The sequence below is a fragment of the Trachypithecus francoisi genome, unplaced genomic scaffold (assembly GCF_009764315.1).
Source record: "Trachypithecus francoisi isolate TF-2019V2 unplaced genomic scaffold, Tfra_2.0 Lachesis_group2, whole genome shotgun sequence".
In the NCBI taxonomy this organism is placed as follows: domain Eukaryota; kingdom Metazoa; phylum Chordata; class Mammalia; order Primates; family Cercopithecidae; genus Trachypithecus; species Trachypithecus francoisi.
This window is the reverse complement of record NW_022681465.1, coordinates 131,142,082-131,254,497: the sequence shown is the minus strand read 5'-3', so window position 1 is coordinate 131,254,497 and position 112,416 is coordinate 131,142,082. Positions and strand designations below refer to the sequence as shown.

The 112,416-nt window shown below is 40.8% G+C and overlaps 3 protein-coding genes across 6 annotated transcripts; 1 reads left to right on the top strand and 2 right to left on the bottom strand.

Moving 5' to 3' along the window:
- Positions 1 to 22,373: 22,373 nt before the first annotated feature.
- Positions 22,374 to 30,483, bottom strand: ZBED8 (zinc finger BED-type containing 8). Of its 2 annotated transcripts, none has more exons than XM_033180395.1 (2): positions 28,890 to 30,483; positions 22,374 to 24,767 (listed from the first exon to the last, which is right to left on the bottom strand). In XM_033180395.1, exon 2 carries the CDS (start codon positions 24,716 to 24,718, stop codon positions 22,937 to 22,939), a length of 1,782 nt encoding a protein of 593 aa, XP_033036286.1. In that variant the 5' UTR covers positions 24,719 to 24,767; positions 28,890 to 30,483; the 3' UTR covers positions 22,374 to 22,936. The 2 variants fall into 2 exon arrangements, with proteins under 2 accessions (XP_033036286.1, XP_033036287.1); XM_033180396.1 differs by lacking the exon at positions 28,890 to 30,483 and adding an exon at positions 27,546 to 27,603.
- A 393-nt stretch (positions 30,484 to 30,876) lies between these two features.
- On the bottom strand, positions 30,877 to 48,532 carry SLU7 (SLU7 homolog, splicing factor). Of its 2 annotated transcripts, none has more exons than XM_033180391.1 (16): positions 47,724 to 47,737; positions 43,662 to 43,847; positions 42,856 to 43,009; positions 42,430 to 42,510; positions 42,019 to 42,183; positions 41,011 to 41,079; positions 37,842 to 37,889; positions 37,516 to 37,647; positions 37,161 to 37,258; positions 36,936 to 37,003; positions 36,662 to 36,801; positions 35,411 to 35,572; positions 33,970 to 34,074; positions 33,747 to 33,818; positions 33,359 to 33,475; positions 30,877 to 32,382 (listed from the first exon to the last, which is right to left on the bottom strand). In XM_033180391.1, the coding sequence occupies exons 1-16, from the start codon at positions 47,735 to 47,737 to the stop codon at positions 32,203 to 32,205; spliced, it is 1,791 nt and encodes a 596-aa protein (XP_033036282.1). In that variant the 3' UTR covers positions 30,877 to 32,202. The 2 variants fall into 2 exon arrangements, with proteins under 2 accessions (XP_033036282.1, XP_033036283.1); XM_033180392.1 differs by lacking the exon at positions 47,724 to 47,737 and adding an exon at positions 48,159 to 48,532 and having other exon boundaries at positions 32,067 to 32,382.
- A 2,387-nt stretch (positions 48,533 to 50,919) lies between these two features.
- Positions 50,920 to 57,481, top strand: PTTG1 (PTTG1 regulator of sister chromatid separation, securin). Of its 2 annotated transcripts, none has more exons than XM_033180394.1 (6): positions 50,920 to 51,036; positions 51,492 to 51,593; positions 51,904 to 52,088; positions 53,340 to 53,433; positions 56,468 to 56,626; positions 57,343 to 57,481. In XM_033180394.1, exons 2-6 carry the CDS (start codon positions 51,503 to 51,505, stop codon positions 57,420 to 57,422), a joined length of 609 nt encoding a protein of 202 aa, XP_033036285.1. In that variant the 5' UTR covers positions 50,920 to 51,036; positions 51,492 to 51,502; the 3' UTR covers positions 57,423 to 57,481. The 2 variants fall into 2 exon arrangements, with proteins under 2 accessions (XP_033036285.1, XP_033036284.1); XM_033180393.1 differs by having other exon boundaries at positions 50,940 to 51,067.
- The last annotated feature ends 54,935 nt before the right edge of the window (positions 57,482 to 112,416 follow it).

The following is a 112,416-nucleotide window of genomic DNA, read 5'->3' as shown; positions in this document are numbered from 1 at the left end:
CCTTGGTGTGGATTTTGTCCAGATGTGAGTGTGCACATACACACTAGTGTGGGTGAGTGCCCTGTGTCCCAGCTCTCATTTCTCTCCTCCCCAGAAGGTGAGGATTCACTGGCCTCACTCGCTCTCTGACCCAACCTCAAGTCATTGAGAGACTTATGGAGGGTCTCAACTCCCAGGATAGACAAAGCAATCCTGTGTAGGAATCAAGCAGGCACTGGAGGAAAGGAAATCCTCCAAGGCCTAGCTTTCACTTCTCCCTGTTCCTTCCACTGCTCTCTTCCACTAGCTACCCATATTTCGCTCCATGGCCAGAGCATCTGGTTAACAGCTGGTGACACAAAATTTATAGTCAGAATTTTAATACAGATATGCATTTGAATTCTAATGTTGGAACCACTGCCTTAATCAAGTCAGATAACCTCACAGATGATGTTTCATTTTCTAAAAAATTGGGAGAATATTACCTGCACTGCCTTTACCCCAAAGTTGGAACACTAACTCATAAAGATGTTTGGTAAGCCATTGAACTATGTAGGAAATTATTACTAATACTACCTAAACACCATTTGAAAATGAAAGTTTGTAGGCTCAACAAACATTCATTCAACAAATGTTTGATAGGCATCCATTATGTGTCAGTCCCCAAGCAAGGTGCTGGGGATATAGAGGGAAACAAATAGGCTTGATGCCTACCCTCATGAAACTTAAGAGTCCTCCAGCTGGGGATGACACAAGTGGTTACAAGTGAAATGAGTGTTATAGAAAACAAAAACTTAAAGTATAAACTGGGCAGTAAGGGGAAGGCCTGGGAAAGTGATGTTTCAGGTGAACCCTGAGAGATCAGTGCGACTTATCTGAATGTAGGGGAAGTGTGACCTTAGAAAATGAAGGAATGATAACATGTGGAGTTTAGGGTGTTGATACACAGATGCCTGGAAAGGAAACTTCTATCCACTGCCCCTTGGGTCAGATGTGTCAGCAATCAGAAAGTTGAGGAAACTGCTTAAAATGCCTGGAAGTCATTCAGAATCTAAAGGGCTCAGGAAAGCCCCTCTCCTAGGGTAGAGTGGTAATATCTGTGTATTATCCATGCGGCTCCATTATGACAGAGGTTGAAATCACTGGCATGCTCTCATTGGTTAGAAAAAAAAAAGGTTAATGAAAAGTATAAGAAAGGCAGTGGTGCTATACCTGGCAGTGTGAAACATTTAGTAAACACTACTGACTGAATGAATGGGGGCAAATGTTTTCCCAACTTTTGAAGGATACCTGGAACCTAGGTTTCCTAAAGCCTAGCAGAGTTCCTGGGTCCTTGTCCCACGGTTCCTTGCAGTGCTGATGGCTTCATGTAGCAGGCAATCCAAAATACTTCTGAAGTGGCAGTTCTGTGAGCTGTGGGAACTGTGTCAAGCTAGAATGGGGCTTAGAACCTCCTCTCTCTAGCCTCTCTCTGTCTTTACTCTCTGTCTTGAATTCAGTCTACGAACATTTGTTTGTTTGAGATGGAGTCTTGCTCTGTTGCCTAGGCTGGAGTGCAGTGGTGCAATCTCAGCTACCGCAATCTCCACCTCCCAGGTTTAAAAGATTCTCCTGTCTCAGCCTGCTGAGCAGCTGGGACCACAGGCACGCACCACCACACCCGCCTAATTTTTGTACTTTTAGTAGAGATGGGTTTTCACTATGTTGCCCAGGCTGGTCTTGAATTCCTGGCCTCAGGTCATCTACCTGCCTTGGCCTCCCAAAGTGCTGGGATTAGAGGCGTGAGCCACCGCACCGGCCACAGTCTATAAACATTTATTACCTATTATGAGTATGGGGACAAAGAGATGAACTTCTGAATGAGAACACAAATTACACTAGGAGGCAAAATACAATTAAGTGCCATAGGAAAGGTGCAAAGTGTGAACATGAAAGAAGAGGATTTCCCCCTTCAATTTCATTCATTTCACATCCACTCACATCTAGAGAACATGCTAATATCCATCTAGAGAAGATGAATGATATTATGACATTGATGGCCACAGAGTGGGGCAGCCATGAGGCAGATGTGGCAGATTGGCTTGTTCCACAGTTGTCCAAACTCTTCTTGGTGTGCCTTCCTACACAACAGAGACTAGAAAGCTAAAAATCCATTTCTCAGACTCCTTGCTGTTGGGGCTCCCATTATAATTTAGGTTTAGCTAGTCCTGTGCACCTGGGAAAGACCTGAATTCAAAATTGTGTTAAGAAAAACAAAAAACCAAAACCAAAAACAGTTACGTGAAGAGGAGGCAGCAGCTTGGGAGGAATCCACTTTGCTGGTGGTAACCTGGAAGGTGCAGTGTGACTCTGGAGTTCTGCCAGTTCCTGATCCCCAGATTACACCTAAGATGTTGTGTTCCTGTAGTCAGACTGGGCCAGTCGCTGGCCTGCTGACTGTGGCAGAAGTAACTGTTCCCTTGGGATGGTGGGGTTAGTACGACGGTGGGCTTTGGGTTTTGGGACTCATTCCTGCAAGCCCAAGCCAGAACTTGTTCTGCAATGGTTCTGAGTTTATTTGACTCTTTTTATTAAATTCATATCTGCTTAAAATCCTAACTAATATGTCATGTTGTGAACTATAGGTGCTGTGAAAGTCAGGGAAAGGAGATGAGTGTGGATCAGAACAAGCAGAGAAGAAATCTAGAGGACTGCCTTCTTTCCTCTTTCTATCCACCTCCTATGCTCAACCCCATTTCAATCCTCCTATCAACCTTCAGATTAATCAGTTGATTAAATATCAGCAACAATGCACCAGGCACTCTGCCTGATGTTGGGGTCACAGTGATGAACGAATAAGGAAGGTCTCTGCTTCCACGGAGCTTACGAGACAGATGTGAAACCAGCAACCAAATAAACATATAATTCAAAATTGTGGTGAAAATAAGAGGAAAACATGGGAAAGAATAATGGTGTGAAGTCTGTGAGATAACCTATTTTGATTGAAAAGTCTAGATGATCTCTTCAGTAGGTGATATTTAACCTGAGTCCCAAAGAACAAAAAAGGGCTAGTCGGCCGGCGGACGCGGTGGCTCATGCCTGTAATCCTAGCACTTTGGGAGGCCGAGGCGGGCGGATCACGAGGTCAGGAGATCGAGACCATCCTGGCTAACACGGTGAAACTCCGTCTCTACTAAAAATACAAAAAAATTAGCTGGGCGTGGTGGCGGGTGCCTGTAGTCCTAGCTACTCGGGAGGCTGAGGCAGGAGAATGGCATGAACCTGGGAGGCGGAGCTTGCAGTGAGTGGAGATTGTGCCACTGCACTCCAGCCTTGGCAACACAGCAAGACTCCGTCTCAAAAAAAAAAAAAAAAAAAAAAGGGCTAGTCATACAAAGGTGGCCAAGGTGAGGAGAGGTGCCAGGCAGAAGAAGCAGGGTACGTACAAGCTACCTTAGCCTTTCTAAACATCTTTCTAATGCTTCCCTGTGTAACAGAGGATAAAGCCTAAACTCACCCTCTTTTTTGTTGAGGGGACTGTCCTATGCATTGTAGGATTATCAGGATCTCTGGCCTCTACCCACTAGATGCTACCTGCTAGTAGCAGCCCCCCTCAACCTCAGCTAGGACAACCAAAAATGTCTTCAGACTTTGCCAAATCTTTCCAGAGGGGCAAAAGTGCCCTCTATTGCAAAGCACTGTCTTATAGGTAAGCTCTGCTTTGGTCAGGGTGGTTTTCTCACTGACTCCCAAATGCACCATCAATGTTTACATTTCTGCACCTACATATGCCGTTCCCTCCAATTACTATATCTTCTTCTGCCTCTCCACAAAGCCTTACCCGTATTTCTACCACAAATCCATGGCTTTTTCCATTGGGGAACTCTGTTTGGATGACTCTCATGTGTTTTGGGTGGTAGGGGAAGAAAGGTCCATCCTAGTGCTCTGTCTGCTCTCTGGCTACAGCAGCGGGGGCATGTGAATTACGTACCCTTTCCTTTTCTGCCCAGTTAGGAGTTGAATTGGTGGGCATGAGACCCAAGTGAGCCAATCAGAGTCTTTCCACGTGATCTCCATAAGAGTGCATTGCTTTTCTTTTGAATTGTGGACTGCAAAGAGGTAGCCCCTGGACTGCCACTAGCCATGTTTCTTGGCACTTGGAGAGAGCCTGCTTATGGCAGGAGACAATGACATCAATACACAAATAGAAGGAGATCCAAGAAGAATTGAAAGGTGGAGCAAGTGCCATGACTACATTATTAAAGCCCTTTTTTCAGATACTTGTGCTAAAACAGTCTCATTCGCGTATTCTTTTTCTCTTTCTTTAAGCTAGTTTGAATTGTTTCTGTCAGTTACCATGGAAAGTCCTAATCAATATCCTTCAGTGCCTAGTTCAAATCTTTCCTCTTTTATGAAGTCCTCTCAGCATAATAGTATGAAGAAAATGCCTTATTTGCATTCTTAACTGGTGGTTTGGTGGATCCCAGCAGCCATGCATCTCTTCCCAACTCTGAGTTTAGTGATGTAATGTTGGTAATGTGAAAGTAATCACACCATGAAATCAACAAATTCTACAAATCAGAGCAGTTCCCTCTACCGCAGCCCCCAGCCTGTTCACCAGCACATCACTGTCTAAATCCCTTCACAATTGTGTCACCCATTTGGATAGTAATCATGTAGTGATTTGTGACACTTCTTGCATTTTGAAAAAGGTGAGATTGGGAGGACAAGTACCATTTATGCTGCATCTGAATCTTCAGAATCTCAAAGGAGGAAAGGTCCTGAGAAATAATTTGGTCCACAGTCTTCATTTCATACTCAAAGACAAAGAGGTCCAGAGATCTTCAGTGACTTAATGGTTGTGGAGCCAAGAAGTAAGTCTTCTGACTTACACTCATTATTTAAATGTAGGCTTTTTTTTTTCTTCCCATTTTCAGCCTTTTATTTTCTATAATTTTGGTATAAAATAGTATTTTAAAACTATTGTTGAATCATTCCAAACAGCTGATAGCCAAGATCCAACTTCTCAGATGCTTACTTTTAATAAGGGTCTGTGAGGTTCTCCAGAATGAGATAATTCCAGATGGTGCTCATCAATGTGGCAGTATCAGGGAGACAGACAGCTATTCATAGAGGACTTGCTGCCATTTCACAGACTTCTAAGCCCTCAAGCCTGGAGAACTGTACTCACTGTTGTAATGCCATATGAGGGAAAAGATCAAAATAGCCCAGGTTTAAAAGACCATGTCGAAGTGAATGTTGGCTGCTCTGTGTATTGTTACTTAGAATGAAACAAGATCAACCCAAATGAAAGCTTGCTGATTTATAAAAAATTAAAAATACACAATTAATTTCTTGATATAGCCATTCTGTTTCCAGGAACTTATTCTGGAAATGTGCATATGGATATTCATTGCAACCTTGTTTAATAAAGGATTGGAAACCATCTAAATGCCCAGTGATAGGGAGCTGATTAAATAAATCACTATACATATCCACACAGAGGCAGAATTCTATGTCTTATATGGAATGATCTCTGAGATATACTGTTTAGTGAGAAAAATAAGGAGCAGAACAATGTACATAGTTTGCTACTATATACCTTAATAAAAGAAAGGCAAGGAAAACACATATGGGTATAAAAACAATTATTTCTGGAAGGATATACAAGAAATTGTAACCCATGAAATTGTCTCTGGAGATGGGAACTGGAAAACAGTTGTCAGAGGGAAGCTTATTCACTGCTTGCCTTTTGGAATGATTTGATTTTTAAAACCATGGGAATATGTTACTTATTCAACATCCCTCCCTACAAGAAAATAAAAAATAAAGTCTATGCTGTGTTGTAGTTTTTCGAAATTCTTCTCTTGCTCTTATGGATGAGCTGGATCTGGGGATGTGCCAGAGTTTGGATAGTTAATAATAGTAATCCCTCTACAATGATATACTTTCTTTAAAAAAATTTTAAAATAGCTTTTTGTTCCATCTTTCAAATTCGGGACAAGTATTTCCCTCATTATACATCTGACGGAACTGAGTGAGGCACAGAGGCAGGCCATCTTCCCAAGGTTACACATTGAATGAGGGTCGGACTTGGGATAACCAAAATCTTGTACCCAGCCATAAGTTCTTTCTACTAGACTATATTTAGCTGGGCAGAGGGTATCAACAAGTGAGTAGTTTTCATGGGAAGGAAAAGAAGAACCAGAGAGTTCTCTGAGGCTCTTCTTGCTTTAGGTTGTTTTTGTTTTGTTTTGTTTTGAGATGGAGTTTTGCTCTTGTTGCCCAGGCTGGAGTGCAGTGGCATGATCTTGGCTCATTGCAACCTCCGCCTCCCAGGTTCAAGCGATTCTCCTGCCTCAGTCTTCGAGTAGCTGGTATGACAGGCATGTGCCATCATGCCCAGCTAATTTTTATATTTTTAGCAGAGACAGGGTTTCACCATGTTGGTCAGGCTGGTCTCGAATTTCTGACTTCAGGTGATCCACCCACCTTGGCCTCCCAAAGTGCTGGGATTACAGGTGTGAGCCACCATGCCCGGCCCTGTTTCAGGTTTTAAGACAGTTAAAGCTCTGACCGGGCGTGGTGGCTCACGCCTGTAATCCCAGCACTTTGGGAGGCCGAGGTGGGTGGATCACCTGAGGTCGGGAGTTCAAGACCAGCCTGACCAACATGGAGAAACCCCGTCTCTACTAAAAAAAAATACAAAAAAATTAGCTGGGCATGGTGGCACATGCCTGTAGTTCCAGCTACTCAGGAGGCCGAGGAAGGAGAATCGCTTGAACCTGGGAGGCAGAGGTTGCGGTGAGACTGCACTCCAGTAGCCTAGGTAACAAAAGCGAAACTCAGTCTCAAAAAAAAAAAAAAGTTAAAGCTCTGAGACAGAGTCCTAGTGCAGATGAAATCAGACCAAAATAGATATCACTTACATTCAACAAGAATTGACCCAGAAAAGCTCCAGTCGGTTTCCAGATGTAACTCGAAGGACCTCAGCTGGAAAGACTTCATTTTGGAATCTGATGCAAAAAGCTCTTGATGAGGTTTCTCAACTCAGTGTGTGGATCAGAAATGAACTAACATTTGATTTGAGAAAATGCCCTGCTAAGTTCTAGAGGCTTCTGCTTTGTAGAATCAGGTTCTGAGGAAAGTAGCCTATGAATGAGTCCAGAAACAGGCTTTGCCACATTTTGCCAGCATGATTTTAGGAGGGAATATAAGAAATAAAGGATCCATCTTTGCCTTTCGGCTGGGAAGAAAAGTAAGAGTCTCACATTAAGGAAATGAGACATGATTAAACTACATAAATGAGATATTGCTAGCGGCTGGAAAGGGGTATTTTATCTGTTAGCTGTTCTGAAGTAGAAGGAGACTAATTTCTCTAAATCTTGCATTTCAAAAGACTTCTACAGATGTCCTTTAAATAACACTCAGAAGACTATGTCTCATCCACTTAATTTACATCCAGTAAATTTATTTTATTGACAGTAAATTAAAAATCTTGAAGTATTCAAGAGTGTCTAGTGTGCTACTACTTATGAAAAAAAAGGTTACACACACACACACACAATGTACCCAGGCACCCATGCACATACTTGTTTATTAATAACTATCTCTTTAAAGATCCCTAATCTGGTAACAGTAGCTGCCTCTGGGGAGATTCCAGGATAGGATGGGAGTCACAGCTTTCACTGTACTGTTGCAATTTACCATATGCATGTATTACATATTAAAAATAAGACACTCTAATAAAAGCTCAAAGGGAAAAACAGAGATTTGGTGGCTACTCTGTAACCAATTAAGTAAATTTAGCACTACCAAGGATGTAATAATTTGGCATTATATACCTACTAACCTGAATCAAATGATACTAACCTGAATTGAATAAAGCCTTTTGACATAACCTGTGATTTGCAGAAAACCTAGAATAATTAAATAAGATAATCAAATCAAGTAAGTGGGATATTCTTCAAAATTTCAATGTCATGAAAAAATAAAAAGGTGGTTCAGAAATATAAGATAATAAAATCAGAAATAAAAGATATTGGGGGACTTTGAATATGGTCTGAGTATTAGGTAATATTAAAGAATTACTAATTTTTCTCAGGTGTGAAGAATGATTTTGTACTTATAAAAGATAATGTCAGCTGGGCGTGGTGGCTTATATCTGTAATCCCAACACTTTGGGAGGCCGAGGTGGGTGGATTGACTGAGGTCAAAAGTTTGAGACCAGCCTGGCCAACATGGTGAAACCCCATCTCCATTAAAAACACAAAAATTAGCCGGGCGTGGTGGTGCGTGCCTGTAATTTCAGCCACTCGGGAAGCTGAGGCATGAGAATCACTTGAACCCAGGAGGCAGAGGTTGCAGTGAGCTGAGATCGTGTCATTGTACTCCAGCCTGAGCAAAATGAGCAAAACTCTGTTTCAAAAAGGAAAAAAAAAAAAAAAAAAAGGATGTCCTTATTTTTAGGAGATGCATGCTGAAGTATGTAGGGGTAAAGACACATGATGAACTCACTTTAAAATGGTTCAGAAAACACACATGAACACACATGCAAGTGTACACATGCATATACAGACACACACACTATTGGTTATTAAGCTATAGTCTCTCAGTTCCAAACTCAGCTACGTGATGCCAGGGCTGGGACTTTGCAAATCACATTTCTTCTTTACCAGCCGGCCTTCTGACAGCCTGCAAACAGGGAATACTAGAAGAAGACTGGAAGTCTAGATGAGTGGCAAGAACTTGGTCCTTTCTGTTTTGCTCCTGTTACTGTCATTGTCACTAAGCAACAGTTCCTTACCCTGGCAATGACAGTTATTTCCCGTAGGAGCAGCTGGTTCAAGTTTGCATTTTTTTCCACAATCTCAGTCTCATTATGCTTCTTCAGACAGCCGGTATCAGATGGCAGATGCTCTCTCAGTCTCAGCTCTGTGGGGCCCTCCATCAAAGCTTCTGCATTTTAATAATTCCAAATTACTCTCCATGTTCTCCCAGCTGTAGGGCTGGTGGCTGCTCTGCGCATTTACGATAGTATTCCTTTTGCCCCTCCAGTTCTCCAATACCTGGTTAACACTTCTTTATGTTAAATTGTCCCTGTGAAAGTAACTGGTATAGCTTATGTATCCTGACTGAACCCTGATGATTCAGAAACTGGGATCAGGAGTCCCAGGAAACAGACTCTCAAAGATGGAATTTTTGAGGTGTTCGGGTTTGTCTTTAAACTTGAACAAAATGTTGAGCTCTTTGTCATGAAATGGGATGCTGGTAATCCACGGGATGGAATGGCACTGATATTCAAATTATTTATTGTAATAAAGAACTCCCTGAAGCAGGTGCCTTGGAGGCCCACGTGGTTGCTTGGAATGAAGATGACTATATTGTGAGGTGGGATGCCTGCTTCTGAGTGTATGGAGTGCTTACAGGAAGAAAATGTCATACTCAGCTCTTTCAAATCTTAGCTCAAGTCTTTGTCAGAGAACTAGAGAGCATCTGTGGCAGTCCTAAAAGTATCTAAATGAGATTTAGATACATTTGATAGCCTACATTTCCCAGCGAAAGTTAGAGTGAGAATTTGGAAAGTGTCCCCAAGACTTGGAATGAGGACATCTTCATGGACTTGGATGAAGCTGAAAATCTTCCATGTCTGAGATTAGCTATCTTTTGCTTGAAGACCTTGTAATAACCTCACCTGAGGCAAGTGCCTTTCAAGGAGGTGCCTATATTCTCTAAGACATAGCCTAACTACTCCTTGTTGCCACCAGACCATAACTAGGGTCAAACCCAGCATATTCCAATGGAACAAGTACAAAGTCTGATTCTGAAGGAAAGACTTTATAATCCAAAAGAACTGCAAGATTTTTCTAATTTCTGTAGGCAGAAATCTGGTCAATATATATTGGAATTGGATTCTAAGAGTGTTAGACCAAAGAAGGTGGAATATAACAGGCCAAATTTACTGATATGAGAGTACTTATCAGGGATTCTGGGTGTTAGATTATATTAAGAATTTACTTACTTACATGACAGAAACTTGGACTAAACACTGACCTACATATAATGAGTTTGAGGTCTCAGAACTTTCTGGTATAATGCAGAGAAAAGAATCCAAAGTCTTAAGAAGCTCTTAGTGATAAGGCAAATGGTTTTTCCTCTGTACCAATTTGCAATGAACACCAGAAACAGTTTGTCTTTACCTGACAGAGCCAAGAGATCACCTTCATAGACTTGCCTTACGAATATATTAACTTACCTATAATATAGTCTGTACAGATTTTGATCATCTTGACATTCCACAGAGTAACTGATCTGATAAGAAGGTAGTAGCAAGTACTTTAGATGTCTTAGCAAAATGCATGTGCGTCAGAGAATGGGAGATAAATACTATAAAAACAGAGGACCTTAGCAGAGTTTCTGATGTGCTAATAGTATGGAGTATATTGCAATATCCCCTTCAAGGTGAACAAGAAGTTGCTGTGCCTTGCATGACCTACCACTACAGCAGAGGAACAGTGCTTGATGAGCTTTTTTTAAAATCTGGAGGCAACATATACCGCATGAGTGATGTTGCTCTGACCCATTTACCAAGCAATCCATAAGACTGCCAGTTTGGAGTGGAGACCAGAGCCTGAAAAGGCTCTGCAGCAAGTCCATGCTGTAGTGCTAGCTACTCTGCCACGTGGAGCTTAAGAGCCAGCAGATCCAATGACTCTTGAATGTGGTAAGTAGGAATTCTTTATGGAGGCTTTGGCAAATACCAATAGGAGAACTGAAGCATTGACCTCTGGGGTGGTAGAGAAAATCCACACCCTGTTCTGTAGATAACTACTTTTCTTTTGAGAAATAGTCACTGGTTTGCTACTTGGCATCTAACTATGGGACTGGGTGCTATTTGATTCAGCAAGTCATAAATTGGAGTGAGTATAGCAGCAATCTATCCTCAAGTGGAAAGAAGTATAGAAGAAACAAAGATTAAGCCGATTTGGAAGGCACAAGCAAGTTGCCTGAGTAAGTGGCTTAACTCCTTTGATACCTACTTGTGTTGCAAACCTTCTTTTTTCTCAATCTATAATTTGGGCTACATGGGGAGTTCCTTACGACCAGCTGACTAGCAGGAAGAAGTTTAGAACTGGTTTATAATTTATTCTGACCAATAAGCTTGTACAAGCTGGTTGCTGCACAACCTATTGCAGCATTACAACCTCAATTAGGTATGTCTTGGAAAAGTCCTAATGAAGAGAAAAGTTCCTAGAGAAAATTTTGAGCAGTACATTTGGTTCTCTATGTCTGAACTGAACAATATCCAAAAGTATGGATCTAAACTGCAGTAGTCAAGGGAAGTTACTAATGGTTTGATGGGTGATCAGGGACTTGGGAAAAACAGATTGAGAAGATAAGTGACAGGAAGGTGTAGGGGAGACGTGTATAAATGGACCTCTCAGAACAGGCAGAGAATTAAAGCTAATTGTGCTCCAGAGGAATACTTACCAAAGGAGGCTGTGTGCCCATGAGAATGCACTTTGCAGCTGTCAACTACAGGCAACATAACTAACCAGGGGCCCCAGACGCTGAAATTAATGCACTCTGAATTTCATCACTGCACTTGTGCAGGTTCAAGCTTCCTGGGAGCTCTCCCCAGCAAATGTCTGAGTGTGGCAGGAATACTTAGCCACGCCTGTTCCTGGGATATATGTGTCTCTTGTGACAGCTGACTTTGGCTTGAGGTCTTCCGGACTGCCTTGCTGAACCTAAACTAACACAGACATCCATCCACCGCAGAGGAAGCTCTCAATAAACAGTAAGACAAGATGACACTCTTTCACATAGACTAATGGAAAAGATAAAATAACCCAGAAATAAATCTCCACATTTATAGCCAACTCATTTTTGACAAAGGCACCAAGAACATAAACTTAGGAAAGGGTGGTCTCTTTAATTAGTGGTGCTGGGAAAACTGGACATCCACATGCAGAAGAATGAAATGAGATCTCTTTTACAACATATAAAAATCAACTAAAAATGGATTAAAGACTTAAACCTAAGTCCAACAACTATGACCTAAGTCCAACAACTAGACAAAAACAGAGAAAACACTACAGGATATTGGTCTGAGAAGAATCTTTTGAATAAGACCTCAAAAGCACAGGCAACAAAAGCAAAAATAGACAAATGGGATTACCTTAAATGAATTAAGACTCTACACAGTAAAGGAAACAACAGAGTGAAAAGACAACCTACAGAATGGGGGAAAATACCTACAACTATCAATTTGACAAGAGATTAATAGCCAGAATATATAAAGAACTCAAGCAACTCAATAGCAAAAACTAAATAATCCAATTTAAAAATGGGCAAAAGTTCTGAATAGATAATTCTCAAAAGAAGATATACGAATGGCCAACAGGTATATGACAAAATGTTCAACATCACTAATCATCAGGGAGATGCAAATCAAAACCACAATGAGATATCATCTACCCCAGTTAAAATGCCTATTGCCAAAAAAGACAAAAAGTAATACATGCTAGCGAGGGTGCAGACAAGGAGAATGCTCACACACTGTTGGTAGGGATGTAAAGTGGTCCAGTGAATATGGAGAATAATGTGTAGGGTCCTCAAAAAAACTAAAAATAGAACCACTATATGATCCAGCAATCCCACTGCTAAGTATGTGTCCAGAATAAAGGAAATCAGTTTATCAAAGAGATATCGGCACTCCTATGTTTACTGCAGCACTATTCACAACAGCAAACATATGGAACCAACCTAAGTCTCCATCAATGGATGAATGGATAAAGATGTGGTATATATACACAATGGAATATTATTTGGCCTTAAAAAAAGAATGAAATCCTGTCATTTGCAGCAACATGAATGAGACTGGAGGTCATTACGTTCAGTGAAATAAGTCAGGCCTAGAAAGACAAATATCACATGTTCTCAGTCATTATGTGGAAGCTAAAAACATGGATCTCATGGAGATAGAAAGTAAAATGGTGGTTAGCAGAGGCTGCAAAGAGTAGGGTGGTTGTGGTGGTGGGCGGGGGAGGATGCAGAGAAGTTGGTTAATTAATTTTAAAAAATACAGTTATATAGAAGGAATATGGGGCCGGGCATGGTGGTTCACACCTGTAATCCCAGCACTTTGGGAGGCCGAGGTAGGTGGATCACTTGAGGTCACGAGTTCGACCAGCCTGGCCAACATGGTGAAACCCTGTCTCTACTAAAAACACGAAAATTATCCAGGCATGGTGGCAGGCACCTGTAATCCCAGCTACTTGGGAGGCTGAGGCAGGAGAATGGCATGAACCAGGAGGTGGAGGTTGCAGTGAGCCGAGATCTCGCCATCACACTCCAGCCTATACAACAAGAGCAAAACTATGTCCCCCCCCCGCAAAAAAAAAAAAAAAAAAAAAAAAAAGGAGGAATATGTTATAGTATTCAATAATACAGTAGGGAGACTACAGATAACAGTAATTTATTGTATACTTCAAAATAGCTAGAAAAATTGTAATGTTCCCAACACAAAGAAAAATGTTTGAGGTGATGAATATTACAATACCGACTTGATCATTACACATTGTATACATGTATAAAACCATCACATGTACACCCCAAATATGTATAACTCTCAAATATCAATTTAAAAAAAGAAAAAAATGATGACATGCTCTGTGGGTATCAGATGGCCTCTTTTCCCAGCCTTCCCAATGACTGCCCAATGGGTCCAAGTACAAGAGAGGCCATGCTGGCAAGGATGGAGACTTACATTTAGGCTCAATGACATGGACTTCCCCTCACCAAGTTTGATATGCTGAGTGCCTGACCTGCCAACAGCAGGGACCAACACTGAGCGCCTAACATAGGTACTTGGTGGCAGCTTGATTACAGTGGGCACTTTCTATTTACTGTCACTAGAATATATATATATATTCTGGATATGACTTTGCCTTTATTATCTCTGCCAGTCTCAATAACTGTCAAGGCATCATGCACCACATTACTTCTTATCAAAGATTAGCAAAGGGGTATGTATTAGTCTGCTTGGGCTGCCACAACAAAATGCTACAGACTAGGTGAATTAAACAACATAAATGTATTCTTTACAGTGGAGGGTGTGAAGTCCAAGATCAAGGTACTGGCAAGGTAGGTTTCATTCTAAGTCCTCTTCTCTTGGCTTTGTGGGCAGCTGCCATCTTGCACAAACCTCTTGGTATCTCTTCTTATCTTCTTATAAGGGCACTAATCTCATTGGACCAGGGTCCTGCCCTCATGACCTCACCTAACCCTAACGACCTCCCAAAGGCCCCATCTCCAAATACTGTCATATTGATGGGGAGTTAGGCCTTCAACATATGAATTTGGAGGGGAAACATTCAGTCCTTAACAGAGTGTGGCAATAGACTGATGCCCACGGAATTTATTGGTTTTGTCATGTACTTCATTACCCAGAAACATCTGCTTTGTTAGAATGATAGAATGATTTGCTTAAGACTCAGTTACTTGCAACTGAGAGAAAATAACCTAAAAGGTTAGGTTCTATTTCACAGGATGCAGTATGTGCTTTGAATTGATAATCAAAGATAGGTAACTCTAACTTCCAAGGTCAAAATATGAGCCCAGAAATCAAGGAGTGAACATGAGAGTGGCTCATTTCACTATTGCACCTAATAATCCACTCACAGAAGTTGTACTTCCCATTGCTGCATCTGTGAACTCTGTTATTTTGGAAGTCTTGTTTCCCAAGAGAGGAATGCTTCCACCAGGGGATATAACAGTGGTTCTACTGAATTGTAAGTTGAGACTGTCACTGCTCATTTTGGGGCTGTGCTGTGAGGATGAATTCCAGTGGGCCTGAAATTGGCCTCAGTTGTTTGCATAGCACCAAATCCTGGTCAAGGCATAATATATCCTGATTAATAATGTTGTTTGGTAACCTTATGTATGAGGAGTTTCAGGGTACTTTGTACCAGTTTGTCAACACTGTTTATTGTAATAGTGAGATGAATGATTTATATCTAGAGACCTCTGCCCCTCCCCCTGTTCTCCTTCCTCCAAAGGACACAAAAACTTGGTTGCTGGGGCTGGTTATGTGCCAAAAATATGATTGTGTGAACAGCAGTGTGTAAGAAACCCCAGCTGAGGCTCCATTTTGAGCCCTCTGATTCTGAGGTGTTCCATGCTCATACTGTTGGTCAGATCCAAGAGTGTGTCCCTACTGCCCTCTATTAGTTTCCTGTTGTTGCTCTAACACTTTACCACAAAACCAGTAGCTCAAAACGACATAAATTTATTATCCTACGTTCTATAGGTCAGAAGTCCAAAATCAGTCTTATGAACTAAGGTAAAGTTGTCAGTCAACAGGCTGATTCCTTCTGGAAATTCAAGTGGAGGATCTGTTGTTACCTTTTCCAAATTCTAGAGGCTGCCTGTATTCCTTGGCTGGTGGCCTCTTCTTCCATCTTCAAAGCTGGCAGAGTAGCATTTTCAAAACTCTGACCCCCTGACCTTTGCGTTTATCCTCACATCTTCTTCTTTGACTCTCCTGCCTCCTTATGAGAGGGACCCTTGTGACTACAATGGGCCCACTGGATAATCCAGGACAACTTCCTATCTCGAGATATTTCACTTAATCCCATTTGTGAAGTCCTTTTTTGCCATGTAAAGTTACATATGCACAGGTTTCAGGGATAAGTATGCAGACACCTTTGAAGGGCCATTTTTCTGCCTACCACAGGCCCTGACACTTAGTGCTCAAAATTATCCTCTCCAGATCTCTTCTTATGAGGCAGCCTTTGGGTATGATGCATATCTGTATTTTAATGCTGATACTATACTATGTCCTTTTCCTGTAATAAATTATAGATTTGTCATTTTTGGTCCCATTATCTGGCAAATGAATTCTGTCCATCACCATTAGTACTGGGCTCATGTCTCTGAACCAATAAGCAAAGAATGGGAATATTTTACTGGCTAGGGCAAGCAATAATGATTACCAAGGAGAAATTGGGTTGCTGCTACACAATGGCAGCAAGAAAGACTATGTCTGGGACACCAGTGGATGCTCTGAGTACACCTCTTAAAGCTTCCATGTCCAATAACAAATGTTAATAAAAAGTAATCTTCTTTTTATTGCCTAATTGCCCTGGTTAGAACCTCCAAGTACAATGTTAAATAAAAGTGGTGGCTGGGAGCAGTGGCTCACATCTGTTATACTAGCACTCTGGGAGGCCGAGGCAGGCAGAATGCTTGAGCTCAGGAGTTTGAGATCAGCCTGGGTAACATGGCAAAATCCCATCTCTACAAACAACACAAAAAATTAGCCTGCCATGGTGGCGTGTGCTTGTGGTTACAGTTACTCAGGAGGCTGAGGCAAGCAGGAGGATCATTTGAGCCTGGGAGGCATAGGCTACAGTGAGCCATGATTGTGCCACTGCACTCTAGCCTGAGCAAGAGTGAGGCCTTGTCTCAAAAAAAAACAAACAAGTGTGTGAAAGTAGACAGTTTTGACTTTTCCTGACCTTACGGGGAAGGCTTTTTTTCACCACTAAGTATGTTAGCTGTGGGTTTTTCTTATTTTCATCAATGCTCACCAAGTTGAGGATGTTTCCTTCTATTTCTAGTTTTTTTTTTTTTTTAATTAAAGGATATTGGATTTCTTAAGTGTTTCTTTTTTTTTTTTTTCCTATGTCTGCTGAAATGATCATGTGATTTCTTTTACTCTATTAGTCTGATGTATCATACTGGTTGACTTTCACATTGAACCAACCTTGCATTCTTGGAATAAATCTCACTTGGTCATAATGCAATTTTTGTTATACATTGCTGGATTGAGTTTGTATTTTATGGAGGATTTTTATAAGCATATTCATAAGGAATACTGGTCTGTAGTTTTCTTGTCATGTTATTTGTCTGGTTTGATATCATGGAATGAGGTGTTTCTTCCTTTTCATTTTTTTGGAATAATTTGTGAAGGATTGGTGTTCTTTTAATATTTGGTAGAATTAATCAGATGACAGTGAAACCATCTGGTCCTGAGCCTTTCTCTGATTCTTTGGATTGTTTTGGATTACTGACCCAATCTTTTCACTTGTTATGGGTCTATTCAGGTTTTCTAGTTTTTCCTGAGTCAGTTTTGGGAGTTTGTGCCTTTCTATTAATTTTTCCATTTCATCTAGGTTATCCAATTTGTTGGTATGCAATTGTTCGTATTTCCTTCTTTGATTCTGTAAGGTTGTTACTAATGTCCCCTCTTTCATTCCTGTTTTTTCTAGGTCTAACTTAAGGTTTGTCAATTTTGTTAATATTTTCAAAAGACCAACTGTTGATTTCTATGATTTTCTCTATTGTTGGTCAGTTTCATTTATTTCCACTTTAATCTTTATTATTTCCTTCCTTTTGCTTGCTTTGGGTTTAGTTTGCTCTTATTTCTCTAGTTTCTTTAGGTGGAAGTTTAGGTTATTGATTTTTTTTTTTTTTTTCTTGAGACAGAATCTTGCCCTGTCCCCTAGGCTGGAGTGCAATGGTGCGATCTCGGCTCACTGCAACCTCTGCCTCCTGGGTTCAAATGATTCTCCTGCCTCAGCCTCCCAAGTAGCTGGGATTACAGGTGCCCACCACCACACGCCAGTTAATTTTTAAATTTTTAGTAGAGACGGGTTTTCACCATGTTGGCCAGGCTGGTCTCAAACTCCTGACCTTGTGATCCACCTGCTTCAGCCTCCAAAGTGTTGGGATTACAGGCATGAGCCACCACGCTCAGCTGACTTTTCTTTTTAATGTAAGCATTTACAGCTTACATTTGTTCTCTGCTAGAACAAAGCAGGCAGAAGGTGGAATAGCTTTTGCTTGCTGGGTCTCCTGGCTTCCTTCTTTTTCCCATGCTGGATGCCTCCTCCTGCTCCTTCCGCCCTTGGACATCAGACTCCAGCTTCTTCAGCCTTTGGACTCTTGGATTTACACCAGTGGATTGCCAGGGACTATAGGGCCTTCAGCCACAGACTGAAGGCTGCATTGTTGGCTTCCCTAGTTTTGAGGCTTTCAGACTGAATCCCTACTGGCTTATCTCATCCTCAGCTTGCAGATGGCCTATCGTGGGACTTCGCCTTGTGCATCATGTGAGCCAGTTCTAATAAAATCCCTTTCACATATACATACATCCTATTCGTTCTGTCCCTCTGGAGAACCCTAATACAGGTAGCAAAACTGACCACTGCAAGTCCAGACACACCGTATTAGTTTAGCATGTATAGCATCTTTCCCATTAATTCCAGCAAAAGTACTAGAGCTAACTAATTAACCAGGAGGGGGTAATATAGACTGATAGTGGGGGGAAAACAGTTCCTCAACAAAAATCAGGGTGTTATTATTAAAAGAAGGAAGTGAATGAATGAATGGTGAGCAGGTCAAAACAAGATGATGAGACTGTCAGATCTCTTGATTCCTATATGCCAAGAACTACAAAGTTTATACAGCTAGTAAGTAGCTGAGACAGGACTCACCCATTGCTGAATTATAGTAAGATTTAGAGCAAATTTGTAAAACAAAAGTAAAATAACCTGAGGTCTCTCTTTATTCTTAGAAGTACAAATTACAACAGACAATAACCTTACACTGCCCCTCAAATTAAGGTAGACTTTGAAAGCTTCAAATTCGATGTTTCTAAATGCCTGGTAGATATTAAAGCCATACTCATAGTATTTGATATAATTTAGTGCTAAAAACAAAACAAAACAAAAACAAACCTGTATACCGTACTATAAATATCTAGGTTTTTTTTTTTTTTTTTTTTGGTATAGGGTCTCACTCTATTGCCCAGGCTGGAGTGCAGTGGCATAATCACAGCTCACTGCAGCCTCCACCTCCTGGGCTCAAGTGATCCTCCCAGTTCAACCTCCCAAGTAGCTAGGACGATGAGGCTGGTCTCTAACTCCTGAGCTTGAGCATTCTGCCCGCCTTGGCCTCCCAGAGTGCTGGTATAACAGATGTGAGCCACTGCTCCCAGCCACCACTTTTATTTAACATTGTACTTGGAAGTTCTAACCAGGGCAATTAGGCAATAAAAAGAATTACTTTTTTGGGGAGTGCATGCCACCACATCGGGCTAATTTTTGTAGAGAAACAGTGTCACTCTGTTGGCCAGGCTGGTCTCGAGCTCCTGGGCTCAAGTGATCCTCCTGTCATGACCTCCCAAAGTGCCAGGATCACAGCTGTGAGCCACTGTGCCCAGTCTTTTTCTTTTTTTTCAGACAAGGTCTCACTCTGTCACCCAGGTTGGAGTGCAATGGCACCATCATGACCTATTTCAGCCTCAACCTTTTGGCCTCAAGGAAACCTCCTGTCTCAGTCTCTTAAGTAGCTGGGACTACAGGTATGTGCTACCATGCCCAGCTAATTTTATTTTTTGTAGAGATGGGGTCTTGATATGTTGCTCAGGCTAGTCTTGAACTTCTGGCCCCAACAGCCTTCCTGCCTCAGCTTCCCAAAGTGCTGGGATTACAGGTGTGAGCCACTGCACTTGGCCTCAGAGCCTATTTTTAAAAATTGAGGCTGGGCGCAGTGGCTCATGCCTGTAATCCCAGCATTTTGGGAGGCCAAGGCAGGTGGATCACTTGAGGTGAGGAGTTCAAGACCAGCCTGGTCAACATGATGAAACCCTATTTCTATTAAAAATACAAAAATTAGCCAGACGCGGTGGTGGGCATCTGTAATCCCAGCTACTTGGGAGGCTGAGACAGGAGAATCTCTTGAACCTGGGAGTGGAGGTTGCAGTGAGCTGAGATCATGATCACACCACTGCACTCCAGCCTGGGTGACAAAGTGAGACTCCATCTCAAAAAAAAAAAAAAAAAATTGAGATATAATTCAAGTATCATCAAGTTCACTCTTTAAAAGTATAAGTCAGCTGGGCGCGGTGGCTCACGCCTGTAATCCCAGCACTTTGGGAGACCGAGGTGGGTGGATCACGAGATCAGGAGATAGAGATCATCCTGGCTAATATGGTAAAACCCTGTCTCTACTAAAAACATAAAAAAATTCGCCAGGCATGGTGGCAGGCGCCTGTAGTTCCAGCTACTCAAGAGGCTGAGGAAGGAGAATGGCGTGAACCTGGGAGGCGGAGCTTGCAGCGAGTCGAGATTGTCACTGCATCCAGCCTGGGCGACAGAGCAAGACTCCGCCTCACAAAAAAAAAAAGTGTAAGTCTATTTGGTTTTGCTTTTCATCGGCTCATGCCTGAAAATGCTGACCTATTATTTACTAACTTTAAGCAGCTTTTGGTGACTTAGCCAGTGAGGATGTCAAAAATCCACATGCTTGTATTACAGAAAAAGTCATTAATATTTTCTCTTTCCCACCTGTGTTTCCCAGTGATTTCTTGTAGTCTCGTGATTACTGGCTCCAACAGAGTTCTGCCTGCCCAATTTTGAGTCCACAGAGGCTCAGATGGGGAATTTTAAATTTCAGCCACTAGTACCTTTTCTAGAGATGTTTAAAATCAGCTATTTGGCAAAATCTGTAATGAGAGTAAAGTTGCTTTCATTCAAACCTACACAGAGAGTGACATCTGCTGGTCATCAAGATTGTTATTTTATTTTTTATTCCTTTTCAAAATTTATCAATGACCCTAAAATAAAACATAAGAAAAGTAATTATGTCTTCTTTGGGAAAAAAGAAACCAACACATGACTAAAAATTCCAATATATGTACCATTGTGGGACATTTTTAAACTAAAAAAAATTGAAATTCCTTCATTTTAGAAAACACTGCAGCTCTTTCATTTGATCAAGAGAAAATAAATTGTTGTAGAATTTGGAAATGAGTAAAAGTCCTAGTTAGCCATTTCCTTAAAAATGTCCTTTGAGTTTTTGTTTCAGAGCAGCAATAACTAATTTAGTCTAAGACCTAATGAAAGACTGACTATCAAAGGTCATTTCATCCTGGTCCTTCTATTATACTGTTAAATCCTAGGTTTCATACATGCCCATGTCCCTGTTCCTACTTCCTTCCTACCTTTAGAATTGCATACAGATTAAACTTTATATATACACATCTAGATTTTTTTTTTTTTGAGATGGAGTCTCACTCTGTCACCTAGGCTGGGGTGCAGTGGCACGATCTCGGCTCACTGTAACCTCTGTCTCTTGGGTTCAAGCAATTCTCCTGTCTCAGCCTCCTGAGTAGCTGGGATTACAGGCGCATGCCACCATGCCTGGCTAATTTTTGTATTTTTAGTAGCGGTGGGGTTTCACCATGTTAGCCAGGCTGGTTTCGAACTCCTGACCTAGTGATCTGCCTGCCTTGGCCTCCCAAAGTGTTGGGATTACAGGCGTGAGCCACCACGGCTGGCCTACACATCTAGATTTCCATATTAGCTTTGGAAATTTTTCCCACTGTCTTTGAGGTTAGATTGTAATAGGAAAATTAAGACCTATATTCTGTTACTACATTTTTAAGTGAAAAAAGGCATGTATTTATAATTACTGATAAAATATAAACTTTGATCTGTGTACTAATGTGGCATCTAAATTTGGTAGTCAGGTTCCATTTTCCTTCAGGTTTATTTTTTATTTTTCAGTATTATAAAAATGCTGTGATTAGCCACCTTATAAGTAAAACTTTGGGACATTCCTGATTCTTTCCATATGATAAATTTATAAAGGAAAAAATCTTAATCAAAGAGCTATAAATAACCAACAAAGAGCCTAACATTAGTGTAATAATAATAAAAAATTGAGGGGAGTAGAAGAGATGGATATCTTATAAATTCAATCCTTACTTATTATCTAGGGGAGTCAATATATAACTTTTAAAGCTGATATAACTGCTATATCTTATGGTATGAACATACTACTTAAGAGATGTGGGTAGAATTACAAGAAATCACAGAAGAAATGGGTAACTGGGCAGGAAGGGGACTGTGGCTTTTCCTTATAGGACTCTCTATATCATTTTTTCCCAGCCTTCAGCATGCAGTACTTTGATAAAACATTAATGTTTAAAAATATAAATGAAAATGTATTTAAATTAAAAAATATTTTGCCAAATTATCATCCAGAAAAGTGTGCTAAGTTAGATTCCCATGGGGAATTTTGTGATGGTCTTGAATTACTCCATTGATTTCATGTCAATTTATTTATGATTTATACTCTGACATTTTGAACTTAGAAAAATACATATAAGATGTAATATTAGTGACAAAATTAGGGTAAAGGAAAAATAAGTGTAGGAAAAATTGAAACCAGAGGACACAAGAATCCATCAGAACAGTCTGGAAAGCTGGTTACGAATGAGGATCCTTGACCTTATCAAAGACCCTGCTAATCAGAATCTCTAGGGTAAGGCTCAGGAATCTCCTTTTCAGCAGCCTTGATAACTTGGAGTTCTGAAGTAATTTAAAGATGACAAACAGTGATTAATATATTAGGCTATTTATTAATATGATATTCATAGCATAGGAGCTAGGGGAATGGACATTGTGAAACTAACCCCAAAGAGCATATTTAAAAATAAGTCTTATATAAACCAGATCATTCCTTTTCCCATTGTATTTCATAATCCTCTTCTGATTTCATTAACCTTTCCATAACAAAGATGGGCGAACTCAATCTGTCATTTTGCCTTTTTGACTTCTGGGATATCTTCTCTTTTCTCCTGGCTCAATTCCTAGCCTACTGCACCATTTAGCTGGATATTCTAGTGCTTAGGTATCTTTTTTACATACCACATGAACAGATTAAACAGATACTCAGAATTAGGAAAACCTCACGATAGCAACTAGTCAGTAGTACTTAATCCTTTCTGTTGTTTTTTTATTCTCAAAACACATTTTCACATGCCTCATTCAAAGTTAAAGTTGTTAAGTTTTTTAGATAAAAAATTCAGTATATCATAAATATGAAAGAGAAGAAACAGAATTACAGTTTAATTTTACAATGATATTAAGATTAAAATTATACATTAAAAAAGTATATCAGCTTACAGTGGCTTCTGTAGCTGTAGCTTTTGTTCAATGATGTCTGAGAAACGAGGAACTTTTTTTGAAATAGCCACACGGATATCATCACTCAGACTAAAGCAGCTTCTGGACTTTGTTTTGAAATGTAAAAGTGATGAAAATCCCAACTCACAAAGGTATGTAGTTGCAAATGGCATAAGGATTTCTAGAGCTGTCTTTGCCAGGTTTGGAAACACTGTGAATTGGGCACACCAGAAATCCTCAAGCTTCATTGTCTCAAATTCCATTAGGATTTGGCCACTAGCTCGTAATTCAGCAAGATCATTTTTCATTAAATAACTATCATCAACAAAATCGATATTAAAAAGAAATGGATCCAATATCCATTTACTTGCCTCATTAAGATCTCCAACGGAAAAATATCCATGGAAGAAGTTGCTCAATTGTTGCAGATGCAGTGTTATTTCAGCTGCAATGAATATTCCTTCATTATCTGAAACAATTATTTCTTCAAGAAAAGGAAAATTGGTAAAATTTCTTTTCTCAATTCGTTTTTGCCAAAACGGAAACTTTCTAACAAAAGCAGATAACTTTTCTCTAGCTGATACTGTGTTCATCCCAGTCCTCTGCATAGATGCACTGAGTTCATTTAAGTGTTTGAATAAATCTGCAAGGTATGCTAGGTGAATTTTAAACTCTTTATTTTCAAAGCCATCAACTAAATTACTGCTTTTGTGGTGAAGAAACTGATTTATTTCTTCATACATTTCAAAAATGTGAGTAAGTATTTGGCCTCGGGAAAGCCACCTCATTTCAGTATGGAAAAGGAGGACACTATATTCTATGCCAATTTCTTCAAAGAAAGCCTGAAATAGGCGATGATTTGGAGCTCTCCCTTTGATGAAATTTATTACCCTCACCACAGTAAACAGAGCATCCCTCAGTTTTGTAGGCAATGTCTTTATGACAAGTGCATGAGGATTCAATAAACAATGTGTGATTACGATATGAGGTATCTCTTTTTTCACATAGGCAACAAACTCGGAATTTTCTCCTAGCATAGAGGAGGCACCATCAGTACAAACAGAGCCACATACATCAAGTGCTATCTTATGCTTCAGAAAGAAGTCTCTGAAGAGATTGAACACATCTATTCCTTTCATGGATAGCTGCAATGGTTCACAGAAGAGAAATTCTTCTATGATCTCTCTTTCTTTTATATATCGCACAAATGCCATTAGCTGACTGCAGTCATCCATGTCAGTTGTCTCAGCAAGCTGAATACCCACTTTAAGAGGACTGGCTTTGATATCTTCTAGAACTTGCTGTAAGATATCTTGGCTCATTTCATCAATTCTAGAATGGATCACATCATCTGATAAGGGTACCTGCTGAAGCTTCTTTTGTGCATCTGGTCCCAAAACTATTTGTGCTATTTCCAGTGCACAAGGTTTCACTAACTTTTCAGCTACTGTATGAGGATTCTTCTCCTTGGCACATAAATATGCAAATTGATATGATGCTTGTAATAAAGTATCCTCATGAGATGCAACTCCAAATGCTTTCAAGGTTTCACTCTGATCAGATGGTGTTGGCATATGCTTCAGGCTATTGAGCTCATGCCCAGCTACACCACCATGCTGTCTGTTAAAATGGTCCGACAGTTTTGATGGTCTGAGGTCAGCATTTGAAAATACTGAGTTACACAACACACACTGTGGGCGCTGAGTTCCATCAACTTCCGTTGTACAGGTGAACCAGTAGCGAACATAGTCATCATCCCATTTGCGTTTCTTCGACATGGCACACAAAAATTCTCAGGCAGTATTCCAGAGATGCCACAGAATTTTGCTTTGGGAGTAAAATATAACCCACACATTAAAAACCAGTGGCTAACTGAATTAAAACAAAGCCACATCACATGCTATATTGTCATCACATACTATCTTGTATATGTTAAGATATAGCCTGCAGCATGTCAATTCAAAGTAAGCCATGACAGGATATAGTGTAACTTAAAGCTAGCAACTCATAGCTAATGCCCTGGAATAAATAATTCGCCAGCAAGTTATATATGGAAGATTTGAGCTTAGACAAGTTACGCATACCTGTAAGTCCTTTATTGGTGAATTACAGTTATGGCTTAACTTGTTTTCAATAATGTATGTTACAAACATATCTAGCACATTTTGTATCCCTAGAAAGGGCATCTCACTACCACCACCTTCTTCCATTCAGCCCCAAAGATGTATGCATACCCTCAGTTAGGAATCACTGAATAAAGGAGCAATTCACTAAATAAGGAAGGGTGGATACTGACATGGAGGTTAAAAAAATTATATAAATTTATGGGGTACAAGCACAATTTTGTTATATGCATAGATTGTATAGTGGCGAAGTGAGGGTTTTTAGGGTATCTGACACCCAAATAACATACATTGTACTCATTTCTCATCTACTCCCTCCCACCCCACCCTTCCTCTCCTCTACCCATCACTCCATTATCTGTTCATGTGTACACATTATTTAGCTACAATTTATGAGAACGTGGTAGTTCCTTTTAATAGTTAAGGATTAAATAGGTCTGTAATACTATTTGAACCTTGAGCAGTTTTGAGTCCAACTTAGGCACAGAATTTCAAATAGGATCTTTAAGTCTGATTAAGCCACCCTTGATGCAAAAGTAGGCTACAAATTGGCTCAGAGTTTCCTTACTGCTAAGTGTAACAAACTATTGGTCCATGATTCATACTATCCACATAAAAAAGCAAAATGGCTGGGTGTGGTAGCTCATGCGTGTAATCCCAGCACTTTAGGAGGCTGAGGTGGGTGGGCTGCCTGAGCTCAGGAGTTTGAGACCAGCCTGGGCAATATGGTGAAACCCCATCTCTACTACAAATACAAAAAATTAGCTGGGCATGGTGGCATACACCTGTAGCCCCAGCTACCAAGCCAAGATCATGCCACTGCACTCCAGCCTGGGCGACAGAGCAAATCTCTGTCAAAAAAAAAAAAAAAAAAAAAAAAAGCAAAACAACTTGTTCAGGGGAAACACAACTATTCTTCTTACCGAGACTTCAGCAAAATCCCTCTCATATGAGAACACCCTTAAGTACAATAAGGAATTTCATGATGCTTTTCCACCTAAATACCTCTAAGTGAAGGCAGTCATGAACACACACATACACACACACACAGACACACACAGAAGCATTCCTAAGGTTTGGTTTAACCCAAAGAGAGGATGTAGAAGGCCCTACCCATAGAGATTCTGATTCTCTAGCTATGGAGTGGGGGCCTAGAATCTGTATTCTAAATAAGTATTTTAGATAATTCTTATAAATAGTAACTAGAACAGTGATCTGTGACAAGAGATACCATATCATCACAATCACTGGGAAACTCTTTGAAAACATACATGTCCCTGCACTACCTTAGAACTAATACATCATCTTCTCCAGAAGCAGAACAAAAGAATATGGGGAAATAATGTTCAGGCAATCCTGAAACACATCCTGGTTAGGTAGTCAGATTTAGGGGAATGAAAACATATCCTTCAAACCAATCCTTAGCTAACAAATATTCTAGATTTCTAAGTGAATGGTCCCAATGCTTGAATAGATATTTAAATTTTCTACGTTTTCTGAGCTTATGACATCCTCCTGTGAAAGTTGAAACCTAAAATGAAAACCATGTCTTTTCTCTTTCTCTCTCTTTAGCAATGAGTAAAGGCATAATCCACAGGTAGGCTCAAATAGACCTTAGAAAACATTCTATCTCCAAGATAAATAAGTGATCCCCAAAGTTTCCGAAGTTCTGTACCAGAGAATGTGGCTGAAATAAAGTAACAGGTATACATTTAAATCCAAATGCCCACTGTGGCCATTAAAAGAAAAATCACAAGCCAAGAATATCTACTTAAAGCATTAGCTTTCAAGTGGATCTACCAAGATGAACTAGTTGTAAAGTGTACTCCAATAAAATAAGTTGATCTGTTACACGGTTGTTATGAGCCTGTTAAACTGGAGGATGTCTGCCAATCAAAAAAGACCATCCGAAGTTTAAAGAGCTGATCTTAAGACTTCATTTGTCAAGTAATGAGACTACATGGCCACTGTTGCTTAGAACCACTTCTAATTAATGACAATAAAATTATGACATTACCATAAAATGCTTATTTTTCGGTATTCTATTAATGTGTATTTATCATGTAATATTTGGGGAGGCAGAGGGAATAAAGGAAAATGTTTTTAGTCACATTAGAAATCTTTACAAGAGGGGCCTGGCGTGGTGGCTCATGCCGGTAATCCCAGCACTTTGGGAGGCCAAGGTGGGTGGATCACTTGAGGTCAGGAGTTCCAGACCAGCCTGGCCAACATAGTGAAGCTCTTGTCTCTAATAAACATACAAAAATTAGCTGGGTGTGGTGGCACATGCCTGTAATCCCAGCTACTCGGGAGGCTGAGGCAGGAGAATTGCTTGAACCCAGGGGGCAGAGGTTGCAGTGAGCTGAGATCAGGCCACTGCACTCCAGCCTAGGAGAGCCGGACTCTGTCTCAAAAAAAGGCCGGGCATGGTGGCTCATGTCCATAATCCCAGCACTTTGGGAGGCTGAGGAGGGCGGATCACCTGATGTCAGGAGTTCAAGACTGGCCTGGCCAACTTGGCGAAAACTTGTCTCTACTAAAAATACAAAAATTAGCTGTGCATGGTGGTGGGTGTCTGTAATCCCAGCTACTGGAGAGGCTGATGCAGGAGAATCGCTTGATCTGGGAGGCAGAGGTTGCAGTGTGCTGAGATGACGCCACTGCACTCTCCAGACTGGGTGAGAATGAGACTCTGTCTCAAAAACAAAACAGAACATACCAGAAATCATTACAAGATCTGTTAAAGAGTCCATTTCCTATCCACCTTGACTATGTCTCTCAAGTATATTTTAATTTAAAATTTACCTGCTTTGAACAAAAGTTTTAGGAAAATCAATTTATGGTATTCTTCTCCATCCCTCTGAAAAAGGGAGAATAAGTGGCAAGAATTTTCCAGAGCCTCAAAGATGAACTTACTGCCTAAGAGGCCTGTTTTAGAACTTCACAATTTGCACTTGCGCTTTTTGTGGTATTTAGGAATTACAATATCCTAAAATATGTAAACATTAAAAAGCATCATCATCATAAGGAGATATTGTTAAACAGGCATGATAATGGTATTGTGTTTGTGTTTTTTAAAAAGTCCTCATGTGTTCGACACAATTATTTACAAGTGAAATAAGACGTCTGGGATTCCTTTGAAATACTATACTTCAGCACACTCACAAACATGCACAAAGCAGGGTGGAGATAAAAGAAATGAGTGGCCTTAAGTTGGTAACTCTTGAAGCTGGATGATGGGTACACATCATTACACCATTCGATTTTTATGTATTTCGGAAACTTTCCATAATAAAAAAAGCATTATCTTTAGATAGATATCACTCATTTTAAGAATGATTCTTTTGAGAGATTATCTTCAGATGCTTAATGAAAGATCTGATATAACAAAGAAAAATGTTTTGGCAAGTTTATGAAGGGTAGATATGAAAAAGTATTACAATTGAGCAAAATCGTTAAAAGTGAACACTCACAAAACATTTAGGGAATGCTAATATATATATACACACACACACATATATATATATATTCATTCCAGCAGTGAAAACACCAAAGTGCGGTTGTAAATCTGAAACTCCAAACCAAATACAATTCAACTTCTATCCAGCCACTTAGTATGCAAGATCATGGTAGGCGCAGGTGTTTGGGGAGGCAGAGCATTTAAGCATTACATTTTGCAGTTAAAATTAATAGCCAGGAGAAAGGGGGCAGGAACTTGGTGGCTGGGCAGACGCTCCAGGGGCAAACGCCTGGGATCGTGGCTTTGTCACTTACAGGCTGGGACCTTTCCAAGCCTCAGTTCCTCCAGAGGGGTAAGAGTACCTACCTTACAGGGTTGTTGGGAGGTTTAATTATAAGAATGCATGCAAATAACAAGCAGCTCTTAACTGATAGGACCTGATGGTGTTACTGTTAAGGACGGAGATTTTTACAGCCTCCAGGGTGAGATAAGAACGCCAGCGGCTAGGAAAAAAAAAGAAAAAGACTGAGCGCTGTCTCCGCCCGCCCGTCTCCGAGCCTGAGGCGCAGGCCCATGGGATGCTCGGGCTTCTTTCAGGCGCCTGTTTCAGGCTCCAGTTCCGCTCTCTGCTCAGCCTAAGGTCCAGCCTCTGGCCGTCAGAACCAGTAGAGACGGCGGTTCCTCAGGTCCGACCCCCGAGCAGGAATCTGCGGTGCGCGTGGAGAGACGAGCATCCGCAACAACCTCCGCCTCAGCCAGGCCCGGGTTCCATCCGGGTTCTCCAGGGTGCTTCCCGCCCGTAAACTGCGCGAGGCGTCTCCCACACGCAGGCGCAGTAGCAAAGGGCTGTGGGATGGGCTGGTGGGCTTGAGTACTGAGCATGCGCGCTGGCCCTCCCCCTTTCTTTCAGGTTGTGTACGTGGAACACAAAATCGTTTGTTTATTGTGTCTGCCACAGAGGATGAACTGTACAATTTCAGGAATGGAAGGGGCTGCAAACTACACATAGTTCTTTTTAACATGCAGAGCACTGAAACTTTTATATTGTGTTGGGCTTTGAGCTTGGAGATGATAAAACGCTTGATAATTACCATGTTCATGTGGAATAAATGAGAGAAAAAGAGAAGGAAGCTCATTGTAATCTCAGATTAGACATTTCAGCCGTGGAGGATGAGCTTCCATAGCTTGTGTACTGTTGCCCATGCAGGGTGATCCCCCCCTTTCCTTAAGTGGGAGCATGGGGATGAATTTCCTTATCATCATCCATCGCAGAGGAAAGATTTTTATTTAAAATTCTTTCAACAACATGATTTCAAAGAAATAAACCCATATTAGAGAGGTTTTAGGGAAAAATCCCAAGTAGAAACTAGGAAATGTTGTTGAAAGAAATAAACCGGAATATAGCCCTTTTCCTGTTTGGGGGTCTTTCCAGAATTCTTATAAACTTAAATGAGTTTACTCATTTTTGTACAATATTGTTAGAAACATTCTATAAGGCTAGTGTGTGTGGAGTGGTGGGGTGCCAAAGAACGTGGGCCAGATACATCATTTTCAGGTGCTGATGGTGAGCCTGGTAAATACTTAGGGGTTGCTTACGTTTTTGTGGATGCAAGAAACTGCTAAAGACCAGCCTCGTTCGTCAAGAAACTAGGGCCTTAAATACTAGAGAAAGGGGTAGGCTTCAGAATCCAAGACAGCTAGCTTCATGTCCTGACTCCAATACTTAAAACGGTTAGGATTTGTGCAGATTACTTGGAGTTAATTCCATGTGCTTTTTGTAAAATTGATAGATCATCCATTACCCCATTAAGTTCTTTTGAGGAAGGAGGTAACATTATGACAATTACAGTACATAATTCTCAAAAAAGCAGCTATTATTGAGATAATAAAATCAAAGTTCAATCTGAATGTCCTAGGCATTATGATTTTGAGACAGGTCTCATTCTGTTGCCCAGGCTGGAGTGCAGTGGTGCAATCTCTGCTCACTGCAACCTCCACCTCCCGGGTTCAAGCAATTCTCATGCCTCAGCCTCCTGAGTAGCTGGGATTATAGGTGTGTGCCACCATGCCCAGCTAATTTTTGTATTTTTAATAGAGATGGGGTTCCGCTATGTTGGCCAGGCTGGCTGGGCATTACTTTTCCAAAATAAAACAGAAGACATGATTCTGGATATTATAGAATTCTTCCTAAATCAAAGTAAACTAGGCCTCATAGAAGAGGGAAAGAGGTACAGAAAGGTTAGGTGACAGGATGCTGAAATTTTCTTAAACTCACGGAAGCTAATCCAGGTTCCCTTCCCTGTCCCATAAACAACTTTTCTGCCAAATATTAGATATAATGCTACAAACCACACACAGTTAAGTATCGTCATTTATTTATCTCTAACAAAAGATAAAATACAAAACAGACACAACAATGTCAGCCTTTATGTTGAACCACCCTGTTTGGATAGGAAAATAAACATTTTTTTGCATTTTTGAAGTAAATAAAAATTAAATCTATTTGCATTGTTAATTTCATACCAATCTAAAGCTAGACACTATGTATATCCAAAGTACTTGACAATTTGACTCAGTTACTCTCACACCACCCTTTCTGAGATGCAGTATCCTATAGGTGGTTTTTGGTAGTTTAGAAAAGCCAGTGAGCTGTTAAAAGTTGATATACTGAAGTCGGAGGTTTTGTTAGGCTGTTTTCACTGATTCCACTCTGTCAGTATTATCTTCACAGTGTTCTGAGTAGAGGCTTCAGGATCATGGCAATCTATTACTAATATCCCTACAAGCTATCCTTATAATTCTTTCAAGAAGCCAACTTCAGGTTTTGGTTTTTTGCAAATTTTACAAACAAAGTAACAGCTGCTGGCTATAAATATTAGGATATTCTACAATTTAAAAAATCTAATATTCATGATTGTTACATGAGGGCAATCACAATGAAAACAAATAGTATCGTAAACCATATCCTCTATGATAAAGGAAAGGATTTCTACATCTAAGGGCTTATGTCCAGAATGGTAAAGACCTACTACTGATCAGTCAATATTGACCCAATGATGAGAAAATAGTTGTTTTCCATTCAAAGACTAACACATTTAGTCTACTCCAGAGGCCAAGGAGAGAGAATCGCTTCAGCCCAAGACTGCAGGGCGTTATGACTGCATCTGTGAAAAGCCACTGCTCTCTAGACTGGGCAACATAGCAAGATCCTGTCTCTTAAAGAAAACAAAACATAAAAATAAATGTAGTCATAGAGTTGCTAGTAATTATTTTAAAAAAACAAAGCCCCGTTTTTTTCTCAAAACCAAGGTATGCTAAGACTAAATATAGGGCCACAAAAATCGAAGCAATAAAGTTTGAAGGTTAATAAATGTAGAGAGAGACATTCTTAATAGGTAGAGAGCCAAGGCTTCTTTACACATGACTCACATAAAACTGGAAATAAAATCTTAATCCAATTTTAAATTCTGTTCCCAAAAGCATACTTCATGTGCCTCTTCTTTTTCTTTTTTGCTTCTTCAGTATGGAAAAGAGTGAACTTACTGTGAGGCACCTGAAATATTTATTAAAGTCAGGCAGCAAGAAGAATAAACAAGGATTTTTGTATCTACAATCATCAATAAGAAGCTGAAAAGAATGTATCAGCTGCATCTATCTTGGATGGTCATGTGACTAGTTACTACTGTCCAAGGAAAGAGGCCATGGGGTCATCTGGCCTCTGACGTTTCATTCTATATGCCTCCATTTCCTCTTCAGTAGGTTCCCGAGTTTCATATATGCTATTGTAAGGCCGCTTCCTCTCATCAATCTGCATGGTCTCCTTGACATGAAGAAGGCGGGCCTCCTCTGCATTCAGTGCCTATAGAGAGAGGAATAAAATGCGTATCACAGCTCTACATCAGATCTCTTTTCTTCAAAAGTGGCAGAGTACCAACGGACCCCACTGAATATGAACTGCTCTATCAGAAACGCAGATTGCCTGAAAGAGCTTTGGAGTCAGCCCGTCTACTGTCAAGCTACAACTAATCACTATTTGGCTTATATGATATTTTTATAGAGCACAAAACATTCTATAACATTTCAAATCAATGTTGAAGAAATTTTATTTAATAACAAAAATTAAATGAGGTTCACTTTACTGATACAAGCTCGCAAATGATGCTTCTGGTAAAGACTATAATTCTGACTTTTCTCAAGGACTTGCTGAAACTTACAAATTATAGAGCTAGAAGGCAATTCTTCCTGGTCAACATGGCAATAACTCTAAAATGCTTTATAACGCACATTTCTTCTGTCCATTAGTCATGATTACTAAATACTCCAAGAATAAGGCAATACCTACACCCCACAATACCTCCATTAATATAACTTGAGCAAATCACTCAGATTCTAGGCTTGTTTCATCATTTTAAAAATGCATTTGGAGACAGGACTAGATCATAGGCCATTACAAATAAAGGCCTTTACAAATAATACTGGCCAGGAGCGGTGGCTCAAGCCTGCAATCCCAGCACTTTGGGAGGATGAGGTGGGCGGTTCACCTGAGCTCAGAAGTTTGAGACCACACTGGGCAACATGGTGAAATCCTGGCTCTATAAAACAATACAGAAATTAGCTGGGCATGGTGGCATGTGCCTGTAATCCCAGCTACTTGGGATACTGAGGCAGGAGAATTGCTTGAGCCTACGAGACAGAGGTTGCAGTGAGATAAGATCGTGCCATCGCACTCCAGCCTGGGCAACAGAGCAAGACCCTGTCTCAAAAAAATAAAAACAACCCCCAAAACAAAGAATACTGTTACTTATCACTTTCACTATTTAGACTTCACAAATTACCTTTTTCAATTTTTCATGCTTCTTTTCTTCATCATCACTATCTGAACTGCTCTTTCGATGCTTCTTCTTTTTCTTTTTCTTCTTCTTCTTTTCCTCTTTCAGTTTTTCTTGATGCAGCTGGAAGGGAGGATTGAAATGCAGTGTTATTAATGTGAAAACAAAAGCTCAGGTGCACTACTTGGGAGGCTGTGGCATGAAAATCACTTGAATCCAGGAGGCGGAGGCTGCAGTGGACCCAGATCGTGTATTGCACTTGAGCCTGGGCGACAGAATGAGATTGTCTCAAAAGAAACAAAACAAAACAAAACAAAACAAAACAACTCAGGCGCAGGTTTTAAAGCCCTCCCTCCAGGACTTAAAAATTCAGGACAAATGATTATCAACTTACCTCCATGAGAGTTTGAGGTTTTTTCACAGATTCATCCCCAGTTATATCATTTATAATACATTCCTCAGAGTTCTGTGGAAAAATACATGTGATTTGAGTTGAGTGTCATAGTTACTAATCATCTAAGAAAAAGTTAAAATTTGAAACACGAGACAGTATGTTTTAGTTTGACTTAGGAGTTTCGGTTGTTTTACACCTTTAAGAACCAAAGACAATTACTTACAACAATCTCCTTCCCAGCTTCTCCAGTACAATAGGAATACTTGAAAAAAGAGTGACAGCATTTGTATCCCCATCGGCCTTCTTTCCAGTACGATCCCCAGATATGCTGCAGAGAGAGAAATTACTTAAAAAGAAAGCTGAAATTAGAAACTTCTATATACTGTTGATAGGAGTATAAAATAATACAGCCCTTTAAAGGTAATTTGGGAGAGAAATTATGGGGATTCAAGGCTGGCTAACAGGGACAAGGTAGTCTGACCTGAAGTGTGAGAGGCAGGCACTGTAGTTACAAAGCTCTTAAATTCTATTCCCAAAAGCCTATAAAAAAATTCAGTGTATCTGACTTCTCTTGAAAAATGAAGGAGTGGGAAATTCTGGGCCTACATAACCACTTGGCAATAATTGGCTGTTGCTGAACAGTGGATGCCCCGTTAGATAGGGCTTATGTTCTCCAGTTTGTACAATTTGCCTGGCTCACTTTGCTCATGTATGATCACCGGCCTGGCTACTATAGGGAATTAGGTTTTTGACCCTCAACTAAGAGAGACAATTGTAGTTTGGTTACTTCAAGAGAACAGCAAAGGACAATACATGCCTTATGATATTTATGATGTAATGTGAATATACTACATTACTTATTAAATATTCTTGTCAAAATATTTAACTTATATCCAATCAAGCCATTAGACCTGAATTCCTATTTATAAAACATACAGGGATAGAGAAACAAGCTATATAATGCTACTAGGATCCAGTCAATACAGAATATGAGACAATTTACAAACTAACTGGCCTAATCTGTTAAATGGTCATCGTCATGAAAATGCAGAGATACATTCTAGAAAAGAGACATAATAACCAAATAATGATCAAAATAAATTTGAAATGAATTCTGACTAAAACAAAAAATAGATGTTAAAGGCATTTTTCTGTATATTTTGGAAAATGTGATTAATGACTAGATATTAGGTGGTAATATAGAATTAATGCTAATTTTCTAAAGTGCAATAATGTCAATGTGGTTATATAGAAGCAAGTCTTCATTTTAAGGAGATATGTGAAACAGTTCTTATGGATAAAATGTCATGATATATATAATTTCCAAATGTTTCAGTCAAAAAAAGTATACATAAACTATATGTGTGTATATATGTGTATTTTACGTATCTATGTAAAACAATGTGCATATGCACACATACAACTAGACAAAGCATATAAGGCAATATGTTAAAAATTTCGGAATTTAGATGATGGGTATATAGATGAACATAGTATTCCTTCAAAACGTTTCTATTTTTGAAAAAATTCCCTGAAACAGAGTTAATTTTTTTTTTTTTTAAAGCATAGAGGATAGAAGCGGTTAGCTAATAAAGTTGTAGTGGAAAAATGCAATACAGAGCAAAACTAACAAGGACACAAAATTGTTCCAGTTTAGCACATACCGTGTGATTGTGGATCTTCACATCCTCCTCATACTTAGAGCAGGCAACAGCCCGCTCCTGTCCTTTGATGACTGTCCCATGTCTTGAGTACTCCACATAGTCTTCAGTCTGGGCTAAAAGCAATTCAGCTGGAGGGGCATCCAAATGTTCTTGGCCACCATACTAAAAGGACATTGGACATTATTCAGTACATTTTACAACCTCATTTGCATTTAAATTTCCAGGAAAATTTTTTTTTTCTTATTCTATTTATTCATTATTTCTCTTTTCTCTGATGTTAACCAAAAAAATGGTAAAAAGATCTGAAGGGATCTGGTTAGAACCCTGAAACTGTCCACTAAGCCAGTGTTAACACCTGGGGTATAGTGGTTCCATGCCTTCCCTAACATTTATTCTGAATTTTATATACAAATGAAAGACTTGTTTAATTTATATAAAAATGGGATTATAATATATTAATCTGAACATGATGTAGGAAAACATTTGTTTCTAATCAGAAAGAAAGGGAACATTCCTTACTGGTTTTGTTATAGAAAGCACAGTAGGAAAAAAAAAAGCCATCATTTTTTTTCTGAGGCAAATAGAAGATGTCTCAGTTGCTATTCATCTGTTGAGTACAGTAAGTTACAAAATGGCCATAAATTCCTCTTATCCTTGTATGTATGCACTTTCGCCACAGGGCTTTGCTTTTCTTCCCATCAAGAGACGAAGTCTTTCTCTATCCCTTGAATATGGGCTTGGCCATATTACTAGGTTTCACCAATGGGAAGCTGGCAAATGTGATGCAAGCAAAGGCACTTATGTACCACAACACACTTTTTGCTGCCACTCTCTAGAACTCTGAGAATGCCATTTTAAAAAGCTGCCCTACTAGAGGATGAGACCACATGGAGTGGAGATGAGCTGTCCCAGAAGAGGTCCCCTTAGGACAATTAGCCTGTTAACTGCTAAACACAAGAGTGAGGCCATCTTAGTTCATCACCTAACCTCAGCTGAGCAAGCCCAGATCGGCCAACTGTGAGCAATAATAAATGTTTATTTTAAGCTACTAAGATATGAGGTAGGTTGTTTTGCTGTAAAAGCTCATACAAAATTGTATAGCATCTGACTAAGACAAAGGAAGAAAAGGACTATTCTTCATGGATTATGAGGGGCTCTCTTTGCATTATTTTCCAAATGTAAAACGAATGCTTATTAACTAGTAACTTCTCTTTAACAGAAACTCTTCTTTAGCATTTTGGTCAAAATTACCTTTTCCAGGATGCTTTCTTTCTGCTGTTCTTTGAAATCTTCTTTTTTGACTTTGAAGGACTTATACAACAGCTCTAGCTTTGTAGGATCTGCCTGCAGATGTACTTCAGATCCTTTGTCATAGGCTTCCCACGCAAACACTGGAGTAATTCAAAACATCTTAATGAATTGGCAGCTACATTATTGTATGCTTCTTGAAAACAAGCTTAAAAAAAAAAATCCCAAACTTCTTATGAGCTGATATAAAATGCCTTGACATAGAGGAAACACTTACACTGTGTCTGAGCCATTGAAATGGTATCTCCTGTGTACCTAACAAAATTATCTCCAGCATAACTCACTCTGCAAATACAAATAAAGAAAATGTTTCAGAGATTGATTTAAGGAAAATTAATTCGTAAAACTGAATCTGAATTAAAATGAACACCATCTATGGTCAGGTCAGAAAACAATTAACTTTCCCTCATCTTGAAATCTGTACATTTAACTTGATACTTACTCATCTGGATTCTTTCCTGCATTGGCATAAGGATTCTCTCTCATTGCTCTAGTTTTTGGATCATAGTAGGCAGAATTTGGATCTAAATTCCTCAAATACTAGAAGAAAAAAATATTTAAAGAATAAATTAATGTTTACTCACAGAAAAAGATGTCAGCAGACTAGTTGGAGGAGTTGAACATGATCAATTAAATAAATGTGTGTATACAATTCTGGGGTACAGGTGAAGAGAAAAAACAGAATGAAACCTTATCTTAGAATGACTCTATTATCCATATGCTACCCAGAGTCGATAAAATTTAGGCTGGAAAGACAAATATTTTTCAAATATGTATGTTAAGTTGATAAGACTTACTTTTGCAATATCTTCTCGAATCCTGAGATTCCGGACAGTAATTCGTCTTTTGGAGTCAAAATTCTGTCCAGGCATGTCAATATCATCTGCATATTTATCTTCATCCTCATCTTCACTATTATGATCTTTTTCCTAAAAGGGGGAGGGGAAGAAAAAAAAGTAAGAAGAAAAGAAAGCAGCATGTAATTCTTGTTTTTTTTTTTTTCTTTTCCCTTTAACCAAACCCTTATTTACTTGTGTTCTTTAAAAACTATTATTAGTGTTATTATTAGCCATCAGAAATTTAAAAATTTCACATGTACTCAGAGGCAGCAAATATGTATTACCGTCTGAGAATTTGGTTCCTCTTCTCCCCACTGGTGCTTTGGAGAATTCTGTATCATGAAAGAAGAAAAGTAATTCATAATTTCATTCCACTTAATCCAATTAACACTTAAAATAGCTAAGATAATAAAACTTAATTCTAACTGGGCAAACTCTCACATTTCTCAGTTGTAATGAGCACACAAATTCTGAATACAAGAGTGCCATTGTGAATTTTATTAGACTGTCTATAAAGCCAGCAAATTTCAAGAGAATTTTAATTAAGTTTATAACTACAGAATGGTAACAGGAAGATTAAGATGACCAAAGTACCCAATAAATATTAATTTCTAAATGTGTTAGTCTTCAGGCATACTGTTTTCATTAAACGTTACTAGTTTCCCAGTAAGTCCAAAAAGAAAATGTTACTAGGTTCATGTCTTCACAGCCAAAGTGAAGTTTGGGCAATGAAAAAAATCTACAAGTGACACAATATTGTAATTTAAGGAGGGGCCAAACTCCTTGTCACAAGGATACACTTTTCTTCACTAGCAATTGGTCAGAATACTTTCTAACGCCACAGAATGTCTATAGTAACGTGGTCAGTATTTCATCATGTCCCTTCATAAAGGCTTCAAAGATTAAAAATACTTAAAAAGAAAAAAAGAATACATTATAGCATTAGTGAGGAGATATAGAAACACGTGTAGGTATATATAGTCTATAAATGTAAGCATAAATCTGCGTAGCTTTTCTGAATGATGGCTAAGTGATCATAAAAATTTTAGAAATATAAACTCACTGAAATACACTTCTAGAAGGTTATCCTAGTATCATGTCAATTATATAAAGATATATAAGAATGTGATGTGCAATATTGTATATGTGCAATGGTTTTTCAAAACATTGTGAAAAAATCAAATTAATAATAGATCACTGGTTATATAATTTACTGCATTCCATGGAACACTGAACAGCCATTAAAAGTGATTCTATCCAAGGGGCAGAAAAGTATGTATCATTTCCTAACTTTTTTGATTAAAAAAATGGAGGGGAGAGAAAGGTGGGATAAGAGTATATATTTGTATTTGTATTTATTCAAGAAACTCTGAAAAGAGCCATGCACATACACAAAAGAGTTGGGGCGAGGGGAAGTTTAGTGTTAGGGTGGACAGAAACAGGGGTGGAGAGACTTCACTGTGCATTTTCTTAAACTGTTTTAATTTTTGAGCCATGTGAATTTATACAAAAATAAATGATGCTATAGGTCTATAAATATAGACAGAAAACACGTTCTCACTGTACTCTATGTTGTTAAATTAAAAAAGAAGGTAATAAATGAATATATAAAGATGGATTCATGTAAGAAACATTTTGTATTCTAGCACACATAAACAGGTATATGTGGACAAGAGAGACCTGGAAAGGCCTACTTCAAAATGTTCATAGTTAACAGAGGGGATATTTTCTTTTTAATATAATGTTCTAATTTTTTTCACTTAAGTGTTACTTTCAAAATCAGAAATATAAATATTTCGTGAAAAATAATTTTTTTGAGTTCCCACTATTTGCTAGTTCAACAAAGCACATTTACATACATTTCTATAGTGACAGCTAAATACCTAAATCTACTATATGTGGTTCATCTTAATATCCAAGCATCCAAGTGGGCAAAAATCATTAGCCCCTTACATACATTAAGTATCCTTACTGGGGAAATAAATTACACCATGTTTACAACAAATAACAGAGAATATATTAGAACAAAAGAAACAGGCCCTTTTTCTTTTCCCAAAGTTAGTAATACATAAAAATGATCACAACAATAATAGCTACTAATTACCCAGTGTTTACTATGTGATATGTATATAAACTTCCTGGGGGTAGGTGTTGTCATTCCTATTTCAGACATACTAAACTACTGCAGCTCAGAGAGACAAATTCACTTTTCTAAGAGCATGTATCTCTCATGGAACAGAGACGGATTTTGTTTTCATTTTATTTATTTATTTATTTATTTATTGAGATGGAGTCTCGCTCTGTTGTCCAAGCTAGAGTGCAGTGGTGTGAACTTGGCTCACTGCAACTTCTGCCTTCTGGGTTCAAGCGATTCTCCCGAGCAGCTGGGACTACAGGCGCTCGCCATCACACCCAGCTAATTTTTGTATTTTTAGTAGAGATGGGGTTTCACTATGTTAGCCAGGCTAGTCCCAAACTCCGATCCACCCGCCTCGGCCTCCCAAAGTGCTGGAATTACAGGTGTGAGTCATCGCACCTGGCCAGAAATGGATTTTAAACACCTATCCGGTAACTTAACGCTGTTAACTTGCCTGATAGGTTACGCTCACTTAGTAATTATTTCAAGTTCTGTTTGCTTTGTTACTTATACATGGTTTAGAGTCCCTTTTAGAAATTTAAACTAAAAAACTATAAATGTTTACTATTTATTTGTGCCTAGATTTGTTAAAAAGAAACTTGACAACTCTAATATGCATAATATATTTACTTTATTAAGTTGACAAGGATTTTAAAAAAAGAAAAAAAAAACTGACTGCAACAGACCTTTCATTCATACAAAAAAATGTTTTGCCCAGTTATGTAACTAATACATATTCATTGTGGAAAATGCAGAAAATACTAAAGAAAAAGGATACAAAGAAAAATTCATAAATTCTACATTAAATAAAAACTAATGGTCTGGTCTTTCTTTCAGTGTGATAATATTATACTATCTTTTCATGTATCATTCAAATACAAGTGTTAACCAGTGTTGTTAACGAAGTCTTGAGAAATGCCATTTTTAAGAACTAAGCAGCTATTATACCATGCAGATGCACTTAACCAATTCCCTATTCCTGGACATTTAAGCTATTCCAATTTCTTTACTATTGTAAAAAATGCTGTACCATCTTTATGCATAATGATTTTTCTGAACTCTAGAATAATTTAACTTGATAAAGTAAGTGTACATCTGTGTGTGTGTCTAAATATAAATAGTGGCAGTACTGTTCCCAAATTGACTGCATCAATTTATATTACTATAAACTGTATACAAAGTATCAGTTTTATTTTCCCCCCAATAGCATTTCTCTCTTCCTCTCTAACTGAAGAGCTATAAAATGAATTGTTTCAATTTTCATTTCTTTCTTTAAAAGAAATGAAACTTTTTTTTTCATCATTTTCATTACTTACAGCCTGTTCCACTAATTTTCCTGAGGCTAATTCCTCTTGGAGTTTCTGGGCTTTCAATGTTCGTTTTGCCTTTAAAGGAAAAAAAAAAAAAAAAAGAAAGAAAAAAAGAAAAAGGAACATTTAAATTTTACTTACAACATTCAATTCGCCACCTACGTTTTTATATATTTAAAATGAATAACTTTAAATTAATTCATTTCAGAAAAGGTCACTGAACACACCTATCTCTTTGGGATTCCTTGTAGCCCTAGACTTATTACTCTATAAAGAGCAGGAGTTACACAATGTTTGAACCAGGCAATAATGTAAACTGAGACAAACGGCATCAGTAGTAAATTGCAGGGAGCAAGCCCTGACAAAAACAAGCAGTTGCCACGTAACTCTAGATGACTGACTCTTACCAGGCAGGCGTGGGGTTACCATATATTACAATGTTCAAGAAAAGATGAAATCCAGATTTTTATATGAAATCTTACAATTTTAAAATGATACCTCTAATAAAAAAAAAAGGCAGTGCGACTATGACTTCAAAGGACTAAAGGTGAAGAGGTCAAATCATAACAGTAAAAACTGAAGTTGGGTTAAAATAAAGTAAAATTTCCTGAAACAAATTATCCATTCCCTTTCTACTACTCCCAAATGCTATGTGAGGCACCATAAAATAGGTTCATGGGCAAGCTATAGCTTGGGGCCATACATTTCTAATCTCACAAAACTAAAAGCTTTGGACACGAATCTGTTCTCATGCTTCCAGTATCTTTTGCTACCTAAGACAGGGAGTAAAGGACAATATAAGAATCAAGAAGAAACTGCTGGCAAATATGGCTAGCACATTATTTCCTCTATTCAATATTACAATTATAAAGGTAGCCTACACAATAGTACTAATACTAATATAAAAATGCTACCATTTTTAACGTGCTTCAAGATTTGAAAAGTAGAGCTGCTAGAGATACAGCAATAGGACGATTCTTTAAAAAACCCAGGAAAGCAGGGAATTTTGCTCACCAGATCAACTTTGGCATACTCTTCAACAATTTTCATGTGTTCTTCTGGATTGTAGCCATTCCATCGATCCCTCTTCCCATCATAGTCAAACATCAATTGAGGCTGGACATGTTCATCTGGAGCTATATTAGTACCTGTAAATTTGGCTCCAACTCGCCTAGGTCTCTAAAAACAGAGTAAGATTTAATCTTTTCCTAAGTGCTTATGACCCAAAGGAAGACTTTATACAACTTTTACAGAGAGGGCACTTTATGAGCTATTCAATTATCAGTTAGTCTTACAGCAATTCCACTCAAACTAATTTTTATTTAACTTGTACCTAAACATAGGTGATTTCAGAAAAAGAGAAGCAAGCTCTCTGACAACGAAAAGACTGACAATGGTTTTCAAAATTCTCAAAGGTGAACTTACCTCAAAGCAGTCTTTCTTTTTGTGTGTCATGGCCCCACAATTTTCACATGCTCCTTTGCGGTATTTAGTAATTATGGAATTCTATAAATATAAAAATATAAAAAAAAAAAAAAAACAAAGAAAATGTCTTAACTACATAAGTTAGACATAACTTTGGCTCTCATTACGATTTTGTCTAGTGAAATGATTTCTTTGTTAAAAGGAAAACGAATCTCCACACATTTACAAATGTGAAAGTTTAAGGACTTCAGGAGTATAAAATTTATGTAAGAAATACAAAGGTAAAATAGTAAGGCACTGTGAATTCCAATACCACATAAAGGGTTTTATTATGTTTCTGCTTTAAATAGTATTGCATTGAAAGTTCTTACGTTAAGTTCTTAAACTCTCCATATCCATGAAGAGGTACACAGGTAGTCTACATACCTCTTTAACACCCCTCTTGTACCATTCTCCAGATGAGCTGAACTGCTTTTGTTTCTCTGGTTGTGGTCTCTGGTGTTTTAAAGTAGGTCTTTTGGAAGGATCAATATACCATGGCACTGAAGAAATATACTGAGGAATATGGGGGTTGATGTCTCTGTAATAAAAGTTAAAAAAAAATTTAAGAATAAAGTTGGAAAATAATCAGTATTACAATTACAAAGGTAGCTTACACAAAATCTAAGAATAGAAACATTGCAGTGGTAGGGGGAAGAGAATATGGTTGCTATCGCTATACTATAATAAAGAATAATTTAAAATAAAGAAGTAACTTATTTTAGAGTGAAAATATTTCCAACTAAGAAACTAAGAATAGTGATATAAATGAAGGGAGAGAAGGGAGGAAGGAAAATAGAGATGTGTGTTAGTAATCTAAATCTATCACAAGAAGTTTTGGTTCAAATAATGTCTATAGTCAATTAATTAAAATAATTGTGTAGGTATTATTATCTAGAGATGTGAAGGTAACAACCAGAAAAACTCAAAATAGAAAGATTTAACAGCAGTCACTCCTGTATAGCAGGCCGGAGTGGGAAAGGTGAAAAAACACTGTTGCTATCCATTATAAGCCCTTCAACATAATTTCATTATTAAACCATATGCATATGAGTTTGATAAAATAAATAATAAAAAAAGGCATAAATAATGAAGATAGGTTCCTCTCAAATAAAAGGATGAAAAATTAATAAACTAAGTAGCCAAGAATTTGAATTTTGAATGAATGGATCATAAAAAAATTAAGTACTTACTTTCCTTCTTCATCAACTTCTGCAGGAGCATTGCCCAATTTTCGCTGTTCTTCTAGCTCCTTCTTCTTTCTCCAGTCCTCTCTGGTCATCTTCTTTGGTTCCTCCAAACTCATTTCTTTTGACCCCGATAGGGGTGCAGCATTAACTGCATCTACAACCGTGGCTGACATGGTTATCTGGCCTCCTCTAAGAAAAGAAGTCAAATTTACAGTAAAAAGTAGGCCTTCATTAGTTCACTCAAACTACCAAAAAGACATCCTAATAATATATACTGTTTCATATGTTTTTTTCCCCCATAGTATGTGTAAGGAAGGGTCTCTTTCCCCTCCTCAAGGTCTCTATATACTGTTAGCACTGTTTCTCCCTCAACTCCAATTTACAAATGGAGAGAGACACACATGTGTATTTAAAACTTCACAGGACTCTTTTTCTCATACATATCCTGAATCCCTCTTTCTGTGTATGTGTCTCAAACTTTTCTAACACAGTAACTCTTAATGAAAGAGGGTCCTATCTCTGTACCCCTTTAAGAATGAACATCTCAAGAGTTATCTATAATCACTGCCTCCACTTCCTCACCTTCTACTTTCATCCTTACTCACTCTAACTTAGCCCTCCACTCCCTATCATTCTAAAGAAAAGAGTTACATTAAGTCATCAAGGACCATTGTGCTAAATCCAATGGACATTTTTCAGCTCTGTTCATTCCCTTTTAATATACTATTTATTGACTTCCCTGACACTACATTCTCTTGGTTTTTCTTTTTTTTTGGAGATGGTGTCTCGCTCTGTCACCCAGGCTGGAGTGTAGTGGCACGATCTCGGCTCACTGCAACTTCCGCCTCCCAGGTTCAAGCGATTCTCCTGCCTCAGGCTCCTGCGTAGCTTGATTACTGGTGCCTGCCACCATGCCTGGCTAATTTTTTTTTGCATTTTTTGTAGTGACGGGATTTTACTACATTGGCCAGGCTGCTCTCAAACTCCTGACCTCAGGCAATCTGCCCACCTCGGCCTCCCAAAGTGCTGGGATTACAGGTGTGAGTCACTGTGCCCGGCTCTCTTGGTTTTTCTTGTACCTCTGTTGTCATCAAATTTTGTCCAGTTATTTAATGTTGGATTCCTCAAGGCTCAGCCAGCACCTTTTAAACCAGTCTAAACTCCCACTAATGGATAAGCTCATTTACTTCCAAGGCTTCCATGGTCACAATACAACACTGCTGGCTCTCCAGCTTATTTTTCTATAAAATAAAAAATAATAAAGGAACAATTTATTTTTCTACTCAAGACTTTTCATCTGAGCTTCAGATACATATATCCAATTGCTTACTTGACATCTCCACTTAGAGATCAGAGGCATTTAAACTCAATACGTCTTTTTTTTTTTTTTTTTTTTTTTGAGACGGAGTCTCGCGCTGTCACCCAGGCTGGAGTGCTGTGGCCGGATCTCAGCTCACTGCAAGCTCCGCCTCCCGGGTTCACGCCATTCTCCTGCCTCAGCCTCCCGAGTAGCTGGGACTACAGGCGCCGCCACCTCGCCCGGCTAGTTTTTTTTTGTAGTTTTTTTAGTAGAGACGGGGTTTCACCGTGTTAGTCAGGATGGTCTCGATCTTCTGACCTCGTGATCCGCCCGTCTCGGCCTCCCAAAGTGCTAGGATTACAGGCTTGAGCCACCACGCCCGGCCAATACGTCTTAATTCAATCTCATGATCTTCCCTCTGAAATCTAATCTCCTACTGTTCCCTATCTTTTTTTTTTTTTGAGATGGAGTCTCGCTCTGTTGCTGAGGCTGGAGTGCAGTGGCGTGATCCTGGCTCACTGCAACCTCCGCTTCCCGGGTTCAAGCGATTCTCCTGCCTCAGCCTCCCAAGTAGCTGGGATTACAGGCACGCCCACCACCACGCCTGGCTAATTTCTTGTATTTTTTTTTTTTTTTTAAGTAGAGACGGGGTTCCACCCTGTTAGCCAGGATGGTCTCGATCTCCTGACCTCGTGATCCACCCGCCTTGTCCTTCCAAAGTGCTGGGATAACAGGCGTGAGCCACCACGCCTGGCCCCATTGTTCCCTATCTTAATGAAAGACAACACCATCCGTCCCTTTACATTAAGTGCTTCAGCTTATCCCTACATCTATGTCATCACTAAGACCCGTTATTTTCACCTTTTGAATATCATTCAAATGCATCTACTTCTTTCCATTCTTACTGCTACCACCCTAGTGTAAGTTATTACTTTTTCCTATTTACTGGTCTCCTCTGATTCCCTCCAATCAATTCTCCACATCGCAGCGTTAATTTTTCAAAACACAAATCTGATCATATCATGTCTGACATGGTTTGGCTCTGTGTCCCCAGCCAAATCTCATCTTGAATTGTACTCCTGTAATTCCCAAGTGTTGTGGGAGGGACCCGGTGAGAGATAACTGAATCAAGGCGGCAGTTTCTCCCATACTGTTCTGGTAGTGAATAAGTTTCATGAGATCTCATGGTTTGATAAAGGGAAACCCGTCTTGCTTGGCTCTCATTCTCTATTGTCGCCGCCATGTGAGAGGTGCCTTTCACCATGATTGTGAGGCCTCCCCAGCCACGTGGAACTGTAAGTCCAACAACCTTCCTTCTTTTGTAAATTGCCGGGTCTGGGGTATGTCTTCATTGGTAATGTAAAAGCGGACTAATACAATGTCCTACTGCCCAAGCTTAAAATCCTCCAATGCAGTACCGTCCAAAAATTCAATACAGCACCATCTAAGAGAAATACAATGCTAGTCCCATATGTAATTTTATGTTTTCCCGTAGTCACATTAAAAAAGTAAAAATAAACAGGTAAAATTACTTTTACAAGATTTGTATTGTATCCAACATATTATAATTGCAAATTTGAATTAGAAAAAACAACTCTGTCTTTAAAAGTTGATATGGGTTTTACACTTATTTAAACTAGTCACATTTCCAGTCTCAATAACCACAAGTGGCTAATAACTAGCATAATGAATAGTGACAGCTGGGCGCGATGGTTCACATCTATAATCCCAGCGCTTTGGGAGGCCGAGGCGGGCGGATCACCTGAGGTAAGGAGTTTGAGACCAGCCTGGCCAACCTGGCGAAACCTCGTCTCTACTAAATACAAAAATCAGTCGGGCGTGGTGGTGTGCACCTGTAATCCTAGCTACTCGGGAGGCTGAGACAGGAGAATCATCTGAACCTAGGAGGTGGAGGTTGCAGTGAGCTGGTGTTGCATCACTGCACTCCAGCCTGGGCGACAGAGCTAGACTACGTCTCAGAGAAAAGTGACGCTCCAAAGAATTTTATCATTCATACTCTAAAAACTGACATCTTTTTAACACACCTACATGGTCCACCATGGTCTGGCATCTGCTTACCTTCCAGCCTCACCATTACAATTATCCCCACATCCTTCTCTACTAACTACATAGACCTTCCTGTAGTTCCTCTAACACACCGTGCTCCCTGTAGACACTGGGCCTTTACACAAACCCCTTCCCAGTGGAAAGTGCTCAATGCCTGGGGGTCTACGATGCTTCTCAAAGGTGTTCTCTTCTCCTGTGTCTGACCTATAGAAAACCTCCCCCATATATTTGTGTAACATATAAACTGACGGCCTAAATATACTGCGAAGAGAAGCAGAACAAAGGTAAATTTAATAATCTTCATTAAAACAGCTACCATTTCTTGAGCCTACCGTGTATCACCTCATCTAATCTTCACAATAAGCCCAGTAGATAGGTCTGAAGAACCCCATTTTACAGGGAAGAAACAGGTTCTGAGAGGTAAGATCCTCAGCCAAGAACACATTGTACAAGGACTTCAAACACAAGTCTGACTCCAGAGTCAGTTCTCTAAAAACAGCATGTTATACTCTGTCCATAGAACTTTGGCTTCTGGGCCTGAAATATTAAAAACTAAAACTGAATTAAGTATTATAGTCAGCAAGTTGTACTCACTCGTTTCCGTCGCTGTGGAGGGTCCTATTTTCTTCAACTAAAAACAGTAATAGCTCCCACTTACTGAGAGCTTACCGTAAGACAGTGTTTAGTGCTTTACTTACATAGATGTTTTCATTTATATCCGCATGATATCCCACTTAAGTCAGATCATCTCGACTTAACAGGAAAAACTGAAGCCTAAGTAAATTTTTCTGGCGAGGAAATACAGTCTATCAATTTGGGTACTGGAAGCAGCTTTCCCCGCTCGCAGTCCGGGGATCGCTCAAGGTCTTCAAGGCCACCGCCACAAAGGTGACACTCTCATAGTTATCCCGACTGTTTCCCTGAAGACGCAGGCCTGGTCTGGCTGGGCACGAGTGCCATCAACGGGTCTCAGGACAGTGGCTTCCTTTTCGGTCCCCCGTCCTCGCTCCCTCCTCAACAACTGAGGGCTCATTACCCCCGTGAGGACATATCCAATAATTAGGAGCCTTCGACCCATTTTCTCAGGTTCCCCAATTCCCCTTCGCCCGAAAGTTCTAAAAATATTTTCTTACCCAGTCCCGCCGCAGGTGGTCCCAAGTCCATCCGAGAGAAGCCAAGCCTATCTCGTAATGTTTACTTCCGGCTTCTCGCCTCTTTCCGGCGGTCAGTGCGGTAACTTCCGGACGATCGGCACATGCGCACTAATTTCCTGGCGGGACTGGGGGCGGAGTGGAGGCCTTCGGTCCTCTTGAGCCGTGGGAATCGCGAGAACTCTAGCTGTGCGTATCGCGCTATTTACCCGGCTTGTGGAGAGATTCAAGTTGGGCGGGTTCTTTTTGGCTTCTAGGTAGGAACTTTCTTTTAAAATCGGAGAATTTTAGGAAGTTTTTTTTTTTTTTTTAAAAAGCCAAAACAGACAAGAGCTTAAGCCTCACCAGGGGGTTGTGAAATGAATGCAGAATTTGGTGATGTATCAGCTTAAAAAAAAAAAAAAAGTAGTTAAACTTGGCAGTAATTAGTAGCCAGGCTGTGTTAACATGCTGGGGATCTGGTGAACACAGTGTCTTCCCTCAAATTTACATCAGAGTGCGAAAGACACGGGAACAACCATTCAGATAATTTAGCAGTTGTAAAAGTTGCTATGAAAGGAATACCAGGTGCTGTGAGAACATAAGGCACGTTATCATTAGGAAAAAACACGACGATTTCCATTTTGGAGAAACATTAGTATCTATGCTATCCCATCTCTTCTTTAAAAGTATACATGTGAAATAAAATACTGGAAAATAAACTAATTTTCGTGGTAGAATTTCTTGTGATTTTTTTTTTTCTTTGTGCTTTCTATTCTGGTTGTTCTCTCCCTGCCCCCCATAACGTGTATCCTTTTTGAATGTAAAAGTTAAAATAGCTACCATTCCTGCCTCCATAAAATAGCCCAACATAATAGAATCTGTTTTTTTCGTATTAAGAATTTGCAATACCTGGAGTTTAGGAGCATAAATATTAATTTTGCTTTTACAGGGCAGTAAATGAAGAAACAGAGACTAGCGTGAAAGTGAGTAGAGTCTATGAATCACTCAGGCTTTGTTTTTTTCCACTTAAAAACATTCCTGAAATTTGCTTAGGAGTGTTAAGGCCTAATTAGCCAAAACCACCAGGAGAGCACATCTCGAAGAGGAATCAGAAAGCCCAGGACAAGAGAGTTGAATCTTTTCTAAGACTTGAGGTCCCTCTGGAGGGTTCTGAGGAAGGTCTAGGAAAGCTGGGATTGGTTCTGGATGGGTTGCTGTTTGTAAAGCAGGATTAGGAGAAACTGATTAGGGACTAAGTGCTGTTATGAGTGAGGGTGGTTTAGCAATTGTGTATTTCCAGTAATAGTAATAGCAAGGCTGGTCTGAGGGCATCATTAGTAAGAAAACAGTGGTTATTCAAAGAGAGGGTGGTTATGGTTTACAGCTGATGCATGACCTTGGGAGAAACAATGCTTTCTGTTGGTGAAACAAAGAAGACATCCTAAGGAGATAAACTTTGCACCCCAAAACCTCTGTAGATAGAGAATCCCTACTTGGAAGCTATAGGTGTTGTAAAGATTTAGTCTCAAAAATTAACACTTTGAATGCTGATAATATAATATGATGATGTAAAATTTAGGAGATACAGGAGGAAATAAGGGGTGGGGATAAAGGAAAGAGAGCAGTGAAGGGACAATAAAGGTATGCATATTTTTCTGTCTTTCCTCTTTTCTTCACCTTAAGTTAGGCTCTTTTCTTCTTGATACCTAGTATAAAGTCCACCATTTAATAGGTATTCAATAAATATTTGTGAATAAATGAATCATTCAATCAATATTGGTCCTGAAATGCCAGGGAAGAAGAGATGATGAACTGGCATGTATTGAGAACCATGTCTATGTCAGGTATAGTGTTAAGCCTTTTGTGAAAGAGTAATATGGAATCAACTCCTCTCTCTCAGCTAATCTGCAGGTATAAAATGTATATATGGTGACCTGTGGGAAGCGGAGCTTGAATGACACAGGTCAGCCTTATCTTTTGAATGTATACCTTTATCTTGTGGTTGCTCAATGTATTCCATTTTACTATAGAAACAGGAAAAGGTCGTCAACTTTTTCAAGCAAAATTTCTTTTCATATCTGGGAAACTGGAATTCCTTTTTTATATCTTTATTATCTCTCTGATGTTCTCTTGCACCCTGGCCAAGCCCTTCCAGACAGCTTTGGTTAGTATATTATTGAGATGTTAGAGGTTTAAAATAAATCAGTATTAAATGATAGGATTTTAAGGGAAGACTAAATTATGTATTCATTAGAATCATAATTTTGTTCCTAAAACAGATTCGTGATGGTATAACAGAAACAGCATCTTAGCCTGAAGTGTTGAGGATAATCCTAAGATTAGGGAATGATTAGTTTGTTCTTAATCATGAGCATAAGAGAATGACTCAAACGCTGCTGTTTGATCTATCTGTACTTACATTTCTTCTTAATTTTAAATTTTCTCTCCTAGTATTCTTTAGACCCAACATTGGTTGTTTCGACCATTTCTACAATATTTCTATTTATTTTCCATCCTTTCTACGGTGCCATTTAAAAAATATATCTTAAAGCAATAAAACATTGTTATTGAGTCAGTACCACAGTCCGTGCAGCTTAATAATATGGAGAGCAAAAAAAAGCCTCTCAATTTTTTTTTTAATATTACACGACCCTAGATTTTTTTTTCCCAGAAAACGTGCCACAAAGTTTGCAAGAAAGAGCTTTTGGGGCGGAGTCCTGGCTGCTTAGGTCCCTTCCATTGGTTCGGCTTGATGACCACGCCCCCGGCCCCGCCTCTTGAGCGGAAGAGCCAATTGGGCCGCGAGTTGTGGTTTAAACCGGGAGTGCGCCGCGTCCGTTCACCGCCGCCTTAGATGAATGTGGCTGTTGGAAGCTGCGTGAGTGAACGGGAGGGTCGCGGCTGGTTAGGTGAGCCTGGTCCGGTGGGGAAGGAGGCGGGCTGGGGCTGGGCTGGGGCTGCGGCTGGGGCTGGGGCTGAAGCTGGGGCTGGGGCTGGGGCTGAAGCTGGGGCTGAGGTTGGGGTTGGGGGACGGCCTGGGGCGTAGATGGCTCCGAGCCCGTTTGAGCGCGGTCTCGGACTGCGAACTGGACCCTTGGCAATTCTCTGAAGAGTGCCAGCCCCAAACCGCCTGCTCCTCGGGACCTTAGAGCCTCTGACTCAGGCTGAAAGATTTGAGAGCTGGATTAAGTACTTGTTGGCTCACGCCCGTGACTGTTCCTCTGTTTGCTCTTGTTTTTGTGTGGACATCCCTAGGATAGAAACTTTGGTATGTTGCTATACCTTTGCTTCTCCCACCTTACCCAGTATCTAATATGTATTTCTCATTCTTAGAATAATCCAGAATGGCTACTCTAATCTATGTTGATAAGGAAAATGGAGAACCAGGCACCCGTGTGGCTGCTAAGGATGGGCTGAAGTTGGGGTCTGGACCTTGTAAGTACACAAGGCTGCAGTCGGATACACTGGTATTGTGAACGTGGCCTGGAGCTGGACGAGACATTTAGTGTACTTTTTGAGCAATTGGAGTCAAGTCTGTTATTGGTCCTTTTTCATTTTCAGTATCTTAATGAGATGATTTAAGGGAGTACTGAATCTCAGCCATTAGGCCTATCATAGCCATACCACTACCAATAATGGGGGGTGGGTTTGGGGGTGAGAGTTAGGTCAAGTTTACATACACAGTATTCAAGTTGTACAGGTATTTTGCTGCTGGAATATTCTTATAGTAAGACTTTTTCTTCAGCAATCAAAGCCTTAGATGGAAGATCTCAAGTTTCAACACCACGTTTTGGCAAAACGTTCGATGCTCCACCAGCCTTACCTAAAGCTACAAGAAAGGCTTTGGGAACCGTCAACAGAGCTACAGAAAAGTCTGTAAAGACCAAGGGACCCCTCAAACAAAAGCAGCCAAACTTTTCTGCCAAAAAGGTAAGTATTGGCTATAAAGACACTCTTTAAACACGTAAGCACTTTTGATCTTAAAATGACGATTGGCATCATCCTACACAGCTTTCTTCCCTCTGAGTAGAAGGGAAATAGAGGTTAGCAAGCAGAGTAGTGGAGGAAACTCAGATTGTCCTTGTGGACCTCTTGGTGCCTTGAGATTGGGAATCTCAGATGCAGCTAATGCATATTTGTCCCTCACCTGTCCTTAACTAGTGTCTTAAAACTGATTGGTGGTATCTACTTAGATACGTACTGAGAGAGAGGGTGCCTTAAGAGGTTCTGTTGCTGCTATAATAGCACAGGTGTTGCCATTCTCCGCCTAGCCTTCCAGGGCAAGCAGCAGCTTGTTAGGTGACAATTTGCTAGCATGTTGATGTTTGTGTGTGGGTCACAAGCTACAGGTCTGTGTATCCCAGACTGAGAGCACTTTGCTGTGAAAGATGACGTTAGCATGAGGTTAACACTTTATCTGAATAACTTTTGTTTAATTTGCATTAGGAAACAACTGGTGAATTACATGTAGTGCAACTTAGGACAAAGATGTCTTTTTAAAAAAGTGAATTAACTTAAAAATATTAAATACAGGAATTGCAAAGATATGGCAAAAACAATGAGACACAGAACCGAAGTGTGAGAACCCCATAGGGAGTTCTAGGCATGCATATGTGAGGTGAGATAAATCAGGAATATGCCGGCTTCCATTGTAGCACCCTTCTGTAGTAGACTGTAGTAGACCTGTCAACTCCAGACTAGGAGATTGCCCATGGTGTTTTTCTAAAGTCCTTGACAATGTCTTGCTGCCTCTTACTCAGTGTATTTGAGGAACACAAACTTGTTTTTAATATTAACCAAGCACATAATTAGGTAACACTTGCGGAAAAATCACACTCCCATAAGCCAAAAATGGCTTTGATGATTAGCTACTATCCTGGGTAATTCATGCCCGTTTTCTCCTCTGTTAGGTTGAATAATTGCATTGATTAGCTCTGAATTAACTGCATTCTTGATAACTTATGCTGACAGGTGCTGGTACTTAAAATTTCAGATTTTAACTTTTGAGTCATGCTACTCGAATTACATTTGAATCATATTATTTGAAGTATATTTAAGTGTAATTATGAAAACTAAGGATTATGGCTTCTTAGAAGGCAGCATGAAATTGACAAATTTAAAAACTAATCAGCTAATGAGACTTCCACTCTCACTAACCCATATTTTCTTTGACTGTTCTAGATGACTGAGAAGACTGTTAAAACAAAAAGCTCTGTTCCTGCCTCAGATGATGCCTATCCAGAAATAGAAAAATTCTTTCCCTTCAATCCTCTAGGTAATATCTTTTGTAATTGCAAAAAGTGCTTTTGGCCTTTAGTTTCTTAGTATTCAGCTCAGCTGTAACTTGATGTGAATATAATATATGACCAAAAACTATAATGAGACTGTCTGACTCTGGGTTGTTTTGGACAAATGTACTTGTTGATGGAATTATTTGCAAGGTATCATCTTAGATCAAGAGGGGAATAGGAACAAAGATATAGAAGACATTGTTCCTGTCTGTGAAGGCTTATCACCTAGAGGAGGTAAGATGTATTCATGAATATTGAATAAGTCCCATTGTGGACAGTTTTTCTCACAAGCCTTTTAGAAAGTGAGCTTTATGTCAAGTTGAGCAATGCCTGAGAGTGCTTTGGTAGGATTATTTCTTTGGTTAGAAAAATCTACATAAGACAGTGAAAACCTGCTACATGTATCTGAAGTATTTTCTGTTTTGGAAACAGCTTTTCAAGCTTTAATTTACTCAACCATTTGAGGAGAAGCCACTGTGTGTCAGGCATCGCTAGGTGCTGGACACACTGTTTAACAAGATGGGCCCTGCCTGTGGGAGCCCACAATTTGAAGGGAAAGTCAGATGCTGGACAAGTCATCTCACTGTGAGTGTGAGCCAGAAAAAAGAGCATTGTAGGTCAAAGTGGTGCAAAGATGCTGAGGTAGGAAAAGGGACTGAAGTGGTTCTAGGAAAAATACAGGCAGAATGAAGGAGGATACAGGTGAGGTGTGGGGGCAGATCAGGGAGGGCCTTACAGATTTCTGAGCTGGATCTTTTACCCTTTTATTTAGCCAAAGAGGTCATGTAGTTATTCTTTTACTAATTTGCATCCAGATTGTTCTGGCTTTTAGAAACTACAAACATTTCTACGATTAGTATTCTTGAAATGGTCTTGTTGCAAGTTTGTGAGTACATCAGGAGGGAAACTGAGAAGGATTGCTGGGTTCAAGGGTTTGTGTGATTAAGTTTTAAAATTATAAAATGTGGTGCATCTGTGCTAATAATTATTCAGCCATTGGGGAAAATGAGGTAGATTTATGCATATTGATCAAGAATGAAGACCACAATATCGTGTGTTAGAGGAAGGAGATATTGCTAAGTGGCCCTTCAAAATAGTGTAAATTGTTAAATCCATCTACAGTGGATGAAGATGTCTACTTCCTTCATGTTCACTAACTATCAATGTTTTAAAACTCTAATCTTTATCAGAAAAGAAATATTTCATTGTTTTAAATTTGTGTGGTGAGCATATTTGATTATTGGCCGCTTAGTTTTTCTTTTATTAACTTCCTGTTTGTGTTTTTCTTTGATTAAAGAGCTCTTTGTAGATAAAATTAGCTCCCCTTATATTGCAGACTTCTTTCCTCTGGAGTCTTTTGTCCGTTTATGATTTCCTTTACAATTCAGTGGTTTTAAGCTAAATAGTCACATATCATTCAATTCTTTCTTGACTTCTGGGTTTTACCAGACTTGAAAAAGAGCACACTAATTCTTGAGTACTTAGGCTTTAGAGAACTTTCATACCTAAGGACAAAGATTTAGAAATTAAAACTGAAAAACTTAAGATATTCACTAAGTAATCACATTACATTAATGTAAATTTTTTTTAATATAAAATATTTGTTTTGGAAAAGTTTTGAGAAGAATGGCATGGTTTATATTTTTGAAAAATATATGAAGAAAACCTGACCTCACACAGATATGTTTTTAATAGTCTTTTCAGATAAGCGTGGATAGTTTTCTTTGCCACTAAACTAAAACCCACAAGTGACTGTTTCTGAATATATAATTGCAATGTGGAATCTGAAACCATATCAATGAGCATTTTGTATCTTGACAGTAAAATCCATCAGTCTGTTTTGCACTTGGAATGTATCTTTTATTCTTGCATCTATCTTGCGTTGATCATTCAGAAATATTGATTCACTGAGATATGTAGATACCCATATGTTGAGATGCTTTATTATACAATATCAAAAGCACATTAATATCACAACTGATCTCATCAAAAAAGTCTAAGGCACCTGTCAAGCTAATGACTGCAGATACGTTTTCCAGAATTCCTTTTTTTGGCCAGACGCAGTGGCTCATGCCTGTAATCCCAGCACTTTGGGAGGCAAGGCTGGCAGATCCCCTGAGGTCAGGAGTTCAAGACCGGCCTGGCCAACATGGTGAAACCCCATCTCTACTAAAAGTACAAAAATTATCCGGGCGTGGTGGGCGCGCCTGTAATCCCAGCTACTTGGGAGACTGAGGCAGGAGAATTGCTTGAACCCGGGAGGCAGAGGTTGCAGTGAACGGAGATCGTGCCACTGCACTGCAGCCTGGGTGAAAGAGTGAGACTCTGTCTCAGAAAAAAAAAATTCATTTTTTTGTTTTTGACAAAATTTTGACATTTTATATTCTGCCATTGGTAACAAAGCCTGTCAGTTTTCCTTGAGGTGATAGACTTCTTTCATGCCTTTGAGAAAAAGTGTGACAGGCATCCAGGTCTGAGTGACCATGGGATTTCTTGCAGTTGTTAATTCAAGTAAAAACAGTATTTCAGGAAAAAGTTCTCTAGTTTTAGCTTGCAACTCAGACAATTGCACAAATCCTTTTGCTTTGAGATAATCATATTTTGGTGTGCAGTGGAAGTGCTTTATGGCATACTTCTCATTTTATCACATAGAACATTAAAAAGACATCTTCTCAAGGATGGAGAGCTAATAAAATTAATACTTTCTATTGCATATGGTGAAGTGACATTAAGTGAAACTGGCTTTTTAAAATTACAAGTGCAGAAAGATGCAGAACATAGAGACTGCTCATATGGTTTACTGTCACTGCCTTGATTTGTGTTGAGGCACCAGCAGCTTTATCCACCATTGCCTTGGTACCATCATTACAAATGTCAACCCAGTGGGAAAAGGTGTGAATATTGTCATGAAAATAGTTTTGACCTCATGGACCCCCTGAAAGTGTCTCAGACCACAAGGAGTCTACAGCCCACACTGAGAACTGCTGCCCTGACAAAAACACTTTCTCTCTGTAACAGACTTTGAGAGTTTTGACCTGCCTGAAGAGCACCAGATTGCGCACCTCCCCTTGAGTGGAGTGCCTCTCATGATCCTTGATGAGGAGAGAGAGCTTGAAAAGCTGTTTCAGCTGGGCCCCCCTTCACCTGTGAAGATGCCCTCTCCACCATGGGAATCCAGTAAGTGAGCAAGTGCCCTTCTAGAAGGGCTGCAAACAATTTGTTTCATAACACTTCCATTACCGTGGGAACAAAGTTGTGCAGGAGGTGAGCCTGTGAGTCATTTCTGTCCTTCAAATGACAAGGATAAGATTTCAGAAAAATAAACTATTCTCAATTGGTATTGCTTTTTAGTCCCAAATGCCGCAGTAAAATTGTTATTCTGGAAACCGGATAGTCTTAGTTACAGCCAAAAGATTAATTCTCCCTTTACATCTTCTTAGGCTGTAAGTTGAAGCATATATAATAAACTTGTTGGAATGATGATTCCATATTATATCCAAAGCTAATATAAGATCAAAACACCTGTGCTGTAGCATAGACTGACAATAATTTCTTACTGCAGAAGGTTTGAGGTCTTTGAACTGGTAGTCAAAGACATCATTATGTTTTCTGTTTGTTCTGATGTGCGATAATTTGTGCTAATAAGTTACATTAGTGAGACTGTTAGCTCTTACTTTGGTCTCTAAGAGATTCAGATACTTCTAAGACTTATTTCCTAATGAAAGTCAATTCTGGGGCCACAGACATATTCCAAAAAGTGTGTGTCAGGAGGGGATGGAGGTGATTGATCAGACAAAGGGAAAAACATGAGTTTTTGACAGCTGATATCTATGTTGATATGGACAATGACTCAACGATTTGCAGAAATTTAATAAGAGATTCCTGTTTTCTAGATGTGTTGCAGTCTCCTTCAAGCATTCTGTCGACCCTGGATGTTGAATTGCCACCTGTTTGCTGTGACATAGATATTTAAATTTCTTAGTGCTTCAGAGTTTGTGTGTATTTGTATTAATAAAGCATTCTTTAACAGATTCTTCCAAGTATTGTGTTTGCTTTTCCGTGGAGTTTACTTAAAACAATATGAAAGCTAGCCGAGGTGTTTAACAAAGAGTCTATAATGTGACAATAGAGATTTGTCTGATTTCTAAAAACTTAAATCCTTTTGGTTTAACAGCTTATTTTAGAAGCCACCACTGTTTTTCCTGAAAAGTATAACCCCTCAATGTATACTTCATTGACTTTTTGCGGCCATTAACTAGTGACAGTTATTAGATCTCTTAATTAGAAGAGCTCTTTCCAACTCATTAAGTATCTATTGCTAGGCATTCTTTATTGCTGATTTGCCTTAGTTTCTAATGACTTTAATACTCAGTATTGAAAGGCTCTAAATCTGAGAATTCAACCTCCTTGGGATCTTCAGTTAGGTTCCTTGAAGATCACTGGAGATAATTTACTGATAGTAAGGTCTACACTCCACCTATAGGAAACTGTATTTAGTTATTTACCTTGTGTTGGACATGAGTATTTGAGAAGCATTATTGTGTTTAATGTTTGACATTATTTTCCAGATAAGATAATGAAGCTCAGAAGTTCATTGATTTGTCAAAGATGTGAACAGCTAGAAAATGATAGAGTTGGTATTTTGATCTCAGTTCTGAGGTTGGAATCAAAATAGAGATGGCAAATGGTTGCTCATAGGTTTTATCTTATTTTATTTTTTTTTGAGGGAGGGGGTAGATATTTTAAAAACCTTAATCATTTCCACTGTTTAAAATTCTAGTGTTTCACCAATCTGGCTTTGGAGAGTTCTTGAAAAGAGATGTGTCCATAGTAGACCCTATTTTTGTCACTTGCTGGGGTTGGAGGTGGATTGCTGCTGCTGCCTTTTGGGTGGAGTATAGGCTTTCTATCCCACAGACCCTGCCTTAAATGGCCTTAGTGAGAACTGAAGTGATCTTTTTACTTTTTGTGTCTCTTCTCAGACCTAGCCTACTTAACTCACTTGACTTGCTTGGGCCATGTAGTCACCTGAATTTGACCCTTGCTTGATGCTAAGTTATATAAGAAGTCTTTCCCTTGATATATCAGTAGTTCTATGGTCAAGTTAGAATGTAAACCCTTTGGCATTGTTACTGAAGGAAGTTGAAGGATATTAGGCATGAAATACTAAGAACAACCACAACTGCTTATCCTGATTTTAAAACTTTTTACCTTCTAAATATAACTGAATCAGTGTGACTTTCTGGAATTAGTAGAAAGGCAGACTTCTAGGAGAAGATAATGCCATAAGACTACTAGGGCATTTGGCTTTAGGGGAGAGTTAGATTTAGCATCCTCAGGTAAAATAGGACTGCTAAGAAAAGCAAAGTATAGGTTGGACACAGTGGCTCACACTGGTAATCTCAGCACTTGAGAGTGAGGTGGGAGGACTGCTTGATCCCAGGAGCTCGAGATCAACCTGGGCCATGTAGTAAGACACTTGTCTCTAAAAAAATTAAAAATAATTAGCGGTGTGTGGTGGCGCATACCTGTAGTCCTAGTCTCAGGAGGTTGAGGCAGGAGGATCGCTTGAGCCCAGGAGTCCAAACTTACAACTTGAGTGGCTATAATGCCACTGTAATCCATCCTGGGTGGTAGAGTGAGACACTCTCATAAGCAATGAAAAAAGCAAAGTGTAGTTCTGAATGGCTTTCTTACTCTGCAACACAAACTGACGCTTTGGAAAATTGTCTTTTGTGGTAGAGGGAACCAAGGGCTGGGAGCAAGGAGACTAGTCAGTCCCTTACCAATGAATTGCTGTCCTCTGGGTCACAACTGAGTATGGAGGGATCTGATCTTTTCATCTGCTGTTAATCAGATTGCAGTGTGCATAATGTGTGTTGAGACTGAGAACTTTCAGCAGATGCTCCTCCATTAATACAGATAATTTGCATCTTGTGGGGGTTGTTGCTATTTTGTTAAGTTCTGACACTTTTTGAAATAAGACAGACTTTATTCATACCTTTACAACTCTAATCCTTCTACCTTTCTCTACACCACCTTTGAGACTGCCCGTCAGGATCCTGTACCTTCTTAGAGTAGGAGCTAACTAACAGTCAGGAATGCCATAATCTTGCTACCATTTCTTCTTTCTTACCACAAGTTGTATTTTCCTACTGCTTTGCATGCCAGCTGTGGATTTTACCTTTTTTCATGCTGGGTGTTTTTACAATTCTATTAATATTCTTAACCTTTGTTCTGGAGTATGGGTAAGGTACCTAGAAGCAATTTGATTCATTTGAGACTTGCCTTTAAGGTTAGGCATCACCAGAGCAGCATTTAGCCCAGGGCTAATTTCCCTCTGCTACTGAAGTGCCAGAGGCTTAGGACTCTGCTGCTCCTGAATTATGAGGTTTTCCTGTCTAGCTGGTGGGAGAAGACACTATTCCCAGCCCTGTGTGGGCTTCAGGAATTCTTCCCTCTGATCTTTTCAGCTTGTTTTCTCATGCATATATGGATCAACGCCCTTCTGAATATTACAGGGAGACCCTCTACAAATTTCCAGGGTTCTCTCTGTGCAGCTCTCTCCTCTACAATGCTCTGCTCTGCAAACTTGGCCTGCCTTGGCCTGACTCTCTGTCTCTTCAACTCAGGAAATTCACTGGGCTCTGCCTGCCTCCCTCCCTTCCCTACTCTGAGGCCTGGAAACTCAAAAGTAGCCAGTGAGGACAGTCATCAGCCTCACCTCACTTATCTCACATTCCTCAGGCATTGCTGTTCTTTGTCGCCTGATGTCTGCTGTTTGGGAAGCCCTTGTTTCATATATTTTGTCTTGTGTTTTAGTTTCAAGCGGGAGAGTAAATCTGGTCCCTGTTACTCCATCTTGGTTGCCTTTGAAAGTTCCTTCCAGGTATTCCTTTTTTTTTTTTTTTGAGATGGAGTCTCGCTGTGTCACCCAGGCTGGAGTGCAGTGGCACGATCTTGGCTCACTGCAAGCTCTGCCTCCCAGGTTCACGCCATTCTCCTGTCTCAGCCTCCTGAGTAGCTGGGACAACAGGTGCCTACCACCATGCCTGGCTAATTTTTTTTTTTTTTTTTGTATTTTTAGTAGAGATGGGGTCCATGTTAGCCAGGATGGTCTTGATCTCCTGACCTCGTGGTCCACACACCTCGGCCTCCCAAATTGCTGGGATTACAGGCATGAGCCACCACGCCCATCTTTTTTTTTTTTTTTTAAATCGAGGTAACATTCACATAAGACAATTCATTTAAAAATGTACAATTCAGTGACTTTTGGTTCATGCAGTATATGCAACTATCACCACTATCTAATTTCAGAACACTTTCATCACCCCCAAAAATAAACCCACGCCCATCAAGCACTCATTCCTCACTTCATTTACTTTGGAATGATGTCCCTCTGCCACCCGGATGAAGTCTGAGTTGCTCAGTGTGGCTCACATGGCCTTGTGGTGGCTCTTTGGGGTTGTAATTTCCTCTCCTCACTCACCTGGTTCACACCTGTCCATCTCTAGTACTCCAGTGAGATGCTTTTCTTACCAGAAGCCTTTTCTGATACCCTAAGATCAGATTATGTATCCCCCAATTTGCTCAATTAGCCCCTCACCTTAGCTTTTTCCTTGCACTTACCGTGCTCAGCTGTGTCTGGCCCTCTCCGCTATACTGGGAGCTGGATGAGGTGTGTCCTGTGCAGTGGTGTATTCTCTGCCTGGCATGTGACAGGTGCTCAGGGACTTGCTGAAATGAGTTAAGATGTCATCAGTCCCTGGGGATCCATGTTCCTGGAGACCCAGTGACTGCATTGTACCCACTGTTAGCATCACACAGTATCAGGGCCAGGAAGCCTGACTTCAAGGTTTCCAGAGAGAGAGTGGTGGGGGCAGGCCCAAGTCTAGGAGGTCAGCTTCTCCCACCCTAGACAGTTCCTGGTCATCTGTTTGTTTGTGCCCTGCCAAGCCCAGGTATAACATGTTTACCGAGAAGCTCCAGCTCTGTGGGGGAAATATAAACTGGGTTTCTTTCTTCCTTAATTGCCACCAACCATGTTTTGTTGACCCATCCTCCTTTCTGGGTGGTGGGTGATGCTGAGCAGCATTCAGACAGATTTCACAGCTTTCTAGGTACTTTTGGTTAAAATTAAACTTTGCTTATTTTAAAACTTGAGGTTCAAACCTATTTCAGGTTCTTCTCCCTCTCCCCCAGGACAGGTGAGAGCTCGGCAAAAGCCCATGTGTATGCTCTGCTCGCCACACATGTCCCCTCTCCCCTTCTGGTGTTAGGACCCTTGTGGGGGCTTAGTCCAGCCCCAAGCCTGGGAGGACAGCTGGAGGGAGAAGAGAGTCTGCTCCTGTGACAGGCTACTTGTTGGTTATGGGGAGGGTGCTGGCTGCGTTTTGGCTGTTGCGCTCTGCACCATGCTGGCAGCCCTGCTCATGGGGAGACCCTTACGTAGAGAATCACCTTCTCCTCCATGGCTGAAGACCCTGTCCCTCCTGAGAATGGCAGCCTGGCTCTCTTCCCACACCTTTCTCAGGTGGGTCCTCCTATTGCTTGGTCCAGGGGCTGTCCATGGTCTCTGCCCTTCCATTATTAACCACTGGGGTCTTTTCCATACTCTTTGAGGGCTGCAGAACCAGAATGGGGTGAAGGTTTCCCTGTAGGCCTGAGTACTCCAGCAGGTGTCCCACTGTGAGAAATCTCTGGGCCAGGAGCAGGTACCAGTCTTTAAGTTGCAGTCAGTCTCCATATGCCGATGATCCTCTCCTTCTCCCCATAGTGCAGTGAGAAGACTCAAAAGGATGCATCAATAGTCCCAGAATGCTCTCTCAAGAGCCCTCGCTCTCACCAGTCTTGGTTCTGTTGGTGGCACCAGCATGGGCTTACCTAGTTCTCCTTCAACTCAGCAGGTGTGTATCTGGGGGTGAGAGGCCATTCTCCCCTTCCTGAAGATTCCTATCTTTATGTGTTCATTTAAAGCTTTTCATGGCTGCAGGAAGGAGAGGAACACCTCTCCCACCATGGACACAGCTTTTCTCTGCAAACACCCCAAAAGTGGACTGCCACCTCATCTATCAAGCCTCTTTCTGCTTCTGATGGTTGATGCTCCTAGGACTGGCATCTCTTGGCAAGCCCGGAGCTAACTTTAGAATATGCTATACTCAGCGGCTTTTGGGGGCCTTAGCTGCATGTTTTCAAGCAATAGGAACAATCAAACAGCAGATCTGTCTCTCCTTTTTAGCCAGAGTGAACTTGGATGAGGGTCTTGTTTATCCTTGCAGTCTCCAAGTCCAGTGTCTTGCCTGGAGTAGACGAATGATCAGTTTGTGAAATTGAATCACGGCAGGAAGAATGAGTGCAAAGTGGCTCCCTTTGTTTCTGTGTGCACAGGCTCCTGGGAGGATTTGTGCCTACAACCCCTTCTGAAGAGGCCTCTTTTTCCTACAAGAGGAGCCTGGGACTGATGAGCTATTTCTCTTTTCAGAGCACATAGTGGAGCAGACCGCAGGCCCCACTTTCCTCTGCTGCCTGAGGAGTGGGAGTGGGTTTCCATGGCAATGGCACGCACCAGCACTCACCTCTGCTTTGCAGCCTTGCTGCAGAGGTGAGAGCTGCCTGCCTTTGGTATGCTGCTCAGAGCCCAAGCCAGGCTGGCTCCTGGCTTCCTGCACTCTTGCAGGAAGGGACACTAGCCCAGAGGTGTAAGTCAGGGGCAGGTCACATGACTAAGAAGCATCTTCATCTTACTGGAAAGATGAAAAGTTAGTTGAGTATGATGTTATGTATTCAGTTTGAAAACTGGGCATGTGACTAGAGCTGTATAACACATCGTATTTCAGTCTTGTAGTTAGAGGCAGAGGGTGGTATGTGAGATGCCAAAGGGGAGAGAGGGAAAGGCAGGCATGGATTCATACCTTAAAAAAGAGACAGAGAAAGAAGGGGGAACTAAGAAAGCAGCAGACAAAAACTACACGGTGCTTGGTGCCTACTGGGTACTCAGACACAGGGCTGTCAAGTTTTATGGGAGGGTTGTGTTCCTGAAGACCTTGTATAATTACCATAAATTTATGTAATTTAAGACTACTCCTGATGTGGATGTTGTATTTGTGTGCTAGGGCTGCCATAACAGAATACCGCAGACTGAGGGACTGAAACAATGGACATTTATTTTCTTAGGATTCTGGAGGCTGGAAGTCCATGACCAAGGTGTGGCAGGGTTGGTTTCTTCTGAGGGCTCTCTTTTTCTATTGTAGTCGTGTCCCTGGCTTCTCACTGTGTCCTCTCACAGTCTTTCCTCTGTGTTACCTGTGCCCTTCTCCTAAGGACAGCAGTTAGATTGGATTAGGCCCACCCCAATGACCCTGTTTTAACTTGATTAGCTCTTTACTGGCCCTATTTCCAAATACAGTCACATTCTGAGGTGCTGGGGGTGAGAACTTCAACATATGAACTTTGAGGTGGGGAGGAGGGACACAATTTATAATAGATATCAAGCGTTGCTGTTAAAGAAATAAAGTCATATGGCAAAAGCATAAACATTACTTTTAAACCCAATAAAAGTGAAATTAGGTGATTCTTGATAAATTCTAAAACATCGATAGATTTAAAATTTTAGGTAGAAGTGAGATTTAGTGATCCTTTTTATTGTTTCAGATCTGCATAATCTAATTTTCCTTATGCAAAAAGAAAAATCAATTGGCCACTATGAGCCAGGCACTCTTCTAGGTACCAAGGATACTGCACTGAACAAAACAGACAAATATCTTTGCCCTCCTTATGAAACTTACATTGTAGCCAGAAGAAACAGACTATCTACAAAATAGTCAATTACATGGTGTGCTAGAAGGTGATAGGTGTAGTGGAAAAAAATGGAGTGGGAAGGAGTCTGTCCTGTGGGTGAATGTGTAGGTAGAGGAATTGCAATGTTAAATAGAGAAGTTTTGGAGAAGTGAGAAGGTACTTTTGAACAAAGATTTGAAGGAACTGAGAGAGATACACAGAGGGCTTCCAGGGCTGTATCTATCAAGGAAGCTAGAGAACATTTGCAAAGCCACTGATGTAGGAATGGATTTAGTATGTTTGAGGAATTGCAAAAAGGTCGGCAGGGCTGGAGGGTAGCGAGTGATAGGGAGAGGGGTACGAGACAGGGCCAGAGAAGTAGGGAGATGTTGTATCATGGAGGATCTTAGGGGCCGTGAAAATGAGTTTGGGTTTTAAGTGTATGTCCCTGAAAGACCAAAAGAAGGAGGCAGGGTAATGTTGAGCTGGGAAGATGGAGAGTGGGGTGCTTGAAGATCAGATAATCAGTTATGGAGAGTTTAAAGTTTTTTGTAGTGACAGTGTCTAGGAGATGACCATGGGACTGGGTGGTTGAGGTAGATGGAAGACAAGCTCATTAGAGAATTGCCAAGGAATTCAGAGGACAGCATCTTGGAAGGCATAGACAGAATGAAGGACCAGTAGTAAAGAGAACGGCAGTGAGTCACAGACAAAGTCTTTAAGGAGAGAAGGGAATGACACAAGTGTTTGCAATGAGATAAGCAGTGGATGGGCCTCTTTGATGATATAAGATTCCAAGCTCGAGTTTTAGGGCAGAGGGAGGGAGTGTGGCCTGGAGGCAACAGTGAGGATCCAAGAGTACGCTATCCCATCCCCCTATTGTTATAGTGGGAAATGGAGTGGAACAGGGGTCCCCTCTTCACTGATGCTGATGGGAAGGCCACATGAGGGTTGGTGACCAGGGAGGGATGGCAGCCAGGGAAGCCCCCCTCTAGCTGTGAAATATGATGTCTTTTAGGATACTGCTATTCATGACTCATTTACATATTTTAATTAAACACAATTGGGAGTATAACTTCTTGACACTGGGCTTCTTAGTCTAGGTGAAATTGAGTGAGAATTTCTAAGAAGTTCTTTTCCCTAGAAATGGAATAATAGGAATGAATAGCGATACGGTTTGGCTGTGTCCCTACCAGAATCTCATCTTGAATTGTAGCTCCCATAATCCCCACGTATCGTAGGAGGTGCCTGGTGGGAGGTAATTGAATCATGGGGGTGGTTACCTCCATGCTGTTCTCATGATAGTGAGTTCTTACAAGATCTGATGGTTTTATAAGGGGCTTTTCCCCACCTTCGCTCTGCACTTCTCCTTGCTGCCACCATGTGAAGAAGGATGTGTTTGCTTCCCTTTCCTTCATGACTGTAAATTTCCTGAGGCCTCCCCAGCCTTGCAGAACTGTGAGTCAATTAAACTTCTTTCCTTTATAAATTACCCAGTCTTGGGTATTTCTTCATAGCAGCGTGAGAACAGACTAATGCAAATAGTTCTTTATATAGAGGCATATAGGATTAAAGCAAAGACCCTCTTCATTGCTTGAAGGATTCTGTTTTGGGACTCATCACCCTGATGGCTGGCTGCATCCAGAACACAGAGGAAGAGTTGCCTTCAAGGATATGCAATTGCCAGGAAAAGAGCAAGAATGTAAAAAGTAAAGAGGTTGAAATGAGTTTGTGAAGTCACTAAGAACATTACAGGTGGAATGAACTCCCTGGACATGTGACTCTCAGGAGGGCAGAGCCCTTTGTTCACTCGCCCTGTGGACAGCATATTGTACACCAGTGCTTTTCAAAGGGTGCCTAGACATACCAGGGGTCCCCGAGACCTTTTAGGATACGTGACATCAAATTCATTTTGACAATAGTGCCAGGATGTTATTTGCCTTTTAAATTTTCATTCTTTCACAAGTGTACAGTAGAGTTTTCCAGGAGCTACTCCAAGTGTGGTATTATAGCAGAGCAAATGAAGAAGCAGATATGAGAAATCAGCTGTCTTAAGCCAGATAGTAGAGATTTTCAGAAATGTAAAACAATGTCATGTTAATTTTCTAAATGTGGTTTTTTTTTGGTTTAGGAAAATACTTTTTATAAAAATATGTTAATTATGTTATAATTAATTGGTTTATTATGGTAATGTTTAAATAAGTAAATATTTTTTAAATTCCTCAGCTTTAATTTCTAAAACTGTAAAGATTTGTAGGTATAATCCTTATAAACAAAGACTCTTTTTCATCCTTTATAATTTTTTTAAGAGTGTAAAAGAAGCCAGGCCAGGTGGCTTGCATCTATAATCCCAGTGCTTTGGGAGGCTGCAGTGGGAGGATTGCTTGAGCATAGTAAAACCCCATCTCCACAAACAACAACAAAACCCAGACTGTAAAGGAATTCTGAGACCAAACAGTTCGAGAACTGCATGTCTAGTGGATGAGCACCTAGGCTCTGGAGTTAGTATGCTTGGTTTGAATCCTGGCTTTGTGATCTTAGGCAAGTTACTTGACCAGAGACTTAATTTCCTTATCAGGAAACTAGGCTGTCTCACAGTTATTGTGAGCAACAAATGAAATACTGTATTATTCATTATTTCACAAACGATCATTTTGTAAAAATTATTTCATCAAGTAATTTATTGAATACTGTATCTATGTATATAAAACCCTGTGGTTCCTGCTTTGAAGGATGTAAAATGACACAAGCCACAGCTCCTACTAGCAAGAGGATTGCTGTCAAGGGCGAGATTTCTGGATTTGTAGTTAGCACCTTTGGGTTCAATTCCCAGCTCCACCCTTGACTAACTGATCTGACTTTCAGCATGAGACTTGCTGTTGGCTAAGGTCAGATCCTAAAGGCATCTTCGATGGTCCACAGAGTAGATGGTAAATTCCCACTTACCTCTTTGAAGCATCACTGCCTTCTGCCTCAGTTTAACAATTGGTTTCGTCCTTCCCTTTGAAAATGAACTACATCGAGGGGGCGGAGCAAGATGGCCGAATAGGAACAGCTCCAGTCTTCAACTCCCAGCGCGAGTAACACAGAAGACCGGTGATTTCTGCATTTTCAACTGAGGTACTGGGGTCATCTCTCTAGGGAGTGCCGGACAATCGGTGCTGGTCAGCTGCTGCAGCCTGACCAGCGTGAGCTGAAGCAGGGCGAGGCATCGCCTCACCTGGAAGCGCAAGGGGGAAGAAAATCCCTTTTCCTAGCGAGGGGAACTGAGACACACAACACCTGGAAAATCGGGTAACTCCCACCCCAATACTGCGCTTTGGAACACACCACCAGGAGAATATATCCCACACCTGGCCGGGAGGGTCCCACGCCCACGGAGCCTCCCTCACTGCTAACACAGCCATCTGCGGCGATCTATCCGCAAGGCAGCAGCGAGGCTGGGGGAGGGGCGCCCGCCATTGCTGAGGCTTAAGTAGGTAAACAAAGCCGCTGGGAAGCCGAACTGGGTGGAGCTCACAGCAGCTCAAGGAAGCCTGCCTGTTTCTGTAGACTCTACCTCTGCGGACAGCGCACAGCTGCAGTCCATTAGGGGAAAGAGCGGGGCCGTGCAGACGCGAACGACTCTGTCTGACAGCTTTGGGGAGAGCCGTGGATCTCCTAACGCGGAGGTTGAGATCCGAGAACGGACAGACTGCCTGCTCAGGTGGGTCCCTGACCCCTGAGTAGCCTAGCTGGGAGACATCCCCCACTAGGGGCAGTCTGACACCCCACACCTCACAGGGTGGAGTCACCCCTGAGAGGAAACTTCCAAAGAAAGAATCAGACAGGTACAATCGCTGTTCAGCAATATTCTATCTTCGGCAACCTCTGCTGCTGACACCCAGGCAAACAGGGTCTGGAGTGGACCTCAAGCAATCTCCAACACCAACAGACAGTCCTTCTGACTGTCAGAAGGAAAACTATCAAACAGGAAGGACACCTATACCAAAACCCCATCAGTACGTCACCATCATCAAAGACCAGAGACAGATAAAACCACAAAGATGGGGAAGAAGCAGGGCAGAAAAGCTGGAAATTCAAAAATAAGAGCGCATCTCCTCCTGCAAAGGAGCGCAGCCCATCGCCAGCAACGGATCAAAGCTGGTCAGAGAATGACTTTGACGAGATGAGAGAAGAAGCTTCAGTCCATCAAACCTCTCAGAGCTAAAGGAGGAATTACGTACCCAGCGCAAAGAAACTAAAAATCTTGAAAAAAAAGCGGAAGAATTGACAGCTAGACTAATTAATGCAGAGAAGATCATAAACGAAATGACAGAGATGAAAACCATGACACGAGAAATACGTGACAAATGCACAAGCTTCAGTAACCGACTCGATCAACTGGAAGAAAGAGTATCAGCGATTGAGGATCAAATGAATGAAATGAAGCGAGAAGAGAAACCAAAAGAAAAAAAAGAAAAAGAAATGAACAAAGCCTGCAAGAAGTATGGGATTATGTAAAAAGACCAAATCTACGTCTGATTGGGGTGCCTGAAAGTGAGGGGGAAAATGGAACCAAGTTGGAAAACACTCTTCAGGATATCATCCAGGAGAACTTCCCCAACCTAGTAGGGTAGGCCAACATTCAAATTCAGGAAATACAGAGAACGCCACAAAGATACTCCTCCAGAAGAGCAACTCCAAGACACATAATTGCCAGATTCACCAAAGTTGAAATGAAGGAAAAAATCTTAAGGGCAGCCAGAGAGAAAGGTCGGGTTACCCACAAAGGGAAGCCCATCAGAATAACAGCAGACCTCTCGGCAGAAACTCTACAAGCCAGAAGAGAGTGGGGGCCAATATTCAACGTTCTTAAAGAAAAGAATTTTCAACCCAGAATTTCATATCCAGCCAAACTAAGCTTCATCAGTGAAGGAGAAATAAAATCCTTTACAGATAAGCAAATGCTTAGAGATTTTGTCACCACCAGGCCTGCCTTACAAGAGACCCTGAAGGAAGCCCTAAACATGGAAAGGAACAACCGGTACCAGCCATTGCAAAAACATGCCAAAATGTAAAGAACATCGAGGCTAGGAAGAAATTGCATCAACTAACGAGCAAAATAACCAGTTAATATCATAATGACAGGATCAAGTTCACACATAACAATATTAACCTTAAATGTCAATGGACTAAATGCTCCAATTAAAAGACACAGACTGGCAAACTGGATAAGAGTCAAGACCCATCAGTCTGCTGTATTCAGGAGACCCATCTCACATGCAGAGACATACATAGGCTCAAAATAAGGGATGGAGGAAGATCTACCAAGCAAATGGAGAACAAAAAAAGCAGGGGTTGCAATCCTAGTCTCTGATAAAACAGACTTTAAACCATCAAAGATCAAAGAGAGACAAAGAAGGCCATTACATCATGGTAAGGGATCAATTCAACAGGAAGAGCTAACTCTCCTAAATATATATGCACCCAATACAGGAGCACCCAGATTCATAAAGCAAGTCCTTAGAGACCTACAAAGAGACTTAGACTCCCATACAATAATAATGGGAGACTTCAACACTCCACTGTCAATATTAGACAGATCAACGAGACAGAAAGTTAACAAGGATATCCAGGAATTGAACTCATCTCTGCACCAAGCGGACCTAATAGACATCTATAGAACTCTCCACCCCAAATCAACAGAATATACATTCTTCTCAGCACCACATCGCACTTATTCCAAAATTGACCACATAATTGGAAGTAAAGCACTCCTCAGCAAATGTACAAGAACAGAAATTATAACAAACTGTCTCTCAGACCACAGTGCAATCAAACTAGAACTCAGGACTAAGAAACTCAATCAAAACCGCTCAACTACATGGAAACTGAACAACCTGCTCCTGAATGACTACTGGTACATAACGAAATGAAAGCAGAAATAAAGATGTTCTTCGAAACCAATGAGAACAAAGATACAACATACCAGAATCTCTGGGACACATTTAAAGCAGTGTGTAGAGGGAATTTATAGCACTAAATGCCCACAAGAGAAAGCAGGAGAGATCTAAAATGGACACTCTAACATCACAATTAAAAGAACTAGAGAGGCAAGAGCAAACACATTCAAAAGCTAGCAGAAGGCAAGAAATAACTAAGATCAGAGCAGAACTGAAGGAGATAGAGACACAAAAAACCTCCAAAAAATCAATGAATCCAGGAGTTGGTTTTTTGAAAAGATCAACAAAATGACAGACCGCTAGCAAGACTAATAAAGAAGAAAAGAGAGAGGAATCAAATAGACGCAATAAAAAATGATAAAGGGGATATCACCACCGACCCCACAGAAATACAAACAACCATCAGAGAATACTATAAATGCCTCTACGCAAATCAACTAGAAAATCTAGAAGAAATGGATAATTTCCTGGACACTTACACTCTCCCAAGACTAACCAGGAAGAAGTTGAATCCCTGAATAGACCAATAGCAGGCTCTGAAATTGAGGCAACAATTAATAGCCTACCCACCAAAAAAAGTCCAGGACCAGATGGATTCACAGCTGAATTCTACCAGAGGTACAAGGAGGAGCTGGTACCATTCCTTCTGAAACTATTTCAATCAATAGAAAAAGAGGGAATCCTCCCCAACTCTTTTTATGAGGCCAACATCATCCTGATACCAAAGCCTGGCAGAGACACAACAAAAAAAGAGAATTTTAGACCAATATCCCTGATGAACATCGATGCAAAAATTCTCAATAAAATACTGGCAAACCGGATTCAGCAGCACATCAAAAAGCTTATCCACCATGATCAAGTGGGCTTCATCCCTGGGATGCAAGGCTGGTTCAACATTCGCAAATCAATAAACGTAATCCAGCATATAAACAGAACCAAAGACAAGAACCACATGATTATCTCAATAGATGCAGAAAAGGCTTTTGACAAAATTCAACAGCCCTTTATGCTAAAAACGCTCAATAAATTCGGTATTGATGGAACGTACCCACCTCAATAATAAGAGCTATTTATGACAAACCCACAGCCAATATCATACTGAATGGGCAAAAACTGGAAAAATTCCCTTTGAAAACTGGCACAAGACAGGGATGCCCTCTCTCACCACTCCTATTCAACATAGTGTTGGAAGTTCTGGCTAGGGCAATCAGGCAAGAGAAAGAAATCAAGGGTATCCAGTTAGGAAAAGAAGAAGTCAAATTGTCCCTGTTTGCAGATGACATGATTGTATATTTAGAAAACCCCATTGTCTCAGCCCAAAATCTCCTTAAGCTGATAAGCAACTTCAGCAAAGTCTCAGGATACAAAATTAATGTGCAAAAATCACAAGCATTCTTATACACCAGTAACAGACAAGCAGAGAGCCAATCAGGAATGAACTTCCATTCACAATTGCTTCAAAGAGAATAAAATACCTAGGAATCCAGCTTACAAGGGATGTAAAGGACCTCTTCAAGGAGAACTACAAACCACTGCTCAGTGAAATCAAAGAGGACACAAACAAATGGAAGAACATACCATGCTCATGGATAGGAAGAATCAATATCGTGAAAATGGCCATACTGCCCAAGGTTATTTATAGATTCAATGCCATCCCCATCAAGCTACCAATGACTTTCTTCACAGAATTGGAAAAAACGGCTTTAAAGTTCATATGGAACCAAAAAAGAGCCCGCATTGCCAAGACAATCCTAAGTCAAAAGGACAAAGCTGGAGGCGTCACGCTACCTGACTTCAAACTATACTACAAGGCTACAGTAACCAAAACAGCATGGTACTGGTACCACAACAGAGATATAGACCAATGGAACAGAACAGAGTCCTCAGAAATAATACCACACATCTACAGCCATCTGATCTTTGACAAACCTGAGAGAAACAAGAAATGGGGAAAGGATTCCCTATTTAATAAATGGTGCTGGGAAAATTGGCTAGCCATAAGTAGAAAGCTGAAACTGGATCCTTTCCTTACCCCTTATACGAAATTAATTCAAGATGGATTAGAGACTTAAATGTTAGACCTAATACCATAAAAACCCTAGAAGAAAATCTAGGTAGTACCATTCAGGACATAGGCATGGGCAAGGACTTCATGTCTAAAACACCAAAAGCAACGGCAGCAAAAGCAAAAATTGACACATGGGATCTATTAAACTAAAGAGCTTTTGCACAGCTAAAGAAACTACCATCAGAGTGAACAGGCAACCTACAGAATGGGAGAAAATTTTTGCAACCTACTCATCTGACAAAGGGCTAATATCCAGAATCTACCAAGAACTCAAACAAATATACAAGAAAAAACAAACAACCCCATCAAAAAGTGGGGAAAGGATATGAACAGACATTTCTCAAAAGAAGACATCCATACAGCCAACAGACACATGAAAAAATGCTCATCATCACTCGCCATCAGAGAAATGCAAATCAAAACCACAATGAGATACCATCTCACACCAGTTAGAATGGCAATCATTAAGAAGTCAGGAAACAACAGGTGTTGGAGAGGATGTGGAGAAATAGGAACACTTTTACACTGTGGGTGGGATTGTAAACTAGTTCAACCATTATGGAAAACAGTATGGCGATTCCTCAAGGATCTAGAACTAGATGTACCATATGACCCAGCCATCCCACTACTGGGTATATACCCAAAGGATTATAATTACTCTACTACAAAGACACATGCACACGTATGTTTATTGCGGCACTATTCACAATAGCAAAGACTTGGAATCAACCCAAATGTCCATCTGTGACAGACTGGATTAAGAAAATGTGGCACATATACACCATGGAATACTATGCAGCCATCAAAAAGGATGAGTTTGCGTCCTTTGTAGGGACATGGATGCAGCTGGAAACCATCATTCTTAGCAAACTATCACAAGAAGAGAAAACCAAACACCGCATGTTCTCACTCATAGGTGGGAACTGAACAATGAGATCACTTGGACTCGGGAAGGGGAACATCACACACTGGGGCCTATCATGGGGAGGGGGAGGAGGGAGGGATTGCATTGGGGAGTTATACATGATATAAACGTCATGCACATGTACCCTAGAACTTAAAGTATAATAAAAAAAAAAAAAAAAAAGAAAAAAAAAAAAAAAGAAAATGAACTACATCACCTTTCCTCCAAGCTAATTACCATGCCACTAGAGGGCGCCTCCTGCTTCTCAGTCAGTCATTCGCAGCTTCCTCTAATTTGGAAATGTTCTTTCAGCTGAGATGGGCGGTAAGTTGAGATCTGATATCTTTAGGATTTCCTCAGCTTGATGGATGTGGTAAGTTTTGCTTGCAAATCCTGATTTTTTTTTTCTTTTTCCTCTTTTCTTTTAAATCAGACCTCTTTTAATAAAACTGGGGTGGAAAGGTCGGTGGAAGGGAGAGTGTTGTTACCACCACCACCTGACATTGATAAGTACTTACTTGCTGCCAGATCAGTGCTAAGTGCCTCACACGCATCGTCCTTTGGACTCTCAGAGCGACGCCATGGGGTGTGGGTATGCGTGAGCATTCATTATTGACGGTTGGAAACTTGGGCTCTGATTGGTTAAGTAACTTTTGCAACATCCAGCTAGAAGGCACACTTGGTACCACGAAGCGGTCTCCACAGAAGCTTGTCCTTCCCTGGCTGTTAAGTCAAGCAGCGAGTGCCGGGTCCTGCTGCTCTAGGACAGTAGTTCTCAGCCTTATCAGACATAAAAGCCCCTTTCTGTATGAAACATTTCGTAATACCTCCTGTACTATCCTGAAGTGATATCTACAGACAGTGTATGCCTATACTTACATGTCCGCTTACATAGAATGCAAACGAGACGTTTTCCTTTTAGGAAAGTATGTCTTAACAAGTATTAGGCTTCTCTAGCTACACCAGAGGACAAAGGCGCCGGGCTAATTTCCTAACTGCCCACCAGGGGGCGGCATACCACTTTCCCTGCTGCGATCTGCTCGCACAGTCAGTCCCCCTCCGTAGTGGCGTTGGCTGTTTCCCCTACAACTGGAATCGCCCGGTTAGACTCCTCCTGAGGTCCGCGGAGTGGTACAGGGGATTGTGGTGGGGAGTGACACGTAGAAGTCACAGACCGTGGTGCTGACCCCCATGTTAGCGTGATAGATTTCTAGTCACACGTACCCAGCGTGAGTACAGTCACATGCTTTAAAATTTTAGTTTCCTTACTGAGTGACTTGCTTACAAAGTGATTACGAAGTAACGTGTTTATTTTCACTGGTACTGTTTTAAAAAATTGTTATAGCCAGTGAGCAGTATTCGTTTAATATTTTTCTTTAAATCAACTCAATTTTTCTTTAACATGAATACATATATTTAAACGGAAACTTTAATGTGTCAATGGAAAACTTGCATCATTTGACATAATTGGAGGGTAACCAAAACAAAAAGAAAAAAAGCAATGGTACTAAGTTCTTGCTGATACTGATGCGGTTTCCCACCAAGGATCCATTTTCTCTCTTAAAAGAGTTTCTTAAAGAAATGTTTAAGGAAAGCTGTTAAAGATATATTAGCACTGAATTGAGATTATCCTTAATCAAAAAGACTGAAACAGAAGTGAAAAGGGAATAGTTTTCTCATGTTGTTGATCAACATTATTTTATTTTTATTTTTTAATTTCAATAGTTTTTGGGAACAAGTGGTGTTTGGTTACATGGATAAGTTCTTTAGTGGTGATTTCTGAGATTTCAGTGCACCCATCACTGGAGCAGTGTACACTGTACCCAATGTCCAGTCTTTCATCCCTCACCCCTCTCACCCTTTCCCCCGGAGTCCCTAAAGTCCATTATATCATTCTTATGCCTTTGCATCCTCATAGCTGAGCTCCCACTTAAAAGTGAGAACATACGATATTTGGTTTTCCATTCCTGAGTTACTTCACTTAGAACAATAGTCTCCAACTCCATCCAGGTTGCTGTGAATGCCATTATTTCATTCCTTTTTGTGGCTGAGTAGTATTCCATGGGGTGTATATACCACATTTTCTTTATCCACTCATTGGTTAATAGGCATTTAGGTTGGTTCCATATTTTTGTAATTGTGAATTGTGATGCTATAAACATGGGTGTGCAAGTGTCTTTTTCATATAATGACTTCTTTTCCTTTGGGTGGATTCCCAGTAGGATTGAATGGCAGATCTACTTTCAAGATCAACACTATTTAAAGTTTTATCTGTGTACCCCTAAAATCATCTCCTATATACGAGTGGACACAGTGTCTCCCCCTGCGGAGATACTGGCATGGTGCATGGCTTCCTGGGCTGGAGTCGAGGGACTGCTTGCTAGCTGTATTTTCTGCACTGGTTGCTTGCCCTCCCTGAGCCTTGCTGTCCTCATCTATAAAACGAAGAGGTTGGAGGAGATCATCTCTGTAATTCTTTGGGATCTAATGGTCTAAGACTCTCTGAAGTACTGATTCTTATTGGAAGGAGATACAATACTTAGCAGGACATCCTCTTTTTTGTGTGCCTACAACCTTTGAAGGGGCCGGGGAAAGCTGCAGATTCTCCAAAATCAAAGCTGACACCCTGTCTCCTGAGAGGCAATTCAATCTCTAGGAAGAGCCAGCAGCTTAGACCCCGGAGTCCAAGAGACCTGGATTTATTTATTTTTATTTTTATTTTTATTTGTTTATTTTATTTTATTTATTTATTATTTTTTTTTTATTATACTTAAGTTCTAGGGTACATGTGCATGACGTTTATATCATGTATAACTCCCCAATGCAATCCCTCCCTCCTCCCCCCTCCCCATGATAGGCCCCAGTGTGTGATGTTCCCCTTCCGAGTCCAAGTGATCTCATTGTTCAGTTCCTACCTATGAGTGAGAACATGCGGTGTTTGGTTTTCTCTTCTTGTGATAGTTTGCTAAGAATGATGGTTTCCAGCTGCATCCATGTCCTACAAAGGACGCAAACTCATCCTTTTTGATGGCTGCATAGTATTCCATGGTGTATATGTGCCACATTTTCTTAATCCAGTCTGTCACAGATGGACATTGGGTTGATTCCAAGTCTTTGCTATTGTGAATAGTGCCGCAATAAACAAACGTGTGCATGTGTCTTTGTAGTAGAGTAATTTATAATCCTTTGGGTATATACCCAGTAGTGGGATGGCTGGGTCATATGGTACATCTAGTTCTAGATCCTTGAGGAATCGCCATACTGTTTTCCATAATGGTTGAACTAGTTTACAATCCCACCAACAGTGTAAAAGTGTCCTATTTCTCCACATCCTCTCCAACACCTGTTGTTTCCTGACTTCTTAATGATTGCCATTCTAACTGGTGTGAGATGGTATCTCATTGTGGTTTTGATTTGCATTTCTCTGATGGCCAGTGATGATGAGCATTTTTTCATGTGTCTGTTGGCTGTATGGATGTCTTTTTTGAGAAATGTCTGTTCATATCCTTTCCCCACTTTTTGATGGGGTTGTTTGTTTTTTTCTTGTATATTTGTTTGAGTTCTTGGTAGATTCTGGATATTAGCCCTTTGTCAGATGAGTAGGTTGCAAAAATTTTTTCCCATTCTGTAGGTTGCCTGTTCACTCTGATGGTAGTTTCTTTGGCTGTGCAAAAGCTCTTTAGTTTAATTAGATCCCATGTGTCAATTTTGCTTTTGCTGCCGTTGCTTTTGGTGTTTTAGACATGAAGTCCTTGCCCATGCCTATGTCCTGAATGGTACTACCTAGATTTTCTTCTAGGGTTTTTATGGTATTAGGTCTAACATTTAAGTCTCTAATCCATCTTGAATTAATTTTCGTATAAGGGGTAAGGAAAGGATCCAGTTTCAGCTTTCTACTTATGGCTAGCCAATTTTCCCAGCACCATTTATTAAATAGGGAATCCTTTCCCCATTTCTTGTTTCTCTCAGGTTTGTCAAAGATCAGATGGCTGTAGATGTGTGGTATTATTTCTGAGGACTCTGTTCTGTTCCATTGGTCTATATCTCTGTTGTGGTACCAGTACCATGCTGTTTTGGTTACTGTAGCCTTGTAGTATAGTTTGAAGTCAGGTAGCGTGACGCCTCCAGCTTTGTCCTTTTGACTTAGGATTGTCTTGGCAATGCGGGCTCTTTTTTGGTTCCATATGAACTTTAAAGCCGTTTTTTCCAATTCTGTGAAGAAAGTCATTGGTAGCTTGATGGGGATGGCATTGAATCTATAAATAACTTGGGCAGTATAGCCATTTTCACGATATTGATTCTTCCTATCCATGAGCATGGTATGTTCTTCCATTTGTTTGTGTCCTCTTTGATTTCACTGAGCAGTGGTTTGTAGTTCTCCTTGAAGAGGTCCTTTACATCCCTTGTAAGCTGGATTCCTAGGTATTTTATTCTCTTTGAAGCAATTGTGAATGGAAGTTGATTCCTGATTTGGCTCTCTGCTTGTCTGTTACTGGTGTATAAGAATGCTTGTGATTTTTGCACATTAATTTTGTATCCTGAGACTTTGCTGAAGTTGCTTATCAGCTTAAGGAGATTTTGGGCTGAGACAATGGGGTTTTCTAAATATACAATCATGTCATCTGCAAACAGGGACAATTTGACTTCTTCTTTTCCTAACTGGATACCCTTGATTTCTTTCTCTTGCCTGATTGCCCTAGCCAGAACTTCCAACACTATGTTGAATAGGAGTGGTGAGAGAGGGCATCCCTGTCTTGTGCCAGTTTTCAAAGGGAATTTTTCCAGTTTTTGCCCATTCAGTATGATATTAGCTGTGGGTTTGTCATAAATAGCTCTTATTATTTTGAGGTACGTTCCATCAATACCAAATTTATTGAGCGTTTTTAGTATGAAGGGCTGTTGAATTTTGTCAAAAGCCTTTTCTGCATCTATTGAGATAATCATGTGGTTCTTGTCTTTGGTTCTGTTTATATGCTGGATTACGTTTATTGATTTGCGAATGTTGAACCAGCCTTGCATCCCAGGGATGAAGCCCACTTGATCATGGTGGATAAGCTTTTTGATGTGCTGCTGAATCCGGTTTGCCAGTATTTTATTGAGGATTTTTGCATCGATGTTCATCAGGGATATTGGTCTAAAATTCTCTCTTTTTGTTGTGTCTCTGCCAGGCTTTGGTATCAGGATGATGTTGGCCTCATAAAAAGAGTTAGGGAGGATTCCCTCTTTTTCTATTGATTGAAATAGTTTCAGAAGGAATGGTACCAGCTCCACCTTGTACCTCTGGTAGAATTCAGCTGTGAATCCATCTGGTCCTGGACTTTTTTTGGTGGGTAGGCTATTAATTGTTGCCTCAATTTCAGAGCCTGCTATTGGTCTATTCAGGGATTCAACTTCTTCCTGGTTTAGTCTTGGGAGAGTGTAAGTGTCCAGGAAATTATCCATTTCTTCTAGATTTTCTAGTTGATTTGCGTAGAGGTGTTTATAGTATTCTCTGATGGTAGTTTGTATTTCTGTGGGGTCGGTGGTGATATCCCCTTTATCATTTTTTATTGCGTCTATTTGATTCCTCTCTCTTTTCTTCTTTATTAGTCTAGCTAGCGGTCTGTCAATTTTGTTGATCTTTTCAAAAAACCAACTCCTGGATTCATTGATTTTTTGGAGGGTTTTTTGTGTCTCTATCTCCTTCAGTTCTGCTCTGATCTTAGTTATTTCTTGCCTTCTGCTAGCTTTGGAATGTGTTTGCTCTTGCCTCTCTAGTTCTTTTAATTGTGATGTTAGAGTGTCCATTTTAGATCTCTCCTGCTTTCTCTTGTGGGCATTTAGTGCTATAAATTTCCCTCTACACACTGCTTTAAATGTGTCCCAGAGATTCTGGTATGTTGTATCTTTGTTCTCATTGGTTTCAAAGAACATCTTTATTTCTGCTTTCATTTCGTTATGTACCCAGTAGTCATTCAGGAGCAGGTTGTTCAGTTTCCATGTAGTTGAGCGGTTTGGATTGAGTTTCTTAGTCCTGAGTTCTAGTTTGATTGCACTGTGGTCTGAGAGACAGTTTGTTATAATTTCTGTTCTTGTACATTTGCTGAGGAGTGCTTTACTTCCAATTATGTGGTCAATTTTGGAATAAGTGCGATGTGGTGCTGAGAAGAATGTATATTCTGTTGATTTGGAGTGGAGAGTTCTATAGATGTCTATTAGGTCCGCTTGGTGCAGAGATGAGTTCAATTCCTGGATATCCTTGTTAACTTTCTGTCTCGTTGATCTGTCTAATGTTGACAGTGGAGTGTTGAAGTCTCCCATTATTATTGTATGGGAGTCTAAGTCTCTTTGTAGGTCTCTAAGGACTTGCTTTATGAATCTGGGTGCTCCTGTATTGGGTGCATATATATTTAGGAGAGTTAGCTCTTCCTGTTGAATTGATCCCTTTACCATGATGTAATGGCCTTCTTTGTCTCTTTTGATCTTTGATGGTTTAAAGTCTGTTTTATCAGAGACTAGGATTGCAACCCCTGCTTTTTTTTGTTCTCCATTTGCTTGGTAGATCTTCCTCCATCCCTTATTTTGAGCCTATGTATGTCTCTGCATGTGAGATGGGTCTCCTGAATACAGCAGACTGATGGGTCTTGACTCTTGATCCAGTTTGCCAGTCTGTGTCTTTTAATTGGAGCATTTAGTCCATTGACATTAAGGTTAATATTGTTATGTGTGAACTTGATCCTGTCATTATGATATTAACTGGTTATTTTGCTCGTTAGTTGATGCAGTTTCTTCCTAGCCTCGATGGTCTTTACATTTTGGCATGTTTTTGCAATGGCTGGTACCGTTGTTCCTTTCCATGTTTAGGGCTTCCTTCAGGGTCTCTTGTAAGGCAGGCCTGGTGGTGACAAAATCTCTAAGCATTTGCTTATCTGTAAAGGATTTTATTTCTCCTTCACTGATGAAGCTTAGTTTGGCTGGATATGAAATTCTGGGTTGAAAATTCTTTTCTTAAGAACGTTGAATATTGGCCCCCACTCTCTTCTGGCTTGTAGAGTTTCTGCCGAGAGGTCTGCTGTTATTCTGATGGGCTTCCCTTTGTGGGTAACCCGACCTTTCTCTCTGGCTGCCCTTAAGATTTTTTCCTTCATTTCAACTTTGGTGAATCTGGCAATTATGTGTCTTGGAGTTGCTCTTCTGGAGGAGTATCTTTGTGGCGTTCTCTGTATTTCCTGAATTTGAATGTTGGCCTGCCCTACTAGGTTGGGGAAGTTCTCCTGGATGATATCCTGAAGAGTGTTTTCCAACTTGGTTCCATTTTCCCCCTCACTTTCAGGCACCCCAATCAGACGTAGATTTGGTCTTTTTACATAATCCCATACTTCTTGCAGGCTTTGTTCATTTCTTTTTCTTCTTTTTTCTTTTGGTTTTCTCTTCTCGCTTCATTTCATTCATTTGATCCTCAATCGCTGATACTCTTTCTTCCAGTTGATCGAGTCGGTTACTGAAGCTTGTGCATTTGTCACGTATTTCTCGTGTCATGGTTTTCATCTCTGTCATTTCGTTTATGATCTTCTCTGCATTAATTAATCTAGCTGTCAATTCTTCCACTTTTTTTCAAGATTTTTAGTTTCTTTGCGCTGGGTACGTAATTCCTCCTTTAGCTCTGAGAGGTTTGATGGACTGAAGCCTTCTTCTCTCATCTCGTCAAAGTCATTCTCTGACCAGCTTTGATCCGTTGCTGGCGATGGGCTGCGCTCCTTTGCAGGGGGAGATGCGCTCTTATTTTTGAATTTCCAGCTTTTCTGCCCTGCTTCTTCCCCATCTTTGTGGTTTTATCTGTCTCTGGACTTTGATGATGGTGACGTACGGATGGGGTTTTGGTATAGGTGTCCTTCCTGTTTGATAGTTTTCCGTCTGACAGTCAGAAGGACTGTCTGTTGGTCTGTTGGAGATTGCTTGAGGTCCACTCCAGACCCTGTTTGCCTGGGTATCAGCAGCAGAGGTTGCCGAAGATAGAATATTGCTGAACAGCGAGTGTACCTGTCTGATTCTTTCTTTGGAAGTTTCCTCTCAGGGGTGACGCCACCCTGTGAGGTGTGGGGTGTCAGACTGCCCCTAGTGGGGGATGTCTCCCAGCTAGGCTACTCAGGGGTCAGGGACCCACCTGAGCAGGCAGTCTGTCCGTTCTCGGATCTCAACCTCCGCGTTAGGAGATCCACGGCTCTCCCCAAAGCTGTCAGACAGAGTCGTTCGCGTCTGCACCGCCCCCGCTCTTTCCCCTAATGGGCTGCAGCTGTGCGCTGTCCGCAGAGGTAGAGTCTACAGAGACAGGCAGGCTTCCTTGAGCTGCTGTAAGCTCCACCCAGTTCGAGCTTCCCAGCGGCTTTGTTTACCTACTTAAGCCTCAGCAATGGCGGGCGCCCCTCCCCCAGCCTCGCTGCTGCCTTGCGGATAGATCGCGGCAGACGGCTGTGTTAGCAGTGAGGGAGGCTCCGTGGGCGTGGGACCCTCCCGGCCAGGTGTGGGATATATTCTCCTGGTGTGCCTGTTTCCTTAAAGCGCAGTATTGGGGTGGGAGTTACCCGATTTTCCAGGTGTTGTGTGTCTCAGTTCCCCTGGCTAGGAAAAGGGATTCCTTTCCCCCTTGCGCTTCCAGGTGAGGCGATGCCTCGCCCTGCTTCAGCTCACGCTGGTCAGGCTGCAGCAGCTGACCAGCACCGATTGTCCGGCACTCCCTAGCGAGATGACCCCAGTACCTCAGTTGAAAATGCAGAAATCACCGGTCTTCTGTGTCGCTCGCGCTGGGAGTTGGAGACTGGAGCTGCTCCTATTCGGCCATCTTGCTCCGCCTCTCCGAGACCTGGATTTAAATCGTTGCTCTGCCTTCCACCAGTTTTGTAACTTTCAGCAGATCACTGAACCTCTTTGGCTTCAGCTTCCTTGTCTATAAATTAGGAACAATAATGCTATTTATCCTTATTGTGATGATCAAATTATTATATGCATGGTCATTGCTTGCCATAGTGTCTGGACCATAACTTAGTTGTTATTATGGTAATTCCTAAGGGTTTTCAAAAACGAAACAAATTTCCTGGAAGTAAGCCACTGGAGAAGTTATTCGGTGGCCCTGCCCCTGATATTTTAAACCGATGAGATGAAATGAATATCATAAGCACCCAAGAAAGGGAAGCCTTGTTTGAGAAAGGTGAATGTGACTGTACAAGGCTGCCTACCCCCATGTGGCCTTGGGTGTGGTGTGAGAGACCAGTATTATTTGTGTGGGACTTCACAAAATATTAACCTTTTTTTGTTTTAAAGTACTAGTTGACCAACTTGTGGCTTTCCTGCCCACAGGCTTCCTGAGTCTCTGCTTGGCCCCTATGTGCAGGTGCTTACAAGTTGCGGGGACAGGGAAGTGTTGGGGGAACAGTAGGAGGGTGGTGTTTACCCCTGGTGGCCCTTCATCGCCTCCACCACCACTGCAGGCCTGTTCTAACCTGGCCAGGGCTCAGTGAAGTGGCTGGGGCAGGGGAATACTAATGTTTAGAAAAGCTGCATTGCTCATGCTAGGAAACTCCTTCCTGTGAGGTCTTTGCTGCCAGTTCTGGGACATTCCTGACTGGATAGAATTCTCCTGATGAAAATGTCTCATTGGGATGATAACACAAATGCTACCTAAAGCATGGAGAGTTTTGGTGTTTGAGCTGTGGACCTGGATTTTCATCCTGACATGAACACTCATCAGCTCTGTGACCTTGGGAAAGATACTGAACACCTCTGGTTCTTTCTTTCCTTATCTGTAAAATGAAAGAGTACCATAACAGTGGTTGTGAGTGAGTGTGTGTGTGTATGTGTGTGTATGTGGTTGATAGATCACAAAGCCTTTTGAAGAGCTAATGAGAGTTATAGACCCTCTCTCCAGAAAAGCATAGGTCCCCATTACATTTTATATATAATTCCAGGATTTTAAAATACTCCCCGTCCCCCAAACCCATCCACAGATTCCAGAGTGCAGACAGTGGTTCTATGCCTCATTCAGCTTATAAGCCTCTGTGAAGCCCATGGCTTCCAATTTGACTTCCCTACTCAACCCAAACCAAATGTAGATTCTGTTCATTTGTAAGCTTGTGTTTAGTGTATTCTCCCTAAAATACCAACTCAGCCCAACAGGGCCTTGGAAAAAATGTGCTACCAAGGCCATTGTGTATGAAAGTGAGGTATTCCCCGCACAGGGCATCCCCTTCTGCTTCTCAGGCCTTTTCCTAATTGACACATAGGTGGGCCTGGGCCACCAGCAGCTTTTGCAACATATGCGTGGGCACCAAATGTAAGGTCCAGTAGGAGATTCTCCATCTAAAGGCTTGACCTGCATCTGGTTCTCTCTGTGAACCAGTGGTTGGGGAGAGGGGTCAATAGACTAGAAAACACACTCAAAGAAGGCTCAGGTAAGGCTGAACTCCTTGAACTAGTTGGGACTCTTTTATGGAAAGAAACTGGAGTTTCTTAGTTGCCACTGGAGTTCTTAGTTGCAGACAACAGAAACCAGTCCCGGCTGATTTAAGTAGAAAAGGAATCAATTGAGAGCATGTCAAGTGGTTCAAAGAAATGCCAGGAAAATGATAGAAGAGGCACCAGATAAAGGCAGGCAACAAGGAAGGTCAGGCATCAGCCAGGGTAGCAGTCTGGGTGATGATGACACAGTGCCAACCTGGCACGGATGCCACTGCCACTGAAAACCCTAGCTCACACTGCCAGCACAGGTGACACAGGATGCTGCTGCTATTGCCACTCCTATTACAATGGGTTCATGGCATATGCATATCTAATTGGTCGAACCTGGGTCATGTCCTCAACCATCCCTGACACTTTCAACTTCCATGGTGGGAGGTGCTTTCTGCTTCCCACCAAGACTCTTAAGTGGGGGAATTCCTCAAACAACTGAAGGCAGCCCTCCAAAATCAACAAATAGCAGGAACAGAAACCAGCTCGAGCTAGCTTCAGTATAAAAGACTCTTTCAGGCTATTGGGTGTTTCATGGAACCAGGAACAGGAGGGAAGCCAGGCCTTTGGGAGGGCCTGGAGCCAAGTACTTGAAAGTTAAAGAACTCTTTTCCCAGCTCTCACCTCTGCTTCTCTGTGGTCCTTCTGCACTTCTTTCTGTCTGCATTAGGACACTTTATTTCCTCAGTCCAGGAGATGGGATCAGGTGGTCTTTGGAAAGGTTTCCTCCATGGCTCAAAGGACACCTTCTAGAAAAGCGAGGCAGGCATTCACTACAGGGGTGGCTTCTAGCCCCCTTCACACCTTCATTCTGGTCACTCAGCTTGTCTGCTGTTTGATACTGTTTTCTCCTCCACTGTCTGCCGAGGTCGCTTTAGATAGCCTAAATATCCCTCTTTGTATCTCTCTGAGGCTGCAGGTAGAGGCTTATATATTCCTAGAATGTTAGGCCTTCTTTTTACAGATGCACAGTCTGAGGTCTAAGAAATTAAGTGACTTACTCAAGATTCTGACTGTCCCATGGATGGATTGGAACATGGTGTTTAGCATGTAGGACGCTCTCAATAGACTTTAGTTATGTCTTTCAGATTTCTTTTAATTCAAAGCACATTCGTTTCCTTTTCTCTCTTTTGCTCTCTTGGCTCTCTTACTTGATTATTTGTCCTTTCCAAAAATATATACTGAAGGCCCTCTGTGTGTCTGGTAATATTCTTGATGCTGGAGACTTATCTGTGAACAGAGAGACAAGATTCCTGCCCTCACAGGGCTTTTATTTCAACGGAAATCAAATACACAAACAAGATTGTTTCTAATGGTTATAGTGCTCTGAAGGAAATAAGCAGAGAAGTGACAAGGTTTGGCTCTGGGGGTGGGCTACTTTTGACAGTGGGTTCAGGGAAGATGCGTCTGGGTTGGCGTTTGGGAACTGAAGTCTGAAGGATGGGAGCTGAGGAAAGACAGAACAGCAAATGTGACAGCCTGAAGTGAGCCTTGAAGTGAGAGCTTGTTAGCAACTGAAAGAAAGCCCAGAACATGATGGGGGAGAGAGTGATGCGAGAGGAAGGCAGAGGTCAGCTTAGATATGTAATGGTGTGATTAAGTGTAAAGAGAAAAGAGTGGCTTAAGTAGGAAACTGTCATGATCAGATTTACATTAAAAAATGATTTTTATCATACAATTCCAAATAGAGAGACATCCTATAATCAAACCAAACAATAGTGACAATAACCCAACTGGCTGGCACTCTTCAAAAATGTCAAGATCATTCAGGTCCTTTGCTCATTTTTTTTTTTTATACTTTATGTTCTAGGGTACGTGTGCACAACGTGCAGGTTTGTTACATATGTATACATGTGCCATGTTGGTGTGCTGCACCCATTAACTCATCATTTACATTAGGTATATCTCCTAATGTTACCCCTCCCCCTCAACACCCCACAACAGGCCCCAGTGTGTGATGTTCTCCATCCTGTGTCCAAGTGTTCTCATTGTTCAATTCCCACCTATGAGTGAGAATATGCGGTGTTTGGTTTTCTGTTCTTGCAATAGTTTGCTGAGAATGATGGTTTCCAGCTGCATCCATGTCCCTACAAAGGACATGAACTCATCCTTTTTTATGGCTGCATAGGATTCCATGGTGTATATGTGCCACATTTTCTTAATCCAGTCTGTCATTGATGGACGTTTGAGTTGGTTCCAAGTCTTTGCTATTGTGAATAGTGCCGCAATAAACATACGTGTGAATGTGTCTTTATAGCTGCAGGATTTATAATCCTTTGGGTATATACCCAGTAATGGAATGGCTGGGTCCAATGGTATTTCTAGTTCAAGATCCTTGAGGAATCGCCACACTGTTGTCCATAATGGTTGAACTAGTTTACAGTCCCACCAACAGTATAAAAGTGTTCCTATTTCTCCACATCCTCTCCAGCACCTGTTGTTTCCTGACTTTTTAATGATAGCCATTCTAACTGGTGTGAGATGGTATCTCATTGATTGTGGTTTTGATTTGCATTTCTCTGATGGCTAGTGGTGATGAGCATTTTTTCATGTGTCTGTTGGCAGCATAAATGTCTTCTTTTGAGAAGTGTTTGTTCATATCCTTTGCCCACGTTTTGATAGGGTTTTTTGTTTTTTTTTCTTGTATATTTGTTTGAGTTCTTTGTAGGTTCTAGATATTAGCCCTTTGTCAGATGAGTAGGTTGCAAAAATTTTCTCCCATTCTGTAGGTTGCCTGTTCACTCTGATGGTAGTTTCCCTTTGCTGTGCAGAAGCTCTTTAGTTTAATTAGATCCCATTTGTCAATTTTGGCTTTTGTTGCCATTGCTTTTGGTGTTTTAGACATGAAGTCCTTGTCCATGCCTATGTCCTGAATGGTATTGCCTAGGTTTTCTTCTAGGGTTTTTATGGTTTTAGGTCTAACATTTAAGTCTCTAATCCATCTTGAATTAGTTTTTGTATAAGGTGTAAGAAAGGGATTCAGTTTCAGCTTTCTACTTACGGCTAGCCAGTTTTCCCAGCACCATTTACTAAATAGGGAATCCTTTCCCCATTTCTTGTTTTTGTCAGTTTTGTCAAAGATTAGATGGTTGTAGATGTGTGGCATTATTTCTGAGGGCTCTGTTCTGTTCCACTGGTCTATATCTCTGTTTTGATACCAGTACCATGTTGTTTTGGTTACTGTAGCTGTGTAGTATAGTTTGAAATCAGGTAGCGTGATGCCTCCAGGTTTGTTCTTTTTGCTTAGGATTGTCTTGGCAATGTGGGCTCTTTTTTTTGGTTCCCTATGAACTTTAAAGTAGTTTTTTCCAATTCTGTGAAGAAAGTCATTGGTAGCTTACTGGGGATGGCATTGAATCTATAAATTACCTTGGGCAGTATGGCCATTTTCACAATATTGATTCTTCCTATTCATGAGCATGGAATGTTCTTCCATTTGTTTATGTCCTCTTTTATTTCATTGAGCAGTGGTTTGTAGTTCTCCTTGAAGACGTCCTTCACATCCCTTGTAAGTTGGATTCCTAGGTATTTTATTCTCTTTGAAGCAATTGTGAATGGGAGTTCGTTCACTCGTGATTTGGCCGTTTGTCTGTTATTGGTGTATAAGAATGCTTGTGATTTTTGCACATTGATTTTGTATCCTGAGACTTTGCTGAAGTTGCTTATCAGCTTCAGGAGATTTTGGGCTGAGACAATGGGGTTTTCTAAATATACAATCATGTCATCTGCAGACAGGGACAATTTGACTCCCTCTTTTCCTAATTGAATACCCTTTATTTCTTTCTCTTGCCTGATTGCCCTAGCCAGAACTTCCAACACTATGTTGAATAGGAGTGGTGAGAGAGGACATCCCTGTCTTGTGCCAGTTTTCAAGGGGAATGCTTCCAGTTTTTGCCCATTCAGTGTGATATTGGCTGTGGGTTTGTCAAAAATAGCTCCTATTATTTTGAGATACGTTCCATCAATACCAAATTTATTGAGAGTTTTTAGCATGAAGGGCGGTTGAATTTTGTCAAAGGCTTTTTCTGCATCTATTGAGATAATCATGTGGTTTTTGTCTTTGGTTCTGTTTATATGCTGGATTACATTTATTGATTTGCATATATTGAACCAGCCTTGCATCCCAGGGATGAAACCCACTTGATTAAGATGGATAAGCTTTTTGATGTGCTGCTGGATTTGGTTTGCCAGTATTTTATTGAGGATTTTTGCATCGATGTTCATCAGGGATATTGGTCTAAAATTCTCTTTTTTTGTTGTGTCTCTGTCAGTCTTTAGTATCAGGATGATGTTGGCCTCATAAAATGAGTTAGGGAGGATTCCCTCTTTTTCTATTGATTGGAATAGTTTCAGAAGGAATCTTACCAGATCCTCCTTGTACCTCTGGTAGAATTCAGCTGTGAATCTGTCTGGTCCTGGACTTGTTTTGGTTGGCAGGCTGTTAATTATTGCCTCAATTTCAGAGCCTGTTTTTGGTCTATTCAGGGATTCAACTTCTTCCTGGTTTAGTCTTGGGAGAGTGTATGTGTCCAGGAATTTATCCATTTCTTCTAGATTTTCTAGTTTATTTGCGTAGAGGTGTTTATAATATTCTCTGATGGTAGTTTGTATATCTGTGAGGTTGGTGGTAATACTTCCTTTATCATTTTTTATTGCATCTATTTGATTCTTCTCTGTTTTCTTCTTTATTAGTCTTGCTAGTGGTCTATTAATTTTGTTGATCTTTTCAGAAAACCAGCTCCTGGATTCATTGATTTTTTGGAGGGTTTTTTGTGTCTCTATCTCCTTCAGTTCTGCTGTGATCCTAGTTATTTCTTGCCTTCTGCTAGCTTTTGAATGTGCTTGCTCTTGCTTCTCTAGTTCTTTTAATTGTGATGTTATGGTGTTAATTTTAGATCTTTCCTGCTTTCTCTTGTGGGCATTTAGTGCTATAAATTTCCCTGTACACACTGCTTTAAATGTGTCCCAGAGATTCTGGTATGTTGTATCTTTGTTCTCATTGGTTTCAAAGAACATCTTTATTTCTGCCTTCTTTTCGTTATCTACCCAGTAGTCATTGAGGAGCAGGTTGTTCAGTTTCCATGTAGTTGAGCAGTTTTGAGTGAGTTTCTTAATCCTGTGTTCTAGTTTGATTGCACTGTGGTCTGAGAGACAGTTTGTTATAATTTCTGTTCTTGTACATTTGCTGAGGAGTGCTTTACCTCCAGCTATGTGGTCAATTTTGGAATAAGTGCGATGTGGTGCTGAGAAGAATGTATATTCTGTTGATTTGGAGTGGAGAGTTCTATAGATGTCTATTAGGTCTGCTTGGTGCAGAGTTGAGTTCAATTCCTGGATATCCTTGTTAACTTTCTGTCTTGTTGATCTGTCTAATATTGACAGTGGGGTGTTAAAATCTCCCATTATTATTGTATGGGAGTCTAAGTCTCTTTGTAAGTCTCTAAGGACTTGCTTTATGAATGTGGGTGCTCCTGTATTGGGTACATATATATTTAGGGTAGTTAGCTCTTCTTGTTGAATTGATCCCTTTACTATTATGTAATGGCCTTCTTTGTCTCTTTTGATCTTTGTTGGTTTAAAGTCTGTTTTATCAGAGATTAGGATTGCAACCCCTGCCTTTTTTTGTTTTCCATATGCTTGGTAGATCTTCCTCCATCCCTTTATTTTGAGCCTATGTGTGTCTCTGCATGTGAGATGGGTCTCCTGAATACAGCAAAATGATGGGTCTTGACTCTTTATCCAATTTGCCAGTCTGTGTCTTTTAATTGGAGCATTTAGCCCATTCACATTTAAGGTTAATATTGTTATGTGTGAACTTGATCCTGTCATTATGATGTTAGCTGGTTATTTTGCTTGTTAGCTGATGCAGTTTCTTCCTAGAATCGATGGTTTTTACATTTGGCATGTTTTTGCAGTGGCTGGTACTGGTTTTTCCTTTCCATGTTTAGTGCTTCCTTCAGGATCTCTTGTAGGGCAGTCCTGGTGGTGACAAAATCTCTCAGCATTTGCTTGTCTGTAAAGGATTTGATTTCTCCTTCACTTATATAATTTAGTTTGGCTGGATATATAATTCTGGGTTGAAAATTCTTTTCTTTAAGAATGTTGAATATTGGCCCCCACTCTCTTCTGGCTTGTAGACTTTCTGCTGAGAGAGCCGCTGTTTGTCTGATGGGTTTCCCTTTGTGGGTAACCTGACCTTTCTCTCTGACTGCCCTTAACATTTTTTCCTTCATTTCAACTTTGGTGAATCTGACAATTACGTGTCTTGGAGTTGCTCTTCTCGAGGAGTGTCTTTGTGGCGTTCTCTGTATTTCCTGAATTTGAATGTTGGCCTTGCTAGGCTGGAGAAGTTCTCATGGATAATATCCTGCAGAGTGTTTTCCAACTTGGTTCCATTCTCCCTGTCACTTTCAGGTACACCAATCAGATGTAGATTAAGTCTTTTCACATAGTCCCATATTTCTTGGAGGCTTTGTTCATTTCTTTTTACTCTTTTTTCTCTAAACTTCTCTTCTTCCTTCATTTCATTCATTTGATCTTCAATCATTGATGCCCTTTCTTCCAGTTGATTGAGTCCATTACTGAAGTTTGTGCATTTGTCACGTAGTTCTTGTGTCATGGTTTTCAGCTCTATCAGGTCCTTTAAGGACTTCTCTACATTGGTTATTCTAGTTATCCATTCGTCAAATCTTTTTTCAAGGTTTTTAGCTTCTTTGCGATGAGTTCGAACTTCCTCCTTTAGCTTGGAGAAGTCTGATCGTCTGAAGCCTTCTTCTCTCAACTCGTCAAAGTCATTCTCTGTCCAGCTTTGTTCCATTGCTGGTGAGGAGCTGCGTTCCTTTGGAGGGTGAGAGGTGCTCTGATTTTTAGAATTTTCAGCTTTTCTGCACTGTTTTTTCCCCATCTTTGTGGTTTTATCTACCTTTGGTCTTTGATGATGGTGATGTACAGATGGGGTTTTGGTGTGGATGTCCTTTCTGTTTGTTAGTTTTCCTTCTAACATTCAGGACCCTCAGCTGCAAGTCTGTTGGAGTTTGCTGGAGGTCCACTCCAGACACTGTTTGCCTGGATATCAGCAGTGGAGGCTGCAGAAGAGTGAATATTGCTGAGCAGCAATTATTGCTGCCTGATTGTTTCCCTGGAAGGTTCGTCTCAGAGGGGTACCCGGCCGTGTGAGGTATGAGATGTCAGTCTGCCCCTAGTTGGGGGTGTCTCCTAGTTAGGCTACTCAGGGGTCAGGGACTCACTTGAGCAGGCAATCTGTCCGTTCTCAGATCTCAAACTCTGTGCTGGGAGAACCACTACTCTCTTCAAAGCTGTCAGACAGGGACATTTAGATCTGCAGAGGTTTCTGCTGCCTTTTGTTTGGCTATGCCCTGTCCCCAGAGGTGGAGTCTATAGAGGCAGGCAGACCTCCTTGAGCTGCAGTGGGCTCCACCCAGTTCGAGCTTCTGGGGGCTGCTTTGTTTACCTACTCAAACCTCAGCAATGGTGGGCATCCCTCCCCCAGCCTCGCTGCTGCCTTGCAGTTAGATCTCAGACTGCTGTCCTAGCAATGAGGGAGGCTCCATGGGCATGGGACCCTCCGAGCCAGGTGCAGGATATAATCTCCTGGTGTGCCGTTTGCTAAGACCCTTGGAAAAATGCAGTATTAGGGTGGGAGTGACCCGATTTTCCAGGTGTTGTGTGTCCCGGTTTCCCTTGGCTAGGAAGGGGAATTCCCTTCCCCCTTGCACTTCCCAGGTGAGGCAATGCCTTGCCCTGCTTTGGCTGTCACTCAGTGGGCTGCACCCACTGTCCTGCACCCACTGTCCGACACGCCCCAGTGAGATGAACCCAGTACCTCAGTTGGAAATGCAGAAATCACCCGTCTTCCCTCTGCTCATTTTTAAATAGGATTTTTTATTTCTGTTTAATTGTTTGAGTTCCTTGTGTATTCTGGATATTAGTCCCTTGTCAGATGTATAGTTTGCAAATATTTTCTCCCATTCAACAGGGTGTCTCTTCACTCTGTTGATTATTTCATTTGCTGTGCAGATATAGTTTTAGTTTGATTTGGTCCCATTTGTTTGCTTTCACTCTTATTGTCTGTTCTTTTGAAGTCTTACCTGGAAAATCTTTGTCTAGACCAATGTCCTGAAGTGATCCCCTCACATTTGAATAGACATATCTCAAAAGAAGACATTCAAATGGCCAACAGGCATGTGAAAAAATGCTCAACATTACTAATCATTAGGAAAATGAAAAATCAAAATCAAAACTACAATGAGATATTACTTCACACCTATTAGGATGGCTATTATCAAAAAGATACTGGTGAGGATGCAGAGAAAAGTGAACTCATACACTTTTGATGTCAATGTAAATTAATATAACCATTGTGGGAAAGAGTAGGGAGGTTTCTCAAAAAACTGAAAGTAAAAGTACCATATGATCTTGCAATCCCATTACTAGGTATTTATCCAAAGGAAAGGAAATTAATTTATCAAAGACATAGATACCTACATCCCCATGCTTATTGCATGTCTATTCATAATAGCTAAGGAATCAACCTGAATGTCCATTAACACATGAGTGGATAGAGAAAATATGCTATATGTACACAATAGAATACTATTCAGCCATAAAAAAGAATGAAATCCTGTAGTTTGCAGCACCATGAGTGAACCTGTAGGACTTCATTTTAAGTGAATTAGGCTAGACATAGAAAGATAAATGCCACATATTCTCACTCATGTGGGAGCTAAATAAATGAGCTCATACAGGCAGAGAGTAGAATTGTGGTTATTAAAAGCTGGTAAGGGTATGGGAGGGGAGGATAGGAAAAGAATGAATACAAAGTTACAACTAAAAAAGAGAAATAAGTTCTAGTGTCCTATAGCACAGTAGGGTGAACATAGTTGGCAATAATTTAGTGTATATTTTCAAAAAACTAGAAAAGGGGATTTTTGAGTGTTCACAAAACAAAGAAATGATTACTATTTGAGGTGACAGATATGCTAATTACCCTAATTTGATCATTATACCTTGTATACATACCTCAAAATATCACTCTTTATCCCATAAATATGTATAGTTGTTATGTGTCAAGTGAAAGTAAAAGGAAAAAGAAGTCAAGGTCATGAAAGACAAGGAAGAGCTGAGAAACAGTTCTACATTAAAGAGACAGGACAATTAAATGCAGTGTGCAATTGTGGGATGAATCTGGGACTGAGAAATAAGTTGGTGAAGAACATTATTGGGGGAAATGATGGAAATTAAGAATAGACTGGCTTTTGAAAAGAGGATTGAATCATTGTTAAATTTCCTGAATTTGATAACTTGAAGGTTATGCAAGAGAATGTCCTTTTTCTTAGGAAATACATGTGAAAATGTATAGGGGTAAAAGGGCATGATATATGCAACATACTTTCAAATTATGAAAAAATGTATGCACAGGGCAAGCAATAGCAAATGCGGAATAACAATAAAAGTTGGTGAATCTGCGTGAAAACCATAGTTGAGTTCTTTGTACTCTTCTTGCAACTTTTCCCTAGCTTTGATTCTTGATATGGCTGGGTTTAAGTCTATTTAATCTTGCTATTTGCTTTCTTTTTTTTTTGTGAAGCTCTTCCTCCACTTTATTTATTTATTTATTTATTTATTTTTGCTTTCTTTTTTTTATTTATTATACTTTAAGTTCTAGGGTACATGTGCATAACGTGCAGGTTTGTTACATATGTATACTTGTGCCATGTTGGTGTGCTGCACCCATCAACTCATCAGCACCCATCAATTCATCATTTATATCAGGTATAACTCCCAATGCAATCCCTCCCCCCTACTCCCTCCCCATGATAGGCCCTGGTGTGTGATGTTCCCCTTCCCGAGTCCAAGTGATCTCATTGTTCAGTTCCCACCTATGAGTGAGAACATGCGGTGTTTGGTTTTCTCTTCTTGTGATAGTTTGCTAAGAATGATGGTTTCCAGCTGCATCCATGTCCCTACAAAGGACGCAAACTCATCCTTTTTTATGGCTGCGTAGTATTCCATGGTGTATATGTGCCACATTTTCTTAATCCAGTCTGTCACAGATGGACATTTGGGTTGATTCCAAGTCTTTGCTATTGTGAATAGTGCCACAATAAACATACGTGTGCATGTGTCTTTATAGCAGCATGATTTATAATCCTTTGGGTATATACCCAGTAGTGGGATGGCTGGGTCATATGGTACATCTAGTTCTAGATCCTTGAGGAATTGCCATACTGTCTTCCATAATGGTTGAACTAGTTTACAATCCCACCAACAGTGTAAAAGTGTTCCTATTTCTCCACATCATCTCCAACACCTGTTGTTTCCTGACTTTTTAATGATAGCCATTCTAACTGGTGTGAGATGGTATCTCATTGATTGTGGTTTTGATTTGCATTTCTCTGATGGCGAGTGATGATGAGCATTTTTCATGTGTCTGTTGGCTGTATGAATGTCTTCTTTTGAGAAATGTCTGTTCATATCCTTTGCCCACTTTTTGATGGGGTTGTTTGTTTTTTTCTTGTATATTTGTTTGAGTTCTTTGTAGATTCTGGATATTAGCCCTTTGTCAGATGAGTAGATTGCAAAAATTTTCTCCCATTCTGTAGGTTGCCTGTTCACTCTGATGGTAGTTTCTTTTGCTGTGCAGAAGCTCTTTAGTTAAATTAGATCCCATTTGTCAATTTTGGCTTTTGCTGCCGTTGCTTTTGGTGTTTTAGACATGAAGTCCTTGCCCATGCCTATGTCCTGAATGGTACTACCTAGGTTTTCTTCTAGGGTTTTTATGGTATTAGGTCTAACATTTAAGTCTCTAATCCATCTTGAATTAATCTTCGTATAAGGAGTAAGGAAAGGATCCAGTTTCAGCTTTCTACTTATGGCTAGCCAATTTTCCCAGCACCATTTATTAAATAGGGAATCCTTTCCCCATTTCTTGTTTCTCTCAGATTTGTCAAAGATCAGATGGCTGTAGATGTGTGGTATTATTTCTGAGGACTCTTTTCTGTTCCATTGGTCTATATCTCTGTTGTGGTACCAGTACCATGCTGTTTTGGTTACTGTAGCCTTGTAGTATAGTTTGAAGTCAGGTAGCGTGACGCCTCCAGCTTTGTCCTTTTGACTTAGAATTGTCTTGGCAATGCGGGCTCTTTTTTGGTTCCATATGAACTTTAAAGCAGTTTTTTCCAATTCTGTGAAAAAATTCATTGGTAGCTTGCTGGGGATGGCATTGAATCTATAAATAACCTTGGGCAGTATGGCCATTTTCATGATATTGATTCTTCCTATCCATGAGCATGCTATGTTCTTCCATTTGTTTGTGTCCTCTTTTATTTCACTGAGCAGTGGTTTGTAGTTCTCCTTAAGAGGTCCTTTACATCCCTTGTAAGTTGGATTCCTAGGTATTTTATTCTCTTTGAAGTAATTGTGAATGGAAGTTCATTCATGATTTGGCTCTCTGTTTGTCTGTTACTGGTGTATAAGAATGCTTGTGATTTTTGCACATTGATTTTGTATCCTGAGACTTTGCTGAAGTTGCTTATCAGCTTAAGGAGATTTTGGGCTGAGACAATGGGGTTTTCTAAATATACAATCATGTCATCTGCAAACAGGGACAATTTGACTTCTTCTTTTCCTAACTGAATACCCTTGATTTCTTTCTCTTGCCTGATTGCCCTAGCCAGAACTTCCAACACTATGTTGAATAGGAGTGGTGAGAGAGGGCATCCCTGTCTTGTGCCAGTTTTCAAAGGGAATTTTTCCAGCTTTTGCCCATTCAGTATGATATTAGCTGTGGGTTTGTCATAAATAGCTCTTATTATTTTGAGGTACGTTCCATCAGTACCGAATTTATTGAGCGTTTTTAGTATGAAGGGCTGTTGAATTTTGTCAAAAGCCTTTTCTGCATCTATTGAGATAATCATGTGGTTTTTGTCTTTGGTTCTGTTTATATGCTGGATTACGTTTATTGATTTGCAAATGTTGAACCAGCCTTGCATCCCAGGGATGAAGCCCACTTGATCTTGGTGGATAAGCTTTTTGATGTGCTGCTGAATTCGGTTTGCCAGTATTTTATTGAGGATTTTTGCATCGATGTTCATCAGGGATATTGGTCTAAAATTCTCTTTTTTTGTTGTGTCTCTGCCAGGCTTTGGTATCAGGATGATGTTGGCCTCATAAAATGAGTTAGGGAGGATTCCCTCTTTTTCTATTGATTGGAATAGTTTCAGAAAGAATGGTACCAGCTCCTCCTTGTACCTCTGGTAGAATTCAGCTGTGAATCCATCTGGTCCTGGACTTGTTTTGGTTGGTAGGCTATTAATTATTGCCTCAATTTCAGAGCCTGCTATTGGTCTATTCAGGGATTCAACTTCTTCCTGGTTTAGTCTTGGAAGAGTGTAAGTGTCCAGGAAATTATCCATTTCTTCTACATTTTCTAATTGATTTGTGTAGAGGTGTTTATAGTATTCTCTGATGATAGTTTGTATTTCTGTGGGGTCGGTGGTGATATCCCCTTTATCATTTTTTTATGGCGTCTATTTGATTCCCCTCTCTTTTCTTCTTTATTAGTCTTGCTAGCGGTCTGTCAATTTTGTTGATCTTTTCAAACAACCAGCTCCTGGATTCATTGATTTTTTGGAGGGTTTTTTGTGTCTCTATCTCCTTCAGTTCTGCTGTGATCCTAGTTATTTCTTCCCTTCTGCTAGCTTTTGAATGTGTTTGCTCTTGCCTCTCTAGTTCTTTTAATTGTGATGTTAGAGTGTCAATTTTAGATCTTTCCTGCTTTCTCTTGTGGGCATTTAGTGCTATAAATTTCCCTGTACACACTGCTTTAAATGTGTCCCAGAGATTCTGGTATGTTGTATCTTTGTTCTCATTGGTTTCAAAGAACATCTTTATTTCTGCCTTCTTTTCGTTATCTACCCAGTAGTCATTGAGGAGCAGGTTGTTCAGTTTCCATGTAGTTGAGTGGTTTTGATTGAGTTTCTTAGTCCTGAGTTCTAGTTTGATTGCACTGTGGTCTGAGAGACAGTTTGTTATAATTTCTGTTCTTGTACATTTGCTGAGGAATGCTTTATTTCCAATTATGTGGTCAATTTTGGAATAAGTGCGATGTGGTGCTGAGAAGAATGTATATTCTGTTGATTTGGAGTGGAGAGTTCTATAGATGTCTATTAGGTCCGCTTGGTGCAGAGATGAGTTCAATTCCTGGATATCCTTGTTAACTTTCTGTCTTGTTGATTTGTCTAATGTTGACAGTGGAGTGTTGAAGTCTCCCATTGTTGTATGGGAGTCTAAGTCTCTTTGTAGGTCTCTAAGGACTTGCTTTATGAATGTGGGTGCTCCTGTATTGGGTGCATATATATTTAGGATAGTTATCTCTTCCTGTTGAATTTATCCCTTTACCATGATGTAATGGCCTTCTTTGTCTCTTTTGATCTTTGATGGTTTAAAGTCTGTTTTATCAGAGACTAGGATTGCAACCCCTGCTTTTTTGTTCTCCATTTGCTTGGTAGATCTTCCTCCATCCCTTTATTTTGAGCCTATGTATGTCTCTGCATGTGAGATGGGTCTCCTGAATACAGCAGACTGATGGGTCTTGACTCTTGATCCAGTTTGCCAGTCTGTGTCTTTTAATTGGAGCATTTAGTCCATTAACATTTAAGGTAATATTGTTATGTGTGAACTTGATCCTGCCATTATGATATTAACTGGTTATTTTGCTTGTTAGTTGATGCAGTTTCTTCCTAGCCTCGATGGTCTTTACATTTTGGCATGTTTTCGCAATGGCTGGTACCGGTTGTTCCTTTCCATGTTTAGGGCTTCCTTCAGGGTCTCTTGTAAGGCAGGCCTGGTAGTGACAAAATCTCTCAGCATTTGCTTGTCTGTAAATGATTTTATTTCTCCTTCACTTATGAAACTTTGTTTGGCTGGATATGAAATTCTGGGTTTAAAATTCTTTTCTTTAAGAATGTTAAATATTGGCCCCCACTCTCTTCTGGCTTGTAGACTTTCTGCCGAGAGATCTGCTGTTAGTCTGATGGGCTTCCCTTTGTGGGTAACCCGACCTTTCTCTCTGGCTGCCCTTAAGATTTTTTCCTTCATTTCAACTTTGGTGAATCTGGCAATTATGTGTCTCGGAGTTGCTCTTCTCGAGGAGTGTCTTTGTGGCGTTCTCTGTATTTCCTGAATTTGAATGTTGGCCTGCCCTACTAGGTTGGGGAAGTTCTCCTGGATGATATCCTAAAGAGTGTTTTCCAACTTGGTTCCATTTTCCCCCTCACTTTCAGGCACCCCAATCAGACGTAGATTTGGTCTTTTTACATAATCCCATACTTCTTGCAAGCTTTGTTCATTTCTTTTTCTTCTTTTTTCTTTTGGTTTCTCTTCTCGCTTCATTTCATTCATTTGATCCTCAATCGCTGATACTCTTTCTTCCAGTTGATCGAGTCGGTTACTGAAGCTTGTGCATTTGTCACGTATTTCTCGTGTCATGGTTTTCATCTCTGTCATTTCATTTATGACCTTCTCTGCATTAATTAGTCTAGCTGTCAATTCTTCCACTCTTTTTTCAAGATTTTTAGTTTCTTTGCACTGGGTACATAATTCCTCCTTTAGCTCTGAGAAGTTTGATGGACTGAAGCCTTCTCTCATCTCGTCAAAGTCATTCTCTGACCAGCTTTGATCCATTGCTGGCGATGGGCTGCGCTCCTTTGCAGGGGGAGATGTGCTCTTATTTTTTGAATTTCCAGCTTTTCTGCCCTGCTTTTTCCCCATCTTTGTGGTTTTATCTGCCTCTGGTCTTTGATGATGGTGATGTACTGATGGGGTTTTGGTATAGGTGTCCTTCCTGTTTGATAGTTTTCCTTCTAACAGTCAGGACCCTCAGCTGTAGGTCTGTTGGAGATTGCTTGAGGTCCACTCCAGACCCTGTTTGCCTGGGTATCAGCAGCAGAGGTTGCAGAAGATAGAATACTGCTGAACAGCGAGTATACCTGTCCGATTTTTACTTTGGAAGCTTCCTCTCAGGGGTGTACTCCACCCTGTGAGGTGTGGGGTGTCAGACTGCCCCTAGTGGGGGATTTCTCCCAGTTAGGCTACTCAGGGGTCAGGGACCCACTTGAGCAGGCAGTCTGTCCCTTCTCAGATCTCAACCTCCGTGTTGGGAGATCCACTGCTCTCTTCAAAGCTGTCAGACAGAGTCGTTTGTGTCTGCAGAGGTTCCTGCTGCTTTTGTTGTTGTTGTTGTTAACTGTGCCCTGTCCCCAGAGGTGGAGTCTACAGAGACAGGCAGGTTTCCTTGAGCTGCTGTGAGCTCCACCCAGTTCAAGCTTCCCAGCAGCTTTGTTTACCTACTTAAGCCTCAGCAATGGCAGGCGCCCCTCCCACAGCCTGGCTGCTGCCTTGCGGTTAGATCACAGACTGCTGTGTTAGCAATGAGGGAGGCTCCGTGGGCGTGGGACCCTCCCGGCCAGGTGTGGGATATATTCTCCTGGTGTGCCCATTTGCTTAAAGTGCAGTATTGGGGTGGGAGTCACCCGATTTTCCAGGTGTTGTGTGTCTCAGTTCCCCTGGCTAGGAAAAGGGATTCCCTTCCCCCTTGCGCTTCCCAGGTGAGGCGATGCCTCGCCCTGCTTCAGCTCTCACTGGTCAGGCTGCAGCAGCTGACCAGCACCGATTGTCCGGCACTCCCTAGTGAGATGACCCCAGTACCTCAGTTGAAAATGCAGAAATCATCAGTCTTCTGTGTCACTCGCGCTGGGAGTTGTAGACTGGAGCTGTTCCTATTCGGCCATCTTGCTCCGAAGCGCTATTTGCCCATCTGTTTTTTGTTTGTTTGTTTTTTGTTTTTTTGAGACAGAATCTTACTCTGTCGCCCAGGCAGGAGTACAGTGGCATGATCTCGGCTCACTACAACCGCCACCTCCCAAGTTCAAGTGATTCTCCTGCTTCAGCCTCCTGAGTAGCTAGGAGTACAGGCGTCTACCACCAAGCCATGCTAAAATTTGTATTTTTAGTAGAGATGGGTTTTCACCATGTTGGCCAGGCTGGTCTCGATCTGCTGACCTCAGGTGATCTGCCCGCCTTGGCCTCCCAAAGTGCTGAGATTACAGGCATGAGCCACGGCTCCTGGCCTGTCCATCTGTTCTTTGCTTCCTTTTTCTGTCTTCTTTTGGATTAAATATTTTGAAAATGATCTTCTTAATTGACTGATTGGTTAGAACTTCTTTTTAGTGGTCACTTTTGAATTTATGGCATGCTTCTTTAACTTATCATAGTATACTTTTAAGTGTTATTATGTCACTTTACTGACAGTATAGGAATCTTGCAACAATATGTTCCATTTCTCCCTTCCTAGTCTTTGAGCTATTATTGTCATGCATTTTTATTTTTTGATATGTTATAAATCCTATATTATATTGTCATTATTTTTGTTTCAATGGTTAATTGTCTTTTAAAGAGATTTGAATAATAAGACAACCTCTTCTATTTTTTTTGGTATACTCTTTATTCCTTTGTGTATATCCAGATTTCTTTCTGGTATCTTTCTCCCTCTGTCTGAAGAACTTCCTTCAACATTTACTTTATTTTTTTAAATTATGTTTTGAGATGGAGTCTCACTCTGTCACCCAGGTTGGAGTACAGTGGTGCGATCTTGGCTCACTGCAACCTCTGCCTCCCAGGTTCAAGCGATTCTCCAGCCTCAGCCTTCTGAGTAGCTGGGATTACAGGTGCCCGCCACCAAGCCTGGCTAATTTTTGTATTTTTAGTAGAGATGGGGTTTCACCATGTTGGTCAGGCTGGTCTCAAACTACTGACCTCGTGATCCGCCCACCTCAGCCTCCCAAAGTGCTAGGATTACAGGTGTGAGCCACTGCGCCTGGCCTCAACATTTATTGTAATGATGGTGGAAAAGTCTTTAATGTGGAATTCTAGGTTCAGAGTGTTTTTCCCTTTTAGGTTCCTTTCTTCCCTCTCTTTCTTCTTCCCTCCCTCCCTCTCTTTTCCTTTCCTCCCTCCCTCCTTCCCTCCTTTCCTCCCTCCCTCCTTCCCTTCCTTCCTCCCTCCCTTCCTCCCTCCCTTCCTCCCTCTCTTCTTTTCTTACCTTCACCCAGCCTGGAGTGCAGTGGCATAATCTTGGCTCACTGCAACCTCCGCCTCCTGGGTTCAAGCAATTCTCCTGTTTCAACCTCCCAAATAGCTGGGATTACAGGTGTACACCACCACTCCCAGCTAATTTTTGTATTTTTAGTAGAGGGTTTTGTATTTTAGGGTTTCACCATGTTGGCCAGGCTAGTCTTGAACTCCTGACCTCAAGTAATCCACCCACCTGGACCTCCCAAAGTGCTGGGTTTACAGGTGTGAGCCACCAAGCCCAGCCTCCCTTTAGGTATTTTAAAGATTCTGCTCTAGTGCCTTTTCACTTGCATTTCTTATCCTTGCCTCTCTGTCCCTGGCATGTTTGGTTGCTTTTTTCCTCTAGATATTCTTCTTACCCCAAATGCCGTGTAGCACAGATTTTGAATGAGTGAGATGTACCTTAATATAGTTTTCTTTATTTTTTTTTCTGTGTTTGGAGTTTGCTGAGCTTGTTGGATCTCTGGGTTTATAGTTTTCATCAAATTTTAAAATGTTTTCATTCAATATTTCTATAAGTAGTTTTTTTCTGACTACCTCTCTTCTTTTGGGGACTTCATTTTTATGTGTAAAAGGCCTCTTGAAATTGTCCCATAGTTCACTGATGTTTTGTGTATTTTTTCCAGCCTTTTACTTTCTGTATTTCCTTTTTGTTTTGTTTCTATTGCTATGTCTTCAATTTCACCAATGTTTTCTTCCACAGTTTCTAATGTGTTCTTTTTTTTAAGCACCTTGTTGTGTGCACAGATGATCTACTTTTAATCCCATCCAGTGTACTTTTCATTTTAGATATTGTAATTTTCACTTCTAGAATTTTGATTTGGGTCTTTTAAAAATGTCTTCTATGACTCTACTTAATTCTTTGAATATACAAAATACAATTATAAGGACTGTTTTAATGTCTTTTTTTTTTGGAGATGAAGTCTTGCTCTGTCACCTATGCTGGAGGGCAGGGGCACGATCTCGGCTCACTACAACCTCTGCCTCCTGGGTTCAGGTGATTCTCCTGCCTCAGCTTCCCGAGTTGCTGGGACTACAGGCGCCCACCACCATGCCCAGCTAATTTTTTTTTTTTTTTGTATTTTTAGTAGAGATGGAGTTTCACTGTGTTATCCAGGATGGTCTCGATTTCCTGACCTTGTGATCTGCCCGCCTCAGCCTCCCAAAGTGCTGAGATTACAGGCGTGAGCAACCACACCTGGCCTGTTTTAATGTCTTTGTCTGCTAATTCTGACATCTGTGTTAGTTATGGGCCAGTTTCAATTAATCTTTCTGCTCATTATGAATCTTGTTCTTCTGCTTCTATGTTTGCATGTGTATATTTTTTAGTAGATGCCAGACATTGTAAATTTTTGCTTTTTGGGTGCTGGGTAGTTTTGTTTTCTTAAACTATTTTTGATATTTGTTATACTTCAATATTCTTGAGCTTCCCTCTCCAGGATGCAGTTAGGTTACTTGGAAATAGTTTAATCTTTTCAGATTAGTTTAATCCTATTAAAATTTGTTTATCAGGATCAGAGTACCATCTAGTCTTGGGCTAATTATTTCCCTCTACCAGGGCAAGACCCTTCTTACTACTCTAGCCACTGCCCCATGGACAATGAGGTTTTCCAGTCTGGTTGGAGGGAATAGGCTCTATTTCTGGCCCTTAGTGAATTACTCTTCCCTGTAATCCTTTCAGGTTGTTCTTTCCAAGCTGATATGGTTTGGATGTTTTGTCCCCTCCAAATCTCACGTTGAAATGTGATCCTCAAGTGTGGGGCTGAGTGGAAGGTGTTGGTTTGTCGGTTCATAGGGGTGGATACCTCATTAATAGCCTAGCGCCATCACCTTGGTGATAGATGAGTTCTTGCTCTTAGTTCACATGAGAGCTAGTCGTTTAAAAGAGTCTGGCATCTTTCTTGCTCTCTCTCTCACCATGTGATATGCCAGGTCCTCCTTTACCGTCTACCATGATTGTAAGCTTCCTGAGGCCTAACCAGAAACTGAGAAGAAGTTGGTGACGTGCTTGTACAGCATGCAGAACTATGATTTAAAATAACCCTCTTTTCTTTATAAATTACCAAGTTTCAAGTATTCCTTTATAGTAATACAAACAGACTAATACCAGTGTTGGGTAGTTTTTTTTCTTTTTTTTTTACATAAATGCAATGAGTGCATTCATTACTCTCCTGAATACTCAAGGTAGACTTTCACAGTGCTCTGGGGTTCTTTTGCTGTATCTTCTTCTCTCTGGTCCTCTCTTTTATGAATTCTAGCCCCCGTGGATTTCAAGGACTCTGCACTCTGCATTCTCAACTCAGAGAGTTTTCTGGGTTTTGCGTGGGTTGCCCCTCCCTGTGCCCAGGCCTAGAAGGTCTCATAATGCAGTAAACTGGGGGCACTCAAGGGCTTGCCTGCTTTGTTTCCATTTCTCAGGTATCACTGTTTTTCATTGTGTCCTGTTTAGTGTCATGAAAACCTTTGTTTCATATATTTTGTTTGGTTTTTCAGTTGATTCAGGTGAGAGGGTAAATCTACTATTACTCCATCTTGGACAGAAGTACATATTCTTCTATAGGCTTGACATTAGTGAAGGTAAAAAGTTTAAAAAATAGTTCTGTTTGCTGTGTATAGGGGAAGAATAGAAACAGAAGGCCACTGGTCCACGGAGAGAGGATGGACACTAGGAATTGGCTGGTGACAGTGGAGTTGGAGAAAGTAGATGCATTGGGGATATATTTTGGAAATTGTATCAGTTGGCTTGGGCTGCTATAACAAAATGCCACAGACTGGGTGGCTTAAATAACAAAAATTTATTTCTCACAGTTCTGGAATGTAAGAAGTCCAAGAGGAAATTGCCAGATGATTCAGTTCTTGGTGAGGATCCTGTTTCTGGTTTGCAGACGACTGCCTTCTTGCTGTATGCTCACATGGAAGAGAGAGTTTTCTCATGTCTCTTCTTATAATGGCACCAATCCCATCATGACAGCCCTATACCTTTGACCTCATGCAAACCTATTAGTCTCCCAAAGGTCCCACCTCCAAATACCATCACAATGGGGGCTATGGCTTCAACCTAGAAATTTTGGGGTGTGGATAAAATTCATTCTATTAAAGAAATACATTTATAAGACTAGCTGTTGGAAGAGTTGGGCAGCAGTGGGAGTAAGGCTTGGTTTGAGGTTAATGAGAAATCAACACTTTCATACCCCACCTTCCTGTTTACCTCTTAGGTCTTGACTTAAAAATACCCAGCAATATGGTATTTCAAGAATGTGCTTCTTAAAACTAAATCACATCATTCAGATAATATCTCCTTATTGGAAAGTCGGATATTCATAAAGTCTTGATAAATAGTTCAGCCACTTTATGCCTCATGCACTCAAATGCATTACATAGTGTATGACTACATAATAAAACCATTGGTCCTTGGGGAAAAGCTTTACTTTCAAGTCACCTAGAGACTTTCCAAGTTTCTGCTTTTCAAAGACTGTGTCTGAATTATGCAAAACTTCCCCCATTACCTCCAATTCTCAGGGGTCAATATTCTTATTAGGGAAGAAAACACATGGTGTTTGCTGAAAAAGGCTTTGCTATGGATATCTTTATTAAGAATATTGTATTAGATGAATCCGTAGCAGGGTCTTTCTTCTTATCACTCTTTTGGTGAACCCAGTCCAGCCAGAAGAGGCATCCCCAAGAGGACCAAGGGACCCTGGTCCTGAGCCAATGATGTTGGACCTGCCACTTGACCCCCAAGGCAGCCAACAAATGGATTTGTAGCAGCCTGAGAAGGGTCCTGCCATCCAAGATAGGCTGGGCTATTGGAGCCTCTATTCACTGAGAATTTTGATCTAAGAAATACCTCAGCAGGCTGAAGTTGTGAGAAATGTGGAGTGGTCTTGACACAATAGGTGAAAGTTGTGCTTGTTAGTGCACATAGAAGTGACTTGAGATGCTTATTTAACATGCCATTTCCTAGAACTCAGCCCCAGAGATGCAGATTCCATTGTTCTGGCATGGGGCTCAGGCACTGGTAGTGTTTTAAACCAGTCATTTTATGCATCTGGTCCAAGACTACATTTTTGGCCTCTAAAAAAAATTAATGTTGTTTCCTATAATCTCATTTGTTAACTTATTTTCAAGGCTGAGCACACTGGCTCATGCCTGTAATCTTAACACTTTGGGAGGCTGAGGCAGGAGGATCGCCTGTGGCCAGGAGTTCAAGACCAGCCTGCGCAACATAGCAAGATCCCATCTCTACAAAAAAATAAAAATAAAATAACGTGGTGCTGCATGCCTGTAGTCCCAGCTACTTGGGAAAGTGAGGTGGGAGGATTGCTTGAGCCCAGGAATTTGAACCTGCAGTGAGCTAGGATCGGGCTACTGCACCTGAGCCTGGGCAGTATAGTGAGACACTCTCTTGTATATATATGTGGGGGGGTGGGGGAGAGAGAGAGAGAGAGAGAGAGAGAGAGAGAGAATGCAAGAATAAGAACTTCTAAATACTTTTAAACCAGATTCACCAACTGTAAACATTGTGCCACATTTGCTTCTCTCTGTCTCATTATACACATACACAGACACAGACACACACACACCATGTACTTTTTTCCTAAACTATCTGAAAGTAGTTTGCACATATCAAGCCCCTTTATTCCTAAATCCTCTAGTATATATTTCCTGAGAATAAGGCTAAAGCTATGCTCTTACACAATCAAAATATGGTGATCAAATTCAGGAAATTTAACAATACTATTATCTAATCTTCAGTCTGATATCACCAGTTACCCTGATAATTTCCTTTCTATAGCTCAGGGCCCTATCTAGAGAGGAGGGAGACTCAAATTCCCTGAAAACAGCTGACTCACAGAGACTCAAGGCAGACACTCAAGGGCAAGGACCTCCTGCTACGTAGACCTGGGGCCTCCTTCGATTGAGGGCCAGCATCTCCAAGACTGGCCTCTGGGATGTTTCTCTTCCTACTGATGCCCCACTGAGGGTCTTGGATTCCCCTATATATCCACCTTATTATTTCCATAGCACATTCTCCCCCATCTCCATTGCTTAAGGCAAGCACACAAGTCTTTATTACTTGCAACTGAGAGTAGGAAAGGAAAGAGAAAATAAATGGAGAGGAAGAGAGTGGGAGAAGTAAGTAGTGAAGCAGCAAACGAAGCTATTTTGCCCTTATAAACCTAGATATTGCTAGATGACCTTGGACAAGTTACATAACATTTACAAGCATCAGAACCAACATCAAAATAAAACTGGCTCTTACTGTGTCCTAAGGGTGGGACAATGGTTTTAAGAACTGAACCTTGGGAGCTATTATGATTGGCAAATGAAAGGATGGGAAAAGTCTACAGATAATGTTCTGTACTTAAGAATGTCCTACTTTGTCATACCCATATATCTACCTTCATGTGGATATTTGCACAAGGTTTTTTTTTTTTTTTTTTTTTTAAGAGTGGGTGAAAGGAGGAACTCAGTGCACATGACATTGGTAGGGCTGAAATAAAAAACCCCGATTTAGAAATCTGATACAAAAGCAAAGTCATCGTTTTCAAATCAAAACTTGGCTCTGCTTCATTGGCTTGCCTCGTGCTTCTGCACAGGCTTTCGGGGGAGGCTCCCAGGCACATGTGCCTAGAGGCCATCCTGCTAAGTGTGCACATTGGCACATGTGCCTAGAGGCCATCCTGCTAAGTGTGCACATTGGAGCTGTAAGGGCAACGGTGGCTGCTACCTCACACTGGCTCTGAGAAATATCCAGAGAATGACTCCTTGGCATGAAGTCCAAACACCTTATGTGGTGATCTGGTCCCACTTCAGCCCACTCCTCATCGCCCATCCTCCATCCAGCCACATTCTACCTCTGTAGCTCCTCTACCTCTCAAGGGCCATCATACTTGCTGTTTTCTCTGCTTGAAAAAATATTTTTTCCGGTCTTTGCGTTCTTAAATCCTACTTCCGTTTCTGTGCTCAGCTTTGAAACAACTTCCTAAGTTTCCAGGAAAACCCAAACTTGGGGTAGGTGCTCCTACTTGAAATCCCAATATCCCATGAATTCTCCTCTCTGAGCGTTACTGTGATTGTCTGTTCACCTTCCTGGACCCCCAAGTTGATTTTATGGTCTGTGAGATCAAGGACTGTGTTTTCTTCACTGTTGTATTTCTGGCTTATAACACAGCAGTTGATGCACAATAGGTGCTCGATAAATATTTATTGAATGAATGAAAGAGAAGCAGGCTCAGGGCTTCTGACAGATTGCGAATTAAAAATAAAAGAGTAAACTGTGTTTGGTAACATGACACAAACCAACTTGTACCCCCATTTCCACCTCCAACTGTCAGGGAAAGCTCGGAATTATTGCATTAACTAGAAGTCTGGAGTTGCTTTACCTTCTTCCTCACCTTCTCTAGTTAAACATCCAACTGGTCACCAAACCCTAGATAGTCCACATCCTAGGGTAACTCAGGTTCTTTCTCATTTCCATTCTCACTTTGGTTGCCCTCTTCACTTCCTTGTTGGGTCAAGAAATTCCATTGTTCCTCAACCTTCAGCATCTGCTTTGTTCTAAAACTCCTCATCACAGGATTTGAAACTTTACCAAGATTGCCCCACTGGTCTCCCATGATGGAGGTATCCATTCCGGGTTCTTGGCCGTTCCTCTGACATATTTACTGTGGCATTCTCTTAATTCATGTTGCTTCCTTAGCAAGGAAGTCCTGTTTTCCCTTCTTTCCATCCCCCCACCCCCACCCCCACCTATTGAAGTTCTACTTATCTTTCAAGGCTTAGCTCAGATTCCTCTTCTAAGCATCTTAATTCTCTGAATCTATTTTGTTCCTGTTTTCAGATAGCATGTTTATATAGGGAGGAATGGTGAGTTATCAAAAATGAAGAGGTTCCTGATTTTGAGAAAGGAAGTAGAGTTCAAATAGAGGACAACACCTGTCATAACAACTTGTCATACTTGTTCCCATTTACTAAGAACCAGGGATGAGCATTTCACCTGCTTTATCTCTTTTATTCTTCATAATAGCTCTGTGGGGGTGGGAAGAGTAGGCTCTTTGAATATCCTTATTTTGAGGATAAAGAAACAGAGGTGCCGGGCATGGTGGCTCACGCACAGCACTTTGGGAGGCTGAGGCAGGCAGATCACTCGAAGTCAGCAGTTCGAGACCAGCCTGACCAATATGGAGAGACCCCATCTCTACTGAAAATACAAAATTAGCCGGGCATGGTATCAGGCGCCTGTAATCCCAGCTACTCAGGAGGCCAAGGCAGGAGAATTGCTTGAACCCTGGAGGCAGAGGTTGAGCTGAGATCATGCCATTGCACTCCAGCCTGGGCAACAAGAGCAAAACTCTGTCTCAAAAAGAAAAAAAAAAAAAAAAAGCAAAAAACAAAACAAACTACAACAACAAAAAAACAGGTGATCTGATTTTCCCACAGTCACACTGTGAGGAAGTGGTGGATCCTTGGTACACCTTGAATCAACTCCCTCCAGAGTTGGAGATGGTAACTTCTGTGCCCTCCTAAAGGAAGTAGCCAGGTCTCTGGCATGGCTAGTGTATGCAGTATGTCATTTTGCACGTAATAAATGCTCCACTGGTGTTTTAAATAAATGCATACTTTCTAATTGGTATTGACAGAGTATGATCTTTCATTATCTTCTATTATTAATATTGATAACAACATGGTACATAAATGTAGCCCTTTTGTTTATTTAAATAGAAATTCTGCACATGAATGATGAGAAAAATTAAACAGTACAAGAGTGTATAGAATGAAAATAAAGTTTCATTCCCTTTTATTCAAGCCGCCTAATCTAAGCCCCAGGGGCAACTGCTGGAAACAGTTTCTTGTTTATCCTTCCAGAAAAATTTCATGTATAAATCAGCATACGTGAATATAGATTACTTTGAAAAAAACCCAAATGAGAGCCTACTATACATTGCTCTGCATCTTGCTTTTTTTCATTTAGAAATGGTTTCTGGAGAATGTCTCATTTTTGTGCATACAGATCTGCCACATTCACTTTAGTATTGTACAGAATGGATATGCTGTGATTGATTTAATGACAACTGTGTTGATGGACATTTAGATTATGTCTCCTAATTTGAACTTATGAAAATGCTAGAGTATTAGCACTCTTGCATATACTTCTTTGCTCTCATGGTAAGTGATCTGTATCCTCTTGTGTATAAATGTGGACTCTTGTGAGGTAGCTCTTGGAAACTGCTCTTTAAAAAAAAAATAGAGCATGGAGGTTTTTAGAAATTTTTTTCGAACAAAGTGTTGGAGGGAGGAGGTCAAAATCTTGCACATTTTCAGAACAGGGTCAGATTGGGAGGTTATAAATATGGAAAGACTATGGTGCTTTCTCCCATAAGCAAAACCCATAAATTTAGTATAAGGAAATTTTAAAACATCAGTTGTTTCCCCTCAGGAAACCACCTTGGTATTTTTGTTGAAGTCCTTATTGCTTTTGAAACATTACTTTTTGGCATCCCTGCTTTTCTGGGCGCCCCAGCACAGGCTTATGCTGTCTCCTGCACCAAATGAAAGGGAGAAATGAAGCCGTGCAAAGAACAGTGGGTCCCAGGCCCTGGAACTAGCCAGGGTCAGTGCTCGGAAAGGAACTGAGTATGAATTCACAGCCCTTGTCCCAAATGCCAACTCTACTGAGACCCACAGAAATGTCATGCAACTGCCAGAAACTAATGCAGTCTCGACACATGTCTCCCAAACCTGGGCAACAACCCATAAATACATGTAGCCTTTTTTTTTTTTTCTGAGACAGGGTCTCATTCCATCACCCAGTCTAGAGTGCAGTGGCTCACTCAGCCTGGACCTCCTGGGCTCAGGTGATCCTCCTGCCTCAGTCTCCCTAGTAGCTGGGACTACAGGTGCATACCACTAAGCCTGGCTAATTTTTAATTTTTTTGTAGAGACAGCATCTCCCTATGTTGCTGAGGTTGGTCTCGAATTCCTAGGCTCAAGCAATCCCCCACCTTGGCCTCCCAGAGTATTGAGATTACAGGTATGAGCCATCATGCCTGCCATGTAGCCTTAATTCCTCACTTTTATTTCACAAGTGCAAACAGGCAGTGCCAAGAGACTTAGAAGCCTGCTCTGGGTCAATAGCATATTAAATGTCAGCCGCCCCCTGCCCCAGAAGGATACATCACTACAGATGGAACTGCGATTTACAATGTTCTAATAGGATATGTGGAGAGTAACAGTAAATGGGTCTCGGGGGCCTAATGTAGGCTGACACTGTTCATCACTCACACATTCTGATGGCCACATTAGTAGCCTGGAGGATGACCTTCAGCTGCCTCTTAGATAATATTTCAAGCCTGGCAATGATATTACTTGTGTCCTCTTGACATGGCTGCAAAAGCTTCCAGCCACTGCACTGATCAAGGTACTATCTGACTTGGCAACACTTCCTGTTGAAAGAACCTTTAAATCAAGACTTTCCAGAGGAGGTGGCAGCCTTGGTGGCTGTTGTGAGTCCTTAGGGACAATGAAACTCCTGGAAGTCAGAACAGAAAAGTAAACACCACATGTTCTCACTCATAAGTGGGAGTTGAACAATGACAAACACATGGACACAGGGAGGGGACCATCACACACCGGGGCCAACTGGGGGATTGGGAGCGAGGGGAGGGAGAGAATTAGGACAAATAGCTAATGCATGCGGGGCTTAAAACCTAGATGACAGGTTGACAGGTGCAGCAAACCAGCATGGCACACATATACCCATGTAACAAACCTACATGTTCTGCACTTGTATCCCGGAACTTAAAGTAAAATTTAAAAAAAGAAAAAAAAAAAAAAAAGAAACTCCTGGAAGTTTCGTGGTCTTTATATGCATACGAACCTCCTATTTATTTTTCCTTCATTCTGATTGAAGTGCAGGTGGTGTGGTATGTGCTTGAGGGTAAGCTCAGAAAGGAGGAAAACCTGGATTTAAATCTTGGCTTCATGACACGCTGCAGTGTGACCTGGAATGAGTTACTTAAATCTCAATGCATCATTAGCCTGGAGCAGGCTCCTGATTCTCTCCATGCTCCTCGCATGTTCATGTGAAAATAAAAGTGAAGAATGTTGACTATAGTCATGTATTCGTGGCTTTCTAGGATTTTACTTGCTTTAGAAAGACCCCTGGACTGGGTGGAACTTGAGTTACAGTTTGATTGCTGGGAGCATGGCTCTGGAATTAGGCTGCCTATGCTTTATCCATGCTGTGGATTCTTCCACCTTCCAGTGTGACCTTAGACAAACCACTTAAACATAATTATTCTTTTTTTTTTTGAGACGGAGTCTCGCTCTGTCACCCAGGCTGGAGTGCAGTGGCCGGATCTCAGCTCACTGCAAGCTCCGCCTCCCGGGTTCATGCCATTCTCCTGCCTCAGCCTCCCAAGTAGCTGGGACCATAGGCGCCTGCCACCTCGCCCGGCTAGTTTTTTGTATTTTTTTTTTTAGTAGAGATGGGGTTTCACTGTGTTAGCCAGGATGGTCTTGATCTCCTGACCTCGTGATCCGTGCATCTTGGCCTCCCAAAGTGCTGGGCTCGGCCTCCCAAAGTGCTGGGATTACAGGCTTGAGCCACCGCGCCCGGCCCATATTTATTCTTATATTTAGTTTTTAGACAGGGCATTGCTCTGTCACCCATGCTGGAGTAAAGTGGTCTGATAATGGCTTACTGCAGCCTCTATGTCCCCAGCTCAAGCGATCTCTTCTGCCTCAGCCTTCTGAGTGTCTGGGACTACAGGTGCTTGCCACCATACTCGGCTAATTAAAAATTTTTTTTTGTAGAGAAGAGGTCTCTCCGTGTTGCTCGGCCTGGTCTCAGACTCGTGGACTCAAATCTTTCTGCCTTGGCTGTCCAAAGTGCTGGGATTATAGGAATGAGCCAGTGCTCCCAGCAATAGAATTAATTTAATTTAATTTTTAACAATTATTATTTTTTGAGATGGAGTTGCACTCTGTTGCCCAGGCTGCAGTGCAGTGGTGCAATCTTGGATTACTATGACCTCCACCTCCTGGGTTCAAGCGATTCTCCTGCCTCAGCTTCCCAAGTAGCTGGGATTAGAGATGGGGTTTCGCCATGTTGGCCAGGCTGGTCTCAAACTCCTGATCTTAGGTGATCCACCCACCTTGGCCTCCCAAAGTTCTGGGATATAATTTGTACATAAATAAGTTAATAATTGACCTTTGATCTTTCAATCCCATTCCTTGAGAAAACCAGTGTTGTAAGTCTTTTCATTACCTTTCTCTATGTTCAAAAATGAGTATATGAAACAAACACATCTACATTTTATTCTTACAACTAAGAAACAAACAAGAAATTGGATTATTTTATATTCATTGGTCTACAACTTGCTTTCCCTCAAGCCTAACAGAACACCGTGGCCATTCCGCAGGCCAACCCAGTAAGTCTAACATTTGTTATTATTATTATTTTTTCATAGCAAAAGCATCCACTATATTGATGTATCATAGTTTACTTAACAGCCCTTCACTTAGAGCACATTTAGGGTTGTTTCCAATGTCTGTGTGTGTGCAAGTGCACATCCCTTCTGATGGTGCTGCCATGAACATCTTTATTCATAATATTAATAATAGGTCTTCCCTACTGCTC

Bases quoted from the DNA above. Each gene is read 5' to 3' on its own strand.
- ZBED8 (XM_033180395.1), bottom strand. From the start codon at position 24,718: ATGTCGAAGAAACGCAAATGGGATGATGACTATGTTCGCTACTGGTTC.
- SLU7 (XM_033180391.1), bottom strand. The intron at 33,476-33,746 runs GTAAGTTGATAA...CCTCCCTTCCAG, and splicing joins AACCTCAAACTCTCATGGAG to CTGCATCAAGAAAAACTGAA. The intron at 32,383-33,358 runs GTAATTTGTGAA...CTCTCTCTATAG, and splicing joins AGCATGAAAAATTGAAAAAG to GCACTGAATGCAGAGGAGGC.
- PTTG1 (XM_033180394.1), top strand. From the start codon at position 51,503: ATGGCTACTCTAATCTATGTTGATAAGGAAAATGGAGAACCAGGCACC. The intron at 51,594-51,903 runs GTAAGTACACAA...CTTTTTCTTCAG, and splicing joins GAAGTTGGGGTCTGGACCTT to CAATCAAAGCCTTAGATGGA. The intron at 53,434-56,467 runs GTAATATCTTTT...TCTCTGTAACAG, and splicing joins CTTTCCCTTCAATCCTCTAG to ACTTTGAGAGTTTTGACCTG.